The sequence below is a fragment of the Apium graveolens genome, unplaced genomic scaffold, assembly GCF_009905375.1.
Source record: "Apium graveolens cultivar Ventura unplaced genomic scaffold, ASM990537v1 ctg4317, whole genome shotgun sequence".
In the NCBI taxonomy this organism is placed as follows: Eukaryota; Viridiplantae; Streptophyta; class Magnoliopsida; order Apiales; family Apiaceae; genus Apium; species Apium graveolens.
Genome location: NW_027418489.1, coordinates 1 through 140,870, shown reverse-complemented (window position 1 = coordinate 140,870; position 140,870 = coordinate 1). Strand labels below are relative to the sequence as shown.

The 140,870-nt window shown below is 34.9% G+C and overlaps 7 protein-coding genes and 2 long non-coding RNA genes across 16 annotated transcripts; 4 read left to right on the top strand and 5 right to left on the bottom strand.

Annotated features, from left to right (window-relative positions):
- The first annotated feature begins 27,324 nt into the window (after window positions 1-27,324).
- Window positions 27,325-28,392, top strand: LOC141701742 (uncharacterized). The gene is made up of 2 exons (XM_074505385.1): window positions 27,325-27,637; window positions 27,728-28,392. Exons 1-2 carry the CDS (start codon window positions 27,325-27,327, stop codon window positions 28,390-28,392), a joined length of 978 nt encoding a protein of 325 aa, XP_074361486.1.
- Window positions 28,393-46,845: 18,453 nt separating this feature from the next.
- LOC141701738 (uncharacterized) lies at window positions 46,846-49,770 on the bottom strand. Its single transcript, XR_012566884.1, has 3 exons — window positions 49,190-49,770; window positions 48,355-48,590; window positions 46,846-47,154 (listed from the first exon to the last, which is right to left on the bottom strand). It is a non-coding gene; the product is annotated as an uncharacterized LOC141701738 (long non-coding RNA).
- A 2,217-nt stretch (window positions 49,771-51,987) lies between these two features.
- On the top strand, window positions 51,988-53,601 carry LOC141701736 (expansin-A2-like). Its single transcript, XM_074505381.1, has 3 exons — window positions 51,988-52,321; window positions 52,421-52,718; window positions 52,843-53,601. Exons 1-3 carry the CDS (start codon window positions 52,189-52,191, stop codon window positions 53,144-53,146), a joined length of 735 nt encoding a protein of 244 aa, XP_074361482.1. The 5' UTR covers window positions 51,988-52,188; the 3' UTR covers window positions 53,147-53,601.
- Window positions 53,602-57,828: 4,227 nt separating this feature from the next.
- On the top strand, window positions 57,829-59,109 carry LOC141701735 (chlorophyll a-b binding protein 4, chloroplastic-like). Its single transcript, XM_074505380.1, has 3 exons — window positions 57,829-58,086; window positions 58,288-58,703; window positions 58,793-59,109. Exons 1-3 carry the CDS (start codon window positions 57,890-57,892, stop codon window positions 58,924-58,926), a joined length of 747 nt encoding a protein of 248 aa, XP_074361481.1. The 5' UTR covers window positions 57,829-57,889; the 3' UTR covers window positions 58,927-59,109.
- On the bottom strand, window positions 57,893-68,454 carry LOC141701733 (uncharacterized). Of its 8 annotated transcripts, none has more exons than XM_074505373.1 (7): window positions 68,146-68,454; window positions 67,696-67,934; window positions 67,349-67,497; window positions 66,343-66,656; window positions 65,725-65,814; window positions 62,467-64,741; window positions 57,893-62,293 (listed from the first exon to the last, which is right to left on the bottom strand). In XM_074505373.1, the coding sequence occupies exons 1-4, from the start codon at window positions 68,301-68,303 to the stop codon at window positions 66,444-66,446; spliced, it is 759 nt and encodes a 252-aa protein (XP_074361474.1). In that variant the 5' UTR covers window positions 68,304-68,454; the 3' UTR covers window positions 57,893-62,293; window positions 62,467-64,741; window positions 65,725-65,814; window positions 66,343-66,443. The 8 variants fall into 8 exon arrangements, with proteins under 8 accessions (XP_074361474.1, XP_074361473.1, XP_074361475.1 ...); XM_074505372.1 differs by having other exon boundaries at window positions 57,893-63,873; window positions 64,368-64,741; XM_074505374.1 differs by having other exon boundaries at window positions 57,893-63,766; window positions 64,368-64,741.
- Window positions 68,455-70,772: 2,318 nt separating this feature from the next.
- Window positions 70,773-75,103, bottom strand: LOC141701741 (putative calcium-binding protein CML46). Its single transcript, XM_074505384.1, has 2 exons — window positions 75,004-75,103; window positions 70,773-71,269 (listed from the first exon to the last, which is right to left on the bottom strand). Exons 1-2 carry the CDS (start codon window positions 75,101-75,103, stop codon window positions 70,773-70,775), a joined length of 597 nt encoding a protein of 198 aa, XP_074361485.1.
- A 1,680-nt stretch (window positions 75,104-76,783) lies between these two features.
- Window positions 76,784-77,773, top strand: LOC141701740 (protein FAR1-RELATED SEQUENCE 5-like). The gene has a single exon (XM_074505383.1). The coding sequence runs from the start codon at window positions 76,784-76,786 to the stop codon at window positions 77,771-77,773; it is 990 nt and encodes a 329-aa protein (XP_074361484.1).
- Window positions 77,774-94,680: 16,907 nt separating this feature from the next.
- On the bottom strand, window positions 94,681-97,440 carry LOC141701737 (cyclic dof factor 1-like). The gene is made up of 2 exons (XM_074505382.1): window positions 97,144-97,440; window positions 94,681-96,381 (listed from the first exon to the last, which is right to left on the bottom strand). Exons 1-2 carry the CDS (start codon window positions 97,306-97,308, stop codon window positions 95,143-95,145), a joined length of 1,404 nt encoding a protein of 467 aa, XP_074361483.1. The 5' UTR covers window positions 97,309-97,440; the 3' UTR covers window positions 94,681-95,142.
- A 12,393-nt stretch (window positions 97,441-109,833) lies between these two features.
- On the bottom strand, window positions 109,834-114,432 carry LOC141701739 (uncharacterized). The gene is made up of 4 exons (XR_012566885.1): window positions 114,285-114,432; window positions 114,086-114,163; window positions 113,181-113,224; window positions 109,834-111,320 (listed from the first exon to the last, which is right to left on the bottom strand). It is a non-coding gene; the product is annotated as an uncharacterized LOC141701739 (long non-coding RNA).
- Window positions 114,433-140,870: the final 26,438 nt, after the last annotated feature.

Sequence of the window (140,870 nt, the reverse complement as noted above, 5' to 3'; positions counted from 1 at the left end):
TCATGAAGGGAAATTCCAAATTGGGCTTAAAGCAATGATTTCTCATCAAGGTTCAAGTGTTGGATCATCAAGGAGGTAAGCTTCATGAATACTAAGGGTGTTAAGGTATGAAGAAATGATTTTTAGCTCAGGATATATCAGAATTGTCAAGCTTTAGGATAAGAAAGAGGGGTATCAATCAATGAGGAATCACTTGATAAGTATCTGACTTTCAGGTTCAAGGTAAGGTTCTATAGGGGTTCAAGTTTCAGGATGAGATATTAATATTTAGGAATCATTAGCATGTTAATCAAGAGGATCAATCAAGTATTATAACAACTCTTTATTTTATCATGGCATTCAACTATCATAAAAAGACTTTTGAACTACTTGCAATACGTACTCGAGGGTTCATGGCATCTCTATATAATTCAAAGATAAACATAAGATACGCTTGATTTAATATATCAAATGGACACAGGATAGTTGTAGCAATGTATGAACTATTAGCAGTAAATACGAAGGTCAAGTTGAATCACTTGCCTTGAGAAAGGCTGGTCTGGTCTGACTGGTAGGAGCAACTGGAGCTTCACTCGACCTTTATGGCAATTTTTCCCTCGTCTCGAGATCCTACATAAATAATAATAATCTTCATTATAATATACTCCCACCAACTAAACCTATTTACAACCCGGAATTAAACACGGATGGCACTTAGGCCTATATGCACTTAATTTTATATTCACTTTTAAATTAAAATTGTACACACATAGCCACATAATCACATATCATATATTAATACCAAATAACACCATATACACCATAATGCAACACTAGGCTTGGATGATCTCGACTCACAACTTAAGTCACTTGGTCGCTAAACTAGACAAAGTCTTCAAATTTTGGCTTACTAACTCGATGTGCCTTTACTAAACTATCCAAAACCTATTGACCCTCACCTGTGCCTTTTGCTCTACTGACCTTATAATATCTTACAACTATGGTGGTCAACCTAAATCTCACTCCTAAGTGTTCTAAAACTATGTGATAAGTGAAAGTGCTCACTGGTGCAAATTTCAGAATGACAACTATGGTTTCTTGAGTGCATTAGACACTCTTAAACTACAAGTTTTCCTTCAAAACTTTTACACAAGACTCTCCTGACCTAAGGACATCTCCTAAACTTGATGTGGCCCAAGTAGCTCAAGGGCCTGACTTGGACCTTCTTGGGCCTAAGCTAAAAGTCCAAGGTTTCCCTGTTTTTCTGGGCAGAAAACGCCCTGACTTGAATTAACTTGTGACACATGGTTCTAACTCATATCCTATTAACTCTGGTTGTAAAAACTTCTCTGACACTCCCTCTAACTAAGGCCCAATAGGGCCTAATGAGGGCCTACCCATTACATGGTCAAATCTCCCTATTTCTAAGTTGCAATAAAACTGTCCCCTGCTGGACAGATTTTGTTAATCTACTTGTGCACCTAACCAAATGATATGCAAACCTCCAACCAACACCTAAAACCTTTTATATACTCCCAATACTAACCTCTGGTGGCTTGGGCCTCAAAGTGCACATCAATGACATGGTCAAAACTCACTCTAAACCTCAGGGTACTAAACTGAATTTCTGCAGAAATTATAACTCTCATTTCTCCAAGATTTTGACTTGACAAACTCAACTACCAACAACCCAATACCCAAACCAAGACTTAATCATGGTGATCTACTGAACTAACTCCCTTATTGTCAAAATAACTTTGGTGGAGATCATCCTTACCTAATGTGCAATTATGGCAAAACAAAGAAACTACACTTCACAACTCACAAATCATCAAGTTTTTGAAATAACAAGATATACATTTTTATAAAAGATAACCACGACCATGCATCAAGGAGCATTAATCAATATTAACACCTTAATCCTACTGAAATTAAAGCTTACTAACAAAATCTTTCCAATGATCAAAATCTTATAACATTCTAAGAGAAATTCACATGCATGCATGTCCTCGAGTTTTGCAAGCCAAACAACATGTTTTCTAAATATGTTTTACCAAGAAATTTACATACAATCCTAGCATGAGCTATATCTAGATGATCACTTAGCATGCAAGGAGTTTCATCAAATTTTCACCATAAAATTCAAGCCATTATCACATAAACATGCAAAAATTGAACAAAGCAATAAGAATAGTCTTAAGGACCATTCATTCGGCTCCCCTATGGTCATGGCCGAATGAAATGGAAGGGAATGGCCATTTAATCATCAAGAGTTTCCTTCTCAAGACTTGAAACTTCTCCATTCCTTGTAGTCCTCTCAAAAATAACCCTAAACTCACAAGAATCAAGGTTGTACATTGAGTTTCAACTAAAACCTTTACATGCAAACTTAAAACTTAAACTTTCTACTCAAACTCTTTGAAATATGAGTGATCATGGTATGGGAAGTGACATTTACTTGTATAGAGGGTGGAAGCTTGGTTGAGGAATGAAGAAAAATGGGGAGGGGGTGGCTTCGGCTAAAAGCCGAGAGTGGGAGAGAGGAGGGAGAGAAGAATGAATGTGGTGGTGAGTGATGTGTGAAATGATCATGTCTTTACTTGTTTTATGGTTTTTGTGTTGACAATGTGAGTGGAAATAGGAATTGACATGATTACCCTTCCACTTGTACTTGGTTCAATTTGCGTGCAAGGGTAAAGAAGGTATTTGGCTAGAAAATAAGAGTTAGTGAGGTGGTTATTGACTCTTTAGCCCTTTTGGATTGAATAGAAAGGATTTGCATGCAAGGATAACTATGTAATTTGCTAATTATGACAATTAATACTTATAAAGATTTAATTTTATAAAATAAAACACAAGTTCAAAAATTATAAAATTTATACCATAAAATAGCTTGGATTTTTAGAAATTTTATAAAACTACTTTTGAATTTTGTGAACAAATAACTTTTTTAAAAAGATATTTATTCAAGGTTTAAGATATTCCTTATAAATCAAAAATGAAAGAAATAATTAAACTTTTGATTTGAAAAATCATATACCACATATCGAAAATTTAAGACGCAGAAATTCTCATTCACACAAGCATACAATAGTTGAATATATTGGCATTCGGCTTTATAATTACACCAAATTTTATAATTAGTATTACACAGAAATGCCGGTTGTAACACAAATGAACTAGCCCTAGCCCCGAACTTGCAACAAGTTCGCAGTGAGTTCCAAGTATAAATGTTAAGGAAGTATGATCTATAGGCGAGACACATAGGGGAATATGAACACGTAAACCTCCGACCAGACTTAACCTATGTGGAGCAACCGGTGAGGGTTATGAATCAAAAAGGAGCAAGTGCTTAGGAAGATGGTTATCAAACTAGTCAGAGTTTGGTGGTGGAACCACCATGTGGGAAAAATTGACTTGATTTAGAAAGTGCAATGCTAGAAAAGTATCTCTATTCATTTTCTATCTGATTCCGGGATGGAATCCTTTTAAGGAGGGGAGACTGTATGTTAGTCCCTTAACAATATAGCAAGAATTACAGAAGGGGGGTTGAATGGAATTCTTGAACCTTTTTCTCGAAATAAAAATGTTCAACTCGAATATAGATATAAGTGTTTTGGTTAGCACAATGCGGAATAGAAACTTAATTGAATCAAAAAATAAGTAATTAAAAACAAGAATCTTTAAAAAACTTTCTGGTGGATTTAAACAATTCCACCAGAGATATATATTATATATCGAGAGAACTCTGTGTGCAAGAATGCTCACAACTGCTTACAAATTGAACTACTGAGAATACGGGGAAATGCTAAAGATTCTGCTTACAAAGATTTCTCTGTTTTTGTATCTCAGCTCACTTATTTTTATTTGCTACGTTCTTGGTTTATATATTACCAAGATTACAAAGTCAAAAAGACTAAATAAATATAAAAACTATCAGTCTTAAGCTTTGCTACTTTTCGTCCTCTATTACCCAGTTAATGGGCTTCCATAGTAGATTTGTATACATCTCGACGGCTGTGCTCAGCTTTCACAGTTCAAATGCTGTTTGAATTCTTTATATGATCATCCGTTGGACTTTATGAACATCCGTTGGATATATGATCATCCGTCGACTTTCTGAACATCCGTTGAAGGCTTCATTGATCATCCGTCGACTGCTATATTAAACATCCGTTGATAGTCATTTGATCATCCATCGATGGCTTTGTTAATCATCCGTCGGTAGCTATTTTGGCACTTGACTTCATTTCACTTATGCAGAATTACAAGACATCATTTATATACAATTAATCAACCTATTCTGCATATCTAGTTAAAGTCAACATGACTTATAGGCTACTACAGAATCTATACAAAGATGTATACAGAACTGTGCTACAGACTCATTATTACATAAGCTACTCACTCGATGGATAATAAGTCAACATCCGTCGGGACTATAATGAGTTATCCGTCGGGACTATAATTCTTATCCGTCGAGTGCTACATTATTTCACTAAGTAAAATCTACTTAGATATTTTGTTTATGAAATCATCAAGTACATTACTTAGGGCATTTTTGGCAAAATAGGGCCAATGATTTTGTTTGAAATACGGGCTTTTAAAACATGATTTTGAGTTGTACGGGTTTTAATATAAAATATCTAACTTACAATAAAACACTCAATAAATGTCCAAAACACATTTGGATCAAAACAGATAACACGTAACACATAGTAGTTAAGGTTTAATGACTCAACACATTTAATCACATATAAATGACATATTAATACATATATTTTATTATAAATATGATATCATACAACGTAAATTTCCCGGTCGTTACACTGCCTGTGGAATTCCAGTTCATCAAATTCTGAGAGATCTAGCTTTTCTTGCATTTCCAAGAGAGTCTCATTGCTAGAGATACTCAATTGGTCTTCTAACCTGAAGAATCTTCTCACAGCTTTGTCATCTATGAACTCCATCAGCCAGTAGGGCCTTAGATGCACTCTTCTCCCTGTGTATGGGATGATTAGAGTCTTTGGGAGTGCATCTTTAGCTCTAATACTCCTTAGTTCTTCAATCTTCTTCAATACTTGTCTTCTTGCAGTGACATTGAACCCAAAGTTCTTCTTGAAGGATGAATAAACTTTGATCAGTACAGCTTGGCTCTATTGAAGAATCCTGTGAAGTGGCCACACATTCTCCTTTCCTCCTTTGTACTTGAACACTAACCTTTCAGGTAGGTTTTTGTATACATCAATTCCCCTCACTTCATCTAGTTCATCCAGATAAAGATTTAGATCTGAAAACTCTATGATGTCACACAAGTACAAGTAGTCTCCCCTGTTGACTTTGGGTTGAGCTTTAACTACTGATTTGGATTTGAGAGGTGACATCTTCACTTTCTTGACTGCCCTTGACTTTGTCCTTTTTGGCTTGCTAAGGATTGGTAAACTAAAGTCAGGAATTGGTATGTTATCCCACTCTATTGGCTCATCCTTGGGCACAATAGGTTCACCATAAATATTCCTGTAGGGATCCACCACCCTTATATCTTCAAATACCACAGAGGGCTTTGATGCTTGAGTTGTAGCTGGTGTGGGTACCGTAGGAAATTGATCTTCCAATTCTTTGTCAATAATATCCAGTTTCCTTTTTTTTCTTCTAGCCAATTCTTTCTTCCTTGGAGATTTCTTCTGTTCTTCAATTTGCTTCTTTGATTCAGCAGCTTCAGATGGTTGAGAGGGAATTTGTTGAGATGAATTCACAGTCTGTAGCTTGGCCAAGATAGCAATCTGCTCTTTCTTTTGTTTAATCTTCTTTGCATCTAGAGCAGCTTGCTTCTTTTCCTGCTTTAATCTGGCTTTTTCTTCTCTCTTTGCTTGAGCGAATTGTGGATGTCCAGCTACCACACAAATTTCCTTTCCATTTATGAATATCTTAGCAATTCTCCTTTTTGAAGCTGAATCAGCTGGATCTTTATAGAAGATAATTGATCTTGACAGAAGCTTCTTCTCATCAGGCTTGGGTGTCTCATACACAGTGTCCAAGGGGTTCTTCAAAGATGATTTTGGATAGTTTGCCCTTGGTTTAAGAATTATTTCAGCCTTTGTAGACTTGATGCAGGAAGATTGTCCTCTTTCCATATAATTCATGCTCATCTCATTCACACTGATTTGCTTGACTTGAGAGTGATGGATGGCTAACTTAACTGGCTCCTTGACAAGTTCAAACTTTTTCTATATCTCCTCATCAATCTTCTCCCAGTTGATCAAACTCAACTTTCCTTTCTCAACAACTTTCAAGTTTGCTGCTGCTGCTTTAATTAGATCTATACCATCTGCAACTGGTGGCTTGGAGACAGTAATTGAAGGTACAATTACTTTGCTGATTTGTACTTGAAGTTTCTCCCCCTCACTTGGTCCTTTCTCCCCCTTACTTGGTTCTCTCTCCCCCTTTTTGTTATCATCAAGTTGAGGAGTTAGGCCTTGTGCTTTAGCCAGTTGCATGAGAAGATTTGTCTGAGACTGTTGATTTTGAAGAAGGAGGGCCATAGAATTCTCAATAACTTGAACTCTATCTTCCAGCTTGGCCAGCTTCTTTTCAGAATCTGATTCGCTCCTCAGTCTCAGTAATAGATCCTGCATGGTACCATATAGCATGACTGAATCCAGCTTCTCAGAATTGTAGGTCTTCAAGTCAGCTATATCCTTTCTGAGTTCATCTACACTCAGATTCTGTCTTAATTGTTGTATCTTCATGAGATGTAAATAATCTAAGTGAGCTTGAAGAATAGCCTTGGTACCAGCATTTGAGCTCTTCTGAATGGCCTTTTGGATAGACATGATTTGTTTGACCAAGGATACACCAAATTTTCCTGGTGTGGACTCCTTTGTCAAGGTCCATTCAGGTAAATCTGGAATAGAACTTGGGCCTTCATCTCCCCCTAAGTTCATGCTTCCATCAAATGAAATAGAGTCATCATCATTAGAATTTACTCCAAATTCCTCAGATGGCTCATCAGCTGTAGGAGGCATTAAATTGACAGCAGCTTTATCCCTTTTTAGAGATTCTGAAGTATGCACCAAATTTAATGTCTTTTCTGCCTCCTCATTGCCCTGAGCAGCCAACAATTGATAGGCTGACATAGGATGAGTAAAAGTGTCAGCATCCAAGGAAATGTTATCAATTACAGCCTTGTAATGTTGCTGAAATTGTCTTTCCTTTTCAGCATCATCCACAATCATTGACTCATGAGCAATGGCTGTATCCACCCTTATTACTTATGTACCTGCTTTTCTCTCATAATCTCTCTTTTGTTGTATCAGGGTCTCACCCTGGCTCCCCACCCTCACACCCTCACCTTCACCTACTAAGTTGGGACTCCTCTCACTCACTTTTGCCAATCCTGAATAAATGGATTGTTGATTTTCACTCTTTTCCTCTCCTTTTGCATGGGAGCAACCCAGCCTCTCACTCAATACACTCTCCTCTCTCAGTCCTAAGAGTGACTGTATAACCACTAAATCTTCTGCACTTGAAATAATTGAAGTTTAAAGTTATGCAGAGATACTCGACGGATAAGTGATATCCATCGAGTGAGTGGTAATGCTATCCGACGGATAACTGCTGTTAAGCTTATCCGTCGGGATACAATCACTACTCGACGGATGAGCAATATCCATCGAAAGAGTAGAAATGAATGAGGTGGGAATAGATACTATTGTTGACTCTGTGTTGATTGAAGATATTTGAGGCACAGATGTCACAATAGTATCTGAAAGAATTGGCAAGTGAGCCAACAAATCATCTAAAAGATGATGCTCACTTGCACTAGATTTTGGCTTCCCCAACAGAGTTAAAGAAGGGGAATCAGGAATTGAAGTGTTTATCATATCCACTTCCAGAGAGTTTGTTGGTGAGTATGGTGTATTAGATGCTTCTATAAATAGAGATTTTGGCTGTGACTCCATATTTATTGGAGCCACATCAAACTGAATTTGAGAAAGTGCAGGGACTGTGTCTTTAGCACTAGTTTGCACTGTGTGTGTGCCCTGTGCATCCCCAGAGGTTTTAGATTTCTTCTTTCTTGTGTAAGTTTGGGGTGAGCTTGTGTCCCTAACCCTTTTGGCCTGTGCTCTTGGCTGGGAGCTTTGTTCAATAACTGCATCCTTTTGGGAGGATGCAGCTAGAAGTGAGCTTTTATCCTTTTTAAGCACTGCAGTTTATTGGGAAACTGCAGTGTGGCTAGGCTGGGATTCACTCAACTCTCCAACCTTATTCTTGGGGTTTCTTTGATGTTCACCCCCTCCCTCACCTGACTTTCCCTCTTTCACACTCCCCTCTTTTGCTTTTGTGGATTTTTCAACTGGCATCTTTTGAGAGATGCTAGAGGGGGTTTTCTTTGATTTAGATTTGGAAATTGTAGAGGGTTTGGAGGCTTTGGTAGGCAACTGTTTGGTCATTGGCACAGTTGCCATAGCTACTCCTGAAGTCAAAGAAATAGTGGAGGTTGGAATAGTTGTAGGGATAGATGAACTCACCTCACTTACCTGAGGTGCCTGCATTACAGGAAAATAGAACATTGGCACATCCCTGTGATGGTTGGCTCTGTTCAAATCTGCAATGAGTCTTCTCTCTTGAACCCAACAAGCCAGTTTGTTGTTTGGGTTCTCAAGCACAATTTCTTGACATAGGTGGTTAGCCAATAACATGAAAAATCTAGCATAATACACATTCTTACCTCTTTTAGCTAACTCACCTAGTTTAAAACCTAACTCAAACAAGACAGGGTCACTAAAATTATAAAATTTATCTGTAACTAGCATGTATAGCATGTTAAGTATGGAAATATTCACTGAATCAAAATTACTGACTTTTCCAGAGAAAACTTTAGTAACTACATCAAACAAGAAACTCCACTCCTTCCTAAGACCCAATCTCCTAATATCACTTAATTTAGTGGTAGGAAGTGCATAATGCATGGAATTAAGCATATTGATAATATCAGTGTCATTGTGTGGTGAAGTCACATTATTATCAGGAATTTTGAAACATGCTTTTATTACATCACTATTGATATAGAACTCATTACCTTTGATGGTTAGAGTGATGGTCTTGTCAGCAGAGTTGTAGATAGCAGTGGTCCACATCTCTTCAACAACTTCACAGAAGATTGTGGGTGACTCCAGCATGGCGTAATTTAGCTTGCAATTCTTCACAAAGTCCATCATCTTGTGATAGTCCTCTGATTGCTGAATACCCTTATTGACCAAAGCAGTGAAGTTGTTCTTCTCATAAATGAACCCAGTTTGAGACATAATCTTTACTACAGGTGCCATTGTTAGAGAATGAAAGCTTGAAGAGAAAGAGAATATTTGCTTGAGAGAGAATGAAATAAAAGCTGTTGAATTTGAGAATGATAAAAGAAAACAATTGGAATGAAATAAGCTTTTATACTATCTCAAAAATAACTGATAAAAATAATAAAGTAAAGTAAATTAACCAATAGAAATTGCCTAAAATAGCCGTTTAAAAGTAAACTGCAAAAATTCCACCCATTATCCGTCGTGTAATGCTTAAAACTGTAAGTATACTCGATGGATAATGTTCACGGAATTAACGGCTGAGATTTAGACAATTCGACGGATGAGGATAAACTGATATCCGTCGAGACATAAAGTATTCCAGAAAAATAATTGACTTTTATTAGCAAGTAGTATATCGACGGATGACTAAACTCGATGGATAGGGTCATCCGTCGAGATGCAAATTTTGACTTAGCCAAAATTTCATCCAAGACTTAAAAATCGACTAAATTTCTGGCTTCATTACAACTTGCAAAATAACTCAGATAAATTTACGAGTAATTAAGCATACCAAACTCACTTACCAACCTTGAAAAGGTGGATTCATCCAGTGGCTTGGTAAAGATATCTGCAAGTTGCTTTTCACTTGGAACAAAATGTAATTCCACAGTACCATTCATCACATGTTCCCTTATGAAATGGTACTTGATGTCTATGTGCTTTGTCCTTGAATGTTGCACTGGATTTTCAGTGATGGCAATTGCACTTGTGTTATCACAGAAAATAGGAATCCTCTCAACTTGCAAACCATAGTCTAGCAATTGATTTTTCATCCATAAAATCTGTGCACAGCAACTGCCATCAGCAATATATTCAGCTTCAGCTGTAGAAGTAGAAACTGAATTTTGCTTTTTACTGAACCAGGATACAAGCTTGTTTCCTAGAAATTGACAAGTTCATGTTGTGCTCTTTCTATTAATTCTACAACCTGTATAATCTGCATCTGAATAACCAGTTAGATCAAAACCAGAATCTCTAGGGTACCAAATGCCAAGTTTTGGTGTTCCCTTGAGATATCTGAAAATTCTCTTAATAGCTATCAAGTGAGATTCTTTATGATCAGCCTAAAATCTAGCACATAAACATGTAGCAAACATTATATCTGGCCTACTAGCTGTTAAGTACAGAAGTGAGCCAACCATGCCTCTATAACTTGAAATATCCATAGACTTTTCAGTAGTGTTTAGTTCAAGCTTAGTTGCAGTGGCCATGGGAGTTTTTGCAGATGTGCAATCCATTAGATCAAACTTCTTTAAAAGATCAAAAATATATTTAGTTTGACTAATGAATATTCCATCACTAACTTGCTTAACTTGCAAACCAAGAAAGTAAGTTAGTTCTCCCATCATACTCATTTCATACTTACTTTGCATCATTTTGGCAAACTTTTTGCAAAGTTTCTCATCTGTAGAGCCAAAAATAATATCATCTACATAAATTTGAACAAGTATACTAGAGCCATTAACATTTCTGAAAAATAAATTTTATCTACAGTACCTCTTGTGAAATGATTTTCCAAGAGGAACTTTGATAATGTGTCATACCAGGCTCTAGGTGCTTGCTCCAGTCCATAAAGTGCTTTCAGAAGATAATAGACATATTCTGGAAAATTTGGATCTTCAAAACCAGGAGGTTGGCTAACATACACTTCTTCCTCCAAATCTCCATTTAGAAAGGCATTTTTGACATCCATTTGATAGACCTTGAAATTGGCATGTGCTACATAGGCTAAGAAGATTCTGATGGCTTCAAGTCTTGCAACAGGAGCAAATGTTTCATCAAAATCTATTCCTTCTTGCTGACAATAGCCCTTAGCAACCAATCTAGCTTTATTCATGATTACTATGCCATTTTCATCCATCTTGTTTCTGAATACCCACTTGGTGTCTATTGAATTCTTTCCTTTAGGCTTGGGTACCAGCTTCCATACATTATTCCTTTCAAATTGGTTTAGCTCCTCCTGCATAGCTAACATATAATCAGGATCCAACAGAGCTTCTTCTACCTTCTTTGGTTCTTCCTTTGACAGAAAGCTGCTGTATAGACATTCTTCCTGAGTTGCTCTTCTTATTTGAACTCTAGAAGAAACATCACCAATGATAAGCTCAAAGGGTTGATCTTTTGTCCATTTCCTTTGTTGAGGTAGATTAGCTCTAGATGAAGAGACCTCATGATTGTCTTGATGTGTGATTGAGTTTTGATTGCTAGAAACCCCCCCCTGAGTTTGTGGATCTTTGATTTGAGAAAGGGGAATTTTCTATAGGTGATCTGTCTTGACCTCCTGCTCCTTTTGATAACCCGACGGATGGTGAATTTTGAGTACCGACGGATGAGGCAGGTTGTCTTCCGACGGATAACACAGATTTCCTTCCGACGGATGAAGCATTATGCAACTCGATGGATGTTGATTTTTGTGCTTCATTGGTGGTAGATTTGTCTGCATTATCCTTAGACACTGTTTCTTGATCACTCTCATCATCACTGTCATCACTAACCATCTCCAAATTGTCGAATTTGAGGCTCTCAGGATAATCTCCATCTTTCAGTCCTTCAATCTTTTTATCATCAAACACAACATGTATAGATTCCACAACAATGTTTGTTCTTAGATTGTAAACTCTATATGTTTTACCAACAGCATATCCAACAAAAATTCCTTCATCTGCTTTAGCATCAAACTTCCCATTTTGATCAGTTTGATTTCTCAGGATATAACATTTGCAGCCAAAGACATGAAGAAAGTTTAGAGTTGGCTTCTTGTTCTTAAACAATTGATAGGGAGTCATGCATCTTGCTTGATTAATCAGAGAAATGTTCTGAGTGTAGCATGCAGTATTTACAGCTTCAGCCCAGAAATATGTTGGTATTTTAGATTCTTCAAGCATTTTCCTTGCAGCTTCTATAAGTGATCTATTCTTCCTTTCCACTACACCATTCTGTTGTGGAGTCCTTGCTTCTGAAAACTCATGCAGAATCCCATTTTCTTCACAAAATGCTCTCATGACAGAATTCTTGAACTCAGTTCCATTGTCACTCCTGATTCTTCTAACTTTGAAATCAGGATGATTATTGACTTGCCTTATGTGATTGATGATGATTTCACTAGCCTCATCTTTAGACTTTAGAAAATATGTCCAAGAGAACTTTGAGAAATCATCTACAATTACTTGGAAAAATCTTTTCCTTGAGATGGACAATACATTGACTGGTCCAAACAAATCCATGTGAAGCAGTTGCAAAGGCTCTTCAATTGCTGAATCAAGTTTCTTCCTGAATGATGCTTTAATCTGCTTCCCTTTTTGGCATGCATCACACAGTCCATCCTTTGTAAACTCCACTAGCGGAATGCCTCTTACTAGTTCTTTCTTTACCAGCTCATTCATGGTCTTGAAGTTTAAATGGGATAGCTTCTTGTACCACAGCCAACTTTCATCCTGACTTGCTTTACTGAGAAGGCAAGTTACAGATTCTGCTTTGGATGAGTTGAAATCAGCTAGATACACATTTCCTCTTCTCACACCAGTGAGAACCACTTTGTTGCTTTCATTATTAGTCACAACACAGGCTTCTTTGTTGAAGGTTACTGAATTGCCTTTGTCACAAAGCTGGCTGATACTCAACAGATTGAGTTTGAGACCATCCACTAAGGCAACCTCCTCAATGATGACATTGTCCTTTGAAATCAAGCCATATTCCACAGTATAACCCTTGTTGTCATCTCTAAAAGTAATACTTGGGCCAGCTCTCTCCTTAAACTCTGTGAGCAAGGTAGAATCACCAGTCATGTGTCTTGAACAACCACTATCCAGGTACCAAAGATTCCTTCTGTTTCCCTGCACACATCAAAATCAAATCAAGTTGATTTTGGTACCCAAGTTTCCTTGGGTCCTGCCTTGTTAGCTTTTTTCTTCTGTTTCTTAGGTCTTATCTCATTTGACTTAAGAATTTCAGATTCTTCCTTAGTCATTTGGGTTGGACTTTTGAAACCATGTAATGCAACAGAATTATCATGCATATTATGGCTAACAGGAAATGGCATGTTTGATGTAAACATGTTATTCCAGTAAGGCATGCTAAATGGCATTTGAGGCATACTGTATGCAGCATAATATGGATTAGGTGCAAATGGAATATTAGCAAACTGTGCATTCATGTTCTGTGTAGGCATAGCATTAACAGGCATGGGAGGCATGGCATTCATGTTAGGAAATTGAGACTGAACAGACATGGGAGTAGGCATGGCAGATTTGCAATTAACAGACAAATGATTTACACTATCACACTTAACACAGATTTTTCTAGGAGCATATTTATCAGGTGTGTAGTTATTGTGTTTGTTAATCCCTACTTTACCATTCTTATTATTTTTCCTTTTAGTCTCTGTTTTTACCTCAATTTTCTCAAGTCTGTCACTTAACTGTTTGACAGTCATGTGACCAACATTAGCCTTTTTCCCTTTCTTAACTTGACTTGACTCTCCTGAAACAAAGTTCTTGGAAACATACCCATACTTCTCATTCAGCTTGATTAGTTTGGCTTTGCTAATGGGCTTGCTCACAGCCGACGGATGAGGATTTTCATCTTTCGATGGATAACACTTTTTGTTATCCGACGGATAGTCCTCATCATCCGTCGAGTCTACATCTGTTAGCAAACCATCTACCAAATTAGGTTCTAGTTTCTCTTTGCTCTTTTTCCAGGCTTCATCACAAAAAGACTCAATTCCTTGAACTTTGGTGATTTGAGCATGGACATCCCTGGATGTTTTCCATGCTTTAATCACCTCTTGTTCACGCTCGAGCTGCTTCTTTAAAATCTCTTCCTTTTTCAAGGACTCAGTTAATTCCTCATTGGCAATCTTACACTCAATTCTTAGTTTCTCAAAATCAACAAACTGAGACTCAAGCACATTATTCCTCTCACTTAAAAACAAGTTCTTTTCTTTGATTTTAGCATTTTCTTTAGTAAGAGACTTAAGTGTAACACGCAAATGATATAATTCTGTAGACATGTCATTTATGGCATCATTACACTCAGCTTTAGATAAATGTGCAAGGTTTGTAGTAATTACCTGATTGCTTGAGGAACTTGTCTCTGTTTCATCAGACTTGGCCATTAGGGCTAGATTGACATAACTGACATCTTCATCTTCATCCAAACCATCTGCTGCCCAGTCATTCTCTTGTGTAATAAAAGCCCTTTCCTTTTGTTTGAGTAGATCAAAGTATTTTTGCTTATAATCCACAGACTCAAACCTTTTCTTACTGGAATCTGACTTTCTACACTCATTTGCAAAATGCCTTACCAAGCCACATTTGAAACATTTGAATTTTGACTTATCCACCATGTTTTTATTTGGCTTGGCTGCTCCAAAGTTCTTCTTGAACTTAAGCTTGGCAAATCTCCTGGAAAGAAATGCTAGGTGCTCATCAATGTCCTCCATGTCATCTTAGCTCAATGAATCTTCACTTTCTACTGCAAGCCCATTGCCCTTGTTCTCACAGACCTTAGAAGTTGACTTAACAGCTTCCATCTTCACTTCCTTCTCCTTTTCCAAATCAGCAACTAGTGTAATGGATCCTCCTTTCTTCTTTCCTCTCTCCATCCTTTCATCCTGCTCTATCTCAAGCTTATAGGTCTTCAGGATGCCATACAGTCTCTCCAAAGTAAACTCTTTATAATCTTGTGAGTTTCTTAATGAGACTGTCATTGGTTTCCATTCCTTTGAAAGAGATCTAAGGAATTTCATATTAGAGTCTTTAGTCTGATAGACTCTTCCATGTAACTTAAGAGCATTTAGTAGTTTTTGAAATCTACTAAAAATGTCAGTGAGTGACTCACTTTCCTCATTATGAAAATGCTCATATTGCTGAATCAAGAGTTGCATCTTGTTTTCTCTAACTTGCTCAGTGCCATCACAGATTATCTATATAGTATCCCAGACTTCCTTGGCAGTTTTGCAATTGATAATGTTGTCATACATGTCTGTATCAACTCCATTGAACAGAATATTCATGGCCTTTTTATCCTTCCTGACTTGTTCAATGTCAGGATCAGACCATTTGTGCCTTGGCTTGGGAACTGATGGCTCGTTTCCTGTTACAGCTCTCATTGGAACATGAGGGCCTCTTTCTATGCAGTCCACATAGGCCTCATCTTGAGAAAGTATATGAAGATGCATCTTTACCTTCCAATGATGGTAATTATCTTTATCTAGAAAAGGAATCTTGACTCCAACGTCTTTCTTGTTCATCTTACTGAATTATTTTGATCTTTAAACTCTTTGTAGATTAAGAGCTCACTCTGATACCAATTGTTAGTCCCTTAACAATATAGAAAGAATTACAGAAGGGGGGTTGAATGGAATTCTTGAACCTTTTTCTCGAAATAAAAATGTTCAACTTGAATATAGATATAAGTGTTTTGATTAGCACAATGCGGAATAGAAACTTAATTGAATCAAAACATAAGTAATTAAAAACAAGATTCTTTAAAAAACTTTCTGGTGGATTTAAACAATTCCACCAGAGATATATATTATATATCGAGAGAACTCTGTGTGCAAGAATGCTCGCAGCTGCTTACAAATTGAACTACTGAGAATACGGGAAAATGCTAAAGATTCTGCTTACAAAAATTTCTATGTTTTTATATCTCAGCTCACTTATTTTTATTTGCTACGTTCTTGGTTTATATATTACCAAGATTACAAAGTCAAAATGACTGAATAAATATAAAAACTATCAGTCTTAAGCTTTTCTACTTTTCGTCCTCTATTACCCAGTTAATGGGCTTCCACAGTAGATTTGTATACATCTCGACGGCTGTGCTCAGCTTTCATTGTTCAACTACTGTTTGAATTCTTTATATGATCATCCGTTGGACTTTATGAACATCCGTTGGATATATGATCATCCGTCGACTTTCTGAACATCCGTTGAAGGCTTCATTGATCATCCGTCGACTGCTATATTAAACATCCGTTGATAGTCATTTGATCATCCGTCGATGGCTTTGTTAATCATCCGTCGGTAGCTATTTTGGCACTTGACTTCATTTCACTTATGCAGAATTACAAGACATCATTTATATACAATTAATCAACCTATTCTGCATATCTAGTTAAAGTCAACATGACTTATAGGCTACTACAGAATCTATACAAAGATATATACAGAACTGTGCTACAGACTCATTATTACATAAGCTACTCACTCGATGGATAATAAGTCAACATCCGTCGGGACTATAATGAGTTATCCGTCGGGACTATAATTCTTATCCGTCGAGTGCTACATTATTTCACTAAGTAAAATCTACTTAGATGTTTTGTTTATGAAATCATCAAGTACACAACATATGCACAACACTGTAATAACCCCAATTTTTGGAAATTTTTGAAATTCTAATGAATAGTAACTTTTGTTGATGATGCGGATTAAGGAAAATTATCAGACCACGCTATATAGGATTCCTTTTATCGAAATTCTGAGTTCGTATTAGTATTCTATAATGAGAATGAGTGTATGTAAAAGTCGTCAGAATTCGAAACCGGACACTTTCATTTTTCTCGAGAATCCACCAGACACTGAAGGAATTATGTGGAAGGGATAAGAATTAAGGATTTAAACCCATATTAAGAAGGATTTATAGAGCCCTTAACAATGATACCACGGATACGTTTCCTCGAATGATTAACGAGAATGAACGATAAACGAATCGTAAAATAATTAAACGGCTACGTAATGCAAGTGGCAAGAAGAAGAGTCAATTAGTGCAAGATTAAGACACTTAATTAACATCTTAATTCAAGGATTAAGCTTAAAATATGCTTCCACCATAAGCTCTTGACAAGTGGCAAGGAGGACGAGCTCATTGGTGACCAAACAAGCTTATGTCACCTTCCACTCACATTAATCAACCAATAACCAAACAAATATCTTATCATCACTTCCTTATCACCACAAACCAAGTCAAACACTTTCTCTCCCCCATTTTTATCAAAAAACCCGAGAGGAAAGCGAGATGAAAATGGAGGAAAATAAAATGCTTGTATCTTGAGTTTCCCTTGGCCGTTTTCCGCGTTCTACCTATCAAATCGAAGCCCTCGAGAAGCTCTACACATTTAAGGTAACTACTCTCCTCGCCTCCTTGATTCTCAATTCCATTTTTAATGTTTTATAGTTCAGATGAATAGTTAACTCAAGAACTAATGTTGTGTTCTTGATTTTGTTTTGAGGTTTTGATCATTATAAAGCTAGTTAAGGATCATTTAAGGTTTGTTAAGCATTACCCATTCTCCAAGGAATGTATAAAATCTAGAATCTTGATCTTAACTTTGAGTTTTGTTTAAGATTTGTGGTTAAAAGTGATGAGTAGTTTGATTATATATGTATAGTTAGTTAATGGTTGGTTTTTAGTGGTTATTGTTGTTGGTTGAAAACATTGGAGGAGTGGTTTGAAATGGTTTGGTTATGAAATATTTTTGACTTGGTTAAGTATTATAGTACAAGGTCTTGATTGGTTGATGCTTGGTTGTTGTTTTGGTATAGTCTAGAAGTGGAAAAGCATGTAAACGTAGCCGTCGTAATGCCTGATTTCTTTTAAATCGAATTTGCACTAGACAGTAGGCACGCAAGCCTCACTGTCCAGACCCGAGCCATACCATGACTAGATAGAGTATGTTGTAAACTTCGTTTTGATATGTGTTTCGCTTAAAACGGACTTACGGTTTAGGAGAAACGACCGTTTTAGTAAACAGCATTTCACGACAATACTTTTACTAAACGCCGAACTTGTAAAATGTTTTCGGAAATCGTAAAAGGGTTCGTTGCTCCCGAAACTTTTTGATAACCTGTATGGGACAGTAAATAAGAGTCTTGAGTTGGAGTCCTTAAAAATGTTATTTCTCAATTTAATAAAAATAGTGGAGCCGAGGGTGCGTAAGCGACGCCGTTAGTAAATAACCTAGTAGTCGAGCGTTAGCGCTCCTAAGTGTCAAGAATTCAGTAGTCGCATGGTGACTGAAGGTTAACCTTGTACATTGATGACATTGTAGGTTACCAGAGCGATTTAAGACCCCCGACTACCCCCGTACTCTCAGGCAAATTTTCTACCCGTTATACTGTTGTTGTGATGTAAATATGTATATGCATTATTTTGTGATAAGTGCATAATTGTTATTAGCAAATTTTACGATATATTGGAGCATGTCGATATGATATATATATATGCATACATGTTTCATAATCTTGATATCTAATTGTTGATTCAAATGCTTATAAACAGCATAATACCTATGCTAGAGATAAGCAGTAGTTGCGTATACCCTTAGTATAGGGGACCCAAAGGTGAACATTTTTCTAAACCAGGAGTCGATGTTCCCGAGAATAATATATGTATATTTATATATATATATATATAGTTTTCTATAACTATTAATCGAATAAGGTATATTCGATGTTTTGAATAATAATCAAACTTATTTTCAATTATTCAAATAAGGATTGTACTTTCGCATAAGTATATCTTTTGTTATTTATTATTCGTTTCAAGTATGAGATTTGAAACTTCTACTTCAATTATTTTATAAATATTATCCTTTATGGGAATATTATTTAAATAATAATATTCAGATATTTCTAATATATTGAGACTGATTTATTTTATTAAATCATCATTACTCTAAACATTCTTTAAAATATTTTCGAGTCTTCAAAATGATTTTAAAAGTTAGAGCGGATCCCAAAACTTATTTTCAAATTTAAGATCTTTCTTTCGAAGGGGATTTAAATACTCGCTTAAAAATCTGAGGGATCCGGATCTATGGTGTATTTTATATTCGCAACGAGGTTGCGGTTTTGATAAGAGAATTTGATTACTTGCCCAACGTTCAGGAAGTAAGTCCATCTAATTGAGTCGATATAAGCGACAGGTCGGGGTACGGTCTATCAAAGTGTAAGTGGCTGGGTGGCAGTCCATCAACGCATAAGATGCCGGGTGGCGGTCCAGCACAAGGCCCTAATGCAGCCAGGGTGATGACCGGTGGGGGATTCATCCATATACTAGTAGAAAATGTTACTTATTGGTATCTTTGCCTGATCAGCAAGATATCCGGTTTATGCCAAAATTCTGTTATTTCCAAATTCATTGGATATGACAACTCTGTCTATACTTGTCATGACAGAGGTTTTTAGGGAATATATGAGATATATATATATATGTGTGTATATATATACCGGGACTTAATGAAGTATCTCGTAACTTCATTTCTTTTGAATGATATTTCCAAGATTCAATTTATTCAAGTCTTATCTCGTAGTCTCATCTATGTGATGAACTTTTGAAACTGATTATACCTTGAATGGTGGTAGTTCAAGTAGTATTCGGAAAAGATATAAGTATATTGGAGTATCTTGTAACTTCATCTTTTTAACTTATATCTGGTTAATGATTATCTTATGCATGACAAAGATTTTCAGAAAAACGTTGAGACAAGGTTAGATATATGAGATCACCTTGCAACGATATTTTTATACAGTTATAAACTGGAACGCTTTGTATATTATGCATGGAAGAGGACTTCCAAGATTTTGAAAAGTATATATACACATATACTGAATATTTTGTGACTTGATCGCGTTAAGATATCAAACTTGGTTCATTTCTTCTTGACCAAGACTTTCATGAGTACTATGAGAATGCTCATATATTGTTAATTATTATACATATTATTTCGGTGGGCTTGTTGCTCACCCTTGCTTTCTTCTTTCATCACACAACAACAGATAGACATGATGAACGGGACCAAGCTCCCAATTCGCAAGCGGATAGGAAATGTTCTGTAGTTTCTTATAGGCGTTGGTGTCGTTGTAGCTGAGGTAGGATCTACCAATAGGCTAGGGTTTCAACTGTTGATGTACCAGACTTATGTATATTTATGAATTGTAATAATGGCAAAGGATATGTAAATTTATTCAGAAACCCTTTTGAGGTGTAATGACTTATAATTGTGGAATAAAATGACTTGTGTTATTTTTGGTATTCATCTCTGGGACTATAACTTGTGGTGTGTGTGTATATTGTGGGGTCACTGTACGCAGTAGTTGGTTGTTTATTAAGATTAAGTGTTATTAAGGGAAATGGAACTCGTGACAACCCGGATCCCTGGCCCCGGATTTGGGGGTGTTACACCGGCTCCGTGATGAATTTTTATATTCGCAACAAGGTTGCTGTTTTGATAAAAGAGTTTTTGATTACTTACCCAACACTCGGGAAGTAAAATTCTTGGAATAAGTTAATCCATTAGCAGGCATCGCCTGGGAAATATCGGTGAGTTTTTCTTTCCAACTAGATATGACTTCTTGGGATACGAGCTTTATATTTCAGAGTCATGGATTTCATCTGAACTAGGAGTGGCGTAAGTGGTCGAGTGGCGCCGGCCCGGCCTTATTTATTGGACCAAATGGCCCGGAAGTTCCGTTAAGATGGTCCATTCCTTAGGAGTCCAGCATTCGGTCGATAAGTAAATCTGACTGTTCTCCTCTATATGTAGAAAATTGTGGGGTTGCACTACTGCGACTGATCATCGTGAGTGGTCTTCCTGGCGCGGCAAACTCCCGTAATGAGTTCATCATCCAGTCGGATATTTCTGCAACACTACCCAAAGCACTTCAATAGAAAGGCTACGGCTGGGCGACTGTTGAGTATTGGCAGGGTCGAGTTTTCAAAATGGTGTTTTCTTCAAATGAAGTATCTCGTAACTCATTTCATTTTGATGATATTTCAAAGATTGATTCTATACAAGTTTTGTCTTGTAGCTTCATCTATGGGATGAACTATTTATACCTTGAACGGTGGTAGTTCAAGTAGTATTTGAAAAAGATATAAGTATATTGGAGTATCTCGTAACTTCATCTTTTCAACTTATATCTAGTTAATGATTATCTTATGTACGATAAAAAATTTCAGAAAAACATTGAGACAAGGTTAGATATATGAGATCACCTTGCAACGATATATTATACAGTTATAAACTGGAACTCTATGTATATTATACATGTTAGAGGATTTCAAAGATTTTGAGAAGTATATATGTCTATATATACTGAATATTTTACGACTTCGTCGCATTAAGATATCAAACTTGGTTCATTTCTTCTTGACCAAGATTTTCATGTGTACTATGAGAATGCTCATATATTGTTGATTATTATACATATTATTTCGGCGGGCTTATTGCTCACCCTTGCTTTCTTCTTTCATCACACAACAATAGATAGATAAGATGAACAGGACCAAGCTCCCAATTTGCATACGGTTAGGAAATGTTCCGCGGTTTCCTGGAGGTGTTGATGCCGCTGTAGCTGACATAGGAATTACCAATAGGCTAGGCTTTCAATGTTTGATGCACCAGACTTATATATATTATGAATTGTAGCAATGGCAAAGAATATGTAAATTTATTCAGAAACCCTTTTGAGGCGTAAGGACATATAATTGTGGAATAAAATGACTTGTGTTATTTTGGTACTCATCTATGAGACTATAACTTGTGGTGTGTGTATTTTGTGGGGTCACGGTACGCAGTAATTGGTTGTTTATTTAGATTAAGTATTGTTTAGGGAAATGGAACTCGTGACAACCCAGATCCCCGACCCCGGATTTGGGGGTGTTACAAGTGTTAACTTTATAATTCAGTTAAGTATTGGTTTATACAGTGTACAATAAGACATTCGATTAGATTTAGTAAATAGTCACTTGTCATTTCCATTTATAGAAAAGTATATCTTCTATTTATGGTTTAGCATATCTTTAGCATCATGTGATTATCTTGATCTTCCTTTGTCAGTTAATCTTCACCATTGATCTTGCACATCCTTCAAGCTGCTTTTTGTAGACTTGTCAATCCAGCTGTTTGGATTGTTTGTTGATTATTAATCTTAGATATTGAACTGATCTGCAATTTTGTACTTTGAGATTTTACCTCGAGATCTCCATTTGGTCTATAGAGAAATTGACATCTCGATAAGTATATTGGCTTATCGAGATCTCTATTTCTCCATAGTAAATTTGACTTGTAGAGGTCTCTAAGTTCTCTATAAGAGAATTTGGCTTGTAGAGATCTCTAGTCTTCATATCTTCACTTTGACTTATCGATATCTCTGAGTTCTCTAATGGCTTATTGACTTATCGATAACTCAGAGTTCTCTAGTCAAATTTGACTTGTTGACAACTCAGAGTTCTCTAGTGAATTTTGGATTATCGATATCTCTGAGTTCTCTAGTGGAATTTGACTTATCGATAACTCAGAGTTCTCTAATGAATGTTGACTTGTCGATAACTCTGATTTCTCTAGTGAAGAAATGACTTGTCGATATCTCCAATCTTTATGTCTTCAATTTGCCTTGTCACTATCTCTGTGAGTTCTCTAGTCCCTTTCCTGACTTCTCGATAAGTCATTTTGAGTTCTCGAATGACTTCTCTATAACACTAAATCTGTGACTTATAGAGATCTTGACTTAGAATATTTTTCCTAAAACATATTTATTCAACTTCAAGCTTCTTCATAATTCTTCTGAGGCATGATCTTCTTGCAGATAGAATTCTTAGGCTTGACACTGTTTATAGAAAAAGACTCAAGTATGCTCCTTTGACATTTTTACAGACTTTAAATGTTACAAGTACAAAATACAAATTAAGATAATAATACAACTTAATTAGGGTTGACAAACTGTCTTAGTCTTGTTAAAGTATAGGCATGTCTTGCACAACAGTTAATTTCCGTTCAACCGTCTATTTACTTTAAAATTAAAAACATTTTTTAACAGTAATAATTAAGTAATAATAGATGACTTTATTGATATCTATTTACCTTTAAAGTGAAATATTGGTTTAACGAATGTATTTGTTAGTGTCTATTTCAGCGTTTATTTACTTTTAAGTTAAAAAAAACTTTTTTAACAGCAACGAACTTATGAGCTGTATTTAGATTTTATTAAGTAATATTAAATTAAGTAAAATAACTTTATTTTCTTTTAATTTGAAAAAATATTTTTATTATTAATTAAGTAATATAAATAAATTGTATTGAAAATGATAATTATAAGATTATAATCAATTAATATTAAGTAATATTAAATTATCTAAATTAACAAAGATGTCTGGTTCATAAGATAAATTATACAATCCATTTCAAAAAAATCATATTAGTAACAAAGTTGAACTGTCAGATCTCTATAATAAGTAAACGATTAGGTGTAAAACTAATTATTATAATATTGATAAATATGTATCTATTATAATTAAAACTTAAAATTATTTGTGTTTATATCATTATTACTGAAATCGAGAAAAAAAATATCACTAACAAATTTATTTGTATGTGTGTGTGAGCTTAGTTGCGAATCTTTAATAAGGCACCTCTCAATTGATAATTATAAAACTTGTGTCGCCTTGTCTCACCTTATACATTGTGATAATTGATAACCTAACACATTTACATCTAGATATTTATATTTCTTAAGAAAGAGTTTATCTTAATTATGTATGTCATAATACTAATATTTTTTATTTATTTTTTTGCGGAAGATTGTAACAAATGAGCATGACCCAATTTTGATCTTATGTTCTTTTGCACATTAATGCTTTTGTTTCAAAAGAGGTTAATATTTTGTGTTTTTACTATAAACACAGACACACTTACACAAACACATATTATTATTGAAACTGAAAAATATGATGAACCTTTTGTCCACCACTTTTTTGCACATCAATTCATTCATTTCAAAAGAGGTTATTATTTCTTTGTTATTATCTTAAATAACTTTCTGATGAATTTTGAATGGTTATTTCGTTCACATACTCACACATAAATGTGTCTCTGTGTATATGTTACGATTATAATTGAAAAAATTATTAAACTTTAATTTTAATATAAAAATAAAGTAAACTATTTATTATATATACTACAGTAGTATTTTACATAAAATTTTAAAGTTTCTTATAAATCTAAATTTGTTTTGTAAGTTTAGACGTAAAATAGTAAATCATTTCCCATAACTCTCTTATAGTATTTTATATTATTGTCATATTGTTGTCATGTTAATGTAAAATATTACAGAAATACTAATCACTTGCTCAAGTAAATGTGTGCGATTGTAAACGTGTGTTAAAATATGTATGTGTGATGAATCTATAATAAGGCGCTTCTCGCCAATGTACTAATAATTATAACTATTATGAAATCCTTGTTGCATGTCTTGCCTATTGTCTTAAATAACACATGTAAGGTCATTACTTTTACCTAAAATATTAAGTAGGATTGCCTCGAAACTCTCATGATAATACTTATATCAATGAAGCAACGAAAAATGTTGCTTTCATGCATTGGCAGTGTTACAATTTTCGCTATGTTATACATTTATATTAAGTAAGCAAGCCACTATGCTAGGGAAAAATATTGGGGTACGGTAGGGACATAGATAAATAAATATGATACAATTATGATTGGCTGCTCTTTATAAATTTATGCCTTTGCTATGCACGAGGATATTTTAACTTTATTTTAGTATCAACCAATTTTCTGGTGATTTCTCAAAGTTCAGTTTTCAGTCTTTTATTTTTTTTAATCATATTATACGAAATATATCAAATAGTAGAGTATCATAAAATTACATGGAATTGTTTGATTGATTGATATTTGCATGATTACTTTTTGCTGTAGACGATTATTACACACTACTGTTCAATTTTATATAATATTCTAACAATTAATTAGTCCGATGGCACCTGGGATAAGCTTATTTTATTCATTTGATTATACTTGGAACTTGATTATTAGTAACTGATTTCTAACATTTCGGTAAAATTAATTTTTTTCGGCTGTAGTGTGGTGTATATGGTATGTGGTCAGGAAGAAATTGATTATAGGAGTGAGTTGAATACTTCTTCCATCCTATTTTACATGTCCATTTTCAAAATAAACTTTGTTACTTTTTACATGTCCATTTACACTTTCGAAGCAAGTTTAGAGATATTTTTCAAAACTATCCCTGTAATTCATATTTTCAAGGTTTGACTAATTTAAAACTTAGTTGGATTCTCAATTTTCAAGTTATTAATTAGGGGTATTCAAAGAAAAACTCTATCTAACTAACAATTCCTTATTATGTATTTTTTTTCCAAAATGGACATGTAAAAGGGGACCGGGGGAGTATATAATATATATAAATAAATAAATAATTTAAAAGGTGTGTACAAATTTTATTTCAAAGCTTGTAAGCGTAAAATTCATGCAAGCTGGATTCTGATTGAAATTATTAGCATGCACGCAAGAATTGTGCTGCATAAATAAGTATAATATATTATGTTTATTAATTTACCTCAAAATATGTGAATTTACGCACCCATAAATATGTCCTTATTATATGTGTGAGATGTATGCGCAATGCCCAGTAAAATTAAGTTTAGCCTTCATACGTACAACTGTGGTTCTTTATTACATGCTTATCATTAATCTGTTTAGATTTGATTGTATAAATGTGTGCATCACGCTGATGACTACATACATTAAAAACAAGCTAATGTTATGTATATGTGTGGATGACTATTAGATTTCTCACCTCTTAGATTTCTCACCCTTTTGTATACTCTCATTATTAGCCAACCCGCCTTTTATTATCCATGTAACTTAGATTTATATCCCTATATATAGAGAGGGATTGTATGAGTTTGGATTACAAATCAAAATGATAATGAAAGTCTCTCTTCTTCTTCTTCTTCTTCTTCTTCTTCTATATGCTCTAGTATTTTAATTATTTTCATATCACGTTATCAGCATGATAGTGTTATAGTAGGAACCGATTCTGTCTTAATTACAACCCTGGAGGAAGTTAATATATAAGGTGGCAGTGATCCAATGAGGCAGACACCAAAGATCTCAGTTTTCTTTTTAAGGTACATGGACAACACAAAGTACTTTATAATGTGCTCTGTATATGATTTTATACAGTTATGCCTGCCTATGTAAAATTTCTTGCATGAATTTTCACATGTATAATTTTTTTAGTAATGATTTGTGTGATCTCTATCTAATGTATTTGTTCACGTGGATATATCGTGTTTATCTCTTACAAAATATAATTTATGTATAATACTCTTTTTCGGATATTACTATCATCGTTCTTTCTTTTATTTATAAATAATGATCTTGACATGTTCATCATTGTTAGTATTAGCATTTACAAGTTTGTAATTATGTGTTGATAACGCACTTACAAGTTCTTGATAACAAGATGATTAATATTATTAAATATAATAGGAATACCTTCAAACTCATGTTTATTAAATTATGTGCTTTGCTTTTTTTATTTCATTGCATGTATAGTTGTTTGATCGATAAACTATATAAATTGTGTGTCATTTATACTAATTTGGTAGATTCCTCCTTCATTTACCCGGTTTTATATCATATTTGTTAAATCTAATTAATTTTATAAATTATGTCCTTATGTTTGATAGATATATTTTTAGAGATCTTAACAAGTAAAATAGTGGGACTGCCTTTTAATCACAATAAGATTAGAAGAGATCAGCATTAAGAGCATTTTATTATTTTATAGGTTTTTCCTTTAAAAGAAAGAGATAACAAAAAAATTATTAAGAATAATAAACGTAGAAACTTGATTGGTTGGCTTTGTGTTGATTGTAATAAATCTACTAACTTGACGTTGAGTCATAATTATGCGACATATTCATTTTTCTTCACAATTTTTTTTATATACATAATTGTTTGATTGCTATTATGAAATTTTGTATCGATGCATGTCAACTTGTTCTGTATCATCGGACTTTATCATGCTTTAAAAATATAGTTTAAATCATATTTGTAATAATAATAATATGGGCTATGGAGTTTACAATTTATTAATTTGATATATGATTTAAACTTCTATTTGGTTGTCATTATCTTACATTTTAGCAATTCAAAATGTCGAATCTCACGAAACTTGAGTCCAATGCCCTCGATATCACTGGAAACAATTATTTGACGTGGATCCTTGATGCTGAGATCCACCTTAATGCCATGGGTCTTGGAGACACTATAAAAGTGGGATATACAAAATCCGAACAAGATAAAGCAAAAGCTATGATTTTCCTCCGTCATCATCTCCAAGAGGGTTTAAAAACTGAATACTTAACTGATAAGGATCCCTCAACCCTTTGGAAAGATTTAAAAGAAACATATGACCACCAGAAAATGGTGATACTCCCCAAGGCCCGCTACGATTGGATACACTTATGTTTGTAAGACTTTAAAAGTGTAAGAGAGTACAATTCGGTAATGTTTAAGATCACTTTTCAACTTAAATTATGTGGTGAAAATGTCACAGATAAGGACATGTTGGAAAAGACCTATTCTACTTTCCATACAAATAATATGCTCCTGCAGCAGCAATATCGTGAGCGGCGGTTCACAAAGTACTCTGAACTAATATCTGTTTTACTACTTGCGGAACAAAATAATGAACTGTTAATGAAAAATCATCAAGTTTGTCCAACTGGTTCAACACCATTTCCTGAAACGAATGTTATGACTGGTGGTGATTATGGATGTGGGCAAGGATTTGACATGGTCGTGGTCGTGGACGTGCCCGTGGATGTGGTTTCGGACATGATCGTGGTCAAAATAACCACAATTTCTCAAACTTTAAAAAGAAATCTCACCACCAGAAGTGGACAAGAAAGAGAAAAACCTAAAGGGAGTATGATGGGTCAAAGGGCTGAAAGTATTTGTCATCGTTGCGAAATGAAAGGAAATTGGAGTCGTACATGTCGTACCTCCAAGCACCTTGTTGATCTCTATCAAGCTTCTCTAAAAGGTGTTGAGACTAATTTTACTGAGCAAACTGATCCTTTGGGTCTTTCCCAACTTGAAGCTCACTTTGGGGGAGAAAATCAAATTGATCCACTCAACTCTACTCACATGGAAGTGTCTGATTTCTTTGAAGATGGAAATATGGAGGTGGCCAAATTTGTTGTTGATGGTGCCAATTAAATAATAAGGCCTTGTTTTAATTTATTAATTGTTTATGTATTTATGGTTGAACTATAAACATTTATGTTTGGATTTTTACTATGTTGTTTAATTGATGAAATATTTGAAATGTTTTATTTCTAATTTTTTTCTTTATTTTGGTGAAGAATATGGCTATCATCCTCTCATCATATGTCATAAAAGATGAGCAATCACTTTGCTTAGCAGACAGTGTAACAACGCACATAATTTTAAAAAAATCAAAAATATTTTTCGCATATAAAGTTAGCTAAAGCTAAAGTGAACATCATATCTGGTGCATCAGATCTTATTGTGGGCTCCGGAAGAGCAGATATAGTGTTACCTAATGGTACACGACTTATCATTGATGATGCAATATTTTCCACCAAATCAAAAAAAAAACTCTTGAGTTTTAAAGATATACGTAGAAATGGTTATCACATTGAGACAACAAATGAAACTGATGAAGAATTTTTATATATCACATCAGTTGTCTCAGGGATAAAGCAATTGATTGAAAAGCTCCCCTCATATAAATCTGGATTGTATTACACCTTCATAAATCCAATTGAGGCATATATGGTGAAGAACCAAAAAATAAAGGACCCGACTAATTTTATGATATGGCATGATCGTTTAGGCCATCCGAGTACAACAATGATGTGAAGGATTATAGAAAATTCAAATGGACATCCTCTCAAGAACAAAATTGTTCCTTTATCTAAGGATGTTTCTTGTGTTGCTTATTTTCAAGGAAAATTGATAACAAGACCATCTCTTATAAAAATTATAATTATATGTCCAAATTTTATAGAGCGGATTCAAGGAGATATATGTGGACCTGTCACCCCATCCAACGGGACATTCCAGTATTTATGGTACTTATTGATGCATCAATATGATGGTCACAAGTTATTTTGTTATCCACTCACAATATTGCATTTGTACGACTCATAGCTCAAATAATTCGATTGAGATCACAATTCCCTGATCATAATATAAAGACAATTAGATTGGACAATGTAGGAGAGTTTACATCCCAATATTTTAATGATTATTGTATGTCAGTTGGGATTAAAGTGGAACATTCTGTTGTTCACGCACACACTCAAAATGGTCTAGCGGAATCTTTCATTAAGTGACTATAAATGTGTTAGATATATTTGATAATGTCATGTGTAATATGATTTGTGTTTAGTTTTCAGATCTTACCTAACAGGATAAATCAGTACTTAACTGAAAATCAACACTTATACTGAAGACAAAACTTAAGATATCCGAACTTAAGTGATCAAAACTTAAGTTATCAGAAGATATTTATCAGGAGATAATATCAGGACTTAAGATGACTTTTAGATAAGGCAGGCGGTTGATTGAAAGGAAAGAAAATCGAGACTAAGACAGGAAGAAATATGCATGAAGAAGGAATTCTATGAAGAATAGAATACTTGGAAGAAAAGATAACTAGTTGATATATTTTAGGAAGCAGAATTATATTCCATATCAATTAGAATATTATCTTGTAACTGTGTAGTATATAAACAAAGGCATAGGGTTTACACTAAAAGCGTTATCATTATCGAAGTTATTATTCTTTGTAACCCTAGCAGCTCTCGTGATAATTTGTTCATCACTGAGAGAGGACAGTTCCATATTGTAACAGAGTTTATTGTGTTAAATAAAATCTGTGTTCAGTTACTTGTGTTCTTAATTTCGATTTGATTGTGCTAAACACTGTATTCAACCCCCTTCTACAGTGTGTGTGACCTAACAAGTGGTATCAGAGCAATCTGTTAACACACAAACAGTTTAAGATCCAGAAACAATCATGTCTGAAGAAGAAACTCCAACCAAGCCCACCAAAACTGAAGAACCTCCAAAAACCATAACCCATAGTCGATATGAGACTATAAGAATTCCCATGTTGAAACCTTCTGAGTATTCCATATTGAAAGTGAAGATGGCTATGTTTCTGGAAGCTACAGATCCAGAATATCTCGACAGGATTAATGAAGGACCACATATGCCAACCAAACTCTCTGTGGAAGTTGCAGGTCAGCCAGCAAAGTCTGTACCAAAGGAGAAAAGTGATTACACTGCTGAAGATATCTCATCGATTGCGAAGGATGCAAAGGTAAGACACTTGCTGCATAGTATTATTGATAATGTCATGTCAAACAGGGTAATTCAATGCAAGATTGCAAAAGAGATATGGGATGATTTGGAAACAAGGTGTCAGGGAACTGATTCAATCAAGAAGAACAGAAGACTATACTCACTCAAGAGTATGAGCACTTTGACTCAAAGCCTGATGAGTCATTAACTGATTTATATGACATATTTATCAAACTCTTGAATGATTTGTCACTAGTTGACAAAGATTATGATATTGAAGATTCAAATCTTAAATTCCTGTTAGCTCTTCCTGAAAGATGGGATTTGAAGGCCACAATAATAAGAGACAACTATAATCTTGATGAAACAAATCTTGATGAAATTTATGGGATGCTCAAGACTCATAAACTTGAGATGGAACAAAGAAGCAAGAGGAATGGAAGAAAGTCAAGGACAGTTGCTTTTGTGGCTGAGGAGGAAAGTCCCAAAGTCGATGCCTCAAAGAAAGGCAAGGGAAAGGCTCTCATCACAAAGTCTGATACTGAGTCATCAAGTTCTGATAGTGATGATGACTCAGAAACTGAAAGTATACCTGAGATGGACCCTGATGAGGAGATGATGAAGCTGTGTGCTCTTATGGTGAAAGCAATCACAAAGATTGCATACATGAAATTTAGGAGAGGAAAGAAGTTTTTCAGGAAAGGTGCAAGTTCTGATAAGAAAGGTTTCAGAAAGTCTGAAGGCAAAGGAGGAAAGTCTGACAGAGGAGATTACTCGAATGTTAAATGCTACAAATGTGGTGAGAAAGGCCACATATCTCCAGATTGCAGAAAAGGGAAAAGTGACAAAGGTAAGGCTCTTGTCACAAAGAAGAAAAGCTGGTCAGATGCTTCAGATTCTGAGGATGAGGAAAACTATGCTTTGATGGAAAATGCTGATAGAAGTTCTGATACTGCTGACTTAAAGGTACATCAAACTACTTATGCCTTTCGTACTGATGATATTACTGAGTTGAGAAGATATCTTAAGACCATGTTCATTAGTTATAAAGATCAAACTTTAACATGTGAAAGATTAACTTCTGAAATCTTGCTTATAAAAAGAGGAATGATTATTTAGAAAAAGAGTTAGTCGTGTTCCATCAAACTCAGAAAGATAGAGATTATGCCTTTTATGTTAGGGATGAAGTGCTAAAAATGAATGAATCTCTAAAAACTGAGTTAGAAAAGAAAAGAGAGATCATCAGGACTTGGACTAACTCTGGTAAAGCAACTTAGGATATTCTTAGTAGTGGAAACTGGAAAGAGGGCTTAGGTTATGGAGATGATAAGAATGGTAAGGGAACTGTAGAAACTGAGCCTATAGTTGTTAAACAAAAACCAAAGGTAAATCCTGTTAAGTTTGTAACTGCAAAGTCTCATATTGAGAAATCAGAAGTTAAGGAGAAAGTAACTTCTGACAAACCTAAACAGGATAAGCCAACTGAAGTTAACGTAGGCTTAATGACTAAGAAGCAGCTTAAGCATAAGATGAAAGATGTTAAGAATGTAAACAAGGTAAAGCCACCTAGGAAAAATAGGAATGGAAAGGAAGGTGTGAACAAAAGTAACAATTATAAGCCTGTTCCTGATACTCCTAGAAAAACATGTCATAACTGTGGAAATTCTAACCATCTGGCTTCTTTTTGCAAGAAGAATAAGAATAGAAACTCCTTACCTTCAAAATCAAGAGTTAAGAGTCATTCTGTTAGATATAAGCCACAAAATCCTTGTTTTCATTGTGGTAGTTTATGGCATTCCATTTATACTTGTAAGGAATATCATAGTTTGTACTATGATTATTATCAAATAAAACCTTCTTTAAAGAAAGTTAGCATTATTCCTTCTAGTGTAAGTTCTGATGCAAAGTCTGATATTGCAAATTCTGATAAGAAAAATGTTAACATAAACTGTGATGCTAAATCCGCTGTAAATGTTAACAAACTTAATAAGGCCAAAGGATACAAGCAAGTCTGGGTCCTTAAAACTAATCATTAGTGGTCTTTGTGATTGCAGGATAACAGGAATAATATCCTAGTTCTGGACAGTGGATGTTCAGGACATATGACTAGAAATAAAGCCCTGCTATCAGACTTTGTGGAGAAAGCTGGCCCGGGTGTTTTTTATGGAGATGGCAACATTGAAAAAACTATGGGATATGGTAATATCAATCTTGGGAATGTCATCATTAAAAAAGTAGCTCTAGTCTCAGGACTTAAACACAATCTGCTAAGTGTGAGTCAAATTTGTGACAGAGGTTATCATGTGGATTTCTTTGAAGAACACTGTGAAGTTGTAAGCAAATCTACAGGCAGAGTTGTTCTGAAAGGATACAGGCATGGTAACATTTATGAAGCCAAGCTTTCAACAAGTACTGATGGGTCTGCAATATGTCTGTTAAATAGAGCATCAATTGAAGAAAGCTGGGATTGGCACAAGAAACTCTCTCATTTAAATTTTAACAATATAAATGAACTAGTCAAGAAAGATCTTGTGAGAGGACTGCCAAAATCAGTATTTGCTCCTGATGGCCTTTGTGATTCATGTCAGAAGGCAAAATAAAGAAAATCTTCATTCAAGAGCAAGACTGAATCATCAATTTTTTAGCCTTATCACCTACTACATGTTGATCTATTTGGTCCAGTTAATGTCATGTCTATTGCAAAGAAGAAATATGATATTGTCATAGTGGATGAGTTCACCAGATACACATGGGTGTATTTCTTGCACACAAAAAGTGAAACTGCATCTATCTTGATTGATCATGTCAAGCAACTGGATAAATTGGTCAAAGATTCTGTGAAGATCATAAGAAGTGATAATGGCACTGAGTTCAAGAATTTGATCATGGAAGAGTTTTGCAAAGACCATGGAATAAAGCAGGAATTTTCTGCTCCTGGAACTCCACAGCAAAATGGAGTTGTTGAAAGAAAGAATAGAACTCTTATTGAAGCTGCACGAACTATGCTTGATGAAGCAAAGTTGCCAACCTACTTTTGGGCTGAAGCTGTGCAGACTGCTTGTTTTACTCATAATGCAACATTTATTAACAAGCATGGAAAAACACCATATAAGATGGTGAAGAAAAAGAAGCCAAATCTGAATTATTTTCATGTATTTGGATGCAAGTGTTTTGTTCTTAAGACTCATCCCGGACAGCTATCCAAATTTGATCTAAAAGCTGATGAAGAAATTTTTGTTGGATATCCACTTTCTACAAAAGCCTTCAGAGTCTACAATTTAAGAACAAGGGTTGTCATGGAATCTATCAATGTCTCTTTTGATGATAATAAGATTATTGGACTTGAAGATTTCAATGATCATGATCAGCTGAGATTTGAAAATGAAGTTTTAAATTCTGATTCTGTAAATCCTGACAGTCTAAATCCTGATACTGTAAACTTTGATGGATTAAACTCTGATGTTATTGAAACTGTGGTGACTACACCTAAGGAAAATGCACCTGTGCAGGGGGAGCATACTGAAGATCCAACCACATCTCAAGAAGCATCAGAACCTACAACAGGCTCTTCAAGTTCTGATGGGCCAAGTTCTGATAATTCTGGAAACTCATGTTCTGATATTTCTGGAAACTCAAATTCTGAAGGATCCAACTCAGAGACCATAATTTCAGGGGGAGCATCAGAAAAAGTTGATGGAGACAACATGGATCATGGGGGAGCATCCAGTTCTGGAGATAACCTTCCATCTGCAAGGAAGTGGACTAAAGCACATACACCTGACTTAATTATTGGAAATCCTGATGCAGGTGTCAGAACTAGAACATCTACATCAAATGAATGTCTCTATCATTCTTTTCTTTCTCAGACTGAACCAAAGAAAGTGGAAGAAGCTCTTCAAGATATTGATTGGGTGCAAGCAATGCAAGAAGAGTTAAATGAATTTGAAAGAAATAAAGTCTGGACCCTAGTACCAAGACTAAAGAACAGGTCTGTTATTGGCACAAAGTGGGTGTTCAGAAAAAAAACTAACAGTGATGGCATAATTACAAGGAACAAAGCAAGGTTGGTTACAAAGGGAAACTCTCAACATGAGGGAATTGATTATGATGAAACATTTGCACCTGTTGCTAGATTGGAAGCCATAAGGATATTTTTGGCTTATGCTGCTCACAAGAAGTATAAAGTCTTTCAAATGGATGTGAAAAGTGTTTTTCTTAATGGAGAATTGGAAGAAGAAGTATATGTCGAACAACTTCCAGGCTTTGTAGATCCCAAATTTCTCAATCATGTCTACAGGCTTGATAAAGCACTTTATGGCCTTAAGCAAGCTCCAAGAGCATGGTATGAGACTTTAGCTCAGTTTTTTCTGGAAAGTAGATTTAACAGAGGGACTATTGACAAAACACTGTTCTACCTCAACCATAGAAATGACTTACTTTTGGTGCAAATATATGTTGATGATATCATTTTTGGTTCTATAAATGACAGACTTTGTAAGAAGTTTGCCAAGCTGATGCAGTCAAGATATCAAATGAGTTTGATGGGAGAACTTAACTATTTTTTGGGCCTTCAAGTCAAGCAGAATGAAGAAGGAACTTTTATTTGTCAATCTAAGTACACCAGAAATTTGTTGAAGAAATTTGGAATGCAAGATTGTTCAAGTGCATCCACTCCTATGGCCACTGCAACAAAGTTGGATAAGGATAATGGTAAATCAGTGGATATTATTGATTACAGAGGTATGATTGGTTCACTACTCTATATAACTGCAAGTAGACCTGATATCATGTATGCTACCTGTCTTTATGCAAGATTTCAAGCAGATCCAAGAGAACCTCACTTAACAGCTGTGAAAAGAATTTTCAAGTACCTTAAGGGTACAGCTGATTTGGAATTGTGGTATCCTAGAGAATCAGACTTTAAGCTAATAGGTTACTCAGATGCAGATTTTGCAGGATGCAAAATTGACAGGAAAAGCACAACTGGAAGCTTCCAATTTCTTGGAGGCAGATTAGTTTCTTGGTTTAGCAAGAAACAGAAGTCAATTTCCACATCAACTGCAGAAGCAGAATACATTGCTGCAGGAAGCTGTTGTACACAGATTCTTTGGATGAAGAATCAGTTACTGGATTATGGGTTAGAATTTTCTAAAATCCCTATTTACTGTGATTACAAAGTGATATTGCTATGACAGGTAATCCAGTTCAACACTCAATGACAAAGCACATCAGCATTAGGTACCACTTCATACGAGAACATGTGGATGAAGGTACAGTGGAATTGCATTTTGTTCCAATAGATCAACAACTAGCAGATATCTTCACAAAACCACTGTGTGAAGCTACTTTTACGAGATTGGTAAATGAACTTGGAATGATTTCAGGTTCTTTCTCTAAATCTGCTTAGTTTATGTTCTGATACATCAGACTTTATGATCAGTATTTACAGATATTACTATCTTTGTGTATTTTGTGCTTAAATTGAAAATTACTTAAGTGCTGATTGTTGTCTGATGTGAATTTCTAAACTCTTATAGTGATATGAATGTTTCTGTGACTATTCAATCCAGTGAGGATAACTGTGCTAGATGCTGACCTAGTAGTATTTAATATACTAAAGATCCCATGTTTGAAGTAATTGTTTATGTGAATTTCTTTTAACACAAGCAAATTCTGATATTGAGCTTAGTTATGTTTACTTTGTGTATCTTATTACTAAGTCAAAAACTAGAATAATGTTTCTTATATGTTAAGTTCTGATGTTAGTAAATCTAGTGGATGTACTAAGTGCTAATAAACCTCACTTATCAAAAGAAAAAGAAAAGAAATAAAAATCAGGTACTCTTTTGAGATCTAGAGTAAAAATGTGGAAGGGAAGACCCAAGTGCATTGCTGGTATTAAGTAATATGCATTAGAAAAGCAAAATAAAATTTTCTTGGTGACTTTTCACACTCTATAATTACTGGAGAAATACTCTGATAACAGCATAAATTCTGATAAGCAGTCGTGACTCACTTACACTGAGAAGCCATTGTAAAATGGAATTTCAAAAGATGCATAAAATGAGCACAAAACAGTTGAGGTGGACTCGTGCATGAACTCATTCAATAGTACGCTTCAGAATAATGACAGATTTTGAGTAAAGTTCTTAGTTATGCCTTATTTCTAAGATGTACTGAAGTGAATCAGACTTTACTCTTTGTCTGATATTTAGCTTAATGCACACACTTACACTCCATATGAATGATGAAAATTACTGTGGTGATAAATGTTGTTTTAGATGAACAGTCTATGTGTCAGATTGCATAAATTCTGAGGACAAGTTCTGATGGAAGTTCTGATGATTAAGTTCTGATGAAACCATATCAGTATTTGTGTGAAGAATTACAGGAATACACATTCACTTTTCGAGTTAAGGAGCCATATTCTGATGACTTTTAAATCCTGATAATAATCAAGTTTTGATGCTGACGTGGCAGTATTTATTTACTTGGTTTATTTTTGGTCATTACCTGAACGATAATATTTTTACAGAATATTGGTTAATGTGAGATAAAATAGTCATAATCATTATGGGTTAGTGGTTAGCGTGTTTTACAGAATAAATATGGTTTGTTTCAACTTGTTCCTGAACTATGAAACCTTTAACATCGAGTTGAGTTGTGATGAATGGCAACAGGAGTGGCATGTCACCGCCATTCCTGATGAGCTTTGGAACTCAGTTCCACAAGAGGTTCACACAGAACTCTTGTTCTTATCAATGGAGTATCACCTCCATTTTGATAGGTTGGAAGAGGAAAGGAGAGAAGCTCTCCGTCAGTAAGAACGAATCATTCGTCTTGCATCACTCTTCGTCAGCAGCAGAAGAAGTAGTCGTTAGGTCTTCTTAGACTAGGACTAAGGCTGTTGATGTTCAGAATCGTAGAATAGGACTATCTTGTAATTTTTGCATGTAATTGCTAAATTTCATCAAATGTAATCATCTGATATATCAATGAAATTTTCTTTAATTACAAGATTTGTTCTTTGTTTCTCAAATTATGTGACTGTGCATGTTTAATTGTAATTTATTAATCTTTACTTCATCAACTTTTAAATTTATTTTGTGATGAATGTTTTGATTAAATTCTGTTGATTTGAGGAAACAATTGAGGAACAGGTTCCAATATCAGAACCTGTTGTTGTAGAAGCTGAGAAGGTTACTTCTCAGAAAGATACTGTAACTGGGAGTTCTAGGCCCCTCAAAAGGCTTAGAAAGTTAAATTCTGATGATAAAGCTCCTATAGTGTCTCCACCTTTGAAGAAGTTAAAGAAACAGAGAGCTTACAGGGACATAGTTGAGTCAGATTCAGAGGATGTAGTGGAAGCAGCTAAGGAAGGGGATCAGGAATCTCTGATCTCAACTAAACCAATTGTTATTGAATCACTTCCTTCTGCACAACAAGAAACTGCTCAAGACAGAATTCCTACATCTCCTATGTCACCTATAGTTGATCCAGTACATACTGAAGAACCAGGTACAAGTGCTAAAATTGATATTCATAACTTGATTATGCCTGAGGTTTTGTACTTGAAAGCTCCACCAATTCAACTCACTACACCAACAACATCAATTTTGGATGTTGATCAGAACCTGGCTACAGATCAGAATTTAGAGGATGATGTTGAAGCCTCTATAGCCTCTCATACTGCTGTTTTATCAGAGGATGTTGATACTGCAGGATCTAAAAGTTCTGATGCTGCCAATGAAGAAATTACTGGTGAAGATGCTGCTAATTTAGATGCTGATGCGGCTGGTCCATCAGGACATGCACCTCAACAAACAGTTTGTAAAGCTGATCTAATCAAAAAGTTTGTTAAGGAAGCACCAGTACCTTGGAGTGAAACTCCTAGAGGAAAGGAGTGGACTAAGGAATGGAACACAGTTAGTTTTGTTCCTTCTGAAAAGATTCTTGCTGAGCATCTGGAAAAAGCTAATGAAATGCTGATAAATGATGATTTCAAGGCACAGCTGAGAGTTACTACATTGAGTACTAGGCACCTTCAAGGTCAACACTCGACAACTCATGCCAAGGTGAATAAATTTTAAGAAACTTTGATCCAGCAAGATATAAATGTGAAACTTGAAAAGAACATATTTTTCAAGCCAGCCTTTGATAGAATTACCTACATTGAGAAAACTCAGGAGAAGCAACAAACTCAAATTGAAGAAATTCTGAAGAATCAAGCTTCTCACCAAAATTAACTCAATGAGATCCAATCCTCAGTGGAATTGCTTGTCTCTCTTCTTTTATCTACTGATGCCAAAAAGGGGGAGAATGTGATTAAGTCCAAATGCAAATCTATTCAGACACTGAAGGGAAAGGATGATGGAAATGATGACCAGGGAAACTCTAACCAGGGTAGAGGTCAAGGTCAAGGCAAAGGATTTTCATTAAGTAAAGCTAGAATTACAAGTCGAGGAACAAGTTCTGATACTGGGAGAAGAATAAGTTCTGATACTGGTAAAAGGATAAGTTCTGGTGAACATCTGGAACTTGATGAAGAAATTTCAAAGGAGTTATTTCTTAAAGAAAATCCAGGAATGGACTTTGAGAGTCTAAAGGAAGAAGAAGCTAGACTCAAAGCAGAAGGTGTCAAGAAAAAATCTAAAGCTTCTGTTGTTGAAAAGAAATTTCCAAAATCTAAGGGTATTGTGATAAAGGAAAGAACGAATTCTGAGGTAATCAAATCCAAATCACAAATGGAAATTGATCCAAGGTCCAAGGGCAAAGAAAAAGTTAATGAACCTATAAAGGTTTATATGCCAGTCATGGATGAAGAAATAATTGATGATAAAGAAGATGCTAATCTTACTCTGATGCATAAGAAGATTTTTCAAACAACCTCTGACATGGCTCATGTTGTTCAGAGTCAAGATGTAGTAAGTTCTGATATGACAGTGAAGCAAGCAACCTCTGACATAGCTCAAGTTGGCTTGATATCAGAAGATAAGGAAAAGGAAACCTCTGACATTGCTCATGTTAAACCTTTAAAGATACTCCTACCAGGATTCACCAAAGCTAAACAGGCTCAACCTTCGAAGATTGTAACAAGTGGTTTTGAAGCAAGAGTTGTTACAGGAAAGGAAGCAAGAGATAAATCTGGATTGGGTAGTTCTGATGAAAGAAGAGTACATAACACTACCAATGATCCAACTTCCTTAAATAAACCAGGTGTTGGAGCAACTCCTGAAAGATTGAATCGACTTGAATCTGTACAAATGGTTTACCATACCTTTTTGAAAGAACATATCTTGTTATATTTTATGACAGATGGAAGGGTATACCATATTAGGCAGAATGTTATACCACTGAAGTATTTTGAGGAACTGGAACATGTTTTATTCCTACTTCAAGTGAAAGACAGATTAACAGATAGTGATGCATGTTATTTAAAGTCTCAAATTCAAAGACAGAAGAAGCTTTATTCTGTAAAGTCTGACAGCATATACTGTCCCAAGTACAGAGATCACAATGGTGATATTTTCGAAATGAAGCCTAACTCTGCTAAGATTATAACTACTTTTCTGGGTTATAAGGCTGTGGAATTCAATCTAGAGTCTGACAAGGCATATCTGATTAGACTAGATCAGGAGATAAGAAAAGCTAAGATAAATGATCTCAGAGCAACTATTTTTCAAACTGGAGAAGATACAGCTGAATTCATAAATGCTAAAAGGAGGATAGTCAATGAACTTGAATATGCTGAGAGATGTTTGTTGAAAAACTATCTCAGAACAACTCCTGATATCAAAGAGATCAGAAATTGAAGCCAAGTCAATGATCTACAACTGCTTAAATTCTGAAGTGTATACAGACTGAAGCTATTCTCAGAAGTTAAAGATGGTAAAGCTGAAAGGACTGTAAGTTGTAGTTATCTAGTCAAATTCTCATGCATTTGTACTTCATGTTTCTGACATCATCAAATATCTGTTGAACTTGTATATTATGCTAATTTACAAGTTGGGGGAGATTGTTAGATATATTTGATAATGTCATGTGTAATATGATTTGTGTTTAGTTTTCAGATCTTACCTAATAGGACAAATCAGTACTTAACTGGAAATCAGCACTTATACTGAAGACAGAACTTAAGATATCGGAACTTAAGTGATCAGAACTTAAGTTATCAGAAGATATTTATCAGGAGATAATATCAGGACTTAAGATGACTTTCAGATAAGGCAGGCGGCTGATTGAAAGGAAAGAAGATCGAGACTTAGACAGGAAGAAATATGCATGAAGAAGGAATCTATGAAGGATTAAATACTTGGAAGAAAAGATAACTAGTTGATATATTTTGGGAAGCAGAATTAAATTCCATATCAATTAGAACATTATCTTGTAACTATGTAGTATATAAACACAGGCATAGGGTTTACACTAAAAGCGTTATCATTATCGAAGTTATTATTCTTTGTAACCCTGGCAGCTCTCGTGATAATTTGTTAATCACTGAGAGAGGACAGTTCCATATTGTAACAGAGTTTATTGTGTTGAATAAAATCTGTGTTCAGTTACTTGTGTTCTTAATTTTGATTTGATTGTGCTAAACACTGTATTCAACCCCCTTCTACAGTGTGTGTGACCTAACAAAATGATTGCTAGACCTCTACTTATGAGAACAAACTTACCAAGTTCTGCCTAGGGACATGCGATATTACATGTGGCCTCTTTAGTTCGGTTAAGACCGACTTCTTATCATCAATATTCTCCTATGCAACTTGTAAATGGTAAGGAACCAAATATCTCTCATTTAAGAGTTTTTGGTTATGCAGTTTATGTTCCAATATCTCCATCCCAACGAACAAAAATGGGACCATAAAGAAGATTAGGGGTATATGTCAGATTTGATTCCCCCTCAATCATTAAATATTTGGAGCCCATGACTGGTGAATTATTCAAGGCAAGATTCGCTGATTGTTGATTTGATGAGACAGTTTTTCCTGCATTAGGGGGGATAAGTCAAAATTTGAAAAGGCAAAATAAGAAATTTTTTGGAATGCAGTCTCATTGTCTCATTATGATCCTCGCACAAATCAAAGTGAACTTGAAGTTCAAAAGATTATCCACCTACAAGAATTGGCAAATAAATTGCCTGATACATTTGATGATGTCAGGACGGTGACAAAGTCACATATACCAACTGTCAATGTTCCTTGTAAAATAAAACTTCCTGATGAAGAGAATAAAATCATGCTAGAAAATGAGTCTAAAGCATGCCAAAAGCGTGGTAGACTTGTTGGACACAAGGATAAAAATCCAAGAAAAATATGAAAAATTGATAAAGGAGCTAGTACATCAAATGACATCGTTCTAGAATTGATCATTGAAGGGACGTCTTCAAAAGATGATCAAACACCTGAAATTGACGATAATGAAGAGATCTCGATAAATTATATCATTTCAGGAAAAAGGTGGAATAGGAAAGAAATTGTCATGGATAATATATTTGCATATGCAGCTGCTCTTGACATTTCTGAAAAAATCGAGAATCATGAACCTAGATCGATCTATGAATGTAAAATAAGAAGTGATTGGCCAAAATGGAAAGATGTTATTGAGGCAGAATTAAAATCACTGGAAAAATGTCAAGTTTTTGGATCCATTATCCAAACACCTGCAGATGTAAAACCCGTTGGATATAGATGGGTTTTGTGCGCAAAAAAATGAGAAAAATGAAGTTGTGAGATACAAGGCACGTCTTGTTACACAAGGTTTCTCACAAAGACCGAGAATTGATTATGAAGAAACTTATTCACCGGTAATGGATGCGACAACATTCAGATTTTTACTAAGTTTATCAATTCTAGAAGGGCTCCGCATGAATTTAATGGATATTTTGACTGCTTACTTATATGGGCCACTTGATAATGACATATACATGAGAATCCCTGACGGATTAAAAAAGCCTGATGCATACAGTTCTAGATCCCGAGAGATCTACTCAATTAAATTACAAAGATCATTGTATGGGCTGAAACAATCAGGTCGTATGTGGTATAATCTTCTTAGTGAGTACCTTTTGAAAGATGGTTATACTAATAATATAATTTGTCCATGTGTTTTTATTAAAAGGACAAAAATAGGATTTATTATCATTGTTGTTTATGTTGATGATTTAAACATCATTGGGACCCCAAACGAACTTTATGAGACGATTGAATACTTGAAAAGAGAATTTGAAATGAAATACTTGGGTAAAATGAAACTTTGTCTTGGTTTTCAAGTTGAACACTTGTTCAAAGGAATCTTTGTCCACCAATCAGCTTATATTTAAAAGATCCTTAAACGATTTATAATGGATAAAGCAAATCCTATGAGTACACTTATGGTTGTAAGTTCATTAGACAAGAGTAAGGATCCATTCCGTCCAAGAGAAAAGGGAGAAGAACTTTTTGGTATCTTCGAGGTACAATGGAAATGGGCTTGTTTTATGCTAGAGATTCAAAATCCAAATTAGTAGGATATGCTGATGCGGGATATCGATCTGATCCTCATAAAGGAAGATCACAAATAGGTTATATATTTACATATGGTGATACTGCAATATCTTGGCGCTCTACAAAGAAGACTCCTGCAGCAACTTCTTTGAACCATGTTGAGTTATTGGCCCTTCATGAAACCAGCCGAGAATGTGTATGGCTAACATCTCGTGTCCACCATATCCGAGAATCATGTGGCCTTACAGTAAATAAAGACATCCCAACTATCTTGTATGAAGACAATGAAGCTTGCATAACACAAACTTAAGAAGGCTACATTAAAAGTGACAGGACGAAACATATAGATCCAAAGTTCTTCTTTACTCATGAACTTCAACGAAGGAGAGAAATAGATGTTTGTCAAATTCGTTCATGTGAGAATCCAGTTTATTTATTTACAAAGGCACTTCCTACTACTCCTTTCGAGAAATTGGTGTACATGATCGGGATGCGCAGACTTCGAGATATTTTCTAATATTCATATTGTAATAAGGGGGAGACATGTATTGATATACTTGTGTACAAAGTCATGCACTCTTTTTACTTCACTAAAATTTTTTCCTAAGGATTTTTCTTAGTAAGGTTTTAACGAGGCATGATGTAAGTACGTGTCATCCAAGGGGGAGTGTTATGTATATGTGTGGATGACTCTTAGATTTCTTACCCTTTTGTATACTCTCATTATTAGCCAACCTTTGACCTTTCATTATCCATGTAACTTAGATTTATAGCCCTATATATAGAGGGATTGTATGAGTTTGGATTACACATAAAAATGAAAATGAAAGTCTCTCTTATCCTTTTGTATGCTCTAGTATTTTAGCTATTTTCATATCAGCTCATTGTTTTTGAGAATTTCTTGATTTAGAATAATAAATGAGCAGAAAAGTATGTTAGTGTTATTGGTTTGCTCTATACAAAGATATATACATTTTACCTTTTTCCTCATTTATCCCTGATTTGTGCAAGGATGTAGAGGAATTTGCTCAAAAAATGTTGGAGTGGGAATTGGAGTTAAAAAGGAGGGCTGAGTTAAAAAGAATGACTAGTTCGTGCACCTGATGAAATTTTAACAATAATAAGGTAAGAATTTATTTATTTATTTAAAATGTGCAATAATGCTTAAAAAACATTTAAGCTAAATTATTACTAAAAACTTTTCGGATAACAGTGCTTTTTGACTCAACTGAAAAGATATGTCTTGATTAAAACTCAGTTGACTTAGCTCTTACTTCCAAGTTAACAAACTTGACACCCATTTGCGTGTGCCTTTCAACAACAACATCAACAAAGGCTTTTCTTCAAAAACACATAACTATATGTTAAATATTTTGAAAATCAAAGTTAACACCTTCAATTCTGAAAATTGTGTTGGGTTCCATTATATAATATGGATAATTGGACATGTGTGAAACTAAAATTTGTTGGAATAGAAAATTAGGAGGTTTGCTGAAAAGAAATGTAATTTAGATGAAAATTGGGATGACGAGGTGTAACATCCCACATCGATAAGAATAAGAGTATTTGGGACCTTTATAGATACAGGTCAACAACTAATGTGTACCAAATTGCTAGCTTTTTCAGACTGACTTGTGGTGGGTTGTTGTGTTTGGTACAGATTCGGTTGTGGACTTGTGTTATAAATGGTATAGAGCTCTGCCCGTCCGGATGTGCAGAGGCACTGCCCGGATTTTATTTGTGTGTTTGCGAGATCGACGAGGACGTCGATCCTATAAAAGGGGTTGTTTGTAACATCCCACATCGATAAGAATAAGAGTATTTGGGACCTTTATTGATACAAGTCAACAACTAATGTGTACCAAATTGCTAGCTTTTTTGGACTGAACTATGATGGGTTGTTGTGTTCGGTACGCATTCGGTTGTGGGTTAGTGTGTTATAAGAGAGTATTGTAGAGTATATGTAAACGGGTTAGAGGTGTAATGGAAAGAGCGCTAAGGAGAGAAAATGATGGTTATATATTTTTAACATACGAGTATTGTGTATGTATTTTATGTATAATTTTTTCGCAAGATACATATAATTGATTAGCGGAACAAGTCGGTAAATTGAGCCTTAAAACTGAAAAAAGTTAAATTGAACTTACTTTTGCTAAAATAAATATTTTGAAACATAAGTCAGTGAGATTCATGTTGTTATACAATTTTTTCATAAATTTTTGTTTATTTATCGGAATTATTTTATTCACAAGTGATTAACTAAGATAAGAATTTTCAAAAATTCTTCGATTATAGCATATCATATTAAGTTATAAGACCCCGATAATTGGTATAGTGTGACATTTAAAATTAGTCTTAATATGTTTCCAAAAAAATCTACCTTCTCAAGTTTTAGTTTCACCGGATAAGGAAGGTAAACTATACTATTTGAAATTTGAGCAGTGTTACGGTGGTTTAAGATTGTTGAATAAAAATTTGAATACATTGCTAAGAATAATAATTTGATTAAGATATAATATATGCGAATTATTGATATAATGTTTTGAATTTATTAGTTGTGCATGCTTGTAATAATTGTATCAAATATATTGTTTTCGTATATGTAGGAATATTATATGAAACCGCGACATGCTTGAATTGTTTCTAAAAACAATGATATTATCAATTTTTGGGTTGTTGAATGGTGTTATTGGATGTACTCATTTTTCTAAACATTTCAGTTTTTTTGTTATAAATTGAAGAAGGTATATTTTGAATTATCTAGGTAGTTGTGCATCATAAAACAGAAAAATTTCTGGACTGTTACCTAAGAAATTATGGCGGATGAAAGTTCAATGAGATTTTTCGTTCAATTTTTTTGTTAATTCAATAAAGAAAACAAAGTTTAATATGATTAGTTTATTTTTCACGTTGTTGGGGTCATTGAATTTTATATATTATTCAATACAAGTTATGCTTAATGGATTACAATGACAGTTTTTATCATTGTAATATTAATTATGTACCAATGAATTTTCTGTTGTATATATAATGAGAGAACGTCTCTCTATTAAGTGTTCAAGATTTTTTTCACCTAAGTGTTATTTGGTTTTTCTTTATTAATATGATGATAAAATGACTCATTTTATGCTCTAGAATGGATGCAGGTCACGAACGTTTGATGTCGTTTACTGCCCGTAAACAGTGATTCTTGTTTTTCTGATTTGATTCTGATTTTTCTGATTTTTGTCATATTTTTTTTATGATTAGATCATGGATAATATGATATGTTAAGATCAGATTATGTGTTTTAATGAATACAACACAGGGGTGAATATGTTTTGGTTATTTTTAAAGCTTTTTGAATGTTTGTTACTTGGTGAACAAAGCAGATTAGAAATGCAGTATTATTATGTTAACTGAAATTAAACAGTGCACACAATATTTCAAAACTCATTTGATTTAATAATATAGAACTAACATGAGAGGTTAAGAAAGCTTTCTTAGGAACATGAGTGGTTCTCTTATGAGTAAACAAATCTTTTAGACACTTAGCATAAGAGGGAACTTGTTGAATTGCATCTAAAAGAGGAATGTTAATATGACCGCCGAAAACAAAACTCATTGTGTTCAAGTCATATTCACTTTGACTAATAACTTTTATTAGGTGCAATTCAAATATGTAAGAATTTTAGTTTTGTAGCCATTTCTTAAATATCATAAATATATTTAGTGAATTGTTGTTATATTTGTAACGCCCCCAAATCCGGGGTCAGGGGAGTTGGTCGTCACAATAAAACCTCAATAAATAAAAACATGTTTAATAACAAACAGTTCTCAATAATTGCAATATAACATATGCCACCCCAATTAATCCAAGATCTTTTTAGGTTACAGTTCTAGAAACAAGAATTCCAATTTCCAAAAATAAATTTTTCTCTTTCTTTTAAAACTCTTTTCAACAAATTCTCAAACTCAAAACTGAACCCGCTAGTATAACTTCGAAAATAAGTATACCAGGACCAAATATAAGATAACATTACTAATATATATATATATATACATATACAACTTTATACAATAGAACTTACACTAGTCCGCAAACCCTGGACCAACCACCTTCCCAGAAGCTTCTTCTTTGCTTTCTTGAATTATGCGGCTAAACAGCGTAAGTTAATCCTCACTGGAAGGTTAAATTTAAAAACAGGAAAGTATGAGCGAAAGAAATGCTCAGCAAGCTCAGTATGACATATAAATGGTCTTTTGATATAAAAACCGACATCAGCAATGGAGCAAAACATTTAAACTCGTAATTTTTGAATCAAAAAATTTAGTTAAGGAATTCCAGAATTGGTTCCTCATTTGTATTCAAAACCCTTTTGATATTTTTGAGCGAAAATGCTTCAGCAATACTTTGAATCTTGACGAGAATAAAACTCGTAAAACAGTGTTTACGGAAATATCATAAACAACAATAACATGAAACAATGATTATGGACGTAATTATAAACTTTATTCAAAACCGAACTCTTGATATTACTACTCATTTTGATGTGTCATATCAAATTAGATATCAATACTAACTTTGATGCTGACAACATCCCATAATGTAGTCAACATCAATCATATATATTAATACCACCTTTGATACTTAACAACAAAATAAATATCAATATCAAGCAGAAATAGAATCAAAGCCGCATTTCACCTTTAATTCAAAATAGAAATACTTGATAAATCATTTATTATGTGATTATATAAAACAATTTAATAATTTATATTAGAATCTTTCTCCGACGGACGTACTATCACATGCTAATCAACCCATATGATAGCACTGGATCATGATTCGTAGAAACATGTCCCACAACATGAGTACTCAAATAAAAAGGCAATTTATCTGCATGTGGCATAAGTTGTATTATAAATATTTCATATAATACATAGCCCTCCGTTGGTCCGTCCTCCCCGGTCACCTACGCATTCATCCAATCTTAAAACCTTTTATCGAAAGGCGTCATAATAATCGACACCCTTATAAATTTTTATTCCCTCATTCACTTGGGCAGGAATACTCGCAACGATATCATCTTTCTCAAAATCTAAAACGTTTATAAATTCAGTAATTTGATAAGTAAAAACATTTAACTATTGTGAACATAGAATAGCATAAGAGTACTTGCATAATAAGCATTTAATTCAGTGATATGTAAAACAAATATCTATTACTGAAGTGGGAATAGAGAAGAAAACTTGCATAATCATAAGCAGTTTAATAGGTAAAGTATTAAACTATTCTGAAATTAGAATAGCATAGAAAACTTGCATAATATGATTCAAAATAAATATCACTTGAACGCTAAGTGAAGATAAGTATACTTACCTTTGGGGTTTAGCAATAACACGGTCGTCTCAGTCTAACGTCTCATGACCTCACTGTCTTTCTATTTCAATATGCTGCTCTTGCGATTGTTAGAAGCTAGATACTCGATACCATTTTATTCTTATCCAACGTCTGGTTCTTATCGTCTCGAAAAATCCGTATCTTGCAGAGCTTTTTCTACCGAACGCTAGGTTATTCTTGAACCGACTTCGGGACTTGGGTCTTTCGTCTGGAACCTACAGAGTCGAAATACCCTCAATTATACGGCCGTTTACGCTTGACATACCCTCACTATCAATTCTACCCTAACGATTTCATAACCCAACTCGTAATTATACGAACTATCTCAACATACAAAACAAATAGGGTTCACGTACTTTGAAATTTGGTTCAGTAGTTATTTTCGAAATATACATATAACCGTCGTTACAGAAAATAGGGTCATCGAACTCTTTTTGCAAAATATTTCACTGAGTGACATCCCTTATTTACTTATTACATGCAACAGATTTCAAAAATATTCCATCATGATATGAAAATATTTTTTGTAAAACATTTTATAATATAATATTATATATTCAATTGGTATTCCTGATAATTACAGGATACGTTTCCACATTTTCGAAATTAATTTCTCAAAAATCGGGCAGCGTCTCCTCTATTTGTCAGACTACCGTCGAAACATAATCGAAGCCACAATCACAATTAATCCAATTCCACGACCCAGACCCAATCACCGATACGACCTTTTAATACCAACTAACTATTTTTCGTTTCGAAAATAATTTTACGAACTAAAATTATTTATTAAGTTATAGGACTCAGAATAAATCACCGTATACCGTCGATTCGCTGAGACTCATCGCCGACGGCGATAAAATTCCTGGGTACCCAATTAATTCGGGTTTCCAACACGAATTCCACCGATAAATAATATTATCCTTTCACAATTATCACAGAATTTTACATCAAAAATACAATCACAGGAGTTAAAATATAGCTGCAAATCAGAAAATTTATGAAGCAAACACTACACGCACGCGCGGCTGGCCGGAAAAACCAACAGGCGGAAACAGTGAACCCACATACTGAACCATCAACTACACCACTCAACCACCCACACACAAGTACACACACTGATACACACATAACACACACACAATTAAATTAAAAACAAGCCGGGACACGGAATCAAGGCGGCCACCGGAGAAAGAGGCGGAGGCAGCGAAAAATCACCACAACAGGGAAGGGTGGGAAAAAAGGAACAGAGAGAGATAGAGAATCGTGAGAGAGAGAGATAAAGAGCGAGGAAAGATTGAATAGAGCTGAGAGAGATGCGAGATTTTTTGAGAGATTTTGATCGAGAGATAAAAGAAACAAGGATGTATATTTCATGTATGTATTGTCTGAGTAAAACAATTTGTGTACATTTGATTTACACAACACATGTCTAGCACGTACTCATTTTCCGACTACAAGCCCAATTTCGTAAATTTAATGAATAAACGTGCGGGTTAATAAAATCTGAAAAATTACCAACAGAGATTTAAAATTTTCGGAATAATTAAAAACTAATAAAATAAAATTTTCATAATTTTTAAAATATTTTTGAATTGTGCATCATACCTGCATTTTACGAATTAACGAACAAATGTGCGGGTAAATATAACCCAAAAAACTTCCGAAATAATTTTAAAATTCTCGAAATATTCAAATACAAATAAAACATAAGTTTCATATTTTTTGAAACATTCAATTTAATTTTAAATTTACACTTAAATACAATCTGAAAATCATTTAGGGATAAATAATAATTAAATATTATTTTCTAAATTTTATAAATTCCCAGAAATAATTATTGATATTATAAAGCCATAAAAATAATTTTCAAGATAATTTAAATATTTATGAAAATAAATTTTCAATCAAATCACTTTTAAAGACAAAGACAAACCTATACGAATTAGTAATTAATAATACATATAATCCTCAATCACAACTGAGTCACACACAATTAATATTACATACAACACATAGCTGACATAATATCCACTCAATACCTAATATTACAAAACGAACTCAATTTACCGATATCAATAAAATGATCGGCTTTCAAATAAACTTTTGAAAATAATACATTTAAGTAAATATTTTCAAAAATTAACAAAGATCAATACAACACTTAACAATTAGCGCATTATCATTTAATAACACGAGCTCGTCAAAAGAAATAAAATATCTACCAGTTTCTTCCTTCTAAATCAGAAAATCATATAAATATATTCAAATAATAATAATAATATTTCTGGAAAAAAAATACAGGATATCACAATATTGTACCGTAAGCTTCTACGGTGCTCTTTCCTCTTTACATTTGTTATATTTATAATAAATAAAATGTACATAATTCAAACCTTATCCAATTTATTTATAAAAAACTTATCTGGCGCTGCTTTTTTGAAAAAGAGATTTTCCGGATTTATCTGGCCAAAATTAGTGTTTGGTAAACGGTAGTGAACAGTGAAGTTGATTTGCAGAGAAAACAAAAACAACTTGCTAACTACAAATAACATTTATTTTACTCATATTTATCTATAGATAATTATCCTGCTAATTATCCTTGTACATTTTTATAATAGAAATAGTTGACAATGTGGCAAATCTATTGTAAGATGTTGAGTTGAAAAGTTCTATTAATTGAAATATTTATAATTGAAAATTCTAAAGTGCAAAATATGTTTAATCTGGTCGAACATGTTTACAGTTACAGGAGTCAGGAGCATGACTTATGACTTAAATCACTAATAGTACAGGCAGGCTGCAAAATGATAAATGTGACGGAAGTTGTAACAACCAGCGCCATTCTGCCATGTTTATTTTGGCTTCTTCATCCTGTTACGTATAATTTCTAATCTAGGCGTTATCAGGCGGCGGATCGCTGGGTGAAAAATGGAAGGGCAAAATGATAATTATTTTAGTCTTGCACTGAGCGCTAAGCCGATGGTATGCCGATGGTGTTTACGAAAAGAGCCTTTCTATTTTAGGGACATAACCGACATATATTTTAACTTCTCAAAACCTGCTCTAAACTGGATAGGTTTGATTTACACTGACTATTATATGCCATCGTGATCCAATCATTTTTAAATCTCAGTCGAGCAAGAATCGATTTATTAATATCTTCTTAACTCATTGCGGATAGTCTTGATCATTTGTATTCTCTACAACACTCTATTGACTGACATAACTGATGTGATGTGTAAATAACCATTTTTCACTTGAGTTTTGTCATTAATTAGGTAGACACCATTAAAACCAAGCATAAAAATATAATCAGAATCATATAAACCATGAATGCTGTAAGCAAAATACATCTTACTAAAGAACCTCCTCCTCCTAAACATGCCTGTTTCAGTTTTTATTTATAGAAAGTAGACGAAACCGTCGGAGGATAAAAGCAAAAAATGAAGGCAAAACGAAGAATGAAATGGTAGGCTTGTACTGCCTAAACGTTTTACATGCAGAAAAAGTTAAGAAACAATGCGGCAGAGTTGCCTTCAAGTCCAAATTGCCTTCACCAGATCACATTATCAGTATTCACTTAGCTCACATAATTGTTACAGCAGTTCAATACTTTGTTTACAGTTTTATTATCCCCTCGAAACTTCCGTTTTCCCCTTACCCTCCTCTATATAATCTCCACTTTTCCTCTCCTTTCTCCATCACCACTTCACAACTCTTCTCTTCATCTCACCAAAAGTAATTATAATTATTAGTTACTCATACTTAATAGCAGTTGAAAAGATCTTTTACGGATCAGTAGAATTAAATAAAATGTCGTGCAGGCTTGTATTTACTCTAGGAGGCATTCTGTGTCTTCTTTCACTTGTTCACGGGTTCGATGACGGAAGCTGGATGCAAGGCCGTGCCACCTTTTATGGCGGTGATGATGCTTCGGGCACTATGGGTACGTATTACATTTGTGTAGTAATGTTCGTTTTTATGATTTGTGAATATAATCGACACTAGGTTAATTAATCAATATGTTTATTGCGCGCATTGGCAGGTGGATCTTGTGGTTATGGAAATTTGTTCAGCACAGGGTACGGGACGGATACTGCAGCTTTAAGCACTGTACTTTTCAAAGACGGGTACAGTTGTGGAGCTTGCTTTGAGCTCAAATGTATCAATGACCCGAGATGGTGCCAATCAGGGTCCATTATAGTCACCGCGACAAATTTTTGCCCTCCTAATGATCCTGGCAACTGGTGCGATCCTCCCCAACCTCATTTCGACCTTTCTGCTCCTGTCTTTAAAAAACTTGCAGACTCCACTGCTGGCGTCGTTCCTGTCTCTTACAGAAGGTATTTAATATAAAAAATTTGTTCTATAGAATTTTCATTTTCTAAATCAATTAAACATTCTTCTGAATATTGTAAGGTTTTAGGAGAACCGACAACCTAATGGTATTTATGTTTTCTTGATCAGGGTGTCTTGCGAGAAGAAAGGAGGAATAAGATTCACTATAAACGGACACTCATACTTCAATTTAGTACTGATAACAAATGTTGCAGGGGCGGGTGACGTGAAAGCTGTATCGATAAAAGGTTCAAAAACAGATTGGCTAGCCATGTCAAGGAATTGGGGACAGAACTGGCAGAGCTATACTCTGCTTGATGGGCAGAATCTGTCTTTTAGAGTCATGAGCAGCGATGGTCGCACTCTGCAGTGCGACAACGTTGCCCCTGAAGGCTGGTCTTTCGGCCAAACCTTCAGTGGTGGACAATTCTGAATCACTCAGCTCACCATGCCCTCTGCAGCCGTAGATAATTAGCCAATTATTCATGTCCGTCCTTACATTTCGTGGACTTGTCAAGTACAGAAAGTGAGAACTATAATCGGCTCGTATTAAGTGGCACAATAGTTTTCACTTGAGTACTAGTAATCTCGTTAAGTTCTTGTGTTGGCTGACCTAGAGATGATAAAAATGGGAGTGGTAAGAATATTATTAAACCACCCTGCCTGCCTGCCAGGCCGCCTGTACTTTGGGGGCAGCTAGGTGCTAGAGGAGTATGTTGGTGAAGATGGCTCGGGTGGGTTTTCTTGGGGTTCGGGATCAAGTCAACAAATTCTAGGTTGCTGGTGTTGAAGGATTGTTCTTATTTAGAGTAATGATGATCTTATTGTGTACTCTTTTATATTTGATAAATAAATGACAAAATAAAGCAGAGGGCCTTTGTTTTTATATCTTGCTATTTCAATACGTTCTTCTTCGTTCTTCTTCTTCTCTCTGTGAAAGGATAGAAACTTAGAATAATATAAAGATCTTACAAAATATCATTCTCTAATTTTAACATCTTAAGATTTTAGAGTCATATGATATGAGAGCATAGAGGTTTTCAGGTGAGGGGAAGTGTTAGAAGAATAAAAGATCCTGGAAGAAGTCATATCTGATTGAGATCATTACCATTTTTATACCACTTATTTTAACAATTATACTTTGCATCTCATGTAAGTTTGAACGTTGTATTTTGCACCCCTTCCGTTAATTTTTATCGTAACTGTTAAATATGTTAGGGATAAAAAAGTAATTTGGTCATGTCATATTGCACTTAATCATTAAAGTTCAACACATTTTTTATTTAAACCCGTGAATAATTTTTTTTACAATTCTGATCTTAAAAATATTTTAACCCATTTATTAAAAGTGAACCCTTTTATTTAATTTTTTAACCCTCCAAACAATATTTTTTGGAAAATCGTAAAAAACTAAAGTTCTAGTTAATTGAACGATTTTTCCGAAATGATAAGGCTCGTTATATTTGGAATTATAATGAATCGACAATTAAATAAAACAAACAACCAATTAAAAATTATAAAAAAAAAAACTTTTGAGTTTTTTTAATTCCTACGAGAACCGTTTAATTTTATTAATTATTTCAGGAATAGTAAAATTGTTAAAAAATCAGATATGATACGGAGTAAATATTTTATGAATATTACACTTGCTAACTTTTTGAAAGTTATTCGAATAGAATTTTGATAATTTGTTGTCTCTTAATATTATTTAAAAAAAATATAAAAGCTTTTTTATAATTTTTAGTTGGGTGTACGTTTTATTTAATTACCGATTTCTTATAATTTCAAATTTGATGAGTTCCATCATTTCGAATAAATCGTTCAATTATCTAGAATTTTTGTTTTTTTCGATTTTCCAAAAAATTAAATAAAAAGGTTCATTTTTTAATAAATGGGTTAAATGTTTAATTTTTATAGTTGAAGGTTAGAATTGTAAAAAAAATGTTCAGGGTTTAAATAAAAAATGTGTTGAACTTTAATGATCAAATTGCAATTAAACACGATCAAATTACTTCTTTACTCCTGACATATATATCATTAAAACAAAAACAAACAAAAATGGTGTAAAATGGGGGGCCTAAAATTGTACACGATACAAAATATCAAAATGTCAATTATCCAAATTAAAGAGATAAAAATATGTAATTTACTCCATAAAATAAAGATGATTGTGGTAAGCATGATCCTAGCTCTCAAACTCGTTTAACAAGAATCAACTCATTTAACTGGTTTATCTTCTTTCACCTTCTCAGCACGGCACAAGATTTTTAAGCAATTATAAATTCGGGACCAGAACATAGGAATGTTCGTAAGTTATATTGAATGAAGAAAAAGGTCATGTTAAAAGCATTTTCATACTAATTTGTTATATTTTTTCAGTGTATAAAATACTCTATGAATATCAACTAATGTATATAAAAAAAAATTATTTCTAGTTAGTAAGATTTCTAGTTAGTAAGAGCGTATTTATTTTAAATTATATTAGAGATATAAGAGAAAACTAATTACAATATAATTTTACAGCTTATTAATGATGAAATAGTGTTCAAATGTTACAATTTATAAGTACTTAGTACGTGGTACATTGTACAATTATATTCTATATAGAATTAGTAAAAGGAAGATATTTGGTTGCCTGACAAACTATTAAATTAAAAATAAAATTAATGATCAAGATTATTTGATATTTATTATAAAAATATTAGGAAAAATTAAACTAAAATTATTTTATTATGAAATAAACACCCGACACTAAATATATAAGGAGGCGTAATCTAATACCACTAAATACATTATCCGACACAATTATCTAATACTAAATAAACAGGAGACATAATCTAATACTCCATCTATCTTTGTTTACATGTTCAATTTATTTTTCTAGGAATCAAATTGACCATTTTTTTTACTTAACATTAAAAATTATTGATTAATTATTTTTCAAATCTCAAATTTATATTTTAAAATAGACTAAATGTACTTTCAAGTGATATATTTTTTATTATTTTTTCAATTATATTATAGGTATAAATTTCAGTTAAAATTTGGTCAAGTTGACCCTCAAAAAACTCAGAAGTCAAAATTGATATGTATTTATGGACGGACGGAGTACTAAACATTTAAACAAAGTAACATAATCTAAATAGACATAATTATAATGAAATCAATACACACTTTCAAGCTTACAATAATTTATTTGGTGAAATTATATGTAAATTCCGTGCATAGCACGGGCCTTAAGCTACTCCCTCAGTTTTTTTAGTAGTCGTTTAACTTTTCTGCACTCATTTTTAAGTATTTTGACCGGATAGTTAAAATTATAATTTTTAAAATTTTCTTTTCTTGAATAAAAATATTTAACTTAAACTTTTATTTACAAAATGAAAATTTTAAAAATAATATATCTTAAAATTTGTGCATAAAAGTCAAGCAAAATGAAACAGGGGAGGAATAAAGAAATAAAATCGTTGAAGCTACTCATCATACTTATCAAGGTACATTTTATTCTGAATTCAAATTTCATCAACTTCTCTCCCGGCTAGTTGAGTGCAGTGTTCTAAGAATCGGTGTAGGCGGCGTCTAGGCGCTAGGCGGGGGTAAAACGCCCCAACTCGGACCTAGACGGTGATTTAGGCGTATTTTCAAAAAATCTAGTCAAAATTGGGATTAGGCGGTCAAAAATCGGTTCTAGACGATATAGGCGGAAAATAATTAAATAAAATATTTTTTTTACCTTTTAATAATTTAATTCATTAATTTCATAATTTCACACAATATCATGTCAATTTCTAATATAAAGTATTGGTAATAAGTAACAAGTAATCAAATATATTTACTTTCTAACTTAAAATATAAAATTAACATATTATAATTAATTTAAAAGTGTGAATTAAAATATAGATAATATTGTAAACTCAATAATTAGTATATAACGCATGTCAAATGTGTAGATATTGTTTAGTATCATTTTAATTTCTTTTTTCAAACAAATATTTGACATATTAATTATTATATAATTATAAAAATTAAAAATAATATTTATATTCTTCCAATTAATGTTCCGATTAATCTCCGACTTGCGGATTAATCTCTCGAAGGTACCCTCACCACCCGACACGCCTAGCGATTTCTGGAACACATGTATGTTGTTAAATTTACCAAATTCATGTTATACAATACTAGCATAAATCCCGTGCGATGCACGGGTTTTCATTAATATTTTAAATTTTTATTTATCAAGTTATATTATATTTTTAAAATATTTATATAAATATATAGTGATTATAAATTTATAATAAAAATAATAGAATAACATGTGATCGTAATTTAGTAGAATAAATAGACTATTTCTAGTAGTTTAACAATTTAGTAGTTTAGCAGATATGTAACACTATTATTTATATCTTTTAATAATATGATAAGTTGTATTCGTAGTTTAGTATGATAAGTATACTATATTTAGTAGTATTTTAATAATTTAGTAGTTTATTAGATATATAACACTATTTATCTATTTTTGTAATAATCAAAATTAGGGAATTATCGTTGAACCAGAACGTTGAACCAAATTATCTCTATTTCGACTATTATAATATAGTATAGATTAGTTGCTTTATATGAATATCAACATAAATTAAATATTGGTATATTTATTGTACTATTATTTTAATTTTACAATATATTTTTATTACCCCAAAAACGTTATTCTGGTACACTAACTAGGTACTTATAATTTTATTAGGCCTGAAATAACTGGCCCAAGTCTCGATATATCATTTTCATCAGAATCATTCCGAGCCATCAATTTGGCATCTGCAAACACTGCGAATTTTAGATGGTTAAAGCAGCATCCAGCATGTCATATAATCATCCTACGTGTCAATACAGGTGGATCCTACAACCTTCTTACGACCAGTAAAAACAATGAAATATATATGAAGATCATATACAACAATAGCCAAGATAAGGATAAGGACCTTAACAAGATTGGCCAATCCAAAATCATAACATCAAATAACAACCACTGGTTTCCGAAAATCCAACTGTCTAATTTGTACATTGAACCAAAGCCACAAGTATGATTTGTAGATGAAGTACAAAATGGCACCAAGAACATACATTCAAAGTACCAGCACATTAGTCCATTCTCAACCTATATCTTAGTAAGAAAAGGAAAATGGCTGCAGTCACCACCCAAGCTTCCATAGCCGGTCTCAGGCCATGTGCCTCTAAGACGAGGTTCCTCACTGGATCGTCGGGTAAATTAAACCGCGAGGTATTGTTTAAACCAGTGGCTACAGCCTCATTCAAAGTTGAAGCCAAGAAAGGCCAATGGTTACCTGGCCTAGCTTCACCCGGTTATCTGGATGGCAGGTACTTTTATGGAAACAATTTTATTCTTTGGTACATTGTATATATATAGTGATGCATCAGCGTAAGAAAATGTTTCCATATGTGATTGTCGGTGATAGATTGTGACAAAACTACTCCCTCTGTTAAAGAGGTTGATTTTATTCGTTTTACTTTGAATAGTGTGTAAATAACTACTATAACTTACATCTGTTATTGATGCAGTCTCCCCGGTGACAATGGATTTGATCCTTTGGCACTAGCTGAGGACCCTGAGAACTTGAAATGGTTCGTTCAGGCAGAGCTTGTTAATGGAAGATGGGCTATGCTGGGTGTTGCTGGAATGCTACTACCTGAGGTGTTTACAAAGCTTGGTCTGATCAACGCTCCAGAATGGTTCGATGCTGGAAAATCTGAGTACTTTGCATCATCATCAACCCTATTCGTGATCGAGTTCATCTTGTTCCACTATGTTGAGATCAGGAGGTGGCAAGACATCAAGAACCCTGGAAGTGTAAATCAAGATCCCATCTTCAAGAGCTACAGTTTGCCACCAGGTGAAGTTGGTTACCCAGGAGGAATCTTTAACCCTCTGAATTTTGCGGCTACTGAAGGAGCTAAAGAGAAAGAGCTTGCCAATGGTAAGTCTTGTAAACTATAGTTTCTATCTACAAAATTTACTATGCATCCATAAAAATCAAAATTAACTTTTGTATTACAAAATTAACAGGAAGACTGGCAATGTTGGCATTCTTGGGGTTTGTAGTTCAACACAATGTGACTGGAAAAGGACCATTCGAGAACCTTGTTCAGCACCTATCTGACCCATGGCACAACACAATTGTTCAAACTTTCAGCGGTTGAAAATAGGTTACTTTATCCAGACAGGAGTCAATTTAAGAAAAAAGATCATGCTGCTTTGTTTTGTAAACCATGAATACATGATTTTGAGTAAGAATTTGCTTTTATTGTGTACCTTCAATTCAATGTACAGATGTAAGATTGCAATTTATTATTTACTCTAACAAGAAAACGCATTGAACACAATGAGCCTGTTTATCTACCAACTTATATAAATTACTTATAGCTTATAAGCTCGTAATGACTTATCTCGGAGGAGTGTTTGTCGATATAAGTTGAATTTACAACTTATACACTGATAAGTTGAATGTTACTAACAACGTACTTTTTCTCAATTTATTTTAATTTATTATTTTTTTAATAACTTCAGCTTTAAAAAAATTGGTCTAAACAATTTTTCTAATATAATAATCACGAATTAAGATAATTTTATTTAAAATTTATTAATTTTTGTTCAATTAAGTAAAAAAATTGTGACTTTTATCCAAACACTTATATAACTTATAAGCATTTATCTACTTATCACTTATAAGACGCTTATCATTTTAAATCATAAGATACTTAGTTTAAAAATTTTCTAAACGGGCACAATATTTTGCACAAAAAATGCAATATTCTCCCTTTCTACTCAAAAACTAGTATATAAACATAGGGGTTCGGTTTGTGGCAGCGGTTTGCCACAGACTGCATTTGTTTGCCACAGACTGCGTTTTTAACATACGGTTTTTTGGTCGTTGGATGAAGTCACGAACGGCTAGGATTTAAACAATAACGCTTACGGACCGCTGACATTGTCCACGGTACGGGCTAATTACAATTTTAGTCCTGGTACACGGACCGCGGACAATATCTGTAGTTGGTATATGTTTTGTTCAATTTTAACCACAACAGTTTCCTCGCAGCAAACGTTATACACACAAAACACAGCAGAGAGACCGAGAGCAAAGAGAAGAGAGGAGCCAACAATTCCAACCCCTTCTGATTATCAACTCTTCCTTCCTAATTACGGGTACTTAATCGATTTATTTTCTTTTTTTCCTTATCGGTTTGAATCCTTATTATTTTGTTGGATTATTTTCATGAATCTAGTATAGTTTTGTTTGATTAATTCCGGTTAAGTTCGATAATATGCGTCTTGGTTCATGAATTAATGTGTGTATGTATTTGTTTGATTTCTAGTTCGATAATATGTGTAAATTGAAAATTAGGATTTAGAATTTTGGTGATTTTAGGATTCTGAATTTGGGCTTATTATGTGTTTGAGTATGATATTTTTTTAATCTTGTAATTACACGTATGAATGAGCCAATATTGAAGTTGTGATCAATTGTGTTTTTTGGTAATTAAAATTAATTCGATATAATGGTATTTAATTGCAAATAAAAAAATTATAACATAGTGAATTATATTTTGTTGGAAATTATTATTATTTAATTCTTGTTTAATGTTGAATACGTGGTGATTGAATTTTGTTTACAATATTTTTAGGTATGACTAATTTTGATGATTTCGGGAATATGTTGTCGGGTCCGAATATGCTTACTTGGGATAATCGATATCACGTTAGTGAGGATGTTTGGGACGGTGTAGGGAGAGAGGAGTTGGATAGCTATTCTGTAAATAAATTGTTGAAGGATTGAAAGTTAAGAAGATCACAGAAGAATTTGTTACACATGCTCGGGTTTAAGATATTTGCAAACCCTTATATTGTCTTGGCTACTGATACCAAGTTGATATCCGCTTTGGTAGAGCGTTGGAGACCGGAGACCAATAATTTATTTACGAGACAAGGGGAGATGACTGTTACGTTAGAGGATGTGGGCTTCATTCTAGGGTAGCCTATTCAGAAGGATACATTGACATGTGGGGTGATAAAAAACAAGGCTAGGTATTTTGTTCATAATTGGTTTTAGGCATTGACCGAGGAGGATGTGGAGGAGGCTTTGTATCGGAATAATATCAAGCTATCTCGGTTGTTTGATAGATATGGTAGAGAGAAGCCCGAGAAGAATAATATGTTGGCTACAGTTATACAGACGAAGGCGTATTTGCTATTCATGATGGGTTGTATCCTCTTCCCTACGAACAACAGATCTTTTGTTCATGTTCGGTACATCCACCATCTGGTTAATATGCGGGAGATTTTTCTTACTATGATTGGGGTGCAGCTGTGTTAGTTCACTTATACAGGCAGGGGATCGGAGAATGTTGCGAAGAAGGGTAGTAAGACCATTGCTTGTTGTACGTGGTTGTTACAGGTTTGGGCTTACGAGAGATTTACTTACATTGGCGTATCTGTACGGGACCCCGGTCAGGAGGATTATCAGGTTGCTAAGGGATGTGCATATTCTACTCATCAGGGTATTACTAAGAAGCGCGGGAAGGGAGGTTCTCACCACAATTTACCATTTTATAGGGGTGAGTTTGATGGTGTTGCTGATGATGAGATGGTTTGGAGGCCATATGCTAGATTCGAGGAGTTTATGGACCGTGAGATGATATAGGCACAGGTAGTTGGGTGTGGAAGAGTTCCCCTCGTATGCTATGATGTGGTTGAGTGGCGACATCTGGACAGGGTTTACAGACAGTTTGGTGCTAGTTCCCAGATTCCACGAGCGCCAGTGAACATGATTGTTTACATGGGGCTAAAGAGGCAACATTTGCAAGAGATTGGCTTGTTCGGTGGTTCTTTGATATTAGCAGATGGGTCAGATTTTATTCAGATTTAGATGGACTTGTTGATAACTCAGTTGACATTGCTTCTAAGGCTGATTACAAGGCGTGGTATGCGGATATATCTCGTATGCGAATAGGGAAGCCGGATCCACACCCTCAGCAATAGTACAAGACAAAGGAGTTGTATGATGGCCTCGAGGGATATGAAGTTGTAAGTGTTTTACAAATTTTATATCACACGTTTTGCAAACACATTACCATATGAATTGCCTTCAGAATATATCTCAAAGCCCCATCCCGAATCAGAATATATCTCATTCCCAAAGCCCCATCCCGAATCAGAATATATCTCATTCTTCTTTGTCATGCTCAAACTCTTCGTGATACTCCACTTTTCTTCTTTCATCCTGCGGGATACCAGCTTCGCAGGTCTACTAGATGAGGCAATAGTCTGGGAAGGCTGAGACACATGCTAGGATGGCTATGTCATGTCAACGACATCCTGAGGAGGAATGGCTGCAATGTAAATGTCGTCAGTGGAAGGTGTAATGAAATCTGCTTTGATATTTTCAAATGCGGGAGCTTTACAGGCTGATCCTTTAATCTTCTTCATCAACCGTGTGAAATGTGTAAGGTTGGTACCAGAAATCCACCTAAACTCCTCAACAAACTCTGGAGGAACCCTAGCATACAACTGCTTCAACATATTAAGCCCGGCAACCATTTAAGAAAAAAAAACATACACTTTATCATTAGTTCCCCAAGGCTAATATTTCTTAAAGATGAAATACGTGTGAAGGCAATCCATATGGTAATGTGTTGTGCAAAATGTGTAATATAAAATATGAAAATTTGTAAAACACTTACAACTTCATATCCCTCGAGGCCATCATACAATTCCCTTGTCATGTACTGTTGTTGAGGGTGTGGATCTGGCTTCCCTATTCGCATACGAGATACATCCGCATACCACGACATGTATTCAGTCTCAATTATAATGTCAATTAAGTCATCAACAAGTCCATCTAAATCTGAACGGAATCTGGCCCGTCTACCAATATCAATGAACCACCGAACAAACCAACCCTCTCCCGCAAATCTTGCCTCCTTAGGCCCCTGTAAGCAATCATGTTCACTGGAGCTCATGGAATCTGGGGACTAGCCCCAAACTGTCTGCTCCCCTGTCCGGATACTGCAGCTCAACCACATCATAGCATACGAGTGGAACTCGACCACACCCAGCTATTTGTGCATGTATCATCTCACAGTCCATAACCTCCTCGAATCTAACATATGGCCTTCAAACCATCTAATCATCAGCAACACCATCTAACTCACCCCTATAAAATGGTAAATTGTGGTGAGAACCTCCCTTCCCGCGCATCTTAGTAATACCCTGATGAGTAGCATATGCACATCCCTCAGCAACCTGATTATCCTCCAGACCGGGGTCCCGTACAAGCACGCCAATGTGAGTAAATCTCTCGTAAGCCCAAACCTGTAACAACCACGTACAACAAGCAATGGTCTTACTACCTTTCTTCGCAGCATTCTCCAATCCCCTGCCTGTACAAGTGAACTAACACAGCTACACCCCAACCATAGTAAGAAATATCTCCCGCATATTAACCAGAGGGTGGATGTACCGATCATGAACAAAAGACCTGTTGTTCGTAGGGAAGAGGATACAACCCATCACGAATAGCAAATACGCCTTCATATGTACAACTGTGACCAACATATTATTCTTTTCGGGCTTCTCTCTATCATACCTATCAAACAACCAAGATAGCTTGATATTATTCTGATACAAAGCCTCCTCCACATTCTCCTCGGTCAAAGTCTCAAACCAATTATTAACAAAATACCGAGCCTTGTTTTCTATCACCCGACATGTCAATGCATCCCTCTGAATAGGCAACCCTAGAATGAAGCTCACATCATCCAACGTAACAGTCATCTTCCCCTGACTTGTAAAGAAAGTGTTGGTCTCCGTAATCCAACTCTCTACCAAAGTGGATATCAAATTAGTATCAGTAGCCAAAACAACACGAGGGTTTGCAAATATCCCAAACCCGAGCATGTGTAACAAATGCCTCTCTAGTCTTCTTAACTTCCAATCTTTCAACGACTTATTTCCGAAATAGCTATCCAACTCCTCTTTCTCCTACACCGTCCCAAACATCCTCACTAACATGATATCGATCATCCCAAACAATGTTATACACATTCGACCCAACAATATATTCCCGAAATCATCATAATTATTTATACCTTAAAATATTGTAAACAAAATTCAATGACCTTGTATTCAACATTAAACAAGAATTAAATAATAACAATAATTTCCAACAAAATATAATTCACTATGTTATAATTTTTTTTATTTGCAATTAAATACCATTACATCGAATTAACTTTTAATTACCAAAAAACACAATTTATCGTAACTTCAATATTGCCTCATGCATACGTGTAATTACAAGATTAAAAAATATCATTTTCTAACACATAATAAGCCCCAAATTCGGAACCCTAAAATCACCAAAATTCTAAACCGTAATTTTCAATTTACATATATTATCGAACTAGGAATCAAATAAATAATCAAACAAATATATACACGCATAGATTCATGAACTAAGATGCATATTATCGAATTTAACCGGAATTAATCAAACAAAACTATAGTAGATTCATGAAAATAATCCAACAATATAATAAGGATTTAAACCGATAAGGAAAAAGAATTTAAATCGATTACGTACCCGTAATTAGAAAGGGAGAGTTGATAATTGGAAGGGGTTGGAATTGGAATTGTTGGATCATCTCTTCTCTTTGCTCTCGGTCTCTCTATTGTGTTTTGTGTGTATAACGTTTGCTGCGAGGAAACTGTTATGGTTAGAAGTGAAAAAAACATGTTCGCGGTCCGCGTACGGGGGGTAAAATCGTAATTAGTCCGCACCGCGAACAATATCAGCGGTCCGTCAGCGCTGTTGTTTTAATCCTAGCCATTCGTGGCTTCATCAACGACCAAAAAACCATTTATTACAAACGTAGTATGTGGCAAACCGTTGCCATAGAGCGAACCCCATAAATGTAACATAGAGAGGTAACTTCGAGATGTAGCACATATCAAAGCCTGCAATTGAAACTAAAACTTTATGCAGGAAAATACAACTAATATAACATGCATGATCCTGTGCATGGTTTATAATTTCTAAAGACACTGCACCACCTAAAACATCACATTCTAGCAAAAAAGTTACCATCGATGCCCAAGAGTGTGTTTGTTCACAAGATGCAGAACCTAAAAAATATATATGATACAAATCGGTACAGTTGAGAACATATCATTTAGGGAAATGGTACCCTTTTGGTTTTGACTTTTCCAAATGGTATCATCCCTCTTTTTTGACTGACGAGTGGCACCCTTCCTATTTTGGTTTCATGTATATTACGTTACTCAAACGTTAATCCAACGTTAAAATATAAGGGTTCCACACATAGAAGTCAAGAAGAAAATAGTGGTATTAGTTTAAAAAGTTGTACTCAGTAAACACATTTTCTGAAATTTTGGACTGCTTTTGTTCAAATGTAATTTGATGAATGATGAATGATCTTTCTATATGTAAAATATTGTTATGGTTGTTGAAAGTGCAAAATTTTAGAATTTAAATGGGTAAAAAAGTTATTAACTTATGTTATTTACTTATATTTTAACATTTGACTAACGGGATAGCATGACAAAGACAAAACATAAAAAACAAGCGTATCACTCGTAAGTCAAAAAGAAGGAATGGCCTCAATTGGAAAAGTTAAAACCAAAAGGTTCCCCCATTAAAATTATCCCTATCATTTATCCTATAATAAATAATTTGGGCGATTACACTTCTTATTTCGAGAATAGAAACAAGATAAGAAGATGAAAAATATTCATTATGCTCTTTATTAGATTCAAGTCAACTTCCATTATCACAGGTTAACCAAGTCATTACAGAATATTCAACTAAGTCAACATTTTTTTCCTATAAGAACACGACAAGATCAGAGATCCAGAAATTAAATCTCTTCAAAGAAGCAGCAAATCCACCCTGGATAAATAGACAATAAAAGAAAACATACCCGCATAAGACACATCCAGCTCTTTGCAAGCAACCTATTATTTCGAACAGAAGGACGCTGGATATATGAAGCCAAAGCATATAAAGAATCCTAAAAGAAAACACTTAAATGACGACCAAGTAAAAATTATAAGCTGCACTTGAATAATATCAGAGATCAGTACACACACACACACATTTAATGCGTCTGTATGCTACATAAGAATGATTCTGCCTGTATATATGTAAAATTATAGTCATCTTTTTCACAATAATTGTTGGCGGTTGCTATGGAGAGCTTCTGACTTCAGAGCCAGGAAGAGGTGGAAGGTCAAACGAGTTTCAAGAGTGGGGTAAGCAAGGTATTTTCAAGACGTAAACTGCCCCATAGTTTGTATTTCTATTAACTATATTATTTGAAATTATAATAGTTACAACATAATCACAGGGAGCATTATATCTACAGTTCTACACAACTCTTACATGTAAGAAATTTCCAGTAATTTATCAAAAAAACAAACATTCAATAACTGTAATTTATAAAAATATCAAGGATTGTGCCAAAAAACATCAGCTGCACACAAAACGTAGTGTCTATTACAGCAGTTTTAAATCATTCAAATCAGAATGAAAAAATTACCTTGTGTTGTGAAACAAAGAAAGTAATTTTCAATGCCACTCTCTGTATGTCTCCGGCTTAGCTACCCAGCTCTACAATGCTAATTATAAAAGAGTAACTTGTCATCCTAATTCAGCTTCCTCCAGTTCCCACTCTGTCAGTAGTTTTGAGGAATGAACAAATTTTGTATGTGGAGCAGACTCGACTCCGACTGCTTCCATGTCTATGGTTTCAATAGAAAACTCCCCTTCAAGTGCATGAACAGTTCTTGTGATGAAATTTGTCCTTGACATATATTCCTTCATGCAACATATAAAATCCAAATGATTCCTGGCCTGGACATCAATTGAAGTGCACCCAATTAGGGAAAAACTTTCAAGGTAACGTTCATTGCAAAACAATAATAACATAATTTTCACTGCAGAACTACAATAGCACCCCTGTAACAAAAGAGCCTACACAAATGCAAGTGACCAGCATATGCCCTTACAATTTTCAGGTCCTGACCAGAATATTCTCTCAGATCGCTGACAAGGTTTTCATCCATTAAAAATAAGGTGGATTCACAAAGAATAAAGTAAGGCAGCAGGGATGAATTGATTATTATGGTAGATGCTAATCATACTGCCAGTAAATACTTATAACTTGGAACTTTTGACAGGAACAATAAAAAATATGCCCAGGTTAATGTTTGTTCATAGCCTAGTGGCAAGGTTCTTTTCCCCTCATACATTGAAAAATATTAAACATGCCCAAACAAGATATTATGCCCTCAAAAGTCCGACATAAATTTGAGAGAAATTGGACTCATTCTGCAAGAAATATAAGCCCTTAAGGTTCATTTTACTGCAAGTGCAATGAACTTAAAATGTATTTTAATATGATCAGTTAAATGTGCCCTGCGTTCCATTAGTCTACAGATAGTATGACATCTCAATTTTCAACAAGTGACAGAACATTTAGATACTGAAGGTGTTGAATGTAATTGGTCTACCAGATTGTAAAAGCCAAGGGATTGCAAACATACTAGCCTATATTCAGGAGCCCGTTTCGGAATCTTGAGATAAGCCATGTTCTTGATATCATAGTCCCACAAAAACGATGTATGATGGATCCAACGATTTTTGGTGATAGATTGAGCATTCCCACCAAACTTGCGGTTGCCAAAAACATAATCTACATCATGCAAATAAAAACAAATAGTAAACAAGAGTCATAAGACGCTGAATTGTAATCAATTAATCACAACTACAAATATTGCTGAGATAAACTAGAATTACTAGAACCTTTTCCAATCAATTATTTAATTCTTAGTGAATACGAGAAATTAAATTCTATGTTAATAACAGACAATATATAGTAAAATGTACGCACCGTTCTCACGGAGAACAAAATCACCAACACCCTGAAACACTTTACTGTACAATAAGCTACTCCAGGACATGATAGGTCGAGGATATGGTTGAACTTCCGGAACATCATCCTTATTGCATATAAAGGTGACAAATATCGTACCAGTATCAACAATCACAGTACCACCACCACTAAATCTTCTGATCACAGGAACTTTATCTCTTAAAACAGAATTAATTTCAACAAGTTCTGCAGGTTTCCTAAGCATAAACAATCATATTAATATCATTAACTTCTTAATTAATAAACACATTCTTAATTCCAACAAGCATATACTTCACTTAGTTTCTAATTAACAATATTTAAACACATTTATATTTAAACTTAATAAATGGATATTCGATAAGTAAATAAACTCGATAAATAAAACATTGAAACATGAATAAAATTATCGGGTTACGAAGTTAATACCCGGAAATGCCCATAACAATGGAGGGGAGAATAGTGCCGTCATTAATAATACACCAATTATGAGGGGAAGTACGAAGCAAACGCTCCTCTAAATGTAGTTGCTGGAGAATTGGAACTCCTCTGAGCTTTATAAGATTCATCAAAGGAAGCGCCGTCATTGTTATGTAGTTGTTGACGGCGGCGGAAAAACAATTGGTCGCCGGAGATCCAGCCAATATAAAATAATTGTTATTGTTATGTATAAATTTGTGCCCAATTGTGTTTTTCTTCTGGGTTCAGCTTTGGGTTGTGGGACTGTCAAGTCAAGTGTCAACATAACCCGAGCTTAAAAATGAGGAATTTAATTGGTGACTTATATGTGTTGTTTTTTCTTATGAAATAGAGTTTAACTAGATTAGTTCCTGGCATATAACGGTTATCTCATAATTATTTTTTAATAAAATTATTTTAGAAATAGTTTAATTCAAATATGTATTAATATTAAATTTATTATAAATACTCTTTCTGTTTTCTTTTATATATCGTTTAATTTTCTTGCACACAATTTTAAATATTTTGACCGCATAAATAAAATAATATTTTTAAAAATTTTCTTTTTCTAAATTAAAGTTTTAGTTACATATTTTTATTCACAAAAAGAAAATTTAAAAATTATCATTCTAACTATGCGGTCAAAACACTTAGAAGTGTGTGCATAAAAGTCAAAAGTCATATAATAAAAAACAGTGGGAGTAATAATAATTAATGAAATAAAACTTAAAAATAGTAGCACACAAAATACAAATATTGATTATCAACATTCTATTAAATTTAAAATATAAAAATAAATTGATGAATATTTATATAAATAAAATAAATTTTTATGAAGATAAAATTAGAGGATTAAAGAGAAATATTGTAAATTATAAATTTGAAAATGTAAAAGTGAGGAGGAAAGGAAATACTAGAAATGAATAAGAGAGGAATTAGTAGAGTTAATAAAAGAGAGAGAGGGAGAGAGATTTTGAAAGTAAATTAAATGAGTAAAGAATTATTAGTGGAAGAAAAGTGAGGAGGAATGGAAATAGTATCTTGAAAAAGAGAGATAATTAGTGGAGTTAATAAATGATAGAGAGAGAGAGATTTTGAAAGTAAATTAAATGAATAAAAAATTATTAGTGGAAGATGACATCATTAAATTGATGAGAGTTTGACACCTATAATTTGATAATTTGATGATGTGATTAAAGGAGAGTTTGACACATTAGCGGACATGATTTGAGCCATACTTTGTTTTAGTATATTGCATATGTGTGTTTGTTTATAAACATTTTTTTTTGTTTATTGAATATATTTACTTCTTGAAATTGAGGAAAATATCTCTAAAATTAACTTTAGAAAAATTATCTGAAATGATTATGATTTTACATATAAAAGTTGAATGGCATTTTTATTATAATAGATATAATTCATGTAGCCTTATGTATTGAAAACTCATTTAAATTTAGATAATTATCTAAAATTAATTTGAGGAACCTTAAGATCTATAAAAATTAAATAAGAATTTTTTATTACACAACATATTTATAAATATGTATATGTTTGTACTAAGAAAATATGAATAATATCATGTTTTTCTTTAAGCATTAGTCGTCAGTTAATTGTAAAAATATCATCAATTTTTAAAAATTGTTTCCAAAATACGTTTTCTTATTTTAGTTTGTAAGAATGTTATTTTTCCATATATTTTTTTACAAAAGTTCGGTTTTTTCTGCAACTTCATAAAATTATATACAAAATTTGAGGGTATGACCAAAAAGAATATGAAATGCAATTAAAAAGCATAGATGCAAGTAGGCTTATCTAGTTGATTTTGGTTGAATCGTATTTTTTAAAATATTTTTAAAATAAGTAAAATCGCAAAAAAAAATTTAGGAAAAGTTGTGTTTTTGGTGATTTCTCTTAATTCTAACAGTTATTATTTTATTTTTTTATTTTGTTATAGTTTTAATTTGGTCGGAGGTTGTGTAAGCATTAAATTTTGGGGGACAACCCCCGAAATTAGGTTATCAACTTTTATCTGTAGAACAAAATTAGCCCTGGTACGAAGAGACTGTTGGAAATGTCTTGCAGTGAAAATTAAGAATGATCGAGATGAAGCACGGTTTACTAGCCCTTCTATGTTTCTCACGAAACATGATATAAAGTCATTTCTACTAAAGCCTTTAGAACTACAGCCATCTTTATTTCAGGAAAAAATATATATAATGATTCTTGTTTTTGGCTTTATGTTCTACTGCTATATGTACAGGCTTTTATTAGAAAACAATGAATCAATATCCTTACATATTCTGATATTCATGTGATCATAAACACACACATGACATGCACGCATATACTATATACCCATATGATCACATCTAATACTATACGCAGTTAGCAGTGTGTCATGTACTTGTATTACTTTGTGCATTTTATTTGTGCAGGCTGCACTTATTGCCGAAAATATTACAAGCAACGAGTTTGCTCATAAATTTTAGCTTATAGTGAAGGGGTGAAGCGTTTCTTATGTACAGATCAACCGTTGTAGTGCAGGTAACCGGCCCTTATATAGAGAAGACGAAACCGAATAAGAAGTGCAGATGATATTAACAAAAGCTGTCCTCAACAAGCTTGCAGAACTCCAAGAAATCAATTAGTCCATCTCCATTCCGATCATAAATTGAAATCATCCTCTGACATTCCGTCCTGGAAAATTCTCTCAAACCCAACCTCTTGAGGACGCTATCTAACTCCGCCTCGTCTATAAAACCATCATGATTCTCATCAAACAGAACAAAAGCTTGCTGGACTTCCCCTAGGCTTGGCTCATCTACATTGAACATATTTGCAATTTCATTATAACTAAATTTGTCTTTCTTCTCACAACTTGGATTGCAAGACAGTCCTAATCTTTTCATTACCATCTCCACTTCTTCTCTCAACATCCATTTTGTGTTTCTGTAATCTTGATCGTCGCCATTAGATTGAGCACTCGCGATTAAAGGTTTTTTCACATTCGGGCTCTGTGCAGAACATTTTTGTGTGACAAAGAAGAACTCTAGTGCTGGACGAACTATAGATGAATAGATATCATCATATAGTTCTATTAAACAACATAGCAACATAAACAATACGCTAAAGCTTACAAGTGAAGTGAGGCTAGCTGACTTAATTCCCATAAAGATTATCCCCCCTACTGAAATTGGATTACTCATGTTTATTAAAAGCTAGTTTGAGATCGACAAAGTCTAATATAGACAAAGAAAACTGAGAGCTGCAAAAAAGTGATTAAGTTGTTAAATGAGTACACTCTATGTAAATGTTAGTGCTTATGTGAGAAGTGCAGATTAATGGCATTGCATTCTAGCATTTATATATACTATAGGTGGTCTGGCAATTATCTGAAATTTCTTGTAGGGGTACATTAGATAAGCTGGCTTTTGTGAACATCATTCGAAGTTTGAGGAAATTGCATAGCAAATCGGCAGTAGTTGATATTGAAGCTTTCGTCCAGGACAAGCACGCATGATGCCAAAAGTCTACTCTTTTTTTCTGAAAACTGCACATTATCAATATTTTTTCTTGTTTACGAAGCGAAGGAGAAGTCTACAGTCTCTGTTTTTTATGATGGAATTCTTACTCTTATTAGATTCGGATACTACAAAAATCTTCTGTCTGTAATCTACTCAGAATATTTAGAAGTGAACACACTCTTTTCTTCTTCTTCTTTTTTTTCTCGAAAAAAAAGCTTATGCTTAGGTTGCAGAAACTCGGGCACTCAACCTCTCTAGCTATGAAGAGTCTGTATTTCAAATATAATTAACAAAAAGAAATAATTACATATTTGGTTTTTTAATGAATAAACAAATAAAACCAATGAACTAGAATCCAATCAGGGAAATTGGAATGGGGACAGGTTGAAGAACTTTCCTGGTAATTTCTTGCATGTGGTCACTTGTACATTTCATTATAAGCTCATACGTCAAATGTCTACAAGTTTCTTTGCGGCCCTGCCCAAAATTATTCTCCTTTCTCACTTAATTTTATTGAACATGTTCAGCTAGTACTTGTAACTCCTTTGTAATCGTAACTTTCAATTTAATAAACAACACAAAAGTGTTGCTATCATTACGTGAACATGCTGCACAATTACTAGGAAATTTCAGGATGTAGGACGAAGTCAATAAGCTTTTATCAGATTCCTTGTCATCATTGTGTCATTTTTTAGCAAGCAATGGGATCAGTGTGCACTCCGTGTATAGCATAGAATTATTCAACACTGCGCCTCATTCTATTGTCATCCCTGGCTCATTCTGCTTCATTGGCGAGCTATTAGATTATGTCTTGGTAACTAAGGAACATCGATATGCCTAGAGCCATCTGGACCGAGCTAATCTGTCCATATGATCACATTACAATTCTTTGATTTGTTCTTATTTACTCTGCAGTGAGTGTTAAAGATAAGGACTTATTGGGGACTTAATGACAGAAAGATGCAAATATGTAAAAGCAAATCTAGTCTAGCAGTATGTGTGTTTTATGTTAGCTTAATAGTTTCCCGATTTTGTAATTTGAAGAAAATGTTGTGCTGGTGGAATTGTTAACTCTGAACAGATGCACTTAAAATGTTCTGAAATTTCTGGGAAAAGTCTAGTTGATCTTTAGTTAAGATTTTTCTATTTTTAAGAAGTTTGGACATGTTATCGGTCAATATATCTGCGCACTGCTAGACTGTAGTGCTAAGTAACCAGATTTCATTTCCATGCTGTATTTGTCTAAGTTGTCTTTATATATCTAAAGCATCTGATTCTCAAAATCAGAAGAAACATAGCAGGAACTGATTGCCCAAAGAACCTTATCACCTTTTTCCCCCAAACTAGAATTAACTGAGTCGACGAAACAATAACGTTTGGGTATGAAATTCCTCATTTGCATGTTATATCTTAGGTCATGAAATTTCTAAGCATTACTAGAACAATAGAAGAATAATTTATATTGTGCTAATTTGATCCAAGTAGACAGGAGTATGTGTTCTGAGTTAACTTTCTCATCACTAAAACTAAGCTATTCAATCATTCCCAGTATTCTATAACTTAGTTTATTCTTCAAATTCGAAATGTTGTAATAATACAAAATTATTTTTCAGATTTTCTTAATTTCATGAACTATTACTCTGGTTGTATAGTATTTAGTCATATTTTTAGAACACTGTATAGAATAACTAATTTTACTCAAATTCTAGGCAGACCAGTGGACAAACAAGTAATTGAGAATGTCTTTCTACATATATTTGAAACACATGTCTTTCAAAGGCTTAGTCTATAATGAGTGCCTGTATACTGCTATGATCTCTCCTTATGTAGTTTGTATGTTATTGGATATAAATTAATCCATAGCAGTTTTGGAACTCCGGCATGGGACAATTATCACCTTAGCTATTACTATTGCAAGTTGCAATCTCCGAATTTGCTTAATTATGTGTATCCGATGAAATTTTCTTGATGATATATATATATGTGGGTTTTGATCACAAGCCCGGTGGTTGTAGTAACCACCTTCCGCATTAAGGCATTGCGGCAGTACTATCAGCAATGTTTTATTGCACCAAGCGCAATGAAACAATGTTGCAGGTACTGCCGCATTATTTCATTGCAACAGTACTGCCGCAATTTTTTCATTACAACCCCGCAATGAAACAATGAAACAGTGATTTAATTTCTTAAATAACAAAAAATCATATTATAATGAATTAATTTGTTTCCGATAATAACGGAGTTAAAAAATATATAATTAATTTTAAAAACCACTTGTTCTATATTTACTAATTTTATTACTACTTCCCATTTATATTATCAATTGTATAATGAGTTAAGAATTTAAAATTAAATTAGATATATAATCGGAAAAATAATTAAAATATTACTTTTAATAAAAAACATAAAAAAACCGCAGATGATAACTGAAATGTATGAATATAGTATTGCTATGATTGTTTATTGATCGAAAGGTGTCGTCTTCCCCCAGGTACCAGATCTAATCCTCCACGAAAAGTAAGAAAGTCTGAATGACGACACATTTCGATCAATAAACAATCATACTTGTTTGTCTTAAACTTTTTTGAGTGAATTCTAATAAATTATTTTAATTTAAATTTTAAATATTTCAAAATTATGTATAATAACACATTTGTACTGTATAATGAAGTTATACTGAATTAAAAAAAATCTATACAATTTCTCCATTTAAAAAAATAAGAATAAAATGGTATAAAAAATCCCCCCCCGCGCGCAATGTGTCAATGCGGGAGGTGTTAACCACAGCCACAACATATTTAAAACACACGTCGGCGGGTGGTTGAAGAGCCACCTGCCACATTATGTCATTGCTACTCCCTCAATGAAACAATGCAGCAGGTGGCCGAATTATTTTTAAATATTTTGTTACCAAGAAATTTTTAACATTTTAGGGGCTAAGATGTTTTATATTTTTTTATAGGTAAAGAAAATTCGATAAAATTTCATTTTTTTTTCACATTTTCAATTTTTAGCATTATATTTGTTTACTATAAATTAAAAATTGATAAATTGAATTGGACAAGTACAAAAAAAAACATTAAATAATTTATTTCATACAAATATAAATGGAGTACATTCAAATATTTTTTTAAACAAAATACATAATAACTTAAATATTTTATTCCGACGAGAATGATCAAGCTTTAACGGTGTTGGAAGAACCGCCTTTATCACCCTTATCGTCGTCCTTCTTTCTCTTCAACTTTTCCGCCTTCGCCTCATTTTCCTTTTTTTTTCTTGCACTCAAGCGTCATTTGAATACGGCGGAGAGCAATTGCCATGTCTTCTTCTCCTTCGGGCCCGTCGTAAGCCACACCATCGATAATTATCTTGTTATTGTCCAAATCATAGTAGAAAAACATTTTTCGGAAAATAGAGAAGATAATGTTGAAGAGAAAATATAGAATGAAAATAGAGAAGAGAATGTTGAAAAGAAATGAGATTACAAGAGCTATTTATAGGCTGAAAATCTGAATTTTAAAATCCAAAATTAAATTTAGGCACAGAAAAAAATATTGCGGAAGCTGAGGGGTGGGACTGTTGACTGCTCTGCCGCAATGACACAATGCGGCAGGAACAACTGCAGCATTGCTTCAAAGCGGCAAGCCTTTCTGCAACAATAAGCCAATGCGGTGGGTCGGTCAAACATTTGTCCAGTCAATTTTTATTAATATTGGCACAAAAATTGATATTGATTTAATATTTGCACAAAAATTAAGTTTGAATTCACAAAAAAGTATAAAATTAATAATATAAATTTTATTATTAAAATTGATAATTTGATTTTTTAACTAAAATAACTCATATGATAATTTTTAAAAACATGAAACTCCCAAAATTTCGTAATAATAAAAATTCAAAAATACTATTCGAAAAAAAATTAAAAATAACTTTTTCACGCAAAAAATATTTAAATTTAATCAGAGTCCTTCCGTATTGACTCATTGTTGGAGTCTGCAATGTGTGATTGCGGGATGAACTCTGTCTTAATGGCTCCAAAAGCTGGTTGGTGGTTATATTTAATGGGTCACTCCAGCAATGTTTCATTGTTGGAATATTTCATTGCTGGAGACAATTTGTTTGATTCAACATTTACTTTCTTATTCCTCATTTTACAATTTACTTTCAACAATTTCAATTTTTTTAGTTATTGATTCATCAAAGGTGATCTCAAAATATTAGTTTTCGATTGTTGATGACTTCTTTTTTATTTAAAGCTTGTAGTTCTTCTAGTGAAAATGATAATTATGATTATTATGCCCCCGTTAGACGAAACCCCGTAGCTCGTCGTAAGTTATTTGTTGATGAAGATATTGTAAATCTTGATAGTGATGATAATATGAATAATGTTGGTGGTGATAATATTGATGTTGATAATGTTAGTGGTCATAATGTTGATTTTGATAATGTTGGTGGTGATAATGTTGGCGGTCATAATGTTGATGATAACGTTAGTGGTGATAATTTTGACGGTGAAAATGTTGATGACGTAAAAGATGAGAAAAATGTTGAGAAAAAGAATCATGGATTTAAGAATAGTAACGATGTTGTGCCTTATGTTGGCAAGATTTTCGATACACTGGATGATGCGGAAGCCTTTTATAGGAATTATGGTCGAAAAGAGGGATTCGAGATAATAATTAGGAATACTAATAAGCGCAAAAATACAAATGAACCATCATACCGTTTGTTTATTTGTCGAAAAGGTGGAAGGGTAGGAGCGTCGCCGTTGGATTTTGGTAAAGGAAAATGAGTTAGGGAGGTAATTCCAAGAACGAATTGTGGTGCTCGAATGTGTGTAGTTCACAAAGTGAAGATGGACAAATGGCAAATTAGTTCGGTGGATTTAGAACACAATCATAAATTGGTGTCGCCAGAAAAAGTTCAATTTTTTCAAAGATCACTCAACATAGATCCTATGACGCGATCATTGATTGAGTTGTTTAACAAATCGGGAATTGAGACGAGCAAAGTAATGAAGTTTCTTAGCGAGACAAAGGAGGGTGTTGAAAATTTTGGTTTTTCTAATCAAGACGTAGGTAATGTCATACGTGATATTCGGCGCCGAGTGTTTGATTCGGGTGATGCGGAGTGCGGATTACTTTTGCTACGAGAACTACAAGAAAATAGTTTTGGTAATTTCTTTTAATCGGGTGGATGTAGATGATGAGAATCGTGTACGGGGTTTGGTGTGGGTTGATCCTCGGTCCATGAACGCGTACAAGAATTTTGGTGATGTGGTTACATTCGATTCAACTTACCAGACGAATAGGTATTGTATGCCTTTCATACCTATTACGGGCGTAAACCACCATTATCAAAATATACTATTTGGATTTGCACTTGTAAGGGATGAGACGGAGGCATCGTATAAGTGGGTTTTGAGGACATGGTTGGAAGCCGTCAACAATAAACCGTCTCGAACAATTATTACTGATCAAGACATTGCATTGGGAAATGCCATTGCCGAGGTCATGCCTATGCCACAAACAAAGCATACATATTGTACATGGCATATAAGTAGTAAGTTTCCCGAGAAGTTGTCTTATTTGTACATAAATTATCCGGGGTTCAAGACAGAGTTTAATGCATGTGTGTACAAGTCGTTGACACCTACAGAATTTGAAGGTAGATGGGAGCAATTAGTCGAAAAGTACGATCTTGAGGATCATGCTTGGTTAAATGACATGTATGCTATTAGAACTCAATGGATTGGTGCTTACACGAAGCAACATTTTTCCGCCGGTATGACTACAACTTCAAGAAGCGAGTCTATAAATTCTTTTTTTGATGAATATGTGCAATCATCTACCGGTTTGAAGAAATTCATTGAGAACTCCCAAAAGGCTTTGGAGATACAATATCTGAAGAAGGTTAAAGCCGATTATGACAGCGAACAATTGGAAAGGAGATTAGTTTTGCACTCATCCTTGGAAATGCATGCATCCGAAATCTACACGAAAGAAATGTTCAAACGTTTTCAAAAGGAGCTTATGAAAAGGAGCTTATATGTCGAAACTGTATTTGGTTGAGAAGGCTACTCTGTCGGAGAATTGCAGAAGAAAATATCGAGTGACGGTTTTCATGTACGAAAAAATTGAATGCTCGTGTAAGAAGTTTGAACATTCCGGGATGATTTACAAACACATAATCCGTTATCTTGACAAAAAACAAAAAATCAAGATACCGGAAAGTCTCATTATGGGTAGGTGTACAATGAACGGCAACAGAATTGCGGGCCTCTTCCATATGCTCCTCCCGCTATTGGTAATGATGGTGCGTCACAACCATTAAGGTATGGTGCATTGTGCAAATCTTTTCAAGATTTAGCTGCTTCCGGTAGTTGTTCTGTTTCACGGTATAAATACTTAATGAGTGTGATTGATAGAGAGAAGAGATACTTGAAAGATGCTTTTGCGTACACTTTAGAAATAATTCTCTCTCTTGATTTAATTTTCAAAAATTAAATTCTTAATTAATAATATTAAGAACCTTTTTCTTAATTAATTTATAATCAATTAAATATCATTTAATCAATTATTAAATTTGCCAATTAATTAATTATTTCATAAATAAATAATTATCAGCCATTATTAATTAATTCCTCCACCATTAAATCATTCTCTTTTATGGTGTGACCCTGTAGTTTCAATATTAAGCCGGTAGTAGAAATAAATAATAATAAAACTATTTTATCATTATTTATATAAATTCTCTAATTCATTAAATATGATTAATTAATTAATCATGTTTATTCTACATCGTGAGGGATACTTCTCAGCATATCGCGACTATCCGGATAATACGAATTCACTGCTTAGAATACCAAGAACCTATTCAGTGAGTAGTTACCATACAATTAATTCCTTCTACCCTGCAATGTCACGATTAAATACAAGGCATGGAACTTGTGTCAAGCCTATCTTATTTAATCACTTGCTTTCCCATTCACTATGCTTAGTTCTATTTAATGTAAATTAGAAACTCGTTTCTAATTTCATTCACTCTGGCCAGAGATTCCTGAACTAACATAAATGGATCTGCATTGAACATTTTCTTCCTACACTGGAAGGGGTAGATCCTTTATTGATTATACACTATCTTCGTGTACAAATTCCTATACCCAGTAGAGCCCTTATAATTGTCCCTTGAGACTAAGAACTAAACCAAAGCATAGTTCAGTGTACACAAGATGACTATGATGACCTCAAGTCTAAGAATACTTGTATAACTATCACTATGTGAACAACTGCTGACACGTGAGTGAACTCCATCAGTTGTTCAGCTGTGTGAGTAATGTTCAGTGAACTTATTCTATAATAAACACCTACATACTAGCTATAGTGTCACCACACAAATGTCTATGAGAACAGACATCCTTCATAATGAAGCAAGCATGGTATGTACCGATCTTGGCGGATTATTAATTACCAGTTAATAATCCTATGACCACGAACTATTTAAGTTTAGAGTTATCATCTTTTAGGTCTCATTATTATGATCTCATCACAATCCATAAAAAGCTTTACTCTAAACTGTGGTATATCTTATTTAAACATTTAAATAGATAGAGCCCGCAATAAAAAACAAAACAAGTCTTTTATTAATATCAATGAAATCAAAACAGATTATATAAAAGTTATTCCTAAATCCTCATACATGATTGGACTTAGGACATATCTCTTTCAATCTCCCACTTGTACTAAAGCCAATCACTCTGGTATCTAATACCCATCTTGTCTTTATGACGATCAAAGTGACTTTGAGAAAGTGGCTTTGTGAGTGGGTCTGCTACGTTGTTATGTGTGTCAACTCTCTCGACGTTGACATCTCCTCTTTCAATAATCTCCCTAATCAGATGAAAGCGCCGCTAGACATGTTTGGAATTTTTATGAGACCTAGGTTCCTTGGCTTGTGCTATTGCTGCGTTGTTATCACAATACAACACAATAGGCTCTTCAATGCTAGGAACAACTCCCAACTCAGAAACAAATTTCCTCATCCAAACGGCTTCTTTTGCAGCCTCACTTGCAGCTATATATTCTGCTTCCGCTGTGGAGTCAGCCGTTGTAGACTGTTTGGAACTCTTCCAACTAATCGCACCACCATTAAGAGTAAACACGTACCCTGACATGGATTTGCTATCACTTTCTGATTGAAAACTAGAGTCAGTATAACCCTCTATTTTCAACTCAGATTCACCACCAAAAATAAAAAAATGTCCTAAGTCATTCGCAAGTACTTAAGGATGTTTTTCACTGCTTTCCAGTGGTCTTCACCTGGATTGGACTGATATCTGCTCGTCACACTAATTGAATAAGCAACATCAGGCCTTGTACACGACATCGCGTACATGATAGATCCTATTGCTGAAGCATAAGGAATCTTACTCATACGCTCTCTTTCCTCAGGTGTCTTAGGAGATATTTTTTCGGAAAGGGACACTCCATGGCTCATCGGTATGAGACCTCTTTTGGAGTTTTCCATGCTATACCTTTTAAGCACTTTCTAGATGTATGTACCCTGGGTAAGACCTATCATTCTTCTAGATCTATCTCTATAGATCTTCATACCGAGAATGTAGGATGTTTCTCCCAAGTCCTTCATGTTGAAGTTCTTTGATAGCCATACTTTGACTGATTGTAGCATCGGTATATCATTTCCTATAAGAAGTATGTCATCCACATACAATACAAGAAATGTTACCGCGTTCCCACTAACCTTCTTATAGACACATGGTTCATCTATGTTTTTGATAAAACCAAACTCTTTGATTGTCTCATCAAAATGGATGTTCCATCTACGAGAAGCTTTCCTTAAACCATATATGGTTCGCAGCATCTTACACACTAGGTGTTCATTTCCCTTGGAAAGAAAACCCTCTGGATGTGTCATATACACTTCCTCCTCAAGTTCCCCATTGAGGAAGGTCGTTTTCACGTCCATTTGCCAGATCTCATAGTCGTAGTAAGCAGCAATCACAAGCAAAATCCGAATTGATTTTAACAGGGCTACAGGCGAAAAAGTTTCATCAAAGTCAATCCCTTGCCTTTGTTTGAATCCTTTTACCACGAGCCTGGCCTTATAGGTCTCCACCTGGCCATCTGCTCCAATCTTTCTCTTGTATACCCACTTACACCCAATAGGCTTAACACCTTCAAGCGCCTCAACCAGAGTCCATACTTGGTTGGTATACATAGATTCCATTTCGGATTTCATGGCACTATGCCATTTCTCTGAGTCAACACTACTCATAGCCTCATTATAGGTCACAGGGTCGTCATCATCAATGATTGACAACTCATTTCCATTCTCAATGACAAGGCCATAATACCTCTCAGGTTGGCGAGACACTCTCCCTGTCCTACAAATGGGCTGTTCCACAGAAGGTTGTTCAGTCTGAACAGGTGTTTCCACTTGATTCGTAGTAGTTTGTGCTTCTTGAACTTCATCAAGTTCAATTTTGCTCCCACTGTTTCCTTCAAGGATAAACTCCTTTTCCAAGAAGGTAGCATGTCTGGAGACAAACACCCGATGATCGGTGTAAAAGTAATACCCCAAAGTCTCTTTAGGATATCCCACAAAATTACATTTTACGGATCGAGATTCCAGCTTATCTGGGTCAACTTTCTTGACATAAGCTGGACATCCCCAAATCTTAACGTGTTTAAGACTCGGTTTCCTTTCTTTCCATATCTCATATGGTGTTTGAGGAACAGATTTGGAAGGCACCTTATTCAGTAAATATGCCGAGGTTTCCAATGCATAACCCCATAGGAATACTGGAAGATTCGCATGGCTCATCATGGACCGAACCATGTCTAACAAAGTTCGATTTCTCCTTTCAGATACCCCATTCAACTGTGGAGTATATGGAGGAGTCCATTGGGAGACTATACCATTTTCTTTGAGATAATCTAGAAACTCTCCATTCAAGTATTCACCACCTCGATCTTATCGAAGAGTTATAATACTATGTTTGGTTTGTTTCTCCACTTCATGTTTATATTCTTTGAACTTTTCAAAGGCTTTAGACTTGTGTTTCATCAAATACACATATCCGAATCTAGATCTATCATCTATGAAAGTAATGAAGTACTAAAATCCACCCATGGCTTGCGTAGACATTGGTCCACATACATCTGTGTGTACCAATCCTAGCAAATCTGCAGCCCGCTTTCCATGTCCACTAAATGGAGATTTGGTCATTTTACCCAATAGACAAGACTCGCATGTAGGATATGATTCAAAATCAAAGGGGTCAAGTAACCCTTCCTTATGCAATGTCCGTAGTCTATTTTCACTAATATGACCTAGCCTACAGTTCCATAAATAGGTCAGATTTTCATCATCTCGTTTTCTTTTATTAGTTTGTTCAATCTGAAGTAAATCATGTTCTACGTCACATACATACAGACCATTATTTATAATACCACGTCCATAAAGAACATTATCTCTAAGGATAGAACATTCATTATTTTTAATAATAAATGAAAAACCATCCAAATCCAACATAGGGATAGAAACAATATTCCTCCCAATAGAGGGAACGTAATAACAATTATTCAGAATAATAGTCTTGCCCGTAGGCATATGTAAACTAAATGATCCTACAGATATGGCCGCAACCCTTGCTCCATTGCCCATACGTAGAATCACCTCATCTTTTTCAAGAGTCCTACTTCCCTTTAGTCCTTGCAACGAATTACAAATATGAGAACCACATGCGGTATCTAATACCCAAGTAGAAATTTGACCTAGTGACATATTAACTTCGATCATGAACATGCCTGAATCAGAAGCGGTAGTCTTACTACCCTTCTTCTTCTTCAATTCTGCAAGGTAAACTTGCAGTTCCTCTTCCAGTGCCCCAACTTGTTACAGTGAAAATAAACAGCTAAATTAGGACCAGTCAACTTGTGAGCATCTAGAATGCTTCAGAGTGATAGTGCAAAAGACATGACGAATATAGTAAATCTGTAAATGATAAACACATAATAACACTTGGCAAATATTCAATTTCATTCCAAAACACTATATGAATCGGGTCTTTATTCATAAGTATCTCCCACTAGTTTATCTAATTTATTCAACCCCCTAAGTGAAAATTAAGCATTCATAATGCTAGTGGGAATAGGGATCCTACATTCCATCACACAACCTCGGTTGTGGCACGAAACGTCATGTGATGTTCAATAGGCAGATAACTCTTGTCAATTACATCTTATGTTATTCCCTAATATAACTTTAGCCTCTTGAATAATTGAGTCACGGCTGTGGCACGACAAACTCAATATTCTAAGTCAAGTCTAACCCAACATTTCGTACAATTGAATCAGTCTCCAACGGCCCACGGCTGTGGCACGTACTGACCTTTAGATTCTAATTCAATGTACACATCTCTATGTAATAGACAAGTATTTCTTATTTCGAAATCAAAGCCCTCGGCTGTAGCACGAAACGACAATGATTTAAAAATAAGAACCACTTTCTACCATATTGGAAGGCTATGACCGACACAAGCCCGTTGTGTCATTGGCCAATTACTACTTGATATTATTTAATTTTAGAGGGATTATATTACGTTACAATCATAATCATATTATAAAGAGATTCTTCCTTTTAAATTAAATATTTCAAATCAATAATCGATAACAGATGATTCCCAGATCGGGTGGAGCATTGTCAAGAGACGTCACTTAATAACCCTTTCTTACAGATAGAAATCTGTTGTTGACAGAATCATCCTTTCTCTCAATATTGAAAATTAATATTCAATTACGTGTTTCATAAACACAAGAATCTCATGATCGTATTCATAATATTTATTGTTAAGGCAAGAAACGATTCCTATTCTAGATTTTCTAGAGCACGGCTTATATTTATTTAAGTTCACCTAAATCTATCATCGCATGGTAAACATAGACATATATCTCATATATAAAATTAAATAAACAAGTAAATGTAAACTGCAATAAAGTAAATGTGTTTGGTTATGGCCCCATCATATGTGATCTTTATCAAGCTCATGATAAAGATCAAGGTCAATCTAATATCGTGATGGAAATAAATACAACTACTTATTATATAAGTCTTCTTGTATGCCTCGTCTTCTTCTTTGTATCACCTCCATTGGATAGCCTTCTTGAGTCTTCAATTACATTACATGATTGAAAGTAAAACTAATCTAATGAACTTACAAGAATAACTCGAGTTACATTCGAGATTTATGATTACAAAGATTGACGACATGCAAGTCGTATTTAAAACCAAAACCAAAACCATTACACTAAGGTCGAAAGGCCATAACCATCCACCATGCTCATACAACACATAAAAGCATGTTAAAACACATAATATGATCTTAACATATCATATTATCCATGATCTAATCATAAAAAGAAAATATGACAAAAATCAGAAAAATCAGAATCAAATCAAAAAAAACAAGAATCACTGTTTACGGGCAGTAAACGACGTCAAACACCTTACAGACGAGTCGTTGATAGCTTTAGCTATCAGTTTTGTTCAGACGCTCGTTTACCTATGGAATAGAGTATTCGTTTGCGTAAATCGGACACCAGACCCAGTATCTAATATGATTCTCATAATTAGAACAAACATAAATCATGTATATATCAGTATATATACAGATTACATAATCATCTTATGATTATACAACTCACATGAATATCATATATTCAAAACCATACATATATAAGCATATTATATCAACATCAAATCATGACGAATCACGTACATGCTCATATATCGAAAACAGTTAAACACATAAACGAATTAAAAACTTTTCGCAAGTAGCTCTGATGCCATTGAAGGGTTTTTAGCACATAAACGCAGCGAAAACGTAAATTTAAATCTTAAAAAAAAACGAAACCCTCCGCAGGATCCATGCGAAAAATAATATTTAATTCGTAGTTCAGTATGTTTACCTTAAGAAGCTATACGTTAATGGAAAGATGGAGGTCTTTAATGGCAATCCAAAAATGATGAACGGAGATCCTTAGCAGCTGCTCCTCAAGTGTGAAACACTCCACCGATATCCACCAAGAAAACGATGTAATGAAGGAGGAGGAGATGGAGAGAATTAGGGTTTTGTAAATCTTTTTGGTTGAGGCAAAAATAGGGTCTATAATAGTATATTTATAGGCAAAATTTTCAGCTGAAAATTTCCATAAAATATTATTATTATTAACCCTTTATTATTCTCATTAATAATTAAAACACCTTTTAATTATTAATCCTTTTTCTAAACACTTTAGAAATAATTCTCTCCCTTGATTTAATATCCAAAAATTAAATTCTTAATTAATAATATTAAGAACCTTTTTCTTAATTAATTTATAATCAATTAAATCTCATTTAATCAATTATTAAATTTGCCAATTAATTATTTATTTCATAAATAAATAATTATCAGCCATTATTAATTAATTCCTCCACCATTAAATCATTCTCTTTTATGGTGTGACCCTGTAGGTTCAATATTAAGCCGGTAGTAGAAATAAATAATAATAAAACTAATTTATCATTATTTATATAAATTCTCTAATTCATTAAATATGATTAATTAATTAATCATGTTTATTCTACATCGTGAGGGATACTTCTCAGCATATCGCGACTATCCGGATAATACGAATTCACTACTTAGAATACCAAGAACCTATTCAGTGAGTAGTTACCGTACAATTAATTCCTTCTACCCTGCAATGTCACGATTAAATACAAGGCATGGAACTTGTGTCAAGCCTATCTTATTTAATCACTTGCTTTCCCATTCACTATGCTTAGTTCTATTTAATGTAAATTAGAAAATCCTTTCTAATTTCATTCACTCTGGCCAGAGATTCCTGAACTAACATAAGTGGATCAGCATTGAACATTCTCTTCCTACACTGGAAGGGGTAGATCCTTTATTGATCATACACTATCTTCGTGTACAAATTCCTATACCTAGTAGAGCCCATATAATTGTCTCTTGAGACTAAGAACTAAACCTAAACATAGTTCAGTGTACACAAGATGACTATGATGACCCCAAGTCTAAGGATACTTGTACAACTATCACTATGTGAACAACTGCTGACAAGTGAGTGAACTTCATCAGTTGTTCAGCTGTGTGAGTCATGTTCACTGAACTTATTCTATAATAAGCACCTACATACTAGCTATAGTGTCACCACACAAATGTCTATGAGAACAGACATCCTTCATAATGAAGCAAGCATAGTATGTACCAATCTTTGCAGATTATTAATTACCAGTTAGTAATCATACGACCAGGAACTATTTAAGTTTAGAGTTATCATCTTTTAGGTCTCATTATTATGATCTCATCACAATCCATAAAAAGCTTTACTCTAAACTGTGGTATATCTTATTTAAACATTTAAATAGATAGAGCCCGCAATAAAAAACAAAACAAGTCTTTTATTAATATCAGTGAAATCAAAACAGATTACATAAAAGTTATTCCTAAATCCTCATACATGATTGGACTTAGGACATATCTCTTTCAGAAACAATTATAAAAGATCAAATGAACTACAAAATCAAAGAGTTATCAATTATCATTAACTTAGTAACGCATGAACTAAAAAGTACTTTTTGTTTTACCTTCAAGTTCTTGCAATAATCTTTTAACAGCAGTTGCACGAAAAAGCTGAAGTTAAAGAAGAACTTCTTAGCCGTGGGCTCCAGACCCGAGATGGACTCCCTAACCTTCAACAACTCTATATAGGCATCCACGACATTGCTGTCTAAATCACATTCCGGCTTTAAGGTCTGGACAAAATCCCAAGTAAGCTCAGCAGTGCCTCTATAATCTCTCCCAATAAAATCATTCTTGTTGCCCCACCAGTGCTTATATAGCCAAAAAACCTTCAAATATTTTTCAATAGCCTCGTCATATCAGCACGCCGCCCAGGACCACCCCGCCTCAGTTTATCCTTCAACTTGTCTTCATCAGTGTCCATCTGCAAATACATTTCAAGAGCATCAAATCAAACACATATTCATGATAAAAAAACATTAAGCATATGGAAATGCATCAAAATACGTACTGCAAGAATCAAACATAAAAAATGGAATGATTCAACATACGTACATCAAGAATCATCCTCAAACTATCAGGAATAACACCACTACGACTACCGAATTTCACCATGCCACCTGCAAGTGGAGTCAACTCAGTAGCAGGAGTAACATGAGAACTCCCAAAAGTGCGCTCGGTAGTAGGAGTAACAGGGGTAGCAGTAGCAGCAACCTACAAATGCATTGAGTATCAAATATTATATACACCTCTAAAACTAAAGAGTTAGGCTACTCGAATAACATACTCGAATATGTATAAGTCACACAATAGTAAAAAAAAGTAAAGTTCTAAAACTAAAGAGTAGTACCTCAGACTGAACAACAGGGGGGGCGGATAGGGGGGTCGACCATGGAACAGGGGGAGCAGTAGCATCAACCTACAAATGCATTGAGTATCAAACATTATATACACCTCTAAAACTAAATAGTTAGACTACTCGAGTAACATACTCGAATATGTATAAGACACACAATAGTAAAAAAAAGTAAAGTTCTAAAAGTAAAGTGTAGTACCTCAGACTGAACAACATCAGACTGAACAACAGGGGGGCGGATAGGGGGGTCGACTGTAGAACAGGGGGAACAGTAGCAGCAACCTACAAATGCATTGAGTATCAAACATTATATACACCTCTAAAACTAAAGAGTTAGACTACTCGAATAACATACTTGAATATGTATAAGACACACAATAGTAAAAAAAGTAAAGTTCTAAAACTAAAGAGTAGTACCTCAGACTGAACAACATCAGACTGAACAACAGGGGGGCGGATAGGGGGGTCGACTGTGGAACAGGGGGAGCAGTAGCAACAACCTACAAATGCATTGAGTATCAAACATTATATACACCTCTAAAACTAAAGAGTTAGATTACTCGAATAACATACTCGAATATGTATAAGACACACAATAGTGAAAAAAAGTAAAGTTCTAAAACTAAAGAGTAGTACCTCAGACTGAACAACATTAGACTGAACAACAGGGGGCGGATAGGGGGGTCGACTTTGGAACAGGGGGAGCAGTAGCAGCAACCTACAAATGCATTGAGTATCAAACATTATATACACCTCTAAAACTAAAGAGTTAGACTACTCGAATAACATACTCGAATATGTATAAGACACACAATAGTAAAAAAAGTAAAGTTCTAAAACTAAAGAGTAGTACCTCAGACTGAACAACATCAGACTGAAGCATCCATTAACTCGACATCATACTGCTCCTCAGAATAGTCCACCGTATCAAAGAATAACCGATAAGGCTCCCATGTCAGCCAACTCATCTCAAATCTGTCAAAATCCCCTCGGTACTGACCTATAAGCAAAACAATAAGGGAACATATGAAACTGGATAGTTCAAAAGCATGCAAATATTTTGTCGAAGGAGAGTTCAAATAGTAAATATGCAAAAAAGAACAGCACATGTATGGTGGTGAAGGTTCTCCCTCCGATCAGGGTTCGGCTCAGCCCATGCCAAAGCCCTCGGCCAAACAAGCTCCACCCCAGGTGCAATCTTAGGAGCACCAGGTAACAACCTCTCGTGTGCCCACAATATCAGTAGCATCATGCATCCATTAAGTGCTGTTACACTCTTATGAGCAACCTTGGTCAAACCTCTAAACAAATAGCTCAATACAGCAGCTCCCCATGCTTACGATTTAATCCGAGGTGAATCCTGGATGAGCTGTAAGTACCTGCGACAAAGGAAATACAGAGTAAGTAAGAATACAACAAAATATGGGCATGATATGCAAAAACAATGCGACATTAATGTCAAATTAGAACTAAGATGCTATAAACTACAATTTAAGAACTAAAATGCACCAATTACAAGAATTATAGTGTCAAATTGGAAATAAATGAGAAAAGGGCTTCATATGCAAAATCAAGAAAAAAGGATAAGTGAAGGACTAAGATGCTATAAACTACAATTTAAAAACTGAAATGCAACAAATACAATTAAATACCTCGGATGCACGGTATATCAACTCGATGAAGGAAACAATATGCCCCCAATGATGTATAAAAGATAAGCTCGCGTGTAAACCACAAGATCCTGTTCTAGCCCCCCCTCTGGTAGCTCCGCATATCGTTCCCTTAATTTATAAAGCTTGACCCCATCCCTATACATATCTTTACGCCCCACCTCATCCAATCTTGCATCCTGCCATTCCCTCGTCCAATACGCCTTCGGAGCGTCAAGCTCCCTATGAGTAACTGGACGACCCTTAACATGGAGGCCCATAATCATGTATACATCGTCGAGGGTGATGGTCAACTCACCAAATGGAAAGTGAAAGGTGTTAGTCTCTGGCCTCCACCTGCAATTGCATTCATACACAAAATGAATGATTGTTCGTGAAAGCCGAGAAACCCCATTGGCTCAGCAACTCACGCTGGGGATCCGAAAGTATCCACTGCTGATGATTAGCTGTGTACTGCCGTACATCCAGCTTATCCCGCACACCTCCCGCCCATATGGCAGTACTAATATGATCATCCTGCATCGTCATGAGTGATCTAACAATAGGCATGCACTCATTCTCCATAGTAACTGCAAAGTGCACAATAAAAAATACTATATAATTGGGAAGTTACTTATACCCAACTTAAACACGAAACATTTATAAAACCGTTATTTTCTATTTTAAGTCCTATCGAAAATTCGGCATGACTCATTCGTTTATAAGCTAGCCACAACCAATCAATCAATATAGCACAAATGATAGCACAAATATAGCACAAATGATCCTTATAAACCACAAAAAAACATCTAATCAAGAACACAATCTCTGATGAAACGTACAACTCAACTAAAAATATACACATCTCAACTATAAAAGTGCCATATCATCATAATATATGATCCAATCAAAACCGTCTACTAAGGAGAATTGGTAACTTAAAATGACACCAAAACTCATGTTCATCAGATTTTTCGAGATCAAACCCTTCTGCCCCAAGTACTCTCAAATTTGGAAACTAAGGTTCAACATTTCCACTCTGTACCTCATGATCTATTCTTCAATCCCAAAAAATGGTCTTTCAAGTGAGGATTCGAGTTACTATCTAATTAAAACCTCCTAGTAACACCAAGGTTGCTCAACACTTCATTGATTCTAAATACACAAAATTTAGCACTTAAAAAAATTACACTACTTGAACTAAAAATTCCAAACTGTAAAATCCAAACAAATACAAATCATTTCCTCTCTGCACCTTATGATCCATAATTCAATCCCAAAACATGGTCTTTCAAGTACGAATTCGAGTTAAAATACATATACTATCTAGGGCTGAGCATTCGGTCGGTTCGGTCCAAAACCGGGCCGAACCGAATAGACCGAAAAACCGAATTAGTATTTTTTCTTGGACCGGACCGGACCGAACCGAACCAAAATAATTCGGTTCGGTCCGGTTTTTCAACCGAACGGACCGAATTTTTTTCAAAAATAAAATTATATTAAAATTTTAAACCAAAAATTATAAAATCTAAAATATAATTAAAGTAGGGTGATATATAGAGTAATAAGAGTGTAGAAATATAATTACAAATTAAAAAATATGATTATAACTTTAAGATATATGTAAAATGTATATAAAATAAAATTATAGTATTTATAGTTTGGTCTTTTCGGTCTATTCGGTCCGGACCGAAATATATTTTTTAAAAGAACCGGACCGAACCGAATTTTATATCGGTTTATTCGGTCCGGACCGAATAAATCGAAATTTCTGAAAAGTCAAGACCGAACCGAACCGAATTAGCACGGTTCGGTTTTTCGGTTTCGATTCGGTTTTGCTCAGCCCTAATACTATCTAATCAAAACCTCCTAGTAACACTAAGGTAACTTAACACCTCATTCATTCTACAAGCAAAATCCAAATAAATACACATCATTTCAACTCAATTAAATCAAAACCAACCTCACATAATTACTTAAAAAACAGCAAAAATCATCACAAACATAAAACCTACAATCAATCAAAACCCATCACCAAAAACCAAAATCTTGGAACCCCATCATCTATAAACAGTAACGATACAAGCAATCTATCTGTAATTGCGGAAGCAACAATGACCTATTGCGGTAGTATGTGACTGTGTGTGTGTATATGTGTGTATAAGCGTGTATCATATCTGAGTAGCTGAATCGCCTGAGAAATGCTTTGAAATCGCCTGAAATCGCCTAGAGTGGGAGAATTAGGTTTTTGTTACTATGAAATTAGGGATTTCAGGAAGAAACGGGTTAAACCCGGGTCTCGTCTGCCGCAATGACTCATTGCGGCAGCGGGGATTGTTCTGTAATTTCGCGAATTTTAAGTAATAGTTTGTTTAAATAAAGAATTTATTAATAGGAATATATAAATACAAAATAAAAATATAACAACCAAATAATAAATATATTAGGAATTTATACATCAATTAAAATTATTTATATCTTTAATATCAATTATTTTACAATTATTTAAAAATAAAACTAAATTATTTGGAGCAATGAAGTATTGCTTAAGGCGCATTGAGTCAAAGCTGTAGTACTCCCGCAATGTAACATTACGCTACCCGCATTGAAGCAAAGCTACAATGCTCCCGCAATATAACAATGCGGCAGGTGGTTATTAGAACCACATGTGGCTGTGGAAGGGCACCCTATATATATATATATATTTGTTCTTCTGGTTTATGCATCTGGAGTAGAATTTGGGATCAGTACATTTTAAGAATGAAAAGCTTAAAGTTTATAAGTTACAAATGTATCATCTTAGTAAGCTGGACTTGGGTTCACAGCCCTTTCCTTGATACAGACAACAATCAGTAGACAAAAGAATGTAGTAGTGAGACATCTAAAGCTGTTCTAATAAAGAGAAGTTCTTATTGTGGAGTTTAAACTGTTGTTTAACCACTTGTTAATGATATTATAGCTATAATATATATTAACTGCATTGGTATAAAACTGAGAAAACAAACACAGGAGTTACAAGGATCACTAAAGAGAAATGCAATGCATCAGACATATTTGGCTATGACCTAGATAGTGCTTTGTAGCACAAGTATTAAATGTATATAATACAGATACTCTTGTGTTGTTAAATACTTGGAGTTATCTGGCTGCTTATATACTAGCAAACTGCCCCTCCCACAAACGATGTGGGACAACTCCTAACAATCTCCCCCTTCACACATCGGGCTTGACACCAGTCGATTCTGCCTCCTTCAGTGTGATCAGGCTCCCCCTCGACCTATACTGAAAGTCTATCTGGCTATCTGCTCCCTCTAGGCCCATATTGGAAGGCTCGTGTGCCTTTTTCTTGAGCCCATTCTGGGGCAAGCCCATCTGCCTCTTCCTAGGTCACTTCTGGAGCCCATCTGAGATTGTTATGGACCGTTTCAACCATAGCTCTGATACCACTTGTTGGGCTTGCTGAGCAACGCACGAGTTTGTTTTTGGGCCACTCCCAAAATGCCTCATACTAATGGAGTTATCTGGCTGATAATATACTAGCAAACTGCCCCTCCCACAAACGATGTGGGACAACTCCTAACAGCAATGTTGTCGACGACAAAATGATGGGCTGTAGAATTCAGTAAAACATTACTGTTGAAGTTGTTTGTAGTAAAAGAACTGTAATTGTTAAAAATGTTGATCAATTGAAATGGTTCTGCAACAGGTTCAGTAACAGCATCCAGTTCAGATTGTCTCATGAAACTGGCAAGAAATATATATGGACCATGTCTCAATTTAATTTATGTAAATTGGTTATCAACACAAACTTAACAAAGTAACTTCTACAGTATAATTTAACAAATCGAATATAATATTTTTTTTGTTTATACACTTTAAGAAATTGACTTGTGGTATCCTGAAATGGATTACTTGTCATCAATCAACTATGAAGTCCCTGTACTCCCATTTATATACTGCTACAACCAAAGTGTCTCTCCACCATTAGGCACAGGTAAAATAAAGGGTGTTCAATTGGATTCCCAAATGACTTTTTTCATATACTTCTGAAAATCATGCCTTTAAACCCACTTTTTCTTCCATTAACTTTTCCAAGCACTTATCAACCCACAAACAAAGAAAATATCTACTTGCATGATTAATTTGATTGACCTTAGAAACATAGTCTACAATTAACTTTGACTGGGTTACTTTATTTTTGAGTTTTGAAGTGACAGGAAAATATATGTACCAAATAAAAATATAATTAGTAAGTTTGAAGAAAAAAAAAATGTGTCCCCTTCTTTAGCAAATGCTTCTTGAGAAATTTGCTCTTTGGATGTGTGGTGGTGGGACACAAGATTAAAGATTAAACCATAGTTCTGTTTAATAGCACCTGATACTTGAGAGGCAAATTTGTACTTAAAGATAAGAAGCCTGCTTTATTCCTTAAAGTAAAAGCGACTGGATGATTGCATGTTGCTGTAAGCTTATAAGTGGCTATTCTATCTTCTTTTTTACAATATGTTGGGGGAAGTTCGGGGCCGAGCGAGAATTTAAACACATATATTCATTTGAAATGTTGCAGCTGTGTTTCCGAACTCTTGATTGTACGTAAGAAAATTTTAAAACTCTGCACATACATTTACGTCAACAAAGAGAATAGGGATGGCATGCTATAAGCTTTGTGAATCAGTGCAATTACTTATTATCGTGCGGGCTGAGCGAGAATCGAACATAATACTTGCAACGACTAGGATAAACTTTTATAATACAACTTAGTACATAATAAAAGGTTAAAAAAAATCAACAACAATGGGCTTTCTCAAATTCATTCTACGTGACATGTGGTCCTCAAGAGGCTGTAAATCCACGGCTGCTAATGATCTAGAATTAAAATAGATATGCTAAAAGAAAAAGATGTATATCCACACACTATTGACAAATTGACAATCAAGATTATTCTTTTGTAGCTCTATCAACACACACAAACAAAACTACATATCCTGATATTTTGTTAAAGAGTGGCTAAGATTAACTGATATTCAACTTGAACATATTCCAACTAACTCTGAAGCACACACCCTATAAACAATAAAAGCAAAGTTTTGGCATTTGCACTGAAGTGGGTAGCTTTTGTGCCTTTTTCAAAGGGGAAAAAAGAAGAAAAAGTGGAAGAAAATGAGATGGAAAATCAGATACAAAACACTGAGTCAATTTCATGACCTACCTATATCAATTTCATACACAACCAGTTGTGGCTCATATTCGTTGGCCACAACAAAATATCTATGGGGTTTCTTCTCTCTTTGAACATGGTACACATATTGTTTACGCCAAGAATCAAGTGGACAAATTTTTGTAGAATATATCTAACTAGATTCACAGGGGACAACAATTTGTGTTCATATTATTGTTATGTTATCACCGAAATGAGAGCTTAAAGCCCTTGCACTTAATTTCAGTTCTTGGTGATGAACATTTACGATCCAATCAAGTCCTCGTTCTAATAAATTGAGATTTTAGAGAGTCGTTAATATAACATGATATTCTGCAATAAGAAAAATGATAAGGTTTATGATTAAATTTGTTCTCCCTCCTAACACTAAAAGGTTTTCATTAAAAAGGTATATGATCCAATTCGGTCCTCCTAGCACCACGGTTTCACCGAAAGCCGATAACCTTTCGATCAGGTAGTTTTCCACAAATGTTCCAATACAGTAGCTATATTTTGTTAAAGATAATGATTTCGATATACAACTAAAACTTCTATCATCTCCAACCTCCCATGGTAACATCTGTAATCATGGACTGATAACCCCTGGAAAAATAAAAGAACGTCCAACCTTTTTAAGTTATTGAACATTTATGGTTGCATTCAACAACTCAACAAGACATTGGTACTATAACACAGATATTCATTATTGATCATCCTGTCAAGGAAACTGAAATTTTACATCTTGAACATCCGGAATATTGGAGCTTTAAAAATGTGTAGCTCTTGTTACTCCTAGTGTCAGTAAGTTTTGACACACACACACACAAAGTTTAGACATAGTCTTCTGATATGTACATCAAAGCTATAAGGCTAAAATACTCACCAAGGTAAAGGAATCTTTTGTATTAATCAGGAAGAGCATGAAGCCGGTTCCTTCTGCAAACTGCGGGAGCCACTTCATACACTCCACAGAATAATTTTCCAAAAATCTTCTGCATTAATTTTTTGCGGGCTGGACCCTGATATCAGCATGAATCTCCTGCAATGACCATAACTATCCGGACTATATCCACCGGATTGATACTAACATATGTCAAATACTGACAAAATAGTCTGAACAGGCTACTTTAGACCCTCTCTTGGAATTGGAGGGACCTTGACATAGCTGCAGGGTTAGCATGTAAAATCGGCGATGGTTTAAGTACGTGATCCTTTTCATCTTTCTTCGGTTGGAAGGCCTTGCTAATGGAATCATTCTTTATTCCAAGGCTAGCAAATATTGAACACTTCGCTGTTTCATCAAGGTCATCGATTCTCAAACTTTTTGGAACTAAAATAGATCTTGCTGAATCATTCTGTTTACAACGTTCATTATCTTCGATATTGATTGGTCTGAGCACGTCACCTTCCCTAGAATGCTTTCCTAATACTTGTGATTTTGAATCACAAATTGGCGCATCTTGGTTTGTCACCTGAGGTGGAGGTGGCAACCAAGGAATACCCCAAGAACCTGGGACACTATAATTCCAGTAAGGTGTTGGATAGTAGGGAAATGGAAATCCAGAAGGGTAAATGGCTTGTACCGGAACTGTAGAGTTCCAAGGACAAGGCCAAGGTAGCGCAGGGTGAAATGGAACTTGAGAAGGGAAACCAGGAATTTTTTGTACCTCCGCCTCTGCAATCCCATTTTTCTCTCCTTCCATGTTTGAGTTCAATTTTTTGATGGAACTGGAGCAATCATCAACATATTCTCCTCCTTTGCAAGGGATTGTAACTCCTTGTTTGTGAAGCCTATTCTGGAAACTGTTGGAGACTTTTTTCTCAGCAACAAAAACAGAAGATGTGGATTCGCCAAGGGGAGAGTCTGCACCAAATGAGAGGACTGTTTCATTATTTTTTATCGTGCCGTTGTGGATTCCATTTGAAGGATCAATTCCAGCGGCACGCAGTGCTACAGATACAGTCATATGACGACAGTGTGAATCAGAACTCTTGTTCTTGCGACGACCAGCACCGACAGGCATGTTCCTCATTGTTCCTCCAGCAGTCCAGTATCTCTGGCAGCTCTTACAAAAGTGTCGGGGTTGACTAACATTGTAATTGTTGTAATAACAAAACTTTGTATCCATGCTGTTACATCGAGGACAAGGAAGAATCTTGTCTGGCTTCTTCAAAGTTTTCTCTTGCAAGTCAGTTGTATCACTCTGCTCATTGTCCGGATTCAGAGGTTTTAATGTTGCATTTTCTTCATTTATTGAGGGAGTTTTAGGGCTGTCACCTCCCCCTGTCGATCCTTTCGATTCATCAGTGATTGGCAACACTGCTTTGTCTTGTGGTTTATTCTCAGTTTTTTCTTCTACGAGATCCTGGAATTCAGCAGGAATCAACATTAGTAGCAATACAGTAGCTAGAGTATGACACAATTCAGATGAATATTATAAACTAGGTAACAGCCACTCTAACATGTACTGATAATAACTATCCTCGGATCTAACAAGACAATATTACAACAGAAGACATCCTTTTCTTTCCAATATCTTGCTTGGGAATGATTAAAGTTTTAAATTACTACATATTGTTGATTCTTCACCAAAACAGCCTCTCAACTACTATACCCTGTACAGAAGAGGAGTAGGTGCAAGATCCACATACAATCTATTCTTATTTCGAGAGACACGTAACGAGTATGTTCAGTATTGTACAAGGACATCATTATCAATCCAACTTTAAACCTCTCAGAAGTCATAACAATGAACATCCAACATCTTCAATTAAGTTTATAAAGAACGCAAAACCGCAAGATTTTAAATTTGAGTACAACGGTTGAAGAGAAAATATAAATCAAATTGTGTAACAACTTCCAAGAATATCAAGTCACAAGTATTCCAATTAATTTAGTCACAATTGAATAAAACTTATGTAGTAGCAGTGCTGTAGTATTCACTCTATTACAATCAAAACCCCCAAAACACCAATCAAATTAATCCAAAATCAAGGCACAAAATTGAACAAAAACTAAGTGTGTCCTTTAATCAGATTAGCCAATCCAAGAACTCCAAACAATATAATAAAAACAACAAATATTAAGTTTACAACTTATAAGTGAAAACCCAACTTAAAGTTCATACCTTTTGAGCCTCTGATCCATCTTCACCACCAAAGTTACTATCTTTACCATCTCCTGACCGGAACTCGCCGGAATCTTGGCCGGAGACCGCCGGAATTTTTTCATTTTCAGTCAACACAATCTTTTTCCCAAACAGCTTAATACCCAGATCTTTTTCTTCACCCATTTCTCCAAAATAATCTCGCCGGAAAATTATGTCGGCGGTGAGTAAATATAAATAATTTTTTTATCTGTTGTATTTATAGAGAGATTGAGAGAAAGAGAGATTTGTGTGAGTCTTTGCTGGCAGGGAGGGGAAGTAAGAAAATGATCCACTGGGAATCAATAAAAGCACCACTACAATATGTGGATCCCACGTCAGCACAAGAGGGATTTTTCTCAGCCACAAATTTTTTTAGGTTCTTTTTTGTGATTTTACATTTTTGTCCTTTATGGCTTTGTAAACTCAAATACTTGGTTACAACAAGGTAGCTTTTTACAGGTGGCTTTGTTTTATTGGTTGAAGCGAGGGTATAATGGTACTTTAGAAGTTATATCCAGATCTTGAAAAAGGTGATTGGAGTATCGGTATCCCATTGCTTTGCTCACATCTCCAGCCTGGCAAGGATTCTGTTACACTGGATCACTGCCTATTTTTGGAACCGAACATATTATTAAATAATCGTAATTAATATGTTCGGAGCAAGTTTTTGAAATTCTACACGTAGAGGATTAAATAGGTATTATGGTTAATTAATAATGATTTTAATTTGTTATCGAATATTTATCAAACTATTAAATTTGAATATATATACAATCAGTAAACTTACACTCGATTTGCAATGCAAAAAATAAAAAATAACATGTAAATAATATACAGAGTTTTAGTCAGGTTCGACCCTATGCATAGTAGTCTACGTCCTGGTCTATTACCAACTTGGTAAAAGAATATATTATTAATTACTGAAATGATACGAATACAAGATTAAATAATATATATCACTTTATCCGTTATCCTTAATAGCAGTTTGCTGATAACACACCTTCCTTTAAAAATTGCCCTCTAAGCCTTATACCAACCTTGTATAGCCTTCTCTAGCAATCTAACTCCCCGAACCCTTATTATCCAAGCTCAACTACTCGGAAACAAATGTTTACACCTTAAACACCACAAGTTTAAATGAAAATTACAACTAAAACTATGAACTCTATGTATATAGATATGCGTGAGTAAAATAGAGCTCAGAAATAAGAATATTCAATGAATGCAAATTTGTATTTGGTTATACTTTCGTGGATCAACCTTTAAAACAAGTATACTCAATGATATTATTTATAGACTAAGTTAACTTTTGAATAAAAACACCAACATTTCTAATCTTGACCAAGTCTCACGGTTAGTTGGTTATTATTTGAACGTTAAGATAATCTTAAAATGCATTTAAACTAAATATAAGATAAAGTAGACTAGATTCAAAAACGTCTATCTTTGGTTTAAATTAGATATTGATCTTGAAGCAAATTGTTAGGATAAGAAAACGTTTATAAACAACTTACTACAAAATAGGAAATGGTTTTGTTTAAAAGAGTTTGAATATCTGATGAGTACTAATATATTTAAACACGTTAAATATAACATATAGTCCTTACAAAAATTCATTTATATCTATTTTCTTGAAAACCGCACATTTGGTTTATCTTGAATTATTCCTGGCTTCAACTGTAAGCTTGTTGAAAAGTCTGTCAAGAACAAAGTTAACTTGTTGATAGATTCAATCTATCATAATGTTTGACTTCTGCAAAATGATGTTAGTAACAGTTATATAAATTGCAATCAGCTTGTTATTAGAATATTATAATAAGTTGTGAGTTTATTATCAGTGTGATTATCAAAATCATAAGAGTATCAATCTCTCCCTTTTTGATGATTACACAATCTTTAGGAAAGTACTTGATACTCCCCCTAAATCGTACAACACATGTTCATAATTTAAATATAACACAATATAGCATAACAAGAAAAATTACCTAAGATAAACAAATTAATAGAAAAACAGCAATTAAGTCATTAATCAAACCAACTTAAACAACTAAGGTGAACTAAATCACCAAGTTCAAACCACCAGCAATCAAACAAACCAACATAAGCACATAGTTCAAAAACCATCATAAGTACCAAAACAAAACATCAAGTTTTAAAATATTTAAAAACACAATTTTTCTAAATACTCCCCCTTAATCATTAAAAAGTTAATTAAAATTAAGTCTGAGCATCAGTCTTAACCAATCCACATGAATTAAACAGATCTTCAGAACCGAGTTTACCATAGATGAATTTTTGTATGGAAAGATCTTTAGAATTAGAACCTTCAACCTTGAGCCGTTTTCCATCAGCAGTACTCTTGAGCACACCCGATCCTTCATCACCGCTTTCAATCTAAACTGGCTAATACTCATTCTCCGATTCATCTTCATCGATTAGCTTTCGTCTATTTCAAGACACATATGGTGTAACATAATCTCTTTCACTCACCTGGCCTTTAACGTTCGCCCTAATTTTATTCCTCATCGCTAGTCTCAACACAATCATCGTAATTGTACAAAGAGTATATTTGATGAATGCTAGAGATGAAACCCTAAATATGATTAAAATAGGTGTATGAAAAGTAAAAATACTTGTCGTGACTGTTTGTTTTAATGTCCTTTTTATAACGACCCGTATATTTTTATTATTATTAAATGTGTAATTATGGAATAAATAATTAAATAAAATATTTGTGTGGGTTCAGTCAGTGGGTTATTACTCTGTCACTATGTGTATGTGATTACTAGTGTATCAAATTGAATTGCGTGGTTAATTAATGATTTGTATGATTTTGTATCGTTGTTAAAAATGGTGTTATTGCAGTTTTATTTCCATAAATACTTGGATTGTCTCTAATATTATTTTTATGACTTTATAATTTCAATAATTATTTTTAGGATTTTATAAAATTGTGAAATCAATATTTTATCAATTATTTAACTTGTATGATTTTCTGATTGCACTTATTCATAAAATCTGTATTTAATTCCCGAATTTTTCAAAAATTATGAAACTCATATTTATTTAAGTTTGAAATATTCCGGGAATTTTAAAATTATTTTGGGAATTTTCGGGATTAGTTTTTACCGCGTGTTGTTTCGTTATATTGATAAATCCAGGTATAAATTTTGTTTTAAAACTTATTTAAGAATTACGAAACTTATGTCTTTATTTACTCTGAATTATTTTTAACATTTTAAGATTTATTTTGAGATTATTTTGATAGTTTTCGCGCATGATATATATCGTATTATTACGATTTAGTATTATATTTTTGGCTTGCAGTCCGGAAAACAGCCACGTGTCCCTTTTTATTGGACATGCGGCAGGGCAGAACAGGGGTAGTGTTTTGGATGATTAACATCACTTCTCTCTCTCTCTCTCTCTCTCTCTCCTCATCCTCTCTGTCTCTCGGCTCTCTCACCCCTCTCTTTCTCTCCCAGTTCTCTTCTCTCTCTCTTGCATTAATTTCTTCATTTTTCTGATTCCCTTACTCCGGCTCTGGGTTCGTCGCGGCTGTTTCTCCCCTATTTTGGTAAGCCGCCGCCTGAACTTCAAGTTGTTGGTGGTTTCAATTTCCGTTTTGTTTTATGATGTATGTATACATACGCATATGTGCTACCGGGTATGTGTGATTATGTATATATATTGTAATTCGACTATGCCGCTCTGTACTGCCGCCCTTTCTCGGCTTTTCCGACGAGGCGGTGGTGGTGGCTGGGTGGCGCGTTTGCGCGTGCGTGTAGTCGTCCCTGTTGCTCAGTTGTTCGATGTTGTTGCCGTGTGTGAATATTCCAGTGTTAATTAATGTTCTGTGGGTTTTTGTTCGGCAGATTATATCTCTGAAACTTTATTAAATTCGAAGCTTTAATTTGAATTTATGAGAAATAATATACGAACTTCTGTGATTTTCGAAATTATAATGGTTCGGAAATTATCGGTGAAATTTCCGCTGGAAACCCAAAGTAAATGGGTACCCGTGAATTTTGCCGTTGTCAGCGATGAACATTTGTGAGCTGACAGTGGACCGTGATGATCGTTATCTGAGTCCTAATATTTTAAAATAAATAAATATAAAATACGAATAAAAATATAAGATGTAAATAATTATATTTAAGTGGTGTTGGAGAATTTGTGAATTGACGTTGTTGACTGAAATCGGTGGTTGGGAATTGGATTGTAGTTGATTTGGATTTGGTTGTGATTGATGTGACGTCGAGTTGTTCGACGTGTTAGTCCGATAAATAAAGGAGGTGTTGCCTAATTTCTGAGAAACCGAACTACGGAAATACGGGAGCGTATCCAGTAATTATCGGGCCGTCGAACGAGTATATATAAACATATATATATATATATATGTTGTATACAAAATTTGATTGTATGTGGTAGCGAACTGTTTTGCCAAAAAGTAATAACCCTAATTTTTGTAAATGACGAGTATATGATTTATGGGTCCAACAATGGACAGTGGTTTTGGAAAGGAAATAGCATGCTAAAATTGAACTCTGGTATTTTAACACAGCACACTACTGATATTGTTTTACAGAGCATGCTAGTTTTGGGTATCTAGTTTATGAATGTTTACCATGAGTTGCAAATGAGCTATAATCTCTGTTCCTATCACTGTTTTATCATAAATTGTTTTATTTTGTTATTCATAGTGGTCCTGCTGAGCAATTGATTGCTCATCCTTCCAGAATATTTTACATATGTATTGCAGATGCCTAGGAGATTCTTCCGCGGTAGTCAGGGCACAGTTCCAGTTTCTTTCGCGTCAGGCTCCTCTGAGGTAGTTGTGTGGACCAAAGATGGTCTGTTGAGTTGTTGTATTGAGATAATATTGTTCAGAGTATTGTTATTATTTGGGTTTCGAAGGCATAAAACGCAGCGGATAAACGTAAATAAAACAAAAATTTCGAAACCCAAAAACAGGATCCGTGTATAATTATGGGCAGATTATGGAGATAACGAATCATACCTTTCAAGAGCTTAACTTTCACGAACTCAACGGAGATCCTAGCTATCACGCTTTGTGTCTACCTCTCGGAGAAACACCTCTATGGTATCCACACGAGCACCTTCAAGAACGTCTCACGAACTTGACTACGGAATGAATGTACTAGCCTCCTTCTTGACGATCTGAATTGCCTATGCCTCTCTTTGCTGCTAGGGTTTTTCTCAAAAACGTACACCCACTCTTTAACCTATCATTATCTATTTATAATGGCTGATTAAAAAGGCCCATAATAGCAAAGTCCAACCCTAGTAGGTATTGGATTAAATAATAAAACGAATTTATATTATTTAATTAATAACTAAGTCATACTTAATTATTATGGGCAAAAACATTCCTTTTAATTCGAATTTATATTATCTCAATTAAGTCTTACTTAATTATAATAAAATTCGAATAATCATCAATTAATTTAAATCCATAATTTAAATTAACTATTCCATTAAGTGCTCTATTTGTGCGACCCTATAGGCTATTATTTAATTGTTAATAATTTTATTCTCTAATAAAATTATAAACAATGAGCGGTATCTAGTAGTACATCATTGTTACCCAATTAAACAATAATTAAATCGTGATTAGATAAAACCTTTCGTGATTAATGTTTTTCGTGTAATATAATCCCTTTAACCATACATATTATAGATTAAACTCAAGGCATGTATTTAGTCATCCTCTTCAACATTTAATCTGGGTTTAAGACAAATCATTATTTGAGCGTGGCCATGCTTTTATAATCTCACTCAATCAAGAGGCCAATAATATCTCTCCTAATTATATGAGGGTTAAATCCTTTATCTAACATTCATATTTCTCATACGACTCATGATATACCCGATGTCCACTTTTATCATCACCCGATCAAAAGTAACTTTTAATGTAGTCAAAGTATATTAATCCTCGTATAGAAATATAATGATTTCAAGTCAAAGGATCATTACACCATTATCACTGTGAGTCTTTCTTATGACTTTATTAAACATGAAGAATCTCACTGTGGGTCTGTCCTGTACCATGTACTCTCACATGTACCTATGTATTGACTTTAGTATCCCCATACTTATAACCAATGAGATGTGGTTATCCTGTCAAACAACACACTAGTCTATCTATGTATTATTATTGTCCTATATAATAATACTCGACTAGGGACCTTTAAGAATATGATATATTATATAATCTTAAGTTCAAGTCATGTACTTCAACTATACAATTTGTATCATGATTCTAAGGACATTTATTATGCTAACAAAATATCGCAGTAATTAAGGTCATAATAAATACATTTATTGAATGATCAACTGACATAAAGATTTAAAAGAATAATGTATTGCCTCTAGGGCACCTACACTAACAATCTCCCACTTGCACTAGAGCCAATCACCCATATATCTAATACCCATGGAACTAGTGTGACCATCGTGCTTCTGCTGCGACAAGCCTTTGGTCAGTGGGTCTGCAATGTTATCATTTGTGTGCACTTTACATATGTGTATATCACCCCTTTCATTAATCTCTCGAATAAGGTGAAATCTCCTGAGTATATGTTTAGCCCGGGAGTGTGATCTAGGTTCTTTAGCCTGTGCAATGGCTCCATTATTATCGCAGTATAGATTAATGGGATCTGCGATCGATGGAACCACTCCCAAATCAGAAATGAACTTTCGAATCCAAACGGCCTCCTTAGCTGCTTCACAAGCTGCAATGTACTCAGCCTCCATTGTAGAATCAGCTACTGTTTCTTGCTTTGAACTCTTCCAGCTTACAGCACCTCCGTTTAGACAAAACATAAAACCAGACTGTGATACAGTATCATCTCTGTCTGTTTGGAAACTTGCATCGGTGTAACCTTTTACAACGAGTTTCTCTTCTCCTCCATACACCAAGAATGAATCTTTAGTTCTTTTCAGGTACTTAAGAATATTCTTAACTGTCGTCCAGTGACCTTCACCCGGATTAGACTGGTATCTGCTCGTCATGCTCAAAGCATACGAGACATCTGGGCGAGTACATACCATTGCATACATGATAGATCCAATTGCTGAAGCATATGGAACTTTATTCATGTGGTCCTTCTCATCCAATGATTTCGGACACTGGTCCTTAGAGATCGTTATCCCTTGAGACACGGGGACATATCCCCTTTTTGCATTTTGCATTCCAAAACGATGCAAAACCTTATCAATGTATGTGCTCTGACTTAGACCGATCATCCTTCTAGATCTTTCTCTATAGATCCTCATTCCTAGAGTGTAGGATGCCTCTCCTAAGTCTTTAATGGAGAAATTTCTCCTTAACCAAGTCTTAACAGCCTTTAGAGAAGGTATGTCATTCCCCATTAGTAGTATATCATCAACATATAGTACTATGAATGCCACATAGATTCCACTAACCTTCTTGTAAACACACGGTTCATCTTCGTTTTGAACAAATCCATACTCTGTGACTATTTCATCAAAACGGATATTCCATCTCCTAGAGGATTGCTTCAATCCATAAATGGATCGACGCAATTTACATACCTTGCCAGTATTCCTTGGATCGACAAAACCCTCAGGTTGTGTCATGTACACATCCTCTTCAAGGCTTCCATTAAGGAAGGTTGTTTTGACATCCATTTGCCAGATTTCATAATCATGGAATGCTGCAATGGCAAGTAAAATCCTTATAGACTTGACCATAGCCACTGGTGAGAAAGTTTCATCATAGTCAATACCATGAATTTGTTTGAAACCTTTTGCAACCAGCCTAGCTTTATAGGTCTGAACATTTCCATCCATGCCCTTTTTCTTCTTAAAAACCCATTTGCACCCTATGGGTTTTACCCCTTCAGGTGGATCAACCAAAGTCCATACTTGGTTTTCGTACATGGAATCTATCTCGGATTTCATGGCTTCAAGCCATCTCTTAGAGTCTGGACTGTTCATAGCATCTTGGTATGTGAGAGGCTCATCTTCATCTATGAGCATCAAATCACCACACTGAGTCATGAGAAATCCATATCTCTCTGGCTCATGGCGAAATCTACCAGATCTACGAACAACCTGTGTTTGTTGAGCATTATCATTATTCTGCTCTTGTTCCACTTCAGGTTCAATGCTATTTTGCGGTTCTCGATCTTCATCGAGATCTATAGTTCTCCCACTGTTTCTTTTGGAAACAAAATCTCTTTCCTTGAAGACAGCATCTCGAGCAATAAACACTTTCTGCTCAGAAGGACTATAAAAATAATACGCCTTTGTTTCATTAGGGTATCCTACAAAAATGCACTCTTCGGATTTAGGTCCAAGCTTGTCAGATTCTTGATGTTTCACAAACGCCTTACATCCCCAAACTTTCATAAAGTTCATGCCTGACCGTTTCTCCTTCCATATCTCATATGGAGTCTTTTGAACCTTCTTAGTAGGAACACGGTTAAGTGTGAAAGCCGCTATTTCTAGAGCGTAACCCCAGAAACTAATTGGAAGATCTGCATGACTCATCATTGATCGCACCATGTCCAACAAGGTGCAATTTCTCCTCTCTGAAACTCCATTCCATTGAGGCGTTCCTGGCGGAGTGAGTTGTGATACAATACCACACTCTTTCAAATACTCTCTAAATTCGGTGCTTAAGTATTCACCCCCACGATCGGATCGTAAGATCTTAATACTTGCATCTCCGCCAATTTGCTTCTCTACTTCAACCTTGTATTCTTTAAATTTTTCAAAAGAATCGGATTTGTTCTTGATAAGATATACATATCCATATCTACTGAAATCATCAGTAAATGTTATGAAGTAGTAGTAGCCTCCTCTAGCCATTACACGCATTGGGCCACATACATCACTATGTATGAGCTCCAGACGTTTAGTGGCCCTTTGACCCTTACCAGTGAAAGGGGCTTTAGTCATCTTACCAAGCAAACAAGATTCGCATTCTTGGTATGATTCAAAATCAAACTTATCCAAGTATCCATCCTTATGTAATTTGGATACGCGTTTCTCATTTATGTGGCCTAGACGACAATGCCAGAGGTATGTTTGATTTGAGTCATTCATTTTAAGTCGTTTGTTTTCTATATTAGAGACAGGGTTATCTAAATCAAGAACATATAAACCATTAAATAAACGCGCAACACCATAGGTTAAATCATTCAAAGCAAAAGAGAAACTGTTGTTCTTTATTGTAAATGAAAAACCTTTCTTGTCCAAACAAGAAACAAAAATAATGTTTCTGCGAATCGCAGGCACGTAAAAACAGTCTTCTAGTTCTAAAACAAGCCCAGAGGGCATAGATAAATAATAAGTCGCTACAGCTAAAGCATCAACTTTTGCTCCATTGCCTACTCTTAGGTACACTTCTCCCTTAGCCAAAGTTCTACTTCTCTGCAGGCCCTGCACATTTATACAAATGTGAGAAGCACATCCAGTATCAAATACCCAAGATGTAGAAATAGACAAATTGACTTCTATAACATAAATACCTGATCCAGAAATCTGAACTGCTTTCTTTTTCTTCAGATCCTCCAAGTAAATTGGACAGTTTCTCTTCCAGTGACCATCTTTCTTACAGTAGTGACATTCACCCTTGGCCACACCACCTTTAGGCTTTAAAGCCTGTTTGGGACCTGACTTTGGCTTGGGTGTAGAATCATATCCAATCTTCTTCTTACCCTTCCATTTGCCCTTCCCTTTGGCCTTACCTTTATTTCCCACCATCAGTATGGGAGCAGGTTTAGATGTCTTCATGTTGGTCTCATATGTTCTCAACATATGCAACAATTCAGTAGGTGTTTTGTCAAATTCATTCATATTGTAATTCACAACAAAATGAGTGAATTTGTTGTTCAAAGAATTCAAGATTAGGTCAATACCAGTTTCCAGACCAATCGGGAAACCCAAAGTTTCAAGGTACTCAATGTAACCAATCATCTTCAGAACATGTGGGCCAACTGGTTAACTCGCCCCTTGTTTGCAATTAAAAAGTGACTTACTCGTGTTGAACCTTTCTTGACGATTTTGGCTTGCAAACATGCTTTGCAAGTGCTCATTGATAGTATATGCATCCATATGCACATGCTGTCTTTGAAGCTCAACACTCATAGTTGCCAACATAAAACATGCAACATCATTTGCACCATTCTCATCCCTTGTGCGTGCTGCTCGTTGTTGGGTGGCGCGTTTGTGCGTGCGTGTAGTCATCCCTGTTGCTCAGTTGTTCGATGTTGTTGCCGTGTGTGAATATTCCAGTGTTGATTGATGTTCTGTGGGTTTTTGTTTGACAGATTATATCTCTGAAACTTTATTAAATTCGAAGCTTTAATTTGAATTTATGAGAAATAATATACGAACTTCTGTGATTTTCGAAATTATAATGGTTCGGAAATTATCGGTGAAATTCCCGCTGGAAACCCAAAGTAAATGGGTACCCGTGAATTTTGCCGTTGTCAGCGATGAACATTTGTGAGCTGACAGTGGACCGTGATGATCGTAATCTAAGTCCTAATATTTTAAAATAAATAAATATAAAATACGAATAAAAATATAAGATGTAAATAATTATATTTAAGTGGTGTTGGAGAATTTGTGAATTGACGTTGTTGACTGAAATCGGTGGTTGGGAATTAGATTGTAGTTGATTTGGATTTGGTTGTGATTGATGTGACGTCGAGTTGTTCGACGGGTTAGTCCGATAAATAAAGGAGGTGCTGCCCAATTTCCGAGAAACCGAACTACGGAAATATGGGAGCATATCCAGTAATTATCAGGTCGTCGAATGAGTATATATAAACATATATATATGTTGTATACAAAATTTGATTGTATGTGGTAGCGAGCTGTTTTGCCAAAAAGTAATATCCCTAATTTTTGTAAATGACGAGTATATGTATTTTTCCGAAAACGAACAGCGAACCTATTTTTCGTGAATGTGAACCCTAATTGTTATGTGTGTTATTATAACATGTGTACTTACGAGTCAGGAATTGATAATGAATGGGTAGGTTGTTAGCGAGGATATGTCAAACATACCTGGTCGTCTAACGTAGGGTATTTCGACCCTGTAGGTTATAGTCGGGAACCTGAAAGTGGACGTTGGACTAAAGATAAATTAGTGAACAGTCGACGAGCTCGGTAGGGTTCAACCGAAGAACCTGAGTACTGAAGTCGAATCCAAGGTGATCTAGTGGTTAGACGATAAAGCCTGAGCGTCCGAGTCAGATCATAATTAATTAGTAATAGTCGTAAAGCTCTGCAAGGCAAGTACCCCTGAACTAATCTTTTACAGTTCAGTATATATGAATAATTGTTGATTTAAATTATGTATTGGAACAGAACGTTTTAAGTTACGTATTCCCCGTATTTAAATATGTTTTATTAACTGATGTTTTGGGGAAAAAGTAACTTCTGAAAATGCCTATCTCTAGATTGTGATTAAAATTAAAAAAGGATTTTTAGAATGTGTGTTGTAATAGTTTAAAAAGAGATAGGTGTAAGTGATTTTATAAACTGGATAAAAATGAATCAGATATTGGATGGTCAGTGGCGTAAGAGGCCCGTTATTAGGTAACGACCCAGCATGGTTGCGTAAGAGGCTAAGTCGGATGCGCGCACTGGTAGGCCGCTTAGTCCAACATGACAGAGACCTAGCTAGTCTTTGAGTTCCGGAATAACTTGTGGTGGGATAGACTGATCAGCTGTCCCTAGAATTCATCCACTTTTATATCTGACTTGGATTAATGGTTCCCGTAACGGAACAAATGGTTTATGGTCCTCGTAACGGGGCAGATGATTTATGGGTCCAGCAATGGACAGTGGTTTTAGAAAGGAAATAGCATGCTAAAATTGAACTTTGGTATTTTGACACAGCACACTACTGATATTGGTTTACAGAGCATGTTATGAATGTTTACCATGAGTTACAAATGAGCTATAATCTATGTTCCTATCACTGTTTTATCATAAATTGTTTTATTTTGTTATTCATATAGTGGTCCTGCTGAGCAATTGATTGCTCACCCTTGCAGAATGTTTTACATATGTATTGCAGATGCCTAGGAGATTCTTCCGCGGTAGTCAGGGCACAGTTCCAGTTTCTTTCGCGTCAGGCTCCTCTGAGGTAGTTGTGTGGACCAAAGATGGTCTGTTGAGTTGCTGTATTAAGATAGTATTGTTCAGAGTATTGTTATAAGTTGGTTTTGTATTAAGTGTAACCTAAATCATACTTAAATCTGGAAAAGATCTTGGTAAAAGGGGTCGTAGTTATATTTTATCATTGAATTGTTTATCTTATGGTTATTTTTGATGACGTCAACTCCTGACCCCGGGGTAGAGGTCGTCACACTTTTTATAATTAAAAGGGAGTATTTTTAGGATAAATACTAAATAAACTAGATAGATTTCTAAAATAATTCATTTGATAACTCAAAAAAAATTTAAAACACATCTACTAATGTATAACTAGATTGACATATTTAAATGATCACATATATGAATTTAAAATTTATACAACAATCTAGTAGTCACGATACAATTTACTAGATAAATTATCATAAATACAAAAACATAACGGACATATTGAAAACACATAACATTGACCAATTAACACATATTTTAACTGTCATGCAAAAAGATCAAATAAATATTAACAACTAACAGTAAGTTGATATTACCCAGTTATAGCTTGTTACCTTGCTTACTAAATATTGCACATTCCCAATTCCCTTCTTAGCGTGCTGAAACTCTCTTCAGCCAAAGATTTTGTGAAAATATTAGCAATTTGAACATCAGTAGCCATAAAGATGAGCTTGACCTTCCCTTTTTCAACATTATCTCTCAAGAAATGACGTCATACATCAATATACTTTGTTCATGAGTGATTCATTTGATTCTCATAAATATTTATAGTACTTGTGTTGTCACAATAAATAGGAGTTTGACCACAAGAAATTCTAAAACCCTTAACCTGTTGTATCATCCAAAGCTTTTGTGAGTAACAACTCTCAGCAGCTAAATACTCTCTTTCAGTTGTAGATAATGCAATAAATGTTTGCTTCTTGCTTATCCAAGAAACTAAACTTTGTCCTATATCTATCTATCTGACAACCTGCATAATCTGCATCACTATACCCAAGAAGATCAAATGTATTTGTGATAAGATAAAATAAACCAAGAGTAATAGTTACACTTAAATATTTGAATGTTCTCTTAACAACATTTAAATGAGACTTTTTAGGTTTAGCTTGAAATCTTGCATAAACTTAAACACTATACATAATATTAGGTCTAGAGGTTGTAAGATATAATAAACTTCCAATCATACCTCTATAAGTCTGAATATCAACATCTTTACCTTGTTCATCGGTTGTTAACTTGCTGACAATACTCACCGGTGTTGATTTCGACTTGATATTATCATAACCAAATCTTTTGAGAAAGTTCCTAAAATACTTGGATTGGTGTATATAAATGCCTTTAGGAGTTTCCTTTATTTGCAAGCCCAGGAAATAATTAAGCTCTCTCATTATGCTCATGTTAAATTCACTATGCATACACTTAGAAAATCACTCACGGAAAGAATCATTAGTAGCACCAAACATAATATCATCAGAATATATTTGTACAACTATGTTAGATATATTTGATAATGTCATGGCTAATGTGATTTATGTTTAGTTTTCAGATCTTACTTAAACAGGATAAATCAGTACTTACTGGAAGTCAGGACTTAAGGATATCAGTACTTATATTATCAGGAGATAATCATCAGAAGATGGATATCAAAACTTAAGTACTGAAGGACGTTTAGATAAGGAAGGAAGTTGGTTAAAGGAAAGAAGATCGAGACAAACATAAGAAGAGATATTGTAACACCCCCAAATCCAAGGTCGTGAATTCGGGTTGTTACGATCACTTATTAATTAAATAATTCTCTTTTCACAATATTACTCGACCTTTTATTCAGACTCACACACACACAGGTTATATGCTTGGAAACATTATTAAATAAATCATTTCCACTTATCTACCTGACGGGGCTGGCGCACAAAAAGCCTACGGAACTCACGAGCGTTCCTTACCCGCCTAAGGACAACAGTCCTGGTCTGATCCATGCTGGTAGTCTGTTGTGATATGATATATAAAAGCAAGGGTGAGCATTAAAGCTCAGCAAGGTATATATCCCCATAATTAAGTATGTAAGGATAAATAAAACCAATAATTATACTTTGTATCTCCAAAGCGTTCTGAAAGTTTATATGCTTATCAAATTTATAAAATTCTCAAAATCAACTACAATAGTATATCCACTGAATACTTGTATTCATCTCCTTCTCAAAATCATTTTATACTCGTACTCATTTTATTTCAAAATCTCAAGATGTTACTCGAACCAAGATTCTCATATGGGTGTGATATATATTCGTCAACATCCCAATTTAAAACTCAGCCTTATCGGCAGATTTCTCAAATGGATTTGATATATAATCATCAACATCCTTATTTAAACTCAGTCTTATCGACAGATTTCTCAAATGGATTTGATATATATTCATCAATATCCTTATTTAAAACTCAGCCTTATCGGCTCTCTGTTGTATATTTCACAACAGTTTTTCCAAAATAGAAGAAAGGGACTATACTGGAATAAACCACGTATCGGTGATCAGCCGAATACGAAATTTTCTCTACTAGTAGAAGGAATACAAACCTAGCCGCCTTTGGGCTCATCAAGACACTACACGGTGGTTGCCCATTGCCGTGCAAGTCCGAAAGTCAATGGTCACATAGACCATATAACCGTACAATGCGCCACTCCGCGCTTGCATAATGCGCCACTCCGCGCCTGGTCACTGCCCGATACCACTCCGTGCCGGGCAGGCCACATTCCAGTCCCAAAACAGTTATATCTTTTGCTCAAAATCCTTTTTCGAAGGAATAGGTCGTTAAAAGTTGACCTGTAAATAAGATGTTTTATTCATCACTTTTAACTGAATTGATCTTTTGGAGTTGTCAGAGTTTTGAATTTAAAATCATTTTCAAATCCCTATCTGTAGTAGGGTGACACATATATTACTCACTTGTTCTTTATTGAACGAGGAAGCAAAACTCTTATGCTTCTGGACTAAGTTCCCTAAGGTTTTGATAGGTTTCAAATGATTAATCTCTTTCAAGAGTTTTGAATAATTTAGAAAGTACCCTTGGGAACTATGTCTATTTTTAAATAAGTTTTTAGAAGTCCAAAGATATTAAATATCTAAGGCCTCATAATAATCTAATAGGGATTCAATGAATTGATAAAATCTTATAAATAAAATATATCTGTATAAGGTTCAATGAATTGATAAAATCTTAAGTATAAAGTATTTCTAATTAAGGTTCAATGAATTAATAAAAAACCTTAAATACAAAATATTTCCGAATAAGGTCCAACGAATGGAGACACCTTAATCAAATAATCAAAACATGATTTGGTATCCTATAATTGCTCTTTTAATAGTTAAATCTTTATTAAATAACGTGAAATGATTTATAAACTATTCAGTATATTTTTAAATACTTTCTTTATATTTAATAATCCCTTAAGTATCGCTTTATAAAATAATCAATCAAGTAAGGGTGTCCCTTAAATGAATAAACCAATATTTCTCGAAGTTTAAGTCAAAATCTCAATCGTTCGCTTGATATATATATTACGCGAACGTACTTTGTTTATCGAAATAGAAATCTTTCGCGTTCGGCTCTCTCCGGAATTAAATAGTTATTAAAATATTTCCGACTCCCATTATCCTATATTATATTTGAAATACGTTTCAATTTCTCATACTCGTGTAAAACGAAATTTGTTTTCGTAAACAATCGCATAATTCGTATGCATTGATATCATAGACAAACATATATATTTGAACTGTTAATCATGACATCAATATCACAACAGTATATATATAGCATGGATAGTATGAGATAGGGTTTCGAAAACTTGCCTCGAGTAATCGAAGTGGTATGGTCTCTGGTGTTTGGTTGGGATCTATAAACAAGAACCAATGGTCTAAGTTAGTACGCGATTAACGTCTCGCTTTTATTAAGCAACTTTCACAACTACTCAAGTATAACGAATCTCCGATCGTCATATTCTCAACACTTATATTCTCACTTTATAACATGGTCGAGTTTTGAAATCGATCGTTCGCTTTAGAAAGTCCATTTCGAGTTTTAAGCTCGAACGTGAGAAAACGCGCGTCAAAACTAGGTTTTTATGCGTTTCTCGCTTACGCTCTCTTTACCAAAACATTTTTATAAAATCGAAAAATTAATATTTTCTCAAAATTCTTTTTGGACATTCTTCTCTACTGTCATATCCATTTTTCATAATTTTTCCAGAATCTTGAAATTATTTTAAGTCCTTCAAAATCACCATGCAAGTGGACTTAAGTGCAGTTGGCTAATCGTAGAAATGTTTTACACTAAAACGACCATAACTCCTAAACCGTAAATCTCCTCGTGATGATATATACATGTATAGAAACTATAAAACAATCTCTATCTAGTAATGGCCAGTGGTTTTCAAATTTTAACAATTTTCATGGCCGAATGTCCTGCAGAAAACAGATCAAGTGCAAGAATGCCCAAACTCAATTTCTACTACTTGATCTTAACACAATCACTACCTATAACCATCATAAACACAAGTACTTCTCAAGATCCACCCACATGAACCTTATATGCTCTATATAGTATCACATACATGGATTACAACTCAACATCTCAAGTCTTTAGCAAGAACATAATCAATACAAACTCAAACAAACACAATTCTTTGGATCTTAACACTACAACAAACATAACTCTTAAATTCAACCATAAAACCTTAAAAGGTTGAAAGTTATACCTTCTTGGATACTAGGAAGGTTAGTGCTAGGATGATTGAGGCTTGGTTTGCTTAGAAAACACCTAGAAGGGCTAGATCCTTAAGAAACAAAACAAAGAAACAAGTTAAAATTTCGGAGTTACCTTTCAGCACCTCATTCAAACATTTTTATAAAATTGAAAAAAAATAATTTGAGGCTGAAATTTGGTACGAAGCTTACCCATGATATAGAAAAGCTATGGTAAAAATTTCATGATATTTGAATGCGTATATTTTGAGTTATGAATTTTTCTTTCTCCCTTGCTCAGAAAATCCGAACTGCTGGAATGAAAAATGGGAGAGCTTGAAGTGAGGGAAAAGGGGTTGTTTTCTTTTGTGGCTAAAGTGTGGGAGTGTACAATGAATATATGGGATGTATGCAGCAGATTTGACAATAATTTGGAAAAGGTATGGGTTGGTTTGATTGTGTGGTGAAGTGAGAAAAGGGAGAGGTATGGCTTGTGTACTTGTTTGTCTCCCATCACTATTCAACACTATTCCACTAACTATTCTAGTTAACTTCTAATCATCTAGTTACACTCCTATCTACTAGTTAGGACTTGGTTATGCATGGCCAACTTGCATGGGATTTAATTTCTCATTCGTTTATTTATCGTAAATGCAATCGTCGTTCCATTCCGATAGTTTTCACGTATAACGACTTGTTTCGTAGCGATTTCTTTTATCGCTTATAATCCTATAACCAATTCCATTCCTTCTCTTGATCATAGAAACACCTTGATATATTATTTATTTCACATAGTATTCCCGGTTCTACGCCATTCTTTACGGATACGAAAACACGTAGTATAATTGTGAATCTTCAAATTCCGTCGGCTTTTACATTCACTTATTTTCCTCGATACACAAGAATATGATCTCGGATTCTCAAAATTCCACTATTCATTTTATGATGATCCCCATACGTATTACTTAATTAGCTCAAGTTATTATTCACAGAAGTTTTAAAATATTACAAAAATCAGGGTTCTTACAGTCTCCCCCCCTTAAAAGGATTCCGTCCCGGAATCAACTCACAAATAGATGGGGGTACCTTTCTCGCAGGTGGCTCTCTAATTCCCAAGTCGACTCTTCGACCTTGGGATGTCTCAATAAGACTCTGAATAGCTTGACACTCTTGTCCCTGAGTACTTGCTCTTTTTAACCAATGATTTCAACTGGTTGCTCAATGTAGGACATATCTAGTACTTACTCATGTTTCACTATATTCTTGGTATCCGCATTATACTTTCTCAATATTGGCACATGAAAAACACTATGAACCTTTTGAAGGTTTGGAGGTAAAGCCAATTCGTATGCCACGGTTCTATTTGTCACAAAATCTCAAAGGACCCATATATCGGGAACTCAACTTCCCTTTCTTTCCAAATCTCATCAGTCCTTCCCATGGTGACACTTTCAAAAATACCTGGTCACCCACTTCATACTCTCTGTCTTTTCATGCTAAGTCGGCATATTTATGTTGTCGGTCTTGGGTTGCCGCTAAGCATCCTCTAATCAACTCAACTATGTCCCTCGTTCTTTACACCAAGTCGGGACCTAGTAACTTTCTTTCACCAACTTCATCCCAGTACAAGGGTGAATGGCACCTCCGACCATACATCGCCTCATGTGGGGGCATTTCTATACTCACATGATAACTATGATTATAGGCAAACTCTATCAAAGTTAGGTGTTCATCTCAATAACCTTAAAAATCAATTACAAAATTTCTCAACATGTACTCCAATGTCTGAATGATTCATTCACTTTGTCCATCGGTTTGGGGATGGTATGCAGTACTCACATTCAGTTTGGTTCATAAGCATTCCTGAAAGCTCCTCAAAAAAATCTGGAGTTGAATCGGGGATCTCTGTTAGATACGATAGCTACAGAGACTCCATGTCTTATCACAATTTCCTTGATGTATAGCTCTGCTAATCTATCCACCATGTAGGTTTTCTTGATTGGAAGAAAGTATGCTGACTTGGTCAGTCGATATATAATTACTCATATTGCATCACGGTTAGCCTTAGCTCGGGGAAATCCTACCACAGAATCCATGGCTATTTGTTCCCACTTTCACATCGGAATTCCTAAGGGTTGTAGGAGTCCCCTCGGTCGCTGATGTTCCACCTTCACTCTTTAACAGGTCAAACACTTACTGACCCAATTGGCCACGTCTCTTTTCATGTTGGGTCATCAATAATATTCCTTTGGATCTCGGTACATCTTGGTACCTCCAGGATGAATTGAATATCTAGAATTATGTCCTTCGCGTAAAATTTTATCTTTTAATTCTCGAACATTCGGAATCCAAATCCGGTTCGCATACCTCATAATTCCCTTCTCATCTTTCTCACATTTGACTTATTCTCAGTCAAAGATTCTCGCTCTTCATTCGTCTTCTCTTCCTGATAATGTCCCATCTTTTCTAACAATTCCAGTTTTAATTTGATCTCAATTAGTCCATCAGTCCCTTTACCAGTGACTTCACCTCTATCTTCATCTCCTCGAGTTCTCTCACTAGTTCCTCCGGCGTTGTCAACATCTTGAGTCTCTCTTAACTACTAAGGGCATCGGCCACCACACTGGCCTTCCCTGGGTGATATAAATCTCACCGACATAGTCTTTCATTAACTCTAACCATCTCCCCTGTCTCCTGTTGAGTTCTTTCTGAGTAAATATATACTTAAGGCTCTTATGGTCAGTGTAGATCTCACAATTTTCTCTGTATGGATATTGTCTCCAATTTTTCAAAGCAAAACTATTACTGCTAATTCTAATTCATGAGTAGGGTATCTTACTTCATATTCCTTCAGCTGCCATGAGGCATAAGCAACCACTTTCCCATGCTGCATGAGTATGCATCCTAATCCTTTATGTGACGCATCACTATAGATCACAAATCACCCTTTCCATCGGGCAATGCCAGTACGAGGGCTATTACCTAACTTCTTTTCAATTCCTGAAAACTTTCCTCACATTTTTCATTCCACACAACCTTTTCCGTTTTGCAAGTAGGCCTAATCAAAGGTCCTGATATCTTAGCGAAATCCCGTACGAACCTCTCATAAAACCGGTTAATTCCTAAAAAGTTCCTACTTCCGTAGGTGTGGTTATTGTTTCTCATTGGAATACTGCCTCAACATTGGTAGGGTCAACTAACACTCCTTCACTGCTCATCAATTGTCCTAAGATCTGAACTTCATTTTGCCAGAATTCGCACCTTGAGAATTTGGCAAACAACTTTTCTCTTCTCAATGCTTCTACCACTATCCTCAGATATTCCGCATGTTCTTCTTCTATTTTAGAATAGACTAAAATATTATCAATAAAAAAATAATGACGCACACGTCCAAATACTTTTTAAACACTCGATTCACAAAGTCCATGAAAGCTACTGGGGCATTCTTTAGCCCGAACGACGTCACCAAGAACTCATAATGTCCATACCTCATGCGAAATACGGTATTTGTTCCCTGTTTTAATCTTTAGTTGGTGATATCCCGTTCTTAGATCGATTTTCGAAAAGTGTACAACTCCTTCAAGTTGGTCAAACGAATCATCATTTCTAGAGAGAGGGTATATGTTCTTAATAGTCAGCTTATTCAGTTCCCTATACTCTGTGCACAATCACATACTGCCATCCTTCTTTTTGACAAACAACATTGGTGTGCCTCATGGTGACATATTAAGTCTCATCATTCCTTTGTTCGACAGTTCTTGCAACTGTGAAGTCAATTCTTTCATTTCAACCGGGGCTAGCCTATATGGGGCTTTTTAAAACTGATGCCGTTCCTGATGCTAATTCGATAGCGAACTCTATCTCTCGGTCAGGTGATAATCCTGAAAGGTCTTTGGAAAACACATCCTCAAATTCGTTAACAACTGGTATGTCACGTACATCGGGGCTTCTCTCTTGGTACCCGCCACGTATGCTAAATACGCTTTGCTATCTTTCCTCAATAATTTCTTCGCTTGAACAATATTCAAAAATTTCTGGGTCTGACGCTGACCCTTAATCACAATTTCCTTGCCGTTCGGCATTCGGATTTTAACTTTCTTTCCTTTATAATCAATCTGAGCACCATTGCTCGATAACCAATCCATTTTTAAGACCACACCAAATTCTCTCAGCCTGAAAGGAATTAAGTCCAACTTAAAGTCCTTCCCTCCTAGTTCCCACTTGCAGATTAGATGAATCTCATTAATTGGAACAACCTCTCGATTCACTATTTTTATTCGCAATAATTCTCGCATTGGAATCACATTAAGTTTTAACTTGGCCAAAAATCTCGCGATATAAAATACTTAGTTGCTTCAGAATTAAACAGAATATTTGCAGTAACCAAATTGAGTAAAAGGTTACCTGTTATCACGCCCTAGCTGGGTTGGGGCAGTTGCTAGAATAATGTCCTGGTTGGTTGCAATTAAAGCACCTCAGTAGCTCTTTTCCCACATTACATACCTCGGGATGTTTCTCCCCACATGACTTATGATCTGGTAGGGGTGACCGAAACTGGTTACGAAACGTAGTCCTATATTGACCACCTCCCTGGGTGATACTCTTGCTTACCGGTTCGCTAAACCCGGTACCACTGTGCGTTTGGACACCGCTCCCCTCTCAGTCCTAATTAGAAACTTCTGTTATCGCTCTGCCGCCTTGGCTTCTGAACTCATCTTCTTGCTCTCTTCCTCTTTTTGACCTTGCTCACTCTCTGCCTCTACAATCGAGGCCTTTTTGCACATAGTCTGTTATCTCAAGTAATGACACTCGGTCCTGAATTCATTGTTTCAGCCCTTGCTGAAATCTCCTTGCCTTTTTCTCTTTCATGTTCACAAACTCCGGCACGAATCTTGACAGTTTAATAAATTTGGCTTTGTACACAGCCACTGACATCTTATCTTACTTAATCTCTAGAAACTTCAACTCCATCTGAGCCTCCATAAACCTGGGAAATACTTTTCCCCATATGGTAATCACATCAGTCTCCAGGGTTCCTTTAGGTTCCCACTAATAATTTGCTTCTCCTTTCAGCATATAATTGGCGAACACAGTCTTTTGCGTCTCTTCTATGGGCACTATCTCAAAGCTCTTTTCCATTTCTTTCAGCCAAGCTCTGGCCTTAACAGGTTAGCAATCCATTGAAATTTCTGGGGGTTTTAACAACTTAAAGGCCTTAAAGACATTAGTAACTGGAACATGATCAACCTGGGTTGAGGGTGACAATTTAAATTCTATCGAAGAAGATTCATAATTTGGTCCATGGGGTTTCCGCTCTGGCCTTCCCCCTCATTAGTATCCATAGTTTCTTCTTCATTGTAATCCTCTAAGTCGAATTCATTATATTCGACTTCCTCGTGTTCTTGGTTATTTCGGTTTACCAATTCAGCAGGGTTTGCTCTAGTTTCCCAATATGTCGGGGTGGCATCGTTATGCTAATATAAAAGATCACCAATATAACATTATTCGCGTCTCTACTCATTATGTTAAAGTCGCTTAATAACTCGCTTTGTCACAAATACATTCTTCATTCCTCTTTAGTTACTCGCAACGTTGTGCCCACGCACCTGATTTGATGTGTTAACAAAAGACGACATCCTGTCGAGAATATACACGTAGCTCCTAGTGACATCCCAATCTTGAAATTCTGCGTCAGACTTATTGGTGTTCTCCTCCAGTAGTTCGGAGCTTGCTGCGTTGATTGCAGGAGCATGAAACTTTTCAGAAATTATTCTGTCGATTCTCGCTTTCCGTGCCAAACCATAATGGCTTAACGGACGAAATGATTTCGTATTATCGCATAGCATTCTCATCTTGGGACACGTTAAAATCTTCCTTATAGGACATAGATTCCTCAATGGTATAGCGAATATCCTTCTTGGTAGAATCGCTGTTCGTCATGTATTGAACCCTTATTATCGGAACAATACTTTCAACCAATTCAGGTAACGTAATAACCATAATAGTAAAAGAATTAAGCATCTTGATTCTTGCCTAATATGTCTCCTCAAGGACACTCTATAAAGAGCTATGAGTGGCAAGACTCGGGTTTTCCAATCAACACATGGTATTGGGGTATCGTCTTCGTCCCGCTTTCTCCGGAGACTTAGCTCCACTTCTATATCAACATTATAAAAAAATCATGTACAATTTTCTCCTTTCCACATTCTGTCGATCTTAAACGATTCCATCAATTTCCGTATAACACTTCACATAAACACTTCAACATAACTCCTGGTAGTCCATTAACAAACTATATTGGCTCAACCAATGGACTCTCTTTCGCATATAACTCTTAGAAATATTTTCTATGAGTGCTACAACTCATTCTCTTCCCTTAATGTTGGCTTTTCAATCAACTGTTAATAACCCAACCAATGCCTCAACTCTTAAAGCTAAGGTCCCCTTGGGTACTACCGTCGCGACTACTCCATAGTAATCCGACTACGAACTCGATGAGAGTTCTTGTTAACTTTTAGATCCTCAGTCTACCCATTTTACTCTTACTATTTCCAAGACTTATAACCTTTGGCTCTGATACCATTTCTGTAACACCCCCAAATCCAAGGTCGTGAATTCGGGTTGTTACGATCACTTATTAATTAAATAATTCTCTTTTCATAATATTACTCGACCTTTTATTCAGACTCACACACACACAGGTTATATGCTTGGAAACATTATTAAATAAATCATTTCCACTTATCTACCTGACGGGGCTGGCGCACAAAAAGCCTACGGAACTCACGAGCATTCCTTACCCGCCGAAGGACAACAGTCCTGGTCTGATCCATGCTGGTAGTCTGTTGTGATATGATATATAAAAGCAAGGGTGAGCATTAAAGCTCAGCAAGGTATATATCCCCATAATTAAGTATGTAAGGATAAATATAACCAATAATTATACTTTGTATCTCCAAAGCGTTCTGAAAGTTTATATGCTTATCAAATTTATAAAATTCTCAAAATCAACTACAATAGTATATCCACTGAATACTTGTATTCATCTCCTTCTCAAAATCATTTTATACTCGTACTCATTTTATTTCAAAATCTCAAGATGTTACTCGAACCAAGATTCTCATATGGGTGTGATATATATTCGTCAACATCCCAATTTAAAACTCAGCCTTATCGGCAGATTTCTCAAATGGATTTGATATATAATCATCAACATCCTTATTTAAACTCAGTCTTATCGGCAGATTTCTCAAATGGATTTGATATATATTCATCAATATCCTTATTTAAAACTCAGCCTTATCGGCTCTCTGTTGTATATTTCACAATAGTTTTTCCAAAATGGAAGAAAGGGACTATACTGGAATAAACCACGTATCGGTGATCAGCCGAATACGAAATTTTCGCTACTAGTAGAAGGAATACAAACCTAGCCGCCTTTGGGCTCATCAAGACACTACACGGTGGTTACCCATTGCCGTGCAAGTCCGAAAGTCAATGGTCACATAGACCATATAACCGTACAATGCGCCACTCCGCGCTTGCATAATGCGCCACTCCGCGCCTGGTCACTGCCCGATACCACTCCGTGCCGGGCAGGCCACATTCCAGTCCCAAAATAGTTATATCTTTTGCTCAAAATCCTTTTTCGAAGGAATAGGTCGTTAAAAGTTGACCTGTAAATAAGATGTTTTATTCATCACTTTTAACTGAATTGATCTTTTGGAGTTGTCGGAGTTTTGAATTTAAAATCATTTTCAAATCCCTATCTGTAGTAGGGTGACACATATATTACTCACTTGTTCTTTATTGAACGAGGAAGCAAAACTCTTATGCTTCTAGACTAAGTTCCCTAAGGTTTTGATAGGTTTCAAATGATTAATCTCTTTCAAGAGTTTTGAATAATTTAGAAAGTACCCTTGGGAACTATGTCTATTTTTAAATAAGTTTTTAGAAGTCCAAAGATATTAAATATCTAAGGTCTCATAATAATCTAATAGGGATTCAATGAATTGATAAAATCTTATAAATAAAATATATCTGTATAAGGTTCAATGAATTGATAAAATCTTAAGTACAAAGTATTTCTAATTAAGGTTCAATGAATTAATAAAAAATCTTAAATACAAAATATTTCTGAATAAGGTCCAACGAATGGAGACACCTTAATCAAATAATCAAAACAGGATTTGGTATCCTATAATTGCTCTTTGAATAGTTAAATCTTTATTAAATAACGTGAAATGATTTATAAACTATTCAGTATATTTTTAAATACTTTCTTTATATTTAATAATCCCTTAAGTATCGCTTTATAAAATAATCAATCAAGTAAGGGTGTCCCTTAAATGAATAAACCAATATTTCTCGAAGTTTAAGTCAAAATCTCAATCGTTCGCTTGATATATATATTACGCGAACGTACTTTGTTTATCGAAATAGAAATCTTTCGCGTTCGGCTCTCTCCGGAATTAAATCGTTATTAAAATATTTCCGACTCCCATTATCCTATATTATATTTGAAATACGTTTCAATTTCTCATACTCGTGTAAAACGAAATTTATTTTCATAAACAATCGCATAATTCGTATGCATTGATATCATAGACAAGCATATATATTTGAACTGTTAATCATGACATCAATATCACAACAGTATATATATAGCATGGATAATATGAGATAGGGTTTCGAAAACTTGCCTCGAGTAATCGAAGTGGTATGGTCTCTGGTGTTTGGTTGGGATCTATAAACAAGAACCAATGGTCTAAGTTAGTACGCGATTAACGTCTCGCTTTTATTAAGCAACTTTCACAACTACTCAAGTATAACGAATCTCCGATCATCATATTCTCAACACTTATATTCTCACTTTATAACATGGTCGAGTTTTGAAATCGATCGTTCGCTTTAGAAAGTCCATTTCGAGTTTTAAGCTCGAACGTGAGAAAACGCGCGTCAAAACTAGGTTTTTATGCGTTTCTCGCTTACGCTCTCTTTACCAAAACATTTTTATAAAATCGAAAAATTAATATTTTCTCAAAATTCTTTTTGGACATTCTTCTCTACTGTCATATCCATTTTTCATAATTTTTCCAGAATCTCAAAATTATTTTAAGTCCTTCAAAATCACCATGCAAGTGGACTTAAGTGCAGTTGGCTAATCGCAGAAATATTTTACACTAAAACGACCATAACTCCTAAACCGTAAATCTCCTCATGATGATCTATACATGTATAGAAACTATAAAACAATCTATATCTAGTAATGGGCAGTGGTTTTCAAATTTTAACAATTTTCATGGCCGAATGTCCTGCAGAAAACAGATCAAGTGCAAGAATGCACAAACTCAATTTCTACTACTTGATCTTAACACAATCACTACCTATAACCATCATAAACACAAGTACTTCTCAAGATCCACCCACATGAACCTTATATGCTCTATATAGTACCACATACATGGATTACAACTCAACATCTCAAGTCTTTAGCAAGAACATAATCAATACAAACTCAAACAAACACAATCCTTTGGATCTTAACACTACAACAAACATAACTCTTAAATTCAACCATAAAACCTTAAAAGGTTGAAAGTTATACCTTCTTGGATACTAGTAAGGTTATTTCTAGGATGATTGAGGCTTGGTTTGCTTAGAAAACACTTAGAAGGGCTAGATCCTTAAGAAACAAAACAAAGAAACAAGTTAAAATTTCGGAGTTACCTTTCAGCACCTCATTCAAACATTTTTATAAAATTGAAACAAAATAATTTGAGGCTGAAATTTGGTACGAAGCTTACCCATGATATAGAAAAGCTATGGTAAAAATTTCATGATATTTGAATGCGTATATTTTGAGTTATGAATTTTTCTTTCTCCCTTGCTCAGAAAATCCGAACTGCTGGAATGAAAAATGGGAGAGCTTTAAGTGAGGGAAAAGGGGTTGTTTTCTTTTGTGGCTAAAGTGTGGGAGTGTACAATGAATATATGGGATTTATGCAGCAGATTTGACAATAATTTGGAAAAGGTATGGGTTGGTTTGATTGTGTGGTGAAGTGAGAAAAGGGTGAAGTATGGCTTGTGTACTTGTTTGTCTCCCATCACTATTCAACACTATTCCACTAACTATTCTAGTTAGCTTCTAATCGTCTAGTTACACTCCTAACTACTAGTTAGGACTTGGTTATGCATGGCCAACTTGCATGGGATTTAATTTCTCATTCGTTTATTTATCGTAAATGCAATCGTCGTTCCATTCCGATAGTTTCCACGTATAACGACTTGTTTCGTAGCGATTTCTTTTATCGCTTATAATCCTATAACCAATTCCATTCCTTCTCTTGATCATAGAAACACCTTGATATATTATTTATTTCACGTAGTATTCCCGGTTCTACGCCATTCTTTACGGATACGAAAACACGTAGTATAATTGTGAATCTTTGAATTCCGTCGGCTTTTACATTCACTTATTTTCCTCGATACACAAGAATATGATCTCGGATTCTCAAAATTCCACTATTCATTTTATGATGATCCCCATACGTATTACTTAATTAGCTCAAGTTATTATTCACAGAAGTTTTAAAATATTACAAAAATCAGGGTTCTTACAGATATGCATAAGATGGAATTCTATGAAGAATAGAATACTTGGAAGAAAAGATTTCTGATTGATATATTTTAGGAGGCAGAATTATATTCCATATCAATTAGCGATTATCTTGTAACTGTGTAGTATATAAACACAGACATAGGGTTTACACTATAAGTGTTATCACAATCGAGAAGATTATTCATTGTAACCCTAGCAGCTCTCGTGATATTTGTTCATCACTGAGAGAGAACAGTTCCATACTGTAACAGAGTTTATTGTTTCAATAAAGTTTGTTTTCAGTTACTTGAGTTATTAATGTTCGATTTGATTGTGCTATACACTGTATTCACCCCCCTCTACAGTGTGTGTGTGACCTAACAAGTGGTATCAGAGCCTATCTGTTAACACACAAACAGTTTAAGATCCAAACACAATCATGTCTGAAGTAGAAACTCCATCTGAATTCAAAGCTGAAGAACCTCCAAAGACACAAATTCAAAGTCGATATGAGACTATTAGAGTTCCCATATTGAGACCATCTGAATATGCCATATGGAAGGTGAGGATGACCATGTTTCTGGAAGCTACAGATCCAGAATATCTTGATAAAATCAAGGAAGGGCCTCACAAACCAACCAAGCTCGCTGTTGCAATTGCAGGTGAAGCAGCAAAGTCTGTACCAAAAGAGAAGAGCGATTACACTGCTGAAGATATCGCATCAATTGCTAAGGATGCTAAGGTACGACACTTACTGCATAGTGCTATTGATAATGTAATGTCAAACAGGGTAATAAATTGCAAGACTGCAAAGGAGATATGGGATGCCTTGGAAACAAGATGTCAGGGAACGGATACGATTAAGAAGAACAGGAAGACAATACTCACTCAGGAGTATGAACACTTTGACTCAAAGGCTAATGAGTCATTGACTGATTTATATGATAGATTTGTCAAACTCTTGAATAATTTGTCACTGGTTAATAAGGAGTATGATCTTGAAGATTCAAACCTTAAATTCCTGTTAGCTCTTCCTGAATGCAGGGATTTGAAGGTAACAACAATAAGAGACAACTATAATCTTGATGAAACAACTCTTGATGAAATTTATGGAATGCTCAAGACTCATGAACTTGAGATGGAACAAAGAAGCAAGAGGAAAGGAGGAAAGTCAAGGACAGTTGCTCTTAAGGCTGAAGAAGAATTCCCCAAGGCAGCTACCTTAAGGAAAAACAAGGGTAAAGCTCTCTTCACAAAATCTGATACTGAGTCATCAAGTTCTGAAAGTGATGATGACTCAGAATCTGAAAGCTTACCTGAGACGGATGCTGATGAAGAGATGATGAAGCTGTGTAACACCCCCAAATCGGGGGTCGGGGATCCGGGTTGTCACGAGTTCCATTTCCCTTAATAACACCCAATCTTAATAAAAAATCAACTACTCCGTACTGTGACCCCACAATATACACACACGCCACAAGTTATAGTCTCAGAAATGAATACCAAAAATAACACAAGTCATTTTATTCCACATTATAAGCCATTACACCTCAAGAGGGTTTCTGAATAAATTTACATTTCTTTGCCATTATTACAATTCATATAGATACATAAATCCGGTATAACAAAAGTTGAAAGCCTAGCCTATTGGTAGCTCCTACCTCAGCTATAACGGCATCAACGCCTACAGGAAATTGCGGAACGTTTCCTATCCGCTCACGAATTGGGAGCTTGGTCCTGTTCATCTTGTCTATCTGTTGTTGTGTGATGAAAGAAGAAAGCAAGGGTGAGCAACAAGCCCACCGAAATGATATGTATAATAATTAATAATATATGAGCATTCTCATAGTACTCATGAAAGTCTTGGTCAAAAGAAATGAACCAAGTTTGATATCTTAATGCGATGAAGTCGCAAAATATTTAGTATATATACATATATACCTTTCAAAATCTTGGAAGTCCTCTTCCATGCATAATACACACAGAGTTCCAGTGTATAACGGTATAAAAATATCGTTGCAAGGTGATCTCATATATGTAACCTTGTCTCAACGTTTTTCCGAAAATCTTTGACATGCACAAGATAATCATTTACTAGATATAAGTTTAAAAGATGAAGTTACAAGATATTCCAATATACTTATATCTTTCCGAATACTACTTGAACTACCACCGTTCAAGTTATAATTAGTTTCAAAAGTTCATCACCCAGATGTGACTACAAGATAAGACTTGAATAGATTCAATCTTTGAAATATTATTGAATGAAATGAAGTTACGAGATACTTCATTAAGTCCCGATATATATCCATATATATATATATCTCATATATTTCCTGAAAACCTTTGTCATGTAAAGTATGAACAGAGTTGTAATATCCAATGAATTTTGGAAAGAAAAGAATTTTGGCATAAACCCGATATCTTGCTGATTAGGCAAAGATACCAATAAATAACCTTTTCTACTGTAGATGGATGAATTCCTCGCCGGTCATCACCCTGGCCGTATTAGGACCTCGCGCTAGACCGTTACCCGGCCACTCACGCGTGGATGGACTGTCACCCAGCCTCTTACACCTTCATAGACCGTACCCCGGCCTGTCGCTTATGCCGACTCAATCAGATGGACTTACTTCCCGAAAATTGGGCAAGTAATTAAATTGTTTTCTCAAAACGGCAACCATGTTGCGAATATAAAATACACCACAGAGCCGGATCCCTTAGATTTTTGAGCGAGTATTCAAGTCCCCTTTGAAAGGAAGAGCTTAAATTTGAAAACGAGTTTTGGGATCCGCTCTAACTTTTAAAATCATTTTGAAGACTCGAAAACATTTTTAAGAATGTTTGGAGTAATGTTGATTTAATACAATAAATCAGTCTCAATATATTAGAAAATATCTGAATATTATTATTTAAATAATATTCCCATAAAGAATAATCTTTATAAAAATAATTGAAGTAAAAGTTTTAAAACTCATACTTGAAATGGATATTAAATAACCAAAGATATACTTATACGAAAGTATGATCTTTATTTGAATAATCGAAAATAAGTTTGATTATTGAAAACGGTCGTTTCTCCTAAACCGTTACTTAAAACGGTCGTTGCTCCTAAACCGTACATCGGATTCAAACGAACCACATATCAAAATGAAGCTCGTAACATGAACTATCTAATCATGGCAATGGTCAAAACCTAACTGTGAGTTCACGGGTCCTAATGTTAAGAACAAAAAAAGTCTAGGGTAATCGGACATTACGACGACTATGTTTACGCGATTACCAATTTCGTACAACTCCAATTCAATTCACAAACAACCCACAATCATCACCATTCCACCATCATTCAACCACAATACAATATCATTCAACCATAACTCAATATCTCAACTTATTCATCTAAACCAAGTAAAAAATATGGCCAAGAACTTTAAATCCAACAAGTATCACTCCTAACTCCAAAATCAACAAAACCACTTACTAAACAAAGCTCTAAACATGATTACACACCCATTACACTAACCCATCATCTAAACATTAGGAAATCCAAACAACAAAACTTAAGACTAAGATCATGAAGAGTTATACCTTCCTTGAAGCTTTTAATCCATGAAAGATCCTTGGAATGCCCATGGAAGCCTTAATCTAACCTCCTACAAGCTTGATCTTTCAAAGAAATCAAGAACACAAAAATTAATTTCAAGAAAGTACTATTCAACATCTTCTTGAATGATTTATAGGAAATGCTAGGAAAGGATTTTGAAGCTAAGATTCCTAGGAAGTATGTAACTTAACTAGGAGAAGCTAGGATAATTACCTTGTAAATTAGCAAGTGGAGGAGCTTTGACTTCCCATTTCTTAAGGAAGAGGCCGAGAGCTCTTGCTTGGAAAGGTGGAGACAATGTGTTTTTGTGATTTGTGATTTGTTTGGTTGGTTGTTTTGCTTTTGTTTTGTTTAGTTATCTTTTAACCATGTAAAATTGTGTGGCTTGAAATCAACCACCCTTCCTTCCCTTTTTGTTATGCTTAGGTCATCAATCCTATGTAATCTTCCCATGCTTGTCCTCTTCTTATTGGTTTGATGACATCATCCTCACTAACCTCTTTGATTAGCTCCTAATTACTTGGCTAATGACCGCTGATCTGTTATGCGGTTCGCTTAACTTTCATTTTCGTTTATCGTTTGAGGGATCATACCCGAGATCTTATTACTTAGGTTTCCTTAACCTTTCTCAATACATTATATTCCTTTTATGATCCTCTTGTATAATTCTTGAATTTAAATCCTTTTTATTCTGTTACCTTATACTCAATTCTTTCTGTATCTGGTAGATTTTCGGGAAAAATCAAAGTGTTCGAATTTGGATTCTGACGATCTTTACATACACTTATATACCATATAGAGTACTAATAAGATCTCAGAAGATCAATAAAAGAACCCCTACATAGTGTGGTATGAAAAGTTTTCTTATTCAGCATAATCAGCAAAATCACTATTCATAAGGGTTTCAAAAATTCCAAAAATTGGGGTTATTACAGTCCCCCCTCCTTAAAAGGATTCCTTCCCGGAATCAGATAGAAAATGAATAGGGATACATTCTTAGTATTGCACTATCTAACTCTCAAGTAAATTTTCCCACATTGTGGTTCTTCCATCAAACTCTGAATAGTTTGATAACCCTTCTCCTAAGCACTTGTTCCTTTTTTTTTCAATCTATAACCCTTCCTGGTTGCTCCATATAGGTTACGTCTGGTTGCATGTCTATGCGCTCCTATGCCCCTATTTATCTGGCATTCGAATTACACTTCCTTAACATTGATACGTGGAACACGTTATGAACTTGCTACATGTTCGAGGGTAGGGATAGCTCATATGCTAACTTCCCAATACGTCTTAATACCTCAAAGGGTCCAACAATTCGTAGGCTTAGCTTTCCTTTCTTTCCGAACCTCATCCATCCTTTCCAAGGGAATACCTATAACAGCACTAGGTCCCCTACTTTCTATTCCTTGTCCTTTCGTGTTAAATCAACATACTTCGTGTTCCCATCTTGGGCTACTACCAGCCGTCCTCTGATTAAATCTATTATATCCTTGGTCCTTTGGACCACTGCTGGTCCGAGCATCTTGCGCTCTACAACTTCATCCTAACATAAGGGGGATCGACATTGTCTTCCCTCAAAGATCTCATAAGACGATATCTCGATACCTGACATACGATCTATTATCGTGAGAAAACTCAATCCGCGTTAAGTATTCATTCCAAATTCTTTCAAGTCTATTGCACAGACTCTCATTATAGCTTTTAGCATTAGAGCTTTTGCTTCTCAATACCCATTCTTTTCCAGTTCATAGTCATTACTATCTTCCGTATATAATACTATACTGGTTAAACTTTTGCTCGTTAGCATTCTATAACCTTTTAATAATTGCGTCAACCTTAGTATCACGAACGAGTTAGATTCGGAATTCCACCACACTGATACTACTCCTTTCTAGCTGCTTCTATCTTTGAAAGCTTGATCCATCGTATAGAAGTAAAAGAATTTATTGAGAGATTACTATGATCATGAACACTTGTTATATCGCATAGTTAGTACAGAAGGTGGCCAGCCTTTAGTACTTGGCAAGCAATTAAACAACATGTGGTATCCTACTAGGATTCTATCACACAGATAGATAGTCATTCGGCAATACCTCCCCTTCTGGAAGGGTTGTTCTTCTCAGCTTACATGAAATGAAAAGAAGAGAAAAGAACGAACTGAAGAGAATTGTATATATGTAAAAAATATTGCCATAAAATATCTGGCTTGGAATCTACCTCTGAACTATAGAGGTTTGTCATAGGAGAACAAAACATATACGTATTTATATCAACATCAAGTATTATAGCATCGTACTTCACATGCCTAAATATTTTTGCTATTCCGTCCATCATTCTATGGACCCATGCTCTTCCTCGAGCTTATACACAATCACCTTTGAAATTCCCTCGACATCGAAAATCAAATCTGGGATCTCATTCTAGACATCATCGTTACTAGAATTCTATGCTTGCATCGCAACCTTCCTCGTATAGTCATACGACCCTCTATTGATAAGGAGGAATAAATATTCAATAGGTAAATAATCTACTTAATTAGTCTATTTAATGATAACTTATACATCACCACGACCCGATTAGTGGTACTCAATCTCAACATTCATTACAATACAACTCTCACAGTTGTCATTATCTCATTATTCATAGACTCATTGGAGCATTACTATGGTCTACCACTGACCTACTGTAGTCATTTGCTTTCCATGAAGTCTTAATAGCTAACCATACGGAGTCCATACATATCGTATCGAATTCTTCTAAGGAGGTAACATGATCACCGTTCATGATTCATTAAGAACACTCCTGATCCTGACGTACATTCATGACATGAAGCAGATAAAATGCAGAAGAGTTTTAATGAAAGCAACGATAGTAGGTGTTAGGAATATATGTGCATTAGTTTGATGATATGTTTAATAAAACACTTAAGTAGAAATTCAGTGTCTGTAGCCTCAACGGATAAGACCAATTTGGCTATCCGTTGATGGTGTAGCTTTACTTAGAAATAAGTCTAGTGTTGTAGCATATTTCAGTCTCTGTATTTAAGATGTAATTCTTAGAAGTTGAGAGAAACTATGAGTCATGTTGACTACTAGAAGATATGCAGATAGGAAGGCCAATTGTAAATATTTCATGCCTTGTAATTTTGTATAAATGAAGTGGTATCAACGGATGACTTAAAGACCTTCAACGGATGAGAAGCTAAGCTTCAACGGATGTCTCTAAAGCTTCAATGGATAACATCCTTCAACGGATGAGTGCATCAACGGATGAAAGCTTCAACGGATGTTCTGTTGATTAACCATTGATAAGTGGTAGTTGTACCTACAAACAGAGGCACGTGGGTGAACAGAGATAACTGAAATGTGGCAGCCTAATTTCAGGAACATCAGAAAAAGCAGCCGTTCTACTCTAGTATAAAGAGACATTAAGTCAACAAAGTACTGGAGTGAACTGGAGAAGAAACAAGTGGAGATCTTACTTTATTATATCCTTGTCTTCACTTGTAAACTTGGTAATATATAAAAACCAAGTAGTAGCTAGTAATTAGATAAGAATTTTTCCAGAGCTGTTTAGAAAAATCTTGAGAGAAAAATTATCTAGTTTGTACTAGGATGCAGCTGTGATCAAATTCTTAGATCACAGAATTTCTGAAATACCATCTCTGGTGGAACAACAAATCCACCAGAAAAGTTTTTAAAGGTTTATTGTGTTCTTTACATTTGTGTTTGAATATATATCTGTCTGTATCAGCTTAAAGCAATTCACACACTTGTTCATCTTGAACACACAGTCTTTATAAACTGCTCAAAACTTGAAAAAGTTTTGAGATTTACATTCAACCCCCCTTCTGTAAATCTCATTGTTAGTTCTCTAGAAATAACAATTGGTATCAGAGCAGGCTCTTGACAAACAAAGAGTTTAAAGATCTTGGAAACTAACAAAGATGAGTAAGAAGGATATTGGAGTAAAGATCCCAGTTCTTGACAAAGACAGTTATCACCACTGGAAGGTGAAAATGCACCTTCATCTGCTCTCCCAAGATGAAGGTTATGTAAACTGTATTGAGAATGGTCCTCACATTCCCCACAAAGTAGCCACAGTTGCTACGGCCACAATTGCTGTTGGTCAATCCATTCCAAAACCTAGAGCAGAATGGACAATGGAAGACACAGAAGAAGTCCACAAGGATAAGAAGGCTATGAACATTTTGTTTAATGGTCTTGACAAGGATATGTTTGATAATGTGATAAATTGCTCAACTGCCAAAGAGGTTTGGGACACAGTTCAGCTGCTGTGTGAAGGTACAGAACAAGTAAAAGAGAACAAGATGCAGCTTCTCATTCAACAGTATGAGTATTTTCATTTTGAAGAAAATGAATCTTTAAATGACACATTTAACAGATTCCAAAAGCTGTTGAATGGATTGAAGCTGTATGGTAGAGTGTACCAGGTGAAGGATTCAAATCTTAAATTCTTAAGATCCTTGCCAAAGGAATGGAAACCCATGACTGTCTCCTTAAGAAACTCTCAGGATTATAAGGACTTCACTCTTGAAAGATTATATGGAATCTTGAAGACTTATGAACTAGAGTTGGAACAGGATGAGGTATTGGAGAAGGGGAGAAAGAAAGGAAGTTCAGTTGCATTGGTAGCTGAAAATGAGAGGGAATGCAGACAAGAAACTGTGAGATCTACATCAAACTCCAAAGATGGTACAAGATATCAGGAATCAAGCAAAGGAAAAGAGCAAGTTGCTGAGAATGAAGACAACTCCAGTCAAGATGACTCTGATAGTGTTGATGAGCATCTTGCATTTCTGTCCAGGAGATTTGCAAAGATGAAGTTTAAGAAAAACACTAGAGCCACTAAACCTCATAAGAACATGGTGGACAAATCAAAGTTCAAGTGTTTCAATTGTGGTATAAGTGGACACTTTACAAGTGAGTGCAGAAAGCCAACTTCTGAAAAGAAGAAATTTGACCAAGTAGATTACAAGAAGAAATATTTTGATCTGCTCAAGCAAAAGGAAAGGGCTTTCATTACTCAAGAAAAAGATTGGGCAGCTGATGGAGAGGAAGAGAATGAAGATGTGGAGTATGTCAACTTAGCTCTCATGGCTGATTCTGAGGAAAATGAAGTTAGTTCATCAAGCAATCAGGTAACAACTCAGGTAATCACTACTGATGTAACACAACTTACTAAAGAAGAGTGCAATGATGCTTTTAATGACATGTCTACTGAATTGTATCATTTGCGTGTGTCTCTTAAATCTCTTGCTAAAGAAAATAGTAGGATTAAAGAGAACAATCTGTTTTTAAGTAATAGAAATGCTATGTTAGAAGATAAGTTGATTGACCTAGAGAAAACCAAGCTGCATTGTATATCTGTTGAGAATGAACTAGCTGAATCTATTAAGAAAGTAGAAATACTTTCTAATCAATTAAAGAGAGAGCAAGAGGTGATTAAAGCCTGGAAAACATCTAGGGATGTTAGTGCTCAAATTGCCAAGGTCCAAGGAATTGAATCATTCTGTGAAACTGCCTGGGATAAAAACAAAAAGAAACTGGAATTAATTGATGGGTTGTCAACGGATGTGGAATCAACGGATGATGAAGGTTATCCGTTGAAGGAAGAAAATGAGCATCCGTTGAAGGTTCCTCAATTAAAACAGGCAGATGTTTCTAATAGTGAAAATCTAAAGAAACTCAACAAAAAGTTTGGTTCAACTTCCAAGAACTTTGTTAAAGAAGAAGCAAGCACATCCAAAGATGTCAGTAAGGTGAATATAGGGCACATGACCTTAGAACAGTTAAATAATAGGCTCAAGATGGTTGAGGATAAAAAGGAAACTAAAAGAAAATCTAACAGAAATGGGAAGGTAGGTGTTAACAAACATAACAATTACACACCTGATAGGTATGCTCCTAGAAAAAGCTGTGTGCATTGTAGTAGTGTTAATCATCTATCTGCTAATTGCAAATCTATTAAGAAAACCCCCATAACTGTACCCTCTTCCATGCCTAACATGTCTGCATCATCTCTACATGCTATGCCTACTATGTCTCAACAGAATCCTTATGCACATTTTGCAAACATGCCATATTTTAACAATCCTTATCTTGCTGCATTTAGTATGCCTCAAATGCCATACAATATGCCTATGTGGAATAACATGTATGCACAATCCATGCCTTATCATATTCCAAATGTGCTAAATGATTCTGTGACTAACCCTACACCTCAACCAACTACATCCAAGACCAAGGTTGACTCAAAGTTACCTAAGTCTAGAGATGCAGGAGGAATGAAGTCTAGGAGAAAGGCTAACAAGAATGGACCCAAGGAAACTTGGGTACCAAAATCAATTGATTGATTTTATGGTGTGCAGGGAAATAGAAGAAATCTATGGTACTTGGACAGTGGCTGTTCAAGACACATGACAGGAGATTTCTCCCTGCTCACAGAGTTTAAGGAAAGAGCTGGCCCTAGCATAACCTTTGGAGATGACAGCAAAGGGTTTACTATGGGATATGGCTTGATTTCAACAAGGAATGTCATCATTGATGAAGTTGCATTAGTTGATGGTCTCAAACATAACTTACTGAGCATCAGTCAACTATGTGATAAAGGGAATACAGTTTCCTTCAATTCTGAAGCCTGTGTTGTCACTAGTAAGAAAGACAACAAAGTGGTTCTAACTGGAGTTAGAAAAGGAAATGTGTACTTAGCTGACTTCAACTCTGCAAATGCAGAATCTATTACTTGTCTCTTCAGCAAAGCAAGTTCAGTTGAGAGTTGGCTATGGCACAAGAAGCTATCCCATTTGAATTTCAAGACAATGAATGATCTAGTCAAAAAGGACCTAGTAAGAGGAATTCCTCTTGTTGAATTCTCAAGGGATGGTTTGTGTGATGCTTGTCAGAAAGGCAACAAAGGAATCATCTACAATCACTAAGCAATATCTTTTTCTTGCAATTGACAATACATTGACTGGTCCAAACAAATCCATATGTAGCAGCTGTAATGGTTCATCAATTGTTGTTTCAAGCTTCTTTTTGAATGATGCTTTCCTTTGTTTGCCTTTCTGACAAGCATCACACAAACCATCCCTTGAGAATTCAACAAGAGGAATTCCTCTTACTAGGTCCTTTTTGACTAGATCATTCATTGTCTTGAAATTCAAATGGGATAGCTTCTTGTGCCATAGCCAACTCTCAACTGAACTTGCTTTGCTGAAGAGACAAGTAATAGATTCTGCATTTGCAGAGTTGAAGTCAGCTAAGTACACATTTCCTTTTCTAACTCCAGTTAGAACCACTTTGTTGTCTTTCTTACTAGTGACAACACAGGCTTCAGAATTGAAGGAAACTGTATTCCCTTTATCACATAGTTGACTGATGCTCAGTAAGTTATGTTTGAGACCATCAACTAATGCAACTTCATCAATGATGACATTCCTTGTTGAAATCAAGCCATATCCCATAGTAAACCCTTTGCTGTCATCTCCAAAGGTTATGCTAGGGCCAGCTCTTTCCTTAAACTCTGTGAGCAGGGAGAAATCTCCTGTCATGTGTCTTGAACAGCCACTGTCCAAGTACCATAGATTTCTTCTATTTCCCTGCACACCATAAAATCAATCAATTTGATTTTGGTACCCAAGTTTCCTTGGGTCCATTCTTGTTAGCCTTTCTCCTAGACTTCATTCCTCCTGCATCTCTAGACTTAGGTAACTTTGAGTCAACCTTGGTCTTGGATGTAGTTGGTTGAGGTGTAGGGTTAGTCACAGAATCATTTAGCACATTTGGAATATGATAAGGCATGGATTGTGCATACATGTTATTCCACATAGGCATATTGTATGGCATTTGAGGCATACTAAATGCAGCAAGATAAGGATTGTTAAAATATGGCATGTTTGCAAAATGTGCATAAGGATTCTGTTGAGACATAGTAGGCATAGCATGTAGAGATGATGCAGACATGTTAGGCATGGAAGAGGGTACAGTTATGGGGGTTTTCTTAATAGATTTGCAATTAGCAGATAGATGATTAACACTACTACAATGCACACAGCTTTTTCTAGGAGCATACCTATCAGGTGTGTAATTGTTATGTTTGTTAACACCTACCTTCCCATTTCTGTTAGATTTTCTTTTAGTTTCCTTTTTATCCTCAACCATCTTGAGCCTATTATTTAACTGTTCTAAGGTCATGTGCCCTATATTCACCTTACTGACATCTTTGGATGTGCTTGCTTCTTCTTTAACAAAGTTCTTGGAAGTTGAACCAAACTTTTTGTTGAGTTTCTTTAGATTTTCACTATTAGAAACATCTGCCTGTTTTAATTGAGGAACCTTCAACGGATGCTCATTTTCTTCCTTCAACGGATAACCTTCATCATCCGTTGATTCCACATCCGTTGACAGCCCATCAATTAATTCCAGTTTCTTTTTGTTTTTATCCCAGGCAGTTTCACAGAATGATTCAATTCCTTGGACCTTGGCAATTTGAGCACTAACATCCCTAGATGTTTTCCAGGCTTTAATCACCTCTTGCTCTCTCTTTAATTGATTAGAAAGTATTTCTACTTTCTTAATAGATTCAGCTAGTTCATTCTCAACAGATATACAATGCAGCTTGGTTTTCTCTAGGTCAATCAACTTATCTTCTAACATAGCATTTCTATTACTTAAAAACAGATTGTTCTCTTTAATCCTACTATTTTCTTTAGCAAGAGATTTAAGAGACACACGCAAATGATACAATTCAGTAGACATGTCATTAAAAGCATCATTGCACTCTTCTTTAGTAAGTTGTGTTACATCAGTAGTGATTACCTGAGTTGTTACCTGATTGCTTGATGAACTAACTTCATTTTCCTCAGAATCAGCCATGAGAGCTAAGTTGACATACTCCACATCTTCATTCTCTTCCTCTCCATCAGCTGCCCAATCTTTTTCTTGAGTAATGAAAGCCCTTTCCTTTTGCTTGAGCAGATCAAAATATTTCTTCTTGTAATCTACTTGGTCAAATTTCTTTCTTTCAGAAGTTGGCTTTCTGCACTCACTTGTAAAGTGTCCACTTATACCACAATTTGAAACACTTGAACTTTGATTTGTCCACCAGTTCTTATGAGGTTTAGTGGCCTCTAGTGTTTTTTCTTAAACTTCATCTTTGCAAATCTCCTGGACAGAAATGCAAGATGCTCATCAACACTATCAGAGTCATCTTGACTGGAGTTGTCTTCATTCTCAGCAACTGCCTCTTTTCCTTTGCTTGATTCCTGATATCTTGTACCATCTTTGGAGTTTGATGTAGATCTCACAGTTTCTTGTCTGCATTCCCTCTCATTTTCAGCTACCATGCAACTGAACTTCCTTTCTTTCTCCCCTTCTCCAATACCTCATCCTGTTCCAACCTCTAGTTCATAAGTCTTCAAGATTCAAATAATCTTTCAAGAGTGAAGTCCTTATAATCCTGAGAGTTTCTTAGGAGACAGTCATGGGTTTCCATTCCTTTGGCAAGGATCTTAAGAATTTAAGATTTGAATCCTTCACCTGGTACACTCTACCATACAGCTTCAATCCATTCAACAGCTTTGGAATCTGTTAAATGTGTCATTTAAAGATTCATTTTCTTCAAAATGAAAATACTCATACTGTTGAATGAGAAGCTGCATCTTGTTCTCTTTTACTTGTTCTGTACCTTCACACAGCAGCTGAACTGTGTCCCAAACCTCTTGGGCAGTTGAGCAATTTATCACATTATCAAACATATCCTTGTCAAGACCATTAAACAAAATGTTCATAGCCTTCTTATCCTTGTGGACTTCTTCTGTGTCTTCCATTGTCCATTCTGCTCTAGGTTTTGGAATGGATTGACCAACAGCAATTGTGGCCGTAGCAACTGTGGCTACTTTGGGGGAATGTGAGGACCATTCTCAATACAGTTTACATAACCTTCATCTTGGGAGAGCAGATGAAGGTGCATTTTCACCTTCCAGTGGTGATAACTGTCTTTGTCAAGAACTGGGATCTTTACTCCAATATCCGTCTTACTCATCTTTGTTAGTTTCCCAAGATCTTTAAACTCTTTGTTTGTCAAGAGCCTGCTCTGATACCAATTGTTATTTCTAGAGAAACTAACAATGAGATTTACAGAAGGGGGGTTGAATGTAAATCTCAAAACTTTTTCAAGTTTTGAGCAGTTTATAAAGACTGTGTGTTCAAGATGAACAAGTGTGTGAATTGCTTTAAGCTGATACAGACAGATATATATTCAAACACAAATGTAAAGAACACAATAAACCTTTAAAAACTTTGCCTGGTGGATTTGTTGTTCCACCAGAGATGGTATTTCAGAAATTCTGTGATCTAAGAATTTGATCACAGCTGCATCCTAGTACAAACTAGATAATTTTCTCTCAGATTTTTTCTAAACAGCTCTGGAAAAATTCTTATCTAATTACTAGCTACTACTTGGTTTTTATATATTACCAAGTTTACAAGTGAAGACAAGGATATAATAAAGTAAGATCTCCACTTGTTCTCTTCTCCAGTTCACTCCAGTACTTTGTTGACTTAATGTCTCTTTATACTAGAGTAGAACGGCTGCTTTTTCTGATGTTCCTGAAATTAGGCTGCCACATTTCAGTTATCTCTGTTCACCCACGTGCCTCTGTTTGTAGGTACAACTACCACTTATCAATGGTAATCACAAACATCCGTTGAAGCTTTCATCCGTTGATGCACTCATCCGTTGAAGGATGTTATCCATTGAAGCTTTAGAGACATCCGTTGAAGCTTAGCTTCTCATCCGTGAAGGTCTTTAAGTCATCCGTTGATACCACTTCATTTATACAAAATTACAAGGCATGAAATATTTACAATTGGCCTTCCTATCTGCATATCTTCTAGTAGTCAACATGACTCATAGTTTCTCTCAACTTCTAAGAATTACATCTTAAATACAGAGACTGAAATATGCTACAACACTAGACTTATTTCTAAGTAAAGCTACACCATCAACGGATAGCCAAATTGGTCTTATCCGTTGAGGCTACAGACACTGATTTCTACTTAAGTGTTTTATTAAACATATCATCAAACTAATGCACATATATTCCTAACACCTACTATCGTTGCTTTCATTAAAACTCTTCTGCATTTTATCTGCTTCATGTCATGAATGTACGTCAGGATCAGGAGTTTCTTAATGAATCATGAACGGTGATCATGTTACCTCCTTAGAAGAATTCGATACGATATGTATGGACTCCGTATGGTTAGCTATTAAGACTTCATGGAAAGCAAATGACTACAGTAGGTCAGTGGTAGACCATAGTAATGCTCCAATGAGTCTATGAATAATGAGATAATGACAACTGTGAGAGTTGTATTGTAATGATGTTGAGATTGAGTACCACTAATCGGGTCGTGGTGATGTATAAGTTATCATTAAATAGACTAATTAAGTAGATTATTTACCTATTGAATATTATTCCTTCTCCTTATCAATAGAGGTCGTATGACTATACGAGGAAGGTTGCGATGCAAGCATAGAATTCTAGTAACGATGATGTCTAGAATGAGATCCCAGATTTGATTTTCGATGTCGAGGGAATTTCAAAGGTGATTGTGTATAAGCTCGAGGAAGAGCATGGGTCCATAGAATGATGGACGGAATAGCAAAAATATTTAGGCATGTGAAGTACGATGCTATAATACTTGATGTTTGATATAAATACGTATATGTTTTGTTCTCCTATGACAAACCTCTATAGTTCAGAGTAGATTCCAAGCCAGATATTTATGGCAATATTTTTTACATATATACACTTCTCTTCAGTTCGTTCTTTTCTCTTCTTTTCATTTCATGTAAGCTGAAAGAACAACCCTTCCAGAAGGGGAGGTATTGCCGAATGACTATCTATCTGTGTGATAGAATCCTAGTAGGATACCACATGTTTTAATTGCTTGCCAAGTACTAAAGGCTGGCCACCTTCTGTACTAACTATGCGATATAACAAGTGTTCATGATCATAGTAATCTCTCAATAAATTCTTTTACTTCTATACGATGGATCAAGCTTTCAAAGATAGAAGCAGCTAGAAAGGAGTAGTATCAGTGTGGTGGAATTCCGAATCTAACTCGTTCGTGATACTAAGTGACGCAATTATAAAAGGTATAGAATGCTAACGAGCAAAGTTTAACCAGTATAGTATTATATACGGAAGATAGTAATGACTATGAACTGGAAAAGAATGGGTATTGAGAAGCAAAGCTCTAATGCTAAAAGCTATAATGAGAGTCTGTGCAATAGACTTGAAAGAATTTGGAATGAATACTTAACGCGGATTGAGTTTTCTCACGATAATAGATCGTATGTCAGGTATCGAGATATCGTCTTATGAGATCTTTGAGGGAAGACAATGTCGATCCCCCTTATGTTAGATGAAGTTGTAGAGCGCAGATGCTCGGACCAGCAGTGGTCCAAGGACCAAGGATATAATAGATTTAATCATAGGACGGCTGGTAGTAGCCCAGATGGGAACACGAAGTATGTTGATTTAACACGAAAGGACAAGGAATAG

Bases quoted from the DNA above. Each gene is read 5' to 3' on its own strand.
- LOC141701735 (XM_074505380.1), top strand. From the start codon at position 57,890: ATGGCTGCAGTCACCACCCAAGCTTCCATAGCCGGTCTCAGGCCATGT. The intron at 58,087-58,287 runs GTACTTTTATGG...TTATTGATGCAG, and splicing joins CCCGGTTATCTGGATGGCAG to TCTCCCCGGTGACAATGGAT. The intron at 58,704-58,792 runs GTAAGTCTTGTA...CAAAATTAACAG, and splicing joins AGAGAAAGAGCTTGCCAATG to GAAGACTGGCAATGTTGGCA.
- LOC141701740 (XM_074505383.1), top strand. From the start codon at position 76,784: ATGTCATACGTGATATTCGGCGCCGAGTGTTTGATTCGGGTGATGCGG.
- LOC141701742 (XM_074505385.1), top strand. From the start codon at position 27,325: ATGTCGAATCTCACGAAACTTGAGTCCAATGCCCTCGATATCACTGGA. The intron at 27,638-27,727 runs GTTTGTAAGACT...AAAATGTCACAG, and splicing joins CTACGATTGGATACACTTAT to ATAAGGACATGTTGGAAAAG.
- LOC141701741 (XM_074505384.1), bottom strand. From the start codon at position 75,103: ATGTTTTTCTACTATGATTTGGACAATAACAAGATAATTATCGATGGT. The intron at 71,270-75,003 runs GTATTCAAATGA...GTTGTTTAATAG, and splicing joins CATGGCAATTGCTCTCCGCC to AACTATATGATGATATCTAT.
- LOC141701736 (XM_074505381.1), top strand. From the start codon at position 52,189: ATGTCGTGCAGGCTTGTATTTACTCTAGGAGGCATTCTGTGTCTTCTT. The intron at 52,322-52,420 runs GTACGTATTACA...GCGCATTGGCAG, and splicing joins TGATGCTTCGGGCACTATGG to GTGGATCTTGTGGTTATGGA. The intron at 52,719-52,842 runs GTATTTAATATA...TTTCTTGATCAG, and splicing joins GTTCCTGTCTCTTACAGAAG to GGTGTCTTGCGAGAAGAAAG.
- LOC141701737 (XM_074505382.1), bottom strand. From the start codon at position 97,308: ATGGGTGAAGAAAAAGATCTGGGTATTAAGCTGTTTGGGAAAAAGATT. The intron at 96,382-97,143 runs GTATGAACTTTA...GCTGAATTCCAG, and splicing joins ATGGATCAGAGGCTCAAAAG to GATCTCGTAGAAGAAAAAAC.
- LOC141701733 (XM_074505371.1), bottom strand. From the start codon at position 68,303: ATGACGGCGCTTCCTTTGATGAATCTTATAAAGCTCAGAGGAGTTCCA. The intron at 67,935-68,145 runs GTATTAACTTCG...GTTTATGCTTAG, and splicing joins ATTGTTATGGGCATTTCCGG to GAAACCTGCAGAACTTGTTG. The intron at 66,657-67,348 runs GTATGTTTGCAA...ATTGATGTCCAG, and splicing joins GGGCTCCTGAATATAGGCTA to GCCAGGAATCATTTGGATTT.